This window comes from Lissotriton helveticus, chromosome 4_1 (genome assembly GCF_964261635.1).
Source record: "Lissotriton helveticus chromosome 4_1, aLisHel1.1, whole genome shotgun sequence".
In the NCBI taxonomy this organism is placed as follows: domain Eukaryota; kingdom Metazoa; phylum Chordata; class Amphibia; order Caudata; family Salamandridae; genus Lissotriton; species Lissotriton helveticus.
In genome coordinates, this window is record NC_136063.1 from 41172218 (window position 1) to 41316396 (window position 144179).

General features: G+C 44.5%; 1 protein-coding gene across 1 annotated transcript; it reads right to left on the minus strand.

Annotated features, from left to right (window-relative positions):
* Positions 1-11776: 11776 nt before the first annotated feature.
* On the minus strand, positions 11777-53640 carry LOC144827837 (GTPase IMAP family member 1-like). Its single transcript, XM_078686003.1, has 3 exons — positions 53484-53640; positions 50796-50930; positions 11777-12522 (listed from the first exon to the last, which is right to left on the minus strand). Exons 1-3 carry the CDS (start codon positions 53638-53640, stop codon positions 11777-11779), a joined length of 1038 nt encoding a protein of 345 aa, XP_078542129.1.
* Between the last annotated feature and the right edge of the window lie 90539 nt (positions 53641-144179).

A 144179-nucleotide genomic window follows, 5' to 3' on the forward strand; every position in this document is an offset into this window, starting at 1 on the left:
ATATATATATGTTAGAGCCCAAATGTAGCCCAATGTAGCCCAATGTAGCCCAAAGATGGCCACCAGAGACCAAAAAAAACCAAATGTAGCCCAAATATCAGCCAGATGTAGCCCAACTATAGCCCAATGACAGAATGTCCCAGAGTGTTCTAAAGAACAAATAGAGCGCTAACAGTCTTACTTATGACAAAAGTATGGCACACCTGAAGTCATCTTGATTGGAATAAAGTGTTAACACTTCAAATATTTAATTTGCAAAGGAACAAAATGAGGGGGTTCATTTTGCCATAGAAATTATGATTAGTGCTGAAGAAAGAAAAATTAGGGCACATTTTGAGTGACTTCTCAAATCCTCTTATATTTCATTAAAAAAATTCTGATCTGCAGTCTCCCAAGATGGCCACCAGAGACAAAAGAGCCTGTGCTTAAAAACTCTGTTAGCAAAGCAGGCATTTGAGATTTAAAAAACGTTTTAATATATAAAAACGTTATCCGCTTATCGAATTAGCATTTAAAAAACCCTGCGAATTCAATGAAAAAACCATAGGTTTCAGGCCTTATATAGTTAGGAATTAGCATTTAAAAAACCTTGCGAATTCACCGAAAAAACCATAGGTTTCAGGCCTTATATAGTTAGGAATTAGCATTTAAAAAACCTTTGAAATTCACTGAAAAAAACCATAGGTTTCAGGCCTTATATAGTTAGGAATTAGCATTTAAAAAAACCTTTGAAATTCACTGAAAAAACCATAGGTTTCGGGCCTTATATAGTTCGGAATTAGCATTTAAAAAAACCTTGCAAATTCACTGAAAAAACCATAGGTTTCAGGCCTTATATAGTTAGGAATTAGCATTTAAAAAACCTTGCAAATTCACTGAAAAAAACATAGGTTTCAGGAGTTATATAGTTAGGAATTAGCTTTTAAAAAACCTTTGAAATTCACTCAAAAAACTATAAGTTTTAGTGGTGTTATAGTTAGCTGGACATTTTACTCATACAAAACCATTGAAATTGCTCCTATATAGTTAGTTGTACTAACTATATTTCGCGCACCCGCAATCCACTGCTGATGATGTCACATATTAGATCATTCATGACATGGTCAGTGACATCACTGATGACATCTCAAATGACATCACTGATGACATCACTGATGACATCATCCACGTGACAATCACATACACCTTTTCATACACTATTACAATTTTTCATCACTCTTTGTAAAATACAGAGTATCATATTTAAATCCATTGTCACAGCAATACAAGTATCTAAAAATCCACTCAGTAATTCATAGATGTATACACACATCTAATCACTTACCTATGGAATCACTCATACATGCTGTCAATGAACAATAGAACACTATCAAAAATACTTATACATCTATATCGACATTAAACAACAGCACGCATCCTATTCACATTTGAAGTCATCCTACTCACTTATGCAAACAATGGATCATGCTTACATATTTACTTAGCAAAACACTTATACAAACACCACTTCTTCTATTCATTTAGATAGTAAGTCATACTTAGTGAATTATAAAATCATTATTACAAGTATACAGTTATCCATACAGTCACTCACACAATCATTGTGTCTTATGTATACTTATTTATATACAACAACTGACACATTCACTGCCTTTTATTTTTCTAGTTTGTTGGACCTGTACCATTGAGAAATATATTTGCTCATCACCACACCCATAAAGAGATTCACTCACCCAAACTGTTAGAACATGTAGTTTTAACTTCATATATCTACTGAATCAACTATTCACACATCTTTGGACAGTCACATCCCCCCCACCGAACCACACACACTTTCACACTCCCATACAAATACTCAGTTAACTAATAAATAACTAATATAGACTTTCACATAGCTAGTAACCAACTGCAGAATCAGTTTACACAACAACTGACAAAGTGATACAGATATTCACACAGTTTAGTCACTATCCACTATATTTAGTGAGACATTATAAATTGGTCAAGTAAACAGTCAATTACACTGCTACTAAATCCTCCATCCAAATATTTATTTATACATATCAACTTATTCTTCAATGCAAATTGCTATATATATAATGCATATTTAAATAACGAAGCAAACCACATTCACTGGATGATGTCATCAGTGATGTCATCAGTGATGTCATTTGAGATGTCATCAGTGATGTCACTGACCATGTCATGAATGATCTAATATGTGACATCATCAGCAGTGGATTGCGGGTGCGCGAAATATAGTTAGTACAACTAACTATATAGGAGCAATTTCAATGGTTTTGTATGAGTAAAATGTCCAGCTAACTATAACACCACTAAAACTTATAGTTTTTTGAGTGAATTTCAAAGGTTTTTTAAAAGCTAATTCCTAACTATATAACTCCTGAAACCTATGGTTTTTTCAGTGAATTTCAAAGGTTTTTTAAATGCTAATTCCTAACTATATAAGGCCTGAAACCTGTGTTTTTTTCAGTGAATATTTTATATATACACCTTGTGTGGTTCTACTTTCATTTAGACATTCAAGAGGTTATAATCTGGTAAACCAATCTGCTTTACACTCCTTCAAGACTTAGCCAGAAGGTTGCTCTCCATAGCTACCACTAGGATAGCTTTCAACAAAGGTTGCTTAAACCTATCATCAATAAGAGTTGTTTGGACTGGTGGAAGGTGCCCACTATAGCTAGTGGACAGCATATGCCAGGGCAAATTCTCACACTGAACTTTTTGGATAAACAATTAAGAATCTAGCACAGCCCTTTCTGCATTCATCAGGTGTTGATGATGATAGATTTGGGGGCTACAGGTAACTTTTTTGACAGTGGGTTGGTTACAAGTTTAGCCCTAGAGAGAGTGGCCATAGAAACACCTGAGGAGGTAGTGGCTGTTGATGCAAACCTTTGAAGTCGGGACTTATCACTGAACAAACCGAAGTGGTGGTATTGACTGTTCCGGTAGTCCAGGGTAGTCATAGGGATGAATTGTCTTTGAACATTATAGAAGCCCCGCAATACGAAGTTATTCTGGGGATGCCATGGTTAAGTCATCACAACCCTTCCATTGATTGGAAAACCAAACTGTGCGTGTATTATCTGAGGACTGCAAAAACCATTTCATCCCTCCTGAACCTACAAGCACCGTCCCGTTATTGATTCCATACATGGTAGCTACGGCAGCAGAAAAGGAGATGGTTTTGCCCATAGAGCACCATTCTTATAAAGACGTATTCAGTGAAACACAGGCAGAGTAGTTGCCCCCACACAGAGAATATGACTGCAGAATAGATTTGATCGATGGAGCTACCATCCCTTCCTGTCGAGTGTATGCTCTGTCAGTTCCGGAGACCAAACATCTAAAGGAGTATCTGGATCATTACTCCAAGATAGGGTTCATAAGGCCTTCCCGTTTACCAGCAGGATCTCCTTTATTTTTCATAGCGAAAGCAAATGGAGATTTGGGCGCATGTGTGGACTACCGTATGTTAAACAAAAACACCATACGTAACAGGTATCCTTTGCCCCTTATATCTGTGTTACTCGATCAAGTAAGCAAAGCCAGAGTGTACACCAGACTTGACTTAAGAGGTGCTTATCACTTGGTAAGGGTAAGAACAGGGGACCAGTGGAAGACAGCCTTCAAGACACGGTATGGGTTGTATAAATATACTGTAATGCCGTTTGGCCTTTGTAACGCCCCGGCAGTATTTCAGTATTTCTTAAACGATGTCTTGAAGGACTATGTGGATTCATGCATGGTAGTGTACATCGATGATATTTTGATCTATTCTGAGGAAATATGAAAATACACACAGGACAAGTGCGACAAGTATTACAGAAGCTGAGAGACCATAAGCTATACTGCAAATTGAGCAAATGCGAGTTTGAGGTGACTGAGGTGGAGTTCTTGGGAGTTATGCTTAGCCCAGGAGGGTTACACATGTCCAAGAGAAAGGTACAGGCAGTACAGACATGGCCCACTCCAAAGATTGTTAGAGATGTACAGTGTTTTCTGGGTTTTGCGAATTACTATCGCAGATTCATCCTCAGGTTTTCCCAGGTGGCAGTCCCTTTGACCCGTCTACTCGGAAAAGTGTTCCCGTTTAAATGGTCTAGTGATGCAGAGGAGGCTTTCGAATATCTCAAACAGGCTTTTCCTACAGCCCCGGTGCTGGCCCATCCCAAACCAGAATTTCCTTTCATAGTTGAGGCTGATGACTCTGAGGAAGCCATTGGAGCCATTCTATCACAGAGAGATCAAACAACTGGTGAGCTCCATCCTGTGGCCTATCTGTCTAAAAAAATGAGTTTATCCGAACGAAACTACACTATTGCAGAAAAGGAACTACTGGCGATAAAAAAGGCCTTCCAGGAATGGAGACAGCATTTGTGGGGAGCAGTTTTCCCTATAATTGTATATTCAGATCATAGGAATTTGCAGTATATGAAGACAGCACGACACCTTACTCAACGGCAAATGAGGTGGATGCTGTTCTTCACTGAATATGACTTTGTAATTACTTTCATACCTGGAGTAGAAAACCGGAAGGCAGATTCCCTGTCTCGACAGAGAAGCATGGGGGAAAATAGAGAGAAATCAGTCCTAGAGGCCATTGTTGAACCTGCAAAGGTGATTTGTGTGGTACAGGCAGAAAACTTTTTGGATCAGATAAGACAATCAAAAACCCCAACACAGTGGGCAGTCTGGGCCAATAAGGAGAAGGACAGGCAAATGAAACTGGGGCTTCCGTTTGTGAAAAAAAACCTGTACGTACCCACAGTTGGGTTACAGAAGAGAGCATACTCCTGGTGTCATGAGTCTCCAGTAGCAGGACGCCCAGGAATACGGAAGACAATCCACTTAGTACAGAGTTATTTTTGGTTGAGTACGATGCAAGCTGACCTTTTTCTTCTTGGGTGTCTCTATGTGAGGTATGTGCCAGGGCCAAGAACGAAACTAGCATGAAGAAAAGGAAGCTGCTGACAATGCCCACTCCCAGAAAAACCCTGGCAAAACATCAGTCTGGATTTTGTAACAGGGCTACCAATGGATCAAGGTAAGACAGCGATATTGGTTGTCATTGATAGCCTCACCAAATTGGGACATTTCATTCCTTGCGTTAATTTACCCACAGCCGGTCAAACCGCTCAGTTGCTGTTGAGCAATGTCATCCGTTTACATGGAGTACTTGAGGTAATCGTCTCAGACAGAGGGCCTCAATTCATAGCCAGATTTAGGAAAGGATGGTGCCAGGCACTCCATATCACATCTGCTGTTTCCACCCTTAAACTGATGGGCAGACCGAAAGGCTAAACCAAACCCTAAAAAAGTTTCTCTGTTGCTATGCTGGGGAGGCTCAGGATTCATGGGTGTCTATGTTATGGTTGGCCGAAGTAGCCTACAACAATGCTTGGCACTGTTCTTTGGGAGTGTCACACTTTCATTCCACATATGGTTACGACGCTAGAATTCTTCCCATAAACATACCGGAGGTAGTAAAAAATCAGCTGTCCGTTCTGGAACAGGTGAAGAACCTACATACAGTACAAAGAACAATCAGGAAACATCTCATCCAGGCAAAGAGTGTGTACAAAGGGTGGGAAGACCAGCACAGGAAAGAGGGGCCTGATTATCAAGTGGGGGACAAGGTGTGGCTATCCACCAGGTACATCCGTTTTAAATTACGGAGCGTCTTCCATCCCAGGTTCATTGGCCCGTACATTGTTATAAAAAAGATCAATCCTGTAGTCTATAAGCTGAAACTGCCTGGTACCTTGAGAATCCATCCTGTATTCCACTGCAGTTTACTGAAACACGCCTTGTCGGCCCGACGTCGTGCGCCTCCTCCTGTGCTTGGTGATGGGGTCTCGAGTATGAAGTCCAGAGCATCAAGGATTCTAAGGTCAGGAGGGGTGTCCTGTGGTACCTGGTGTCCTGGAAAGGGTACTCAGCGGAGGACGATTCTTGGGTACAGCACCAGGATATGCATGCCCCTGCTGCGGTGCGCTCTTTCCATCGTAGATTCCCCGCTAAGCCTGGTCCTATGAGGCGCTAGGGGGGAGGACCTATTGTGAGGACCGACTCGAGCTGCGCCTGCCTAACGACGTTTGGCACTACATTTCCCATGAGGCAGTGGAACAGGAAGTATATATGCCGGTGTAGCGCATTGGAGGATGCGAGTTATTTTGTGGTTTCCTGGTTCCGTTTCTGATGTTTGCCGGCAAGTTGTGATATCGCCAGAGGTCCGCTACATGTTGCTGCTTGGTGACGGAGAAAGCGGCATTCTGCAGAAGTATTCACGGTAGGGGAGCGCCTTGTCCTTACAGCGGAGCGCGGTGGTATTTTCGGCCACGCGCTGCTGTTTTGTATCAGAGGGTTGTCGGGCAGTTCCTCGTTCCTCGCTTGGCTACGGCAGAGTGCAGTAGTGAAGTTGAACTACGCGCTGCTGGCAAGTCAGGGAGTGTTGATTTGGTGCGCTAATTGATTTACACCGGAGCGCGGTGGCATTCTGCTATGCGTTACCGGGGCTGGATTCAATACGGATTGTGGCTATTTATTTAACCGGCACGAGGTGGCGGTCGCAGCCACACGTTACCGAGTTAAGGGTTGTGAAGGACTAACACTTCTGGGAATAGGAGCGTGGTGGTAGGATGCCACGCGCTACCTATGATTAATACTGTGGAACTTAATAGCTGAATGCATTGATAACTGTTAATGGTCTAAGCACTTTTCAACTATAGGAATACCTAACAGGGAAGAGTACAGTTGTATGTTGATTCCGCTGGATTGCTACATATCGTAATACTGTGCTTTGAAACTTTCATTTGTTCTTTCATAATTTACCTAAAGGATGATGCTACAATCCTGCACATTATATATAGTTTGCTAAAGAAAGAAGGAATAGACCTATTTTGAAGACTTACCTTTTATACCTTTCTGTCTAGATTCTATGGTATGTTCATATATTATACAGAGAGTAACTGGGCACTACTGTTTGTACGTGGAGCTGTTCTCAAACCTTCCTTATGTATTCCAGGTTACATATAGAATCAGACAAGAAAGGTGTTGGAAGGAAAACAGATCATATACTACTCCCTTGTTTTTGCAGGTATATGTGAGCTTAGTGAGACCTAAAGAGAGTAGACATTTTAGTGTTTACATTTTTTATAAATTGTTCTTCTGTTGTTTCAGGTCTCGTTCCCTGCTGTTCCTTCCCATCCTTCCCTTGACTGATGGTTCGAATACCCTGTTTATCTTATAAGGGTGTTAGCAACGTCAGGAGGTGGACCCTTACTAGCATCAACCGGACTCTGCGGAGCAAAACCTGACAAGAATAATATGTTTTTCTGTACTAGCAGCTTGGCTTGGTAAGCTTTGTCTGAACAGTGAGTGCCGAGGCATTCAAGGTTATTTCAACACAGTGGTTGTTGTTCAGTCTGATCAGCGCACGTTTTAGACATAACATATATGCAGCTGCGGCCACCTCTGATTTTTGCACGTTTAATAACGCACTATTTCTTGAAGAACATTCGCATGCAGAGAGCTGGTGTAGAAAATGATGTGATCCATTTCTACTAGGACCAGAGGTATGGGGCCGCCCGTGTAAACCCAAGAGACCTTCTGTAGATATAAATAACCTAATAGTAAAGGAGTGTGAAATCTAGGTGTATTCTAGTCTATTTCTATTTAGCATTTTAACATGCTTTCTCCTTTTGTATTTTATGGAATAGTAACTATGCTGATAATCTTGTTTCTTATAATATGTATGCTTGTAATAGCTAAGATACTGCGCCTGAGAACACGGCATTAGAAATAAATATTTCAAACTTGCACGTGTTTTCATTTACTACCCGTTTGGACTAGTATGAGTGTATAATGAAAGAGTGTTCATGTGTTCCACATTGCCTGAGGTATTCTAAGTTCCATGTTCTGGGTTGTCTAATCATTGGGGGTATGGAAGAACCAATGAGACACTGATTGCTAGTCTGGTAGGGGATTTTGGCTACTAAGGTGAGTTTTGGCACACCCTAATTCACTGAGGTTCCAAGTCTCTATGCACAGTTCTGTGTAGGAGCAGAATCCCTGCGACACCCTCGTTCTTACCTTTCCACGCTGCTGTGAAAATGCACCTGGCTTCATGGCAAGACATGTTGGGTGAGGCCAGCCCCACACTGCCCATCATCCAAGCATTGCTTGGCACAGATGCGTTTCACACATAAGCCTCCTCCCACATATGGACTTATAAATGGATTTATTTGTAGTTTCTTGTGCAGGGCGTCTCAATCCAATTGTTACTTTCTCTAGATTTTTGTCAGCTTGTCTAGTCCCCCTGCTCCAAGAACTCAGTATGTGTACTAAACTGAACCAGAAAACCTAGCGGACATCAACTAATACTCAAACCACTGAGCAATATTTTTAAAAAATGTGTTTCTGGTAACGATCAATCCCATGAGACTAGACTAGGACATTCATCTAAACGCGAACCCACTTCCATTAATGAACAACACACTCAAAGTTCACCAGAGAACGCAAAATGCATTTTAAAATGTTTATTTTAAAATCAATATTTTGTGCACAATGTATGAACTCTAACCACACAGAAGATACAAGTTATGAACAGTTTGAACACAAGAAATATTCTAACATGGGTTTTGTTTTTCACAACATTAACACCTTCATTTGCTATTTCTAGGCTCTCTACTAGTTCTAGCAACCTAATAAATATAAAGCCCTTGCTAGGGAGTTTTAAAGGTAGTGCACGCTTGCGTACCTGATACACAACACTGGGCCATTGTTCCAAAAGAACACAGCAATCCTGCTATTTGTGTCACGGAGCAGCTGTGGATATCAAAGAATAATCACCACCCCTTGGGCAGCCAGTGAAGACCACTCACCCTACAACAACCTTCCATTACAGTGGATGCTGCACTCGCGCCTTGATGTTTTGAAGCACTGGTGTGGAGTCCTTTCTAGCTGCTAACTCTCTGTATTCAGTTTTATTCAACTTATTCAGAGGCCTGTAGGAAGCTGATAGAGTAAACACTCAGAATGGAGCAGCGTTATGCCCTTTCAGACTTTAAGCATTGTTAAGCTGTATTATGTTTTAGAGACCACAACACTATAAACCATAGTTGCAAATCCTTCTTGAAACCCTGTTTGTTAATAAGGCATAATCACTCAGCAGAAATGGTTAAATAACATTAATATATGCACATAAGCAGTACTATCATATTTGAATGAAACAGTTGTAGAATAAAACAACATGGTTAAAAGTACATTTGTTAGCATAGGTATTCACTTCTTAATTATAAGAACAACACACATCACATACCACAGCAAGAGGCTCCTAAAGGGCAAAGGCAGAGTATCTACAACACTGTGTAGGGTGCCAGTGGGCTTTCATTATACACATATAAAGTAAGGGTCCATGAATAAAGTACAAATGTTTGATGTAACTGAAATGATGTACAAGACAGGGCATTATGTGGTATACGCTGCATAGTGTGTTGACTTCGAGGGGTAGGACAATCTGCATGCAGAGGGGTTTTATGTAGAAAGGGAGCTTACCTCAGCGTCCTATGTGAGCAGACTAAACAGTTGACTACAGAATAGTCAAGTTGTTTACTGTGGTGTGTGAGAAGTACATGCACTGGTGATCTGTGATGATCAGTAAGTCTGGTGAGTTACAGAAGCAGTAATATCACAGGGTAGGCTAGAATTATACATTGAAACTCCTTCGACACTCAGGCTGGCATGATACTGCTGGGCATCTGAGGGTTCACAAACCTCACTTAAAAATGTATTAGAGTGCACATGCAGAGTGAAATCTGTGCTCACTAGGAAGATGACACATGATCCAAGTGGTATGTGGTATGGGAGCCTGGGCAGTAGTGTCACACTGAACCGTGCATAGCACAAGTTGACACTGGATTGGGTGGGACCAGAGAATGGCCAATCAAAGCGGGTCAGATGGCATGGTGGGGTTGAAGGGTAGGCTCAAGTTAGGAGTGACCGATTAATAGGGGCACTGAAATTATGCGAGTATGCAGCCGTAGCGATGTCTATATACTTATGGATTTGCCGTATTTGCCACATAATCTATATTCAGCCCCATAGTCTGCGGAGTTTAACCAAAAATGATATTTGTAGTCAAAAGTTACAAAAATGTGTAGACGTGTTGCAGTGCAGTGGAAAGCCCTTTGAAAACATTGGTCATGTTTTAATTGTTTATTGATGTATTTGGGTGTTAAACTGGTACTAATAAGATGAAGTATTTCCCAAGATTTGTTAAGCATTATCAAAAATGGGAAAATAATAAAGTAATAGTATCACAAAATACACTACAATACGCCACAAAATGTTCCTTTTCTTGTATAATTTAGTGAGCCCTCCCGCATAATTTGTTTGTCCCCTGCTGCATAGTTCCAGTGACCTAGCCTTTAATTCTTCAAACCATCTCACATCTGGCGGAAAGCTAGATGGCACTTCCCTCGCTGACCAATTCTGGTTGTACTCTGATGCAAAGGTGTGTGTGTGGTGCTTAGTAGAGTGTTTGTGCGAAAGCGCTGGAGAAAAGAGAACAGGCTATTTTTAGTGAACTTGGCCCTGCACTAGTTTCACCCTCCTGGCCAATAATTCAGTAAGTAATTTAAAGATTGAAAGATTCTCAAAGAGATAATGATGGAAAGGAAGAATGACTGAGTGAGTGTGAGTATTTAACATTGAGAGTGATTATGATTGTAAGTGAGAGTGAAAAAGTGAGTGAGAGAGTGAGTGATCATCAGTGCTTAGAAGTGGTTGTATGACAGAAGCACACATGGCTAAACCACGTGTGCTTCAACAACGCAGTCCAAACAACAAATGCATCTTAATCACACATTCCTTTACCACGCAATTTCATTGTAAAGGCATGATTGGTAAAGGGATACGTGTAGTAAAGATCACCCTAAAAACTACACTGACCTCCTAACCCCACCCCCTGCCCTGTGCCTCAAACCTGCCCCAGACCTGAAAACTGTGTTCTAAATCTCGACCCCATATCTTAAAAACGATCCCAGCACCTTTGCCAAGGGCCCTAGAAACTGACTTTCACCCCTGAAACCTACTCCACCCGCCCTACCCTGACCCTGTAACGCCGGCCCCCAGCCCAAAAACTATCCAAACGTCCTGAGCCCTAAAACTGGGCCCAGTAACTTCCCCCCGCCTCTCCAAACCCCACCTCCAGCCCAATGCCATGTTCATGTCCTGACAGAGCTTCCTGTTCCGATGTTTCCTTTCCTCTCCCGCCCATCGGCGCCCTAGACCGCGCACTGCCTTAACCAGGCACATTTGTGGTTAAGGCACATGTGTGGTTAAGGCAAGTGTGGTTCCGCTTTCAGGAAAGCAGCCTGCGTGGCTTAGCCTGCAATGTAAAGGCCGTTTCCCCTTAGAAGTAACTGTTTAGCATTCCAAACTCTATATTCAAGATTCAGACAATGTGTTGGTCTAAAAGGTCTTGTCAAAAAATCATTAAATACATGAAATTAACGAGTCCATAATAGGTACATATATCATCTATAACAGATTTAAATAATTCATCAAACATACTTTATTCAGAAGCTATTTAATATATGTTTTAATGGTGTAATAAGTGGGTCTGTGACTTTAAAGTGGTTCCTGGGCTCTGGTTCTGGGGTTCTCGGGGACTACTTTAACTTAAGTAACTTTCGACCACTTCTAAAATCCCTATGTAGATTTACCCTGGATTCCAGCTACTGCCCTAGGAATCCTTGAATCTCCTGAACCTGATCCTCCACCAGCCTTTAATACCAGCCCCATTCCCTTCCCTCATCTTGTCTATCATCCTAATGAGCTCCCGCACCTGCTGCTCCCTCTCTGCTCCCGTCGCTCGGTTGTTGAAGGCACAGATCCGCCCCCCACAGCTCCTGACCAGCTCTTTAAGCTTCTTCTCGGAGTCTCGCACAAAGGATTCTATACTTGTACCCCCCAGGTCGTCTTTCCGTGTAAACACGATCACCGTGAACTTTAGCGCCTCTTCCCCGAAGAGGCGCTGGATCCTCTGCAGGGCCTTCCGCTCCTCCTCGGTGAACTGTCCGGCGCGGAGCACCAGGAGGAGGGCGTGCGGGCTGGGGGAGGAGAGCTGTGCGCACCGCTCCATCTCCAAGGAGAGCTGCTCGCCGGGGGCTGTGAGGGAGAGGAAGCCCGGGGTGTCCACCACCAGCAGAGCTCTGCCCCCCCAATCCCCCTCCCCCCTCTGACACGCCCTGGTCACGGGCACCGCCGCGGGTCTGGACTCAAACTCTCTCCTCCCCAGGAGGCTGTTCCCAGTGGCGCTCTTCCCGGCCCCGGCGCTGCCGACGAGGACCAGCCGCAGCTCTTGTCTGTCTCCCTCTGAGTGAGACCCATCCGTACTAGAGGAAGACGAGCGAGAAATCCCGCGGTGTCCCGGGAATGCACAGACATCTTCATCTACCTCACACCTCGGGTCACCTCTGCGGCCGGCATCTGGGGAAGGAACATCACATGTCAGTCCAAACACTAGCAGAGACTAAGATTTCATTGACTGGCAGTACAAAGATAAATCACGTTTTCTCCTCCTCGAGCTCCCTCTACTGGGGAAGCAAGAAGGTGTCAGAAGTGAAGCTATTGCAGGTTTAACCCGCGTGTTGTGAGCAGAAGGCCAAACAATGTCTGGTAATTCACACTGCTTACTGACCCTTAACTAACAAGCATTTGCAATGCAAATTGGTCTCGCATTTGTGAGAGTTAGAGGTATTGGTGTTGTAAATAATACAATCAAGAAGTAAATTCTCTACCTGTGAAAAACTAATCATGCAATACGTCACTGATTTCTCAGAAAAACTAACAACACAGGCCAAAAATTGTGATCACACCTCACATGAATTCATAACATTTATCGAAATTTTTTTTATTATTAGTTGTTACTTCATCATGTTTTAAAATATGTAGAACAATAAGATATTCAAGAAGCACATCCAACGGCACATTCACTCAAACCATCAAACATCCACATTCATAACCACAGATACTCACACATCCAGCAATATCGCGCATCCAATAATACAATATTTATACACAAGTGAGCAGTTACCCCAAAGACAGGAGATACTCAGAGGGTGTAGTCAGGGCACAAGTCCTACAAAAAGAAGTAGGGGGACTAATCTAATTAATCAATATGCAAATGGCATCACAGTGCATGGCATCTCAGCGTATGACATCACGGCGTGTGACATTACAGCACGTGAAATCACAGGAACTGGCATCACAGGATCTGGGTTTCAAGAAGTGACAACAGATCTTAAGCTCTCACATATAGGTTTAGCAGGTGTATCTTGAGTACATTTGAGCATTTTTGAGTATACTTGCTGTTAGAATTGGGGGTCTCTGGTTGGCACAGGTAGGCACTTGTGACAAGCAGGGACCTTCTCCTCTATCAAGGGCTAAGGAACTACCCCTTAAGAATATCCCCTGCTCACCCTTTTGGTTGCGTGGCGCGAGCAGTCAAGGCCAAACTCAGAAGTGATGTCAGTTAAGCATTTGTAGTCATACACAGTAAATCCACTGATTTCCCCCCACAAATGGACACCAGGCGGTATTTCTATAAAAATACGTAGACTTTATGTAAAATTATATATATGCAGGCAAGTTATCACAAGACCTTTTATAAGGTTTTCAAATTGGGGCCACCATAGTAAGAAATGGCAAGTGTTCTTTGTAGTTCTTAAAGATGCTTAGTTTGCGATGTTCAATCACTAGAATAATGTCTCAACAAAACATGGCAGCTGATTTAGGTCTCCTATCATGGGTCACAGCGATTTGGGAGCTCCGGAGCGCTCTGGCGTACTCAGAACGCGTCGCACAAGGAAGCCCTTCTAACTTGCATGCGTCTCGTGGTGCGCGGGGTACGAGTCGAACTGCTCCTGTGCGACCCGTACTCCGGAATGAAAAGTGGCCGTCCCACAAAGTACGCGCCTCACATCAGCGGCGTATAGCTCTGGAAGGGTAGGCCCGTACCTGGTATCAGCTGTATGCGCACAGTGCTCCCGGGGAAAACAGAACGTTGCGGACCCCGAGTCCGTGATTAGCACAGTGCTGGTAGGCGGTTGAAGTTTCTTGGGTGCCCCGGTCCACACGGCGGCATCAGGGGGGACGAGGCATACTCTGCTAGTACGCTTTGCGGCACCCACGTATATCCGGGTCTCTTTCAATCAGCAAGTGTATTCTCACAGGCAGGCGCGGCCCACGACCTCCAGTACGGACGGTACTAGGGGTCACTTCAGGAGGGCGGCGCGGCCTGTATCGTGACTTGGGAGGCAAAGCGGGGCGGCCGGGTACGCTTAGACGTATGGGCAGCCGTCCAGGCGTAGATTGCTCTCTGAAGGAGAATTCCGGCGGGAGGGGCGAGAGAGCACTCTGGCGCGCTCCAGTGGCAGGCGGGGTAGCAGAAGAGCAGGCCGCCTGACCCGAGGGACAGAGAGCGGCTCTACACGAGCAGGGGTTTAAACGGGCAGAAAGGCAGGCCAGCTCCGAGAGCCACGGCCCTAGGAGAGGGTGAGGGGGCACAGTCTCAGCTCCGGCAGGAGGAACACACGGCTCAATTCAGAAGATTAGTGAAGACACAAGGAACCCACTGGTCCTGGGGTTCCGTTCAGGGGGCAAGCTCAGTCAAGCCCCTGGAGATAGTTCTCAGCACAATAAAGCAAAGTCATTTAAGGTCTTTTCCTCTCCTTCCTCATTAAGGCAAACTGCAGGCCAGTCCTTCAGCTTCATCTTGGTCCTTCTAGTTGGGCAGAGGTTCGTTGTGGGAAAACAGGATCTGATTTCTTAGGAGCAGGGCTCCTACATTTATAGTCAGTTTCTTTTGTCTTCTCAGGCCAGGGGGGCCTTTGCATAGTCATTTTCTTCACTGGAGCACTTTGTTGTGCCGACTCTGCCTTCTCCTTTCAGTGTGTGGGACAGGGACAGCAGACGCTCAGCAGGAGGTGGAGCCGGCATTGAGATGACAAGTACAGCCAGGGGCACTTTGATGACAGTCTTCCCTCATCCTGGGCTAGGTGTCTTGCCTTTAGAAGGCAGTTAAAAACCTGGCTCTTTCCCCTCTCTCCCTAATCCTCAGCCTGTTAATAGCTGTCCTCCTTCCATCTTCGAGTGAGTCTGCTAATGCCAGGATGCCTCTCGAGGTGGTATAAGTGAAATAAATAAATACAAATAAATAAGGTGGAGCCAGCATTGTGGTGGCAGAGCACGGCCCTATTCACAGTCAAGGGGCACTCCCACCACCCACCTTGGTGTAATCCCTCCATTCACCACATGTCATCCCCAGCCCTGTCACTCACACATACCAGACAGCAGATACACATCCTGGCAGAGGTGGGCTGAAATGGTTAGGCAAGCAAATGCTAACTTTCTAAAAGTAGCATTTGCAAACCCAGGATATTAAAATAAACTCTACTAAAAGAAGTATTTTAATATTCTGAGTTCAGGCATACTAAACTTGACCTTCTACCATGTTCCTTGAGCCGGCTGGGATTATAGGCTGTAATAATTTAAGCAGCCCATCTTAGCCTATGAGAACAGGTAGCCTTACAATAGTGAAAAACGAAAATGGCTGTAATTCACTACTAGGACATGCCACACACATCAGGGCGTGTCCTACCTTATGCTTACAATGCATACCATACCATAGACGTGACTCACATGAAGAAAAGGGAAGGTTTAGGGGCTGGCAAGTGTGTGCACTTGCCCAGCCAGCATGACAGTACCAGACTGCATGCAGGTTCTGCAATGGCAGACCCTAGACACATTTTAAAAGGCTGCTTCTGTGGGTGGCGCAACCAGCGCTGGAGGCCCACTAGCAGTATTGGCATTTACAAGCCCTGGCACTCCTGTACACTTTACTGGGGACTGACAGTAAATCCAATGAGCCAATCATCAAATCAATTATAGGTACAGCGTACATTGGGAGCACTTGCACTGCGGCACAGATTGGCCCTGGCGCAGTGCCCTGAGCAGCGAACACCATCAAAACATCTGAGAAACATCAGCAAAAAGTGGAAGGGAGACTCACGCCAAGGTGCCAGGTCTAACATGTGTCCCCTCCAGCTGAAATGTGGGGAGAACTACCCTACCCCAGGGAGTTCCTCATCACTAAGGCGGAAAAATCTGGACAGACCGTCAGCATTGGCGTGATCTGTGCCAGGGCTATGTTCCACTGTGAAGTCCATACCCTGTAGGGAAATGGACCACTTCAACAGTTTTGGGTTCTTACCCCTCATTTGCATCAACCATCTGAGGGGCCTGTGGTCTGTCTGAACCCGGAAGTGAGACCTAAACAAGTAGGGTCTTAGCTTTTTCAATGCCCAGACCACAGCAAAAGCTTCTCGCTCAATTGCACTCCATCTCTGTTCCCGGGGAAGTAACCTCCAACTGATGAAGGCTGCAGGTTGGTCCCAGCCCTCCACAGTCATCTGTGAGAGAACAGTCCCTACACCATGCTCTGAAGCATCTGTTTGCACTAGAAATTCCTTGGAGAAATCAGGGGCCAGGAGCACGGGAGCCGTGCACATGGCAGTTTTCAGGGTGTCAAAAGCTTTCTGACAGGTGTCAGTCCAGATCACTTTCTTGGGCTGCTTCTTAGAAGTCAGCTCTGTAAAGGGTGCAACAATGCTTCCATACCCCTTGACGAACCTCCGGTAGTACCCTGTGAGACCCAAGAAGGCTTGCACTGCAGTTTGGGTCTTGGGGGGTTCCCAAGCCAGGATGGTTTCAATCTTGGGTTGCAGGGGTGCCACCTTGCCACTCCCCACTTGGTGTCGCAAGTACACAACTGAGCCCTCCCCGATCTGACACTTGCTTGCCTTGATCGTGAGGCCTGCCTTGCGCAGTGCCATCAACACTTCCCAGAGGTGTCGCAGGTGTTCTTCCCATGTGCTGCTGAACACTGCGATGTCATCCAGGTAGGCGGCGCTGAACTCAGCCAGTCCCGCCAACACCTGGTTGACCAATCTCTGGAAGGTGGCATGGGCATTCTTCATCCCAAATGGCATAACCCGGAACTGGAAATGCCCATCTGGTGTGGAGAATGCTGACCTTTCTTTGGCCCCATCAGTCAGGGCAATCTGCCAGTACCCAGACGTTAAATCAAACGTGCTGAGGTACCGGGCAGCCCCTAACTGATCAATGAGCTCATCAGCTCTGGGGATGGGGTGCGCGTCAGCCTTGGTAACTGAATTGAGTCCCCTGTAGCCCACACAGAACCGGAGTTCAGGTGTGGCTCCCGGTGCTGCAGCCTTTGGGACCAAGACAACTGGGCTGGCCCAAGGACTGCTGGAGGACTTAACCACTCCAAGAGCAAGCATCTTTGAGACCTCCTCTTTGATGCAGGCTCTGACCCTGTCAGTTACTCTGTAAGCCTTGTGCTTTACAGGCAAGCTGTCTCCTGTGTCCACATCTTGGCTGCACCAATCTGTGACACCAGGAACCAGGGAGAAAAGATCAGGAAACTGCCTCAGCAATTGGCGGCAGTCATTCTGTTGTTCAGGAGTCAGGGTGGGTGAGAGGTTAACTCCATCCACTGACCCATCTTTCTCAGAGGCTACCAAGAGTTCCAGAAGAGGCTCAGTCTCCTCCTCCATCCCATCATCAGTTGCCAAGAGCATGCACACTTCGGACCTCTCCAAGTGGGGCTTAAGGCGGTTAACATGTAGGACCCTCAAAGGGTTCCTGGGAGACTGCATGTCCACCAAGTAGGTGACAGGACGTTTGCGCTCCACAACCTCAAATGGACCTGTCCACTTATCCTGAAGTGCACAAGGCTTCACTGGGGCAAATTCCCACACCTTTTGTCCAGGCTGAAGCTCTACCAGAGTGGCATTCTGGTCATACCACCGCTTCATCTCTTCCGGGCTGGCTTCCAGATTTGTCTCAGGAAGTTGCCTGAATCGTCTGGTCTGGTTTCTGAAGGCCAGTATGCAACTGTATATATTCTGGGGAGGTTTCCTGGGAGATTGCTCCCAGCCTTCCTTAACCAAACTCAGAGGTCCTATAACTGGGTGACCATACAGAAGCTCAAGGGGCTGAACCCTAGAGACTTCTGTGGCACCTCACGGTATGCAAAGAGAAGGCATGGCAACAGGACGTCCCACTTACGCCTTATGGGTTTTTCCAGACCCATGATCATGCCCTTCAGAGTTCGGTTGGATCTCTCAACCAACCCATTTCCTTGGGGGTGGTAAGGTGTGGTGAATTTGTAGGTTACACCACACTCTTGCCAACGGGATTTCATATACTTGGATATGAAATTGGTGCCCCTGTCAGACACCACCTCTAGAGGGAATCCCACTCGGTAGAAAATTCCCATCAGTGCCCGTCCCACCACGGGGGCCGTCGCTGTCCTCAGAGGGATGGCTTCAGGGTACCGGGTGGCATGATCCAACAGGACCAGGATAAACCTGTTGCCCATGGCTGTCCTGGGGTCCAGAGGCCTAACAATGTCAATTCCCACTCGCTGCAATGGGGTACTGACCACAGGGAACGGTTGGAGGGGAGCCTTCTGCTTCCTGCCACTCTTCCCACTTGCCTGGCAAGTCTGACAAGTTCTGCAATGCACATCTGAGCTCTTGCGCATTTGGGGCCAATAAAAGTGGGTGACAAGCCTTTCAAAGGTCTTGTCCTGCCCCGCATGAACGTCGTGAGCCAGCCCCAGTAGGAAAGCTCTGAACTTCTGAGGTACCACCAGCGCACGGGCTGACCCAGGTGCAGCAACCTTATGCTCTGAATACAGGAGGTCATTCTCCCAGTAAATGAAGTGTGTACTGGACTGACTACCATTGGCCTGATCTGCAGCCTGCTGCCGCACACCCACAAGAGAGGGGCATTCTCTCTGCTCCTTGCAGAATTCCTCCCTGGAGGGGCCTCCTTCTTGCTGCCAATGTGTCAGCTCAGGCAGGTCCCCCAGTTCGGCTATCTGTTCCCCGGTAGGCTCCAGGGCATCCCTCTCAAGGTCTGCTTCCTCCTGGGCCATGGGAACCTTTGGGGCCAGTTGCCGGTGCCCCCTACGCCCTCCCTCCGAGGCCGGTTCCTGGGCCTCTCTTTCAGGCTCCAGGACCTCTTCAACACCCCTATTGGCTGCCATTGACCGGGTGGTCACACATGCCCAGTCGGGTAGACCCACCATCCGCAGGTGAGCCGTCTTCTCCACCTTTTCCCAAGGGGAGTTCTCCAAATAATTCCCCAGCAAACAGTCTACAGGCATGGCAGTTCTCACAACAACCTGCAGAGTACCAGAGACCCCCCCACTCAAAGGGAACCTAAGCCATTGGACATTGGCTTTCTGAGTTGTCAGCATTGACAACCCTACAGTAGGCATGGGGTACAACCTGCTCTTGAGATACCAGGTGCTGCCTCACTGCAGTCACACTGGCTCCTGTATCTCTAAGAGCATCTACTTTCTTTCCATTGACGGTCACTACTTGCCCATATTTCCTAGTGTTAGAGGGTAAGTAGTTTTATAGGACTATCTCTGTCCCCTAAAGAGACTAGGGTCATCTGAACAGGCTCCCCACCTCCTTGGACTGCTACTTCCTCCCCAAAATTAACACTACCTATTTGCCGGGGTGGAGCACCAGTCGGTGCGGGTTTTCCAAACAGGCGACACTTAGGATCAGTGGCAATGTGACCCTGGTTGCCACACCTGTAACAAGTGATGGGCCCTCTCTGAACAGGTCTACCTGTCGGGCCCCGGTCTGTTTCGGGGGTGTGGGAGGCTGAGAACCTTTCCCTTGGTTCCCTTGGGGATTACTTTGGGGGCCTTTTTGGAACCCTTTCTGTTTTCCCCTATCCCCCCACTCTTCTGCTGGGGACCCTGCATACCTTTGGCTGAGTCTCCCACTGGACTCTTGTGGACCCTGGTGCTGAGCCAGCAGTCCGCCTCCTCAGCAAGCTTCCTTGGGTTGGACAACTTGCTATCAATTAGGTGCTGGTGTAGCTCAGGAAAACAATTACTGGACAAGTTCTCCCATGCCATTAAATCAAGAAGCCCTTGAAAATCATCCACTTTGCTACCCTTCACCCAACCATCCAGTGCTCTGCAGTAAAAGGTTACATACTCCACATACGTACCCCCAGGAATCTTAGTACAACCCCTGAACCTCTGTCTATACATTTCAGGAGTTAACCCAAACCTGGTCATTAAGGCATCCTTCATGTGGGAATAAGAATTGTATACTTCAGAGGGTAAGTCTAGCAGTGTGTCCCGCCCTTCGCTAAGGAACTTCCCCCACAACCCCGCTCCCCAATCTCTCTCAGGGACCCGGTGGGAGGACATAGCTACCTCACAGGCTCTGAACCACTGCCCTATCTCATCCCCCTTAAAGTATTCCTTCACCACATCCTTAGGCATGTACACCATTGACTCTACCTGCACCGGCGTTGTGCTGCCACCAGAGGGAGTTGTTTCCAAACATTTTGCTCTCAGCTCCAACTCCTTCACTCTCATGTCATGCTCCATCTGGAGCTTCTTTTCTTACATTGCCAATCTTTGTTTCTCCAATTCCATTTGTCCATTTAATTTTGCCATCTCCACTTCTTGTGCCCTGTTTGCTGCCCTGTCTGCCAGCTCCTCTGGCAACAGGCCTCTGCCAAAATCCACAATGCCTTCTGGTGGTTCCATTACCACCGCATTCTGTGGCTCCCTTGACTCCTTCCAGGCTCTCAGCACCTTGATGTATTGGGCTTTCTTTTTGCATCCTGTTTGGGCCACTCTGAACTTCTGACAGTAGCCTCTCACCTGCTCTACTGATTAGCCCTCCAGTCCCTGGTGTTCCCAATCTACTTTATTCAATCCCAGACATTATGGAGGGTGTCCTTCCATCAGAGAGTGAGCCAGGCATGGCTTCAAAAATGGGAGATCTCTCAAAAAAATAAAAATAAAAAAATAAATCTGTGGCTGCGTTATAGGCTGCTCTCATTATGTGGTGATCAATAATTTACTGTATATAAATTACAAATGCAAATTCGAAAATCCCTTCCACTGCATCCAATGTTAGAATTGGGGGTCTCTGGTTGGCACAGGTAGGCACTTGTGACAAGCAGGGACCCTCTCGTCTATCCAGGGCTAAGGAACTGCCCCTTAAGAATAACCCCTGCTCACCCTTTAGGTTGCGTGGCGCGAGCAGTCAAGGTCAAACTCAGGAGTGATAAGTCAGTTAAGCATTTGTAGTCATACACAGTAAATCCACTGATTCCCCCCACAAATGGACACCAGGCGATATTTCTATAAAAATACGTAGACTTTATGTAAAATTATATATATGCAGGCAAATTATCACAAGACCTTTTATAACGTTTTCAAATTGGGGCCACCGTAGTAAGAAATGGCAAGTGTTCTTTGTGTTCTTAAAGATGCTTAGTTCTCGATGTTCAATCACTAGAATAATGTCTCAACAAAACATGGCAGCTGATTCAGGTCTCCTATCGTGGGTCACGGCGATTTGGGAGCTCCGTAGCGCTCTGGCATACTCGGAGCGCGTCGAACAAGGAAGCCCTTCTAACTTGCACGCGTCTCGCGGTGCGCAGTGTACAAGTCTTACTGCTCCTGTGCGACCCGTACTCCCATACGAACAGCGGCAGTCCCACGAAGTACGCGCCTCACATCAGCGGCGTATAGCTCTGGAAGGGTAGACACATACCTGGTATCAGCTGTATGCACACAGTGCTCCCGGGGAAAACAGAACATTGCGGAGTCCGGGATGAGCACAGCGCTGGTAGGCGGTTGACGTTTCTTGGGTGCCCCGGTCCACCCGGCGGCGGCAGGGGGGACGAGGCATACTCTGCTAGTACGCTTTGCGGCACCCGCGTATCTCCGGGTCTCTTTCAATCAGCGGGTGTGTTCTCACAGGCAGGCGCGGCCCACAACCTCCAGTACGGACGGCACTGGGGGTCACCTCAGGAGGGCGGCGCGGCCTGTATCATGACTTGGGAGGCAAATCGGGGCGGCCGGGTACGCTCAGACGTACGGACGTCCGTCCAGGCGTAGATTGCTCTCCGAAGGAGAATTCTGGTGGGAGGGGCGAGAGAGCACTCTGGCACGCTCCAGTGGTGGGCAAAGTGGCAGTGGAGCAGGCGGCCTGATCCGAGGGACAGAGAGCGGCTCTACACGAGCGGGGCTCTCAACGGGCAGAAAGGCAGGCCAGCTCCCGAGTGCCACGGCCCTAGAGGGGGCGAGGGGGCGCAGTCGCAACTCCGGCGGGAGAAACACACGGCTAAATTCAGAAGACGAGCATAGACACAAGGAACCCACTGGTCCTGGGGTTCTGTTCAGGGGGCAAGCTCAGTCAAGCCCTTGGAGATAGTTCTCAGCACAATAAAGCAAAGTCCTCTTAGGTCTTTTCCTCTCCTTCCTCAGCAAGGCAAACTGCAGGTCAGTGCTTCAGCTTCTTCTTGGTCCTTCTAGTTGGGCAGAGGTTCGTTGTGGGAAAACAGGATCTGATTTCTTAGGAGCAGGGCTCCTACATTTATAGTCAGTTTCTTTTGTCCTTTCAGGCCAGGGGGGCCTTTGCATAGTCCTTTTCTTCACTGGAGCACTTTGTTGTGCAGACTCTGCCTTCTCATTTCAGTGTGTGGGGCAGGGACAGCAGACGCTCCGCAGGAGGTGGAGCCGGCATTGAGATGACAAGTACAGCCAGGAGCACTTTGTTGAGAGGTTTCCCTCTTCCTGGGCTAGGTGTCGGGCAGAGTCATCAGTCGCTCCCCAGGAGGTGGAGCCAGCATTGTAGTGGCACAGCCCTCTTCAGAGTCAAGGGGCACTCCCACCACCCACCTTGGTAATAGTTAATATAGCGGGATGAAATGCTAGGCCCTGGTGACAGACATATAGAGTCCTGTAAATCAGGGGAAAGAATAAAACTGCTTAATATCAGCAGGAAATAGAAGCAGTCCCTCCGGCGATCAAATCGGAATAAGGGACATCCAGTATATGCAAATAATCAAGGAACGGGAAAGACGTCCCAATATAATGGACATGTGCAAGGGCGTCCGCAGGAATGTTTCCAGGGGGAGGGCTAACCTGGCAAATTAAGGGGCGTGGCTAATGTTAATCAATAGGGGCGGGGCTAACATGGCAGACAATCAGGATTGATTAATGCTCAGGTCAAGCACTCCCACCACCCACCTTGGTGTAATCCCTCCATTCACCACGTGTAATCCCCAGCCCTGTCACTAACACATCCCAGACAGCAGATACACATCCTGGCAGAGGCGGGCTGAAATGGTTAGGGAAACAAATGCTAACTTTCTAAAAGTAGCATTTGCAAACCCAGTATATTAAAATAAACTTTACTAAAAGAAGTATTTTATTATTCTGAGTTCAGGCATACTAAACTTGACCTTCTACCATGTTCCCTGAGCCTGCTGGGATTATAGGGTGTAATAATTCCAGCAGCCCATCTTGGCCTATGAGAACAGGTAGCCTTATAATAGTGAAAAACAAAAATGGCTGTAACTCACTATTAGGACATGCCATACACATCAGGGCTTGTCTTACCTTATGCTTACAATGTACCCTGCCTTTGGGCCTACCATAGGGGTGACTCACATGACGAAAAGGGAAGGTTTAGGGGCTGGCAAGTGTGTGCACTTGCCCAGCCAGCATGACAGTACCAGACTACACGCAGGTTCTGCAATGGCAGAACCTAGACACATTTTAAAAGGCTGCTTCTGTGGCTGGCGCAACCAGCGCTGCAGGCCCACTAGCAGTATTGGCATTTACAAGCCCTGGCACTCCTGGTACACTTTACTGGGGACTGACAGTAAATCCAATTAGCCAATCATGGAAATTAATTATAGGTACAGTTTGCATTGGGAGCACTTGCACTGCGGCACGGATTTGTCTGGCTCAGTGCTCCGAGTAGTGAACACCATCAAAACATCTGAGGCACATCAGCAAAAAGTGGAAGGGAGACTCACGCCAAGGTGCCAGGTCTAACACTTTCAAACCCTCCTGATTTAGGCAGAAGATTCACACTTTTGTACGCTACATATAAAACAATGTTACCTTTTGTCAGCATAAAGCTTTCTACAGCCATAGTGCTTTAAAATAAATAGTGATATTTAAATTATTACAACACCTCCTCAAGGGTAATAGGCGTATATAAATGCAATTTATTTTGTGCAAATACTGGGAAAGATCAACATATCTGGCGGTCTAACAATGCATGCATATCTCCTAAACAGGGCCTGAACAAAGTGAAAAGCTGTCTCTCCTAAGTATATGTGAAGTTCTAACAAGGTGTGGGCCTTTTTTTCCATTCTGCTGAATTTGCATCAGGTATGAGGCTCCTGGGTGCTGCAAGCCAGGAAACTCCAACCAAAGGAGGCTTGAAGACCCCTGAGACTCGGCCTTTGTTATGACCGAGTATCCCAGCAGGAGTCATAAATAAGAGAGTTCCGTCCCCGACTGCACGTTGTTGTTTTTGAAAGCAGACAACAACGTGCAGGCGCTGCTGAATCTGACCCGGTCTTTGGAAATTTCACTGGGACTAATTCAGCATCTTTTTAGTGTGGCCCAACTTCGTGGCAGGGTGGACGGCATCCACCCTATGAAAGAAGTGGGGGGACGCTGTCCACCCGCGCAGACCTCCGACTCGTGCCCTGGGTGAAGTCCCCCTAGCAAAAAGAGTAACTCCGTAGAGAGTAGATAATGAGGAGATGAAAATTAACTAGTCAATCAAATGATAAATGCTAATTATATCCATAAGACAATAAATATTTCTCAAAGAAGGGGGAAATTTCAATCATAAAACTCCATGTTGCTAATCCAGCGCCGACGCGCGTTTTGGTGTTGACCCCGATGCGGGTCTCACCTTCCTCAGGGTGCATAAACCAAACAAATTAGTGGTGGGAAGTGCCTAGAACAAGCAATGAACAATATTGATACACTTAATGTCCATCTATCGATTGAACAGAAGATTACATGATACAAAATTTAAAAACATGAACACAAAATATGTGGCTTTATAATCAATAATCACAAGGTATGGTCACAAAGGCACAGGTTGGAAGTTATCACTATAAAATAAAATAAGAACTTGTGCAAAAGTAAAATGGAAAAGGAGTGAGAAGGGTATACAGAGTGCAAAACGAATCTATAAACGAGAGAGAGTTTAAACACGTAAGATAGAGAATAAAGGATGTAAATAAACCAGTCATTTGATATCACCACTGCATAGAGTCTATTTTCAAGAAGATAGGGGTCTCACGCATATCTAACGAAAGAAGACAAAATGTAGTTGTAGGGAAAGGATAAAAAAGAAAAAATGAGAAAATGGTAGAAATCTCAGATCTGATAAGGATGACGAATAACTAGAGTGAAAATTAGAAAAACAGACAACAAACAGCAGAAAATGGTAACAAAAGAAAGAATATATTAAATGATGACAGTAAGCATAATAAATCCAGGAACCTGGAAGACAAGTAAGGCAACCAGATGATAACCCAGGAGAGCCAGCGAGAGTTTGAAAGTATCAAGACCTGGATAGGTGAAAAACAACAGTTCAGCAATGCCAAGTAAGTCTGAGGATAGACAAATCATTTGTATAATGCAGCGGTCACCAAAGGTGTGGTACAACTTACCACACAGTTAATATAGCGGGCTGAAATGCTAGGCCCTGGTGACAGACATATAGAGTCCTGTAAATCAGGGGAAAGAATACAACTGCTTAATATCAGCAGGAAATAGAAGCAGTCCCGCCGGCGATCAAATCGGAATAAGGGACATCCAGTATATGCAAATAATCAAGGAACGGGAAAGACGTCCCAATATAATGGACATGTGCATGTGCGTCCGCAGGAATGTTTCCAGGGGGAGGGCTAACCTGGCAAATAAAGGGGCGTGGCTAATGTTAATCAATAGGGGCGGGGCTAACATGGCAGACAATCAGGATCGAGTAATGGTCAGGTCAGGCTGAGAACAAAAAGTGGTGAATTCTGCATTTAAATCTGAGCACACATGAATCCTAAAGTTTCCTCCTGGCCCTTGAAATCTCATACATTCCCTGATCCCTAAAATTAGCCCCCTGGCACCCCAAAACCCATACCAACCTTGAACCCAAACATTATCCCTCTGGTACCCCAAAACGCATATCCGCCCTGAACCCTAAAATGTACCCCCCCTTGCACCCCAAAACCCATACCCACCCTGAACCCAAAAATTACCCCCCTGGTACCCCAAAACCCATACCCACCATGAGCCCTAAAATGTTCCCTGTGGCAACCCAAAACCCATACCCACCCTGAACCCTAAAATTACCCCTGCCCCCAAAACTCATGCCTGCCCTGAACCCTACAATTACCCCCCCTGACCCCTTAATACCTATACCTGACCTGAACCCTAAACTTTCCCCCTTGTACCCCAGAACCCATATGTACCCTGAACCCTAAAATTATCCTCTTGCACCCCAAAACCCATACCCACACTGAACCATAAAACGACCCTCTGGCACATCAACACCCATATGCGCCAGGAACCCTAAAATTACCCCCTGGTCCCTCAAAACCCATACCCACCCAGAACCCTAAAATTACCCCCCGGTACCCCAAATCCCATACCCACAATGAACCCTAAAATTATCCCCCTGGCCCCCAAAACCCATACCCATCCTGAACCCTAAGATTACCCCTGCCCCCCCCCCAAAACTCAAACCCACCCTGAACCCTAAAATTACCCCCCTGGCCCCCTAAACCCATACTCGCTCTGAACCCTAAAATTACCCCCACCCATACCCCAAAACCCATACCCACATTGAACCCTAAAATTACCCCCTGGTATCCCAAAACCCATACCCACACTGAACCCTAAAATTACCATCTAGCACACCAATACCCATACCCACCCGGAACCCTATAATTATCCCCTGGCACCCCAATTAACAACCCACTCTGAACCCTAAAATGACTCCCTGGCACCCTAAAACCCATACCCACCTGGAACCTTAAAGTTATCCCCTGGCACCCCAAAAGCTGAACATTCCAAGCTTACACCACATTTGCATATTCGGAGGGGACTGTCCTCCTTAACGTTTCCATGCATGTAAGTTTAGAACACCGTTCAATTAAAGAAACCTAGATATGCAGCCAGTAGGTAATGCTGATGCTGTAGAATGCATTAAAGTTACTTGAACTTACTTAAAAACTGCTGCCTACTCTTCTGATACTATTCAGTGGATTCTGGCTGATCAGCAGCACTGTCATCCTGGCATCCAGCCCCTCCCGAAGGTCTCACTGTGTAGATAGATGTGGGTCAAATGTTTCCTGGTTTCTCCTTGCCAGGGCCACCTCTACTTCTTTGCCAGTGCCCTTGGATGCGAAAAGACACAGATCCATGGCCCTGTTCCCCATTCATCTGGTGAGCAGCACCTTGGATGTGTATTATATACAAGTGCACAGACAGCAGGGAAAAAGGGATGGCAGTGCAGGTGACACTTTTCCTTTGTAAAGTAATTCCTGCTGGCATCATAGCCCAGGGTTTGCTGTCTGTGCACTTGTATGGAATACACATCTATACAAGTGCACAGACTGCAAACCCCGGGCTATGATGCCAGCAGAAATTCCTACACAAAAGAAAAGTGTCAGCTGCACTCACTGGCCATCCCTTTCCCCCTGCAGTGCACATCTTCCCACTCCCACCTGATGCTCACATTCATAACACATTAAGTGCTTAGATGAAATCCCTGCCTTCAGGCAAGGATATCACCTCGGTGGCACCAGTCTGAAAGAAAACAAACAGTGGGGGCAGGGAGGGTCGCTGAAAACGTTCAAAGGCGGGTTGGCTCGGGCTGGTTCTGGGCCTCTCAGAAGGGGTCATACAAATTACAATCTCGGATTCTTTGCATTCAACCATGGCTCGTTCTTAGCACCTGGTGGTGGCTCAGATCAAAGTAGGCGCTTTACAAGCGTAATATGCTACACAGAAAAAATACAGAAACAAAACATCCGGGAAATTGGTAACACTCTAAGGGAATTAAATATTAAGTAAAACGTCAAACACAAACAGGAACTAAATCGCTGACATGGATTGCTTTTTTACATTCATTATTTAGACATCGATCAGTGTTTATGTCAGAATAAAGGGCATGCAGGTAGAGTCCGATAAGGACCCACTGCAACGTCCTCTGGGGCCCTGGGGGACGTGGCCCATTTAAAGCCCTGGCCGAGTGGTCACTTCAAAGTGAGATGAAGATCTGCAACAAAAGAGCCCCCCACATGCAGAAGATTTCTGGAGAAATTCCTGTTCTGGAATGGGGGCTGAGCAGGACCTTTGTGGTGGGGGAGGAGGCTCATTGTTCCTGCGCAGCTTATAGCGTGTCTTTTCCCTGCTAGTGGAGGTGCGTGCTTTAATCATGCTTCTGGCTTCAGTCCTGTCCAGATCTGCGCATCCGAGTGTTTCACAATGTTAGTCCCATGGATGCTTTGGTGAATGCTTTGCAGACACGTTCGGGTGAGCGCTGTACTTTTGGTGACTTCATGTGTAAACGCAGTGCCCCGAAGTGAACTTACCAGTTAATGTAGGGTGACTAACTAGCATGGTTGCAAATTCAGGACGGTAAGTGTAAAAATTTGGGACAAAGGGTCAAACTTCAAGACGAAAATTCAGGACAGAAGGTCAAAATTCAAGACAAATCTTCGGAACAAAAGGTACGTTTTACAGACACTTCAGAGAAAGTTGTGCGATAATATAAAAGTAAGTAAATAGACAACCACTTAATTACAAGTCAAAATCATTTTATATTAGGTTGAGACAATCGTGCACTTCACGGTTTTTTGGTATGCACATAGCTTTGAGCAACTGTGCAGGTCTTTTTGAAGTATTTCTTATGATAACAATCTATTTATATGGCTACTGCACTGGGTTGTCCATTCTGATATTTTGTTTACTACTCATGGTCGTGAGCAGACATGTATGGTGAGAGAAGTGCTCAGGAAGATCTGCTCAGATAGACTTTGTTACTAGCATCTCATATCTGAGTGCCATTGTGAGATGTAACGTGGCAAGCATAGGTGAACTAAAAGGAGGATTGCTGTGATGAACCCTCTATAGGGAACGCATTATGAGTGTTTCAGCAAGTGGAACATAAAATATGGAATCTGACTTTGCTCTAGGGGTGAGCGGATTTTGCATATTGGCAATCCGCGGATTTGCGGATTTCGAAAATACGCAAAATCCGCGGATCCTAGCGTATTTTTTTTTTTGTGTTCGCACGGGTTTCTGCAAGTTCGCAAGGGTTTTGTACAATTTCGCAAATTGCGAAATTGTACAAAACGCTCGCGAATGTGCAGAAACCCGTGCGAACACAATGTGCCTACTAATGGGTATTGCGCTCGTGAAAGTCAAGGTGCAGAATTGGCCGTCCGCCTGAGGAGGTCATTTTCCACGGTAGATTTGGGAAGAAGGCACACCTGTCCAGCCTCGACGACGCACACGATTGTTTTTGGGCTAATGAATGAGTCACTGAATTTGAGCATCAACTAGTTCGAGCGACCATGTGTGTGTTACTATGCAATCGCCCCGAAGGGCGCAGGGGTCCCTTGAGTGAGCTGCTGTAACTATTTTACAATGGCGCCAGCAAGCTGCCAGCGCCGTTGTAAAATAGTTACAAAGTTAGCTTGCACAGGAAGCACTTAGATAAAATAAAGCAGCACCTGCTTCGTTTTATCTAGTGGTTCCTGTGCAAGCTAACTTTGTAACTATTTTACAACGGCGCTGGCAGCTTGCTGGCGCCATTGTAAAATAGTTACATGAGTGGGGGTTCAACTTTTGAACCCGTTACGTCTGCGGATTTTTTTTTTCGGATTTTGTGGGAAATCGGCAAAATACGCGGATTGCGGATTCACCAAAAATCCGAAAAATCCGCGGACGTAACGGATTTTCCGCTCATGCTTACTTTGCTCATGGGGGCTTCGGAGAGAGTTGCACTAGCTGATGGAAGTCACAAAGGTGCTTTTCTCTGCAGCTTTCTCAAAGAAGGCACTGTCAACACACTATTACATAGTTTATTTTTGACACCATGCCTATTGTTCCAAATGCAATGTACATCTCAAGCACAGCTTATGACAGTATGAGACTCTCCCTAAAACCTTACACCTAAAGCAAAGCATGCAAACATTTACAAATACTAGTGTAACATTCAAGTAGCATATGGGTGTCACTCAATATCTTGTATGCATGATGTATGGATCCCACACATAAGCACACAGCAAATACAGAACAGTAATATATAGGCAAACGAGTAGTCAGAAAATTGAAACACCTCTCACTTTGAACTAAAGCTCTTATGGCACCAAGAAAGTAAAGTAAGTCATCACAACCCTCCCCAGATGAACTCTCTTGTCCAAGGATCTGGCCATTCATTCTTCCATCAAATCACTGACATCCACCATTTAAAATGTACTTTCTGTTTTAGCTATTAATTTTTGGATCCACCATTCAGTCATTCACCATTCATTCTTTCCTTCTATCTGTGTTCCCATCCATATCCAAACCTTTTCAACCATTTGCAAACCTATCCAACGTCTATTCTTCCATCTATCATTTCACTCATCCATCCCTCCATCTACCCTTTCACCAAATCCATCCATAATTCATACACCCTTTCACCGAATCCATTCTTTCACTCATCCTTCCACTCTTCCACCCATCGATCCACTCCTCCATCCAACCACTTACCCTTTCACCCATCCAGCCACCCTTTGACTTATCCATCCATCAACCATCCAGCCTTTCACCCAATCCATCCTTTCACTCATCCATCATCCATCCACCCTTTCACCCAATTAATCCTCTCACTCATCCACCCACTCCTCCACTCATGAATTCTATTCACTCCCATCCACTCCTTTTCACCCAAGCCACCCTTTCACTCATCCATCCACTCTTCCTCCCATCCATCCATTCAGCCATCAATCCATCCATTCACCCTTTCATTTATTAATTCATCAATCTATCCATCATTTCTCTCATCCATCCACAGATTCACTCGCCCATCACCTACCCTTTCACTCATCAATCCATCCTTTTACTGATCTATCTTTCATAACTGGTGGTGCAAAGAGTAGGAACCCCAGGACAGCGCACATATGTGCATACTACTGTTCATTCACATCCCCTACTGCTCACCTTTACTGGCATGATCAAATCTTTTCTACTGTTGCCTGCAGTCGGTCTGGTATTTTTCTAAATGACCCTTGTATTTTTATTGGAGCTGTTTGTTTGTATTCTTGTATACAGACAGACATGCACAAACATTTCTCTATCTCTCTCTTTCATTACAGATAATTAAAACAACAGATTAGTTTACATTTATTTATCAGTTTCATAGTAAGATAAAGTGTGCGCCATATTTAACCTTCAACTTTGAACTTTACCTTCAGCTCAGCCTCAGTGATTTTGAGCTAAGGTGCTTTAGAGGTTCCAGGGAGGGATGTATGCTTTAGCAGCTCAAACCGGCCATTGTCATTCTGTGTGTGATAATCAGCCACAGACAGAATGACAAAGGTCCGAAGGGCTGTGAGGTGGAGTGCAAGGCGCCCCATCAGTGAGTTGAGGCCTCTGGCTGGGAACAGCTCTGCTCCCTGCAGGGCACAGAATTAAAGAAAAAAGCTGTCTGTAAAAGCACGGACGTCGCAGGGAGGGGGCAAGGGGGTTAGGGGGGAGGGGGCGAGCGCGCCTCCTTGCCCCCCTGCGGACGCCCATGGACATGTGGATCCCTAAAGAAAAGATAAAAAGAGATACAAAAGATAAAGGCTGGGGGACCAACCGTATTTAGCTTCTCCAAGGTGAGACGCAAATTAAAATGGAAAAAAGCCCGCAGGGGCAAACGTCTCACCTTAGTTTTTTATTCTTTTTTTTTTTTTTTTTTTTTAGTGTGTTGTAATTTTTTATTTAATTTTATAATGAAGTCCTCAAAATACACAATGAATACTAAACCATATTACAATGAAGAATTAAAATTGCAATATATGTGAAATAATAAACATGAACATAGCTATGAAATAAATAAGAAAGCATTTTATATATATATATATATATATATATATTCACTGAAAAAACCATAGGTTATACACCATATATAGTTAGGAATTAGCATTTAAAAAACCTTATTTTACTCACACAAAACCATTGAAATTCCATATATAGTTAGTTGTACTAACTATATATCGCGCACCCGCAATCCACTGCTGATCATGTCACATATTACATCATTCATGACATGGTCAGTGACATCACTGATGACATCACTGATGACATCTCAAATGACATCACTGATGACATCACTGATGACATCTCAAATGACATCACTGATGACAACATCCAGTGACTGTATGTTTCTGTAAAGTTAAAATATGTCTTACATATTGAAGAATGAGTGGATGTATACGTGTCTGGATGAAGGATTTAGTAGGGGCATGACTGACTGTATGAGTGAGTGATTAAATGTGTCTCACTGAGTGCATGGGTTAGTGACTAAACTGTCTTAATTTGTGCATCATTATGTCTGTTGTTCTGTAAACTGCTGCATGTGTTGATCAGTAGCTATATGATTAACTATATGGGTTATTGATTGGTTGCCCAAGCATTTGTATGGGAGACTGAGTGTGTGTGTGGGTGGCTGGGAGGTGTATGACTCTGTGCATAGATGTGTGAGCAGTTGATTCACTAGATGTATGGGTTCAAAAGTGCATGTGGAAACAGCTGTATGGGCGGTTGACTGTGTGCATGAGTGTATTGGTGAGTGAATGGATATCTCAGTGCTACATGTCAAAGTAAGTACATATGTAAAATACAGTACATGTGAGAGTTGACATATATAAATAACTGTGCATAAGAGCCAGTGAATGTGTGAGTGGCTGTATGGATCATTGTGAACTTGTATCCAGGATTGTATAAGAGAGTACATATGTTTTAGTATATGTTTGAATAAGTAAGGTGTGTATAACTGTATAGTTGAGGAAATGGAGGTGTGATTGATTCTTTGCATGACTGACTAGGTGTGTGAGTAACTCCATGGATGAGTGACAGTCTGTGAGTGTATGTTTATACTGAGTGTATCTAAGGTTATATAAGAGTCTGAAGAGGTTCATCATAATATCACATGAATGATGTCATCAGTGATGTGATCAGTAATGTCAAATGAGATGTCATCAGTGATGTCATTTGAGATGTCATTTGAGATGTCATCAGTGATGTCATCAGTGATGTCATTAGTGATGTCATTTGAGATGACATCAGTGAGGTCATCAGTGATGTAAGCAGTGATGTCATTTGAGATGTCATCAGTGATGTCATCAGTGATGTCATTTGAGATGTCATCAGTGATGTCATCAGTGATGTCACTGACCATGTCATGAATGATGTAATATGTGACATGATCAGCAGTGGATTGCGGGTGCGCGATATATAGTTAGTACAACTAACTATATATGGAATTTCAATGGTTTTGTGTGAGTAAAATAAGGTTTTTTAAATGCTAATTCCTAACTATATATGGTGTATAACCTATGGTTTTTTCAGTGAATTTTCAAGGTTTTGTAAATGCTAATTCCTAACTATATATGGTCTATAACCTATGGTTTTTTCAGTGAATTTCATTGGTTTTTTAACAGCTAATATCTGTAGCTGTAAAATGTATTCTTCTTTAAATCCAAAAATATATTTTATTTGTTTATTAATAATTTTTTTTAAATATTTTTTTTGTTTCGCTCCCGGTCCGCGAACCGGGAAGCTTTCCGTTAGCTCAAATTGATGCCGCGACCCGGTCCGCGAACCGGTAAGAAATCAACATAGTGACGGTATCGCGTTGCCGCGTAATGCGTCTTATGACGTACTGCGTTAGCGCCCCCGGAAGTGCCCCGGGGCGCGGACCGAGGCGCGAAACGCAGCTCCCCGGAAGCGATCCGCGGCGCGTCGCGAAAGCGCGACGTATCGCGTTGCCGCGAAATGCGTCTTGTGACGTATCGCGTTAGCGCACCCGGAAGTGTCCCGGGGCGCGGACCGAGGCGCGAAGCGCAGCGACCCGGAAGCGATCCGCGGCGCGTCGCGAAAGCGCGACGTATCGCGTTGCCGCGTAATGCGTCTTGTGACGTATCGCGTTAGCGCACCCGGAAGTGTCCCGGGGCGCGGACCGAGGCGCGAAGCGGAGCGACCCGGAAGCTAACCGGGGCGCGTTCCGCACCGCGTAACATGAGCGTGAGAGGTCATGTGACTTGTTAATAAAACTTTTCATTGGTTCATTTCACTTTTGGTTTGATAATGATGGAAGGCTAGGTCAGGTGACCTAAAAATAACACTTTTCATTGGTTGAGAAGTATTGTTTTTCCCAAATGATGAAAACCCCTCCTTCTTTCCTCACTCTGACTTTCATCATTGTGAGAGGAAGACCTATTTTGCTTGTTGGAAAATGGCTTCATTGGTAGCTTCAGCTGGTGCACCCCCACCACCACCTCCACCTCCTCATGGGAAGAGAGGACCACCTGCCCAGGTCATGACCAACACTGAGGAGGAAGAGGAAGAAATGGATGAAGAAGAGGGAGAAGAACCACAGTTCTTAGAAGAGGTGCCCCGGGTTTCCCGAAAGAAAGCCAGTTTCATCTGGCAGTTTTATTCGATCCCTCCTGGCCAAAAAAAAGTCAATGCGAGGTATGTCACCTGCCTCATATGCAAAGAACAATTATCCAGGGGGACGGACAAGAAATATAGCTACGGAAATCATACGATGCACAGGCACATGACCAGGAAGCATCCACTAAATTACAGCCGGGCGGAAATAAGGGATTTGCAGGACAATCCAAGATCAACTCCTGTGGCCAGACCAAGAATACCAATTTCATTAACACCAGAAGAGGCACGGGAAACTGTGCCAAATATTCAAGAAAATTTTGGCCACATGATACACTCTTGTATGCACTGTCGTGCGTTGTTAGCATGTGGCAACATGAGCATAAATGCTATAAACCTGGCGTATGAACACCATAATTGCCCTAACCGCCCCAGTAATTTTTTTTTTGCTCCTTTTGAGCCCTTTTCAATGCCTGTTTTTTGTTGTTTCCCCCCCCCAAAAAAAACCAAAAAAAATATAAAATCGGTCAAAAAATACAAAAAAAACAAAAAATGTTCAAAAAATAAAAAAAAATATAAAACAACAAAAATATAAAAAAAAAGTTCTTTTCAGAACTACCTTCCCTTTCAAAAAAAATTGCTAGAATGTTTAGCACTCTGGCAAGCTCTATTTCTTTTGGTTCGCTCCCCGGTTAGCTTCCCGGTACGCGGACCGGGAGCTAACCCAAAAAAATTTTAAAAAAAAAGTGTAAGTATAAGGAAAGTAAACAGAGAGTGATGTTAAAAGAAAGACAGCTATAGGGAGTAAAGAAGAGATACTGTTTAATAGATCTATTTACCGAAGAAAAGACGGAAGAGGGTATAATTGTGAAAAACAAAATAGATAACGAAGTGAAAGAAAAAAAAAGAGAGTATAACATTAACAAAGAAGAGTTTCTTGGAGAATGTGAGTGAATGTTCAAAAAAAGATTAAAACATGAGGAATAACAGAGAGAAAAAATAGAAAACAGAAAACAAAAAATAACAGAAAAAGATTAATTGAAACAGCAAAGAAATGTAAGTAACATAGAGCCATATCATCAACATAGGCAATAAAAGTTTTGCAGCTTTTATTGGCAGAAATGTGTCGCTAAAGCTGCTTTTGCGGCAGAAAACTGCCACTAAAACCACTTTTGCACCAGTTTTCTGCCAATAAAAAGACCAAAAATGTTATTGGCTGTGTTCATAATATTCCCCTTAGTGTGCTTCAACTACACAGAGAAAGCATTATGAACAAGTAGTGATAGAGTGATCAGTCAAAGACACTAAGAGTAATAGAGACGGAGTGAGTGAACAAGAGTGAGGAACTATGAGAAGAGAGGGACTGACAAAAAGAGTGGAAGGAGTTGAGTAAGTAGGTAATAGAGAAAGGAATGAGGGAAGTAGCAAAGGCAGGAAACTGAGGGTTAAAGAAATGAAGCAGTGGAACTAATAGTAGTTAAATGTGATAGAAATGTAACGAAAAGAGTACAAAACATTTACCTTATAATTGTCGTTAACTTACTCACTTTTTGTTTTTATACTTTCAATCTGTGAAAGAGAGAACAAACATTTGAAAAATATTAAAACATGTATTTATAAATTAGAAAAGACAAGGGAAAAGATTGAAGGACAAACAGTTTTTCAACAACTTTGACACTTACAGAAGCTTCTGCTTCTCCAGGCCCCCTACACAGTCCAAAAGATATACATTTTAAACTAACAGTATCTTGATGCAGATGAAGTGAGGCCTATCTTAAAACATGGTGCATCTTTTGCATTGCTGTTGTTTCAGAAAAGTGTCGCAAGACACTAAAATTTTAAATAATTGCTTCAGGATGCCTATAAGATGTCTCCTATCCAGAGGTTTGTTTGAGGTGAGGCCTACTCAGGGTTGCAGATGAGATTTACACTTGTTGAAGAGTACAGAGGAGATAATATATGTGAAGGTCTACCAATGAAGTGAGTCATGTCCACTGCACTCTTGAACAAAGTCCAAACCTCCTATGTTTCCCTGGACAGACCTAAACTTGATCTGCACAATGTGATTCGTAATGATAGGAAACACAGGTGATGTAATTGAAATACGTGCAATTTATTTTGCTCATTTCACAATCACATCACTTGTGTTTCCTTTGCTTAGGTATCTCATTGTGCAGATGTAGTCTAGCATATGAAAGAATACGCAGAAGTGCAGCACTGCATGCAACAACTTTGACACTTACAGAAGCCTCACCTTCTCCATGCCTCCTACACAGTTCTACATATACATCATAAATGCAAACAGTACAGAATTAATTATACATGTTAAATGGTTTATTTTTGCTGTTCTCAGAATGTATCAAAATTCACTAAAAACAGTGACTTGAAGGTATTCATCATATAACAGCGGGGAAAAAAAAACACAATCAAAATGATTGTGTTTAAAAAACCCATACAACATAAGAAATCAGAATTCAGAACTCCTTAAAGTTAACTTACTTTCCATGACGTCAAAGGATGTCCTATGAACAGCTTACACTCTTTTGTGCTGTTATTACTTTCAGCCCGCCACTTTCTGAAAGAAAATCTCCATCGTTTTTAAAAACATGTTACATGCAATAAATGACTTCTTGCTCTCTACCACAAGTTTCCACAAGGCCAAATCTTGTCAGACCCATTTATAACTCTTGGATTTCTTGTAAGCCAATCCCGTCATTTGGCATTTCCGCAACTTTCAGAATTAAAATGTTGAAGATCATTTTCACAATCCTGGACTAGTAATATCTTCCCCTTCTTGCTCAGTCATGTTCTACATTTCCTATGACACTGATACTGCTTACTATGAAGCAGACTTACACTACCTCTATGACTACTACAATTATTTAATTCTCTACATCACTTTTAATCACAAAGCAATGTAAAACAGTAGACAGCATTGCAGACTTACATTCCCTCTACTCCATGTTTTGATTGGCTGCTTCAATTAGCTTATAAAAAGAAACAGTTTTTCTGAACTCATTCAAAGTGCACGTATTTCTCCATGACATCCAGTCTTATGGTTAGAAGTTATGTCTCTGAACTACACTTATCCTCAAGGCCAAATTGTGTAGGAGCCATTAGAACTTCTTGAAATTCCACAGAGCACATCCCGAGATTATTTCCCTAAAATTTTGGTTTTAAAAACACCAGGTAAGAGTTTTTAAGGTCATACGGCAATTTTGTTTTGAAAATTAAAACAGAATCATTGCAGAATGACCAGCCATTTCTAGACTTTAAATAAGCTGTGTAATGTCCTGATGTTATTGAAGGACCGTCAGAATATATAATTGCTGCAGTTACAAAAGTCCTTCCTGATATTGACAACTGCGAAGCTACAAAATTTTTAATTAAAGTTGTCAATTTTGTTCCATCAGGCCTACATCGTTGGAACATTAAAATGACATACTGGCCATATGTTCGTATAAATAATGTGGACATCATTTCAGATTTACATTGGCTACACTCCATGTTGTGATCAGCTGCTTTTACTAGCTTATTAAAGGAGACTGATTTACTGTCTGGCAAAGTTAAATATATACATCTTTCTGAGTCTACACTAGTAGTACTTGATACCATACAGTTCTCGCAGTCATGCTGCCATTGATAAGAAAGCCCAAACAGCTGATCTACATCTACACCTTCAGCATGTAATACATCAAGCATATACATTAAAAACTCCTGACAATCTTGCTGAATATTTTGAGAGAATTGTGTTTGGCCTGAACATCTGTCTAACAGATTTCGAATTTCAGACACACTTTCTATGTTTCTTCTATCAGTGCTACATTTCTCTAACACAGAATTTAACAAACTGCAAAATCTTTGATCAGAATTGACCACAATCTCTTCTTTTACATTTTCTAGAGAAAACAAAACATTAACCACTACATTAGCATAGCAGTTGACACCAGAACTGTTTTCAAACTGAAAACCAACAACATCTTCAACAGAATCCTTTTTCTTTCTGCTTGTAATTTTAGGTTCATTGACTTTTTGTCTTTTTGCTACAACCTCCCCAGTATTGGTCACATTTCTTCGTTTCCGGCCTACCACACGTTTCTCAAACAAAGGATACTGAGGCAAATGTGGTGCATACTCTCTTCTTAACCTATTGTATTCCTTAACACAATCTAGATCCGCACAAATATTTGTGACATCACACTCAATCAAGTACAATCCCGATAAAGTTCTAACTCGTGACAATGCCACATATGCCATACCCTCCTTGAACACAGAACTGCCAATATTCACCAATGCACTGTCTACACTTAAACCTTGCGATTTATGGATTGTCACCGCATATGCCAAGCAAACAGGAAACTGCTTACGGCGAACATATAAGTCTTTTACAAGCAAAAATGTAGCAGAACAACGACCAATTAGCTGTACTTCCTCAATGCCATCAAATTTAATTTTTAAAAATTCAATTCCATCTCTATTTCTGTATTTCACAAAATCAACAACATTACCCATTGATCCATTTACCAGACCTCTTTCAACATGTAAATTCCTTCTTAAAATTATACGGCAGTTCAAGCACACATTCAGAGTCTTTTCAAAACCTGCAGTTTTAGATATACTCTTCTCTAATGAATCCAATTTTGTTTTCAGATTCTCAGACAAAATAATTGTTGATCCCATATGCTCTACTCTGTCAATAGCTTCCAGTTTCACAATCTCTTGCTTTTCTAAATGCAACATTTTGTTGTTAAATTTGGCACATTCTGCAAGAGTTGGCATCAAACATATTCCAGATTTCTTCTCAGTAATTTTCTGAAAAATATTCTCAGGCACAACATCTTGTTCTGGATATAAATTTGACAGTAATCGTGCATGTAAAGCTTCTTTCCCATGCTCGGTCACTTTTCCAATTCTAACATCTTGTAGAATAGTCTTGTAAACTTCATCCTTCGCCTGACGCATATTTTCATGCAGTTCAGCATAATTGAAGTTTAACCATATATTGACGTTGCCAATGCTGCCTAGGCACTTCCTGGTATCTTCATGCGTGAGCATTTTGAACACAGGTTGCCCTTTCACTGGTGTCAGCTGCAGAAGATCTCCGAAAACAATGATGTGTTTGCCACCAAATAACACATCATACTCTGTTTTGAGAACTTCTTGCATTCTCAAATGCACAAAGGCAAGCATGACATTGGAAACCATGCTTACTTCGTCAATGATAAGAAGTTTCATTTTCCTCAAGATTCTTGAAACTTCAAAACAAGCATTTCCAGATAGCTTGTGATATTGTAATTTGTTGTCATGCTCCACTGGCAGCATCAGTAAACGATGTAAAGTAATCCCTTTAATATTATGTGCTGCCAGTCCAGTTGGAGCAGTGACAACACAAGACAGCGATGACTCTGTCCTTTCCTGCAAATAGCATGAAATTGCTTTAATGAGGAAACTTTTTCCAGTTCCCGCTTCTCCACTCACGTACAGTCGGACAGGCTTCAACGACGTACATGAGCACTCTTTCTTATCATGACTTATGTTGATGTTGTCTTTATCTTTAAAGAAAGATAACAACAATGAGATGTTGCAGAGTAAGAGACAAATCTCAGAGATTATAATAGTAAAATTGTTTAACAAGAGTAATATTTTGCAGCTATTATTTAGCCATGTCCAGCAATGCTGAGCAGGTGAAGACTATGTCTAATTTTTCAGTGAACAGGACTCATCTCTTCTTAACCTTGGATAAGCCTCACCGACTCTGTGTGTCCTGCACATACTTAAATGTAAAGGGGCAGATTTATGTTAAATGGCACATCCCCAGGCATGCACCAGTTAACGTGCACCGCTGCTCTGCCACCCATGGTGTGCCGTATTTACAATCAGATAGGAGAAAGCTGCGTCAAAACCCTGCGCCTGCTTTAAGCAGGCATAGGTCTTGACGCAACATTGTGGAGATGGGGCACCCCTGAGCCTTGCTTGAGCTGCATCGCACTTGCGATACATCTCCAGCAATCGCTACCTTTACAGCACAGATACGTCACGCATCTGTGCCATTTTTGCCCCATGATGCCCCGCATTGTAAATGCAGCACACCATGGGTGGCGGAACAGCGGCGCAGGATGACTGACACATCCCTGGTGATGCACCAGTCATCATAAATCTATCCCTAAGCTTCTTATCTTGTTACAGATGAACCGCCATATGTACCATCAAACTATTTTGCATTTCCTAAATAGCGAATTTTAAGGAATAAATAGCAATTCTTTACCATTCCTAATTTGCAATGAGCAAATTGCTAATTGCAAGTTACCCATTCATTTCCATAGGCTAGGAGGCTCATAGGAATGAAGGTTTAATTTGCGATTAGCAATTTGCTCATCACAAATTAGTAATTTTTCCAAGGGTGCAGGGGTGTCTCAAGAACACCCTGCTGCACCCCTGAAAAAGAAATTTGGGGGCATATGGCACACATACATGCCCTAAGGGCATGTGTTGGCGTCATATGGGACCTTTTGTTTTTTTGAAAAAAAGCTTTTTGAAAAGAATTCACAAATTACCACCAATTTACCACAATAGTTTCCAAATCCTTAATGTCATTTTTTACATATTTTTTGTTTGATACATTGCATTTAAGTAATCGCAAAATTTGCAAATCCTTCAGTGCAATCGCAAAATAAGGAATAGCAAATTTTGCTACTCCTTATTTTGCATCAAACTTGTTTGATACATACCATTTGTCTAATTAACATTCGCAAAGGCCGAAATTCGCAGAATTTTGATCTTTGCGAATGCTAATTAGCTTGATACATATGGCCCCAAGTGAGGCCTGTCTTGCAACATGGTGCATCTTTTGCATCACTGCTGCATCGGTTTCATGTGCTACGTTTTTTTTATACCATGACATATCTGCCTAAATGCATCAATTTGTAATTTTGTCGCCTCATAGCAAATCTTTTGCACCGCCGCTGCATCATAAAAGTGACGCACAGTGGCACAAAAGAGGCATACACCTATCATAAATCTGTCCCTAGCATTTTAAATGATTAATCCAGGATGACGATGAGGTGTGGCCTATCCAAAAGTTTGTTTAAGGTGAGGCCTACTCAGGATTGCAGATTAAAGTTACGCTTGATTAAGAATACAGAGGAGATAATACATGTAAAGGCCTACCAATGAAGTAAGTAATGTCCACTTTATTGCGCCAGTCATCATAAATGTATCCCTAAGCTTCTTATCTTGTTACAGATGAACCACCATATGTACCATCAAACTATTTTGCATTTCCTAAATAGCGAATTTTAAGGAATAAATAGCAATTCTTTACCATTCCTAATTTGCAATAAGCAAATTGCTAATTGCAAATTACCCATTCATTTCCATGGGCTAGGAGGCTCATAGGAATGAAGGTTTAATTTGCGATTAGCAATTTGCTCATCGCAAATTAGGAATTTTTTCAAGGGTGTAGGGGTATCTCAAGAACACCCTGCTGCACCCCTGAAAAAGAAATTTGGGGGCATATGGCGCACATACATGCCCTAAGGACATGTATTGGCGTCATATGGCAACCTTTTGTTTTTTGGTAAAAAATGCTTTTTGAAAAGAATTCGCAAATTACCACAAACTAGAAGTTGGTGGTAGTTTCCAAATCCTTAATGTTATTTTTTACATATTTTTTGTTTGATACATTGCATTTAAGGAATCGCAAAATTTGCAAATCCTTAAGTGCAATCGCAAAATAATGAATAGCAAATTTTGAATTAAGGACATTTTAAGTCATTTCCACATGTGCAGTGTTTTCAAATTATGATTTGAAAATCGTTTTTGGGGAAAAGTAATGGTTTGCAAATTTATGACAAGGACATAATGTTGTATGCTTCTCTATAAGGCATTTCAGTGTCTCTGATGTCATTTTTCCCATATTACATTATAAGACCTTTCCCCATGGAGCACATTCCTTGTAAATATGCTCCCACCTGTGCATGGTGAATTTAGATTTTGACTGTTTGAGTCACATAGCCATGTTAAAAGTGACCCAAAAAAATTGCAAACGCTTTAAAAAAACACATCCATGTGTCTTAAGGACATTTTAAGTCATTACCCCGTGGACAGTGTTTTGTAAGTGGCGCAAAAGAGGCATACACCTATCATAAATCTGTCCCTAGCATTTTAAATGATTAATTCAGGATGACGATAAGGTGTGGCCTATCCAGAGGTTTGTTTAAGGTGAGGCCTACTCAGGATTGCAGATTAAAGTTACGCTTGATGAAGAATACAGAGGACATAATACATGTAAAGCTCTACCAATGAAGTAAGTGATGTCCACTTCATTGCGCCAGTCATCATAAATGTATCCCTAAGCTTCTTATCTTGTTAGACATCAACCACCATATGTATCATATAACTATTTTGCATTTCCAAAATAGCGAATTTTAAGGAATAAATAGCGATTCTTTACCATTCCAAATTTGCGATGAGCAAATTGCTTATTGCAAATTACCCATTCATTTCCATGGGCCAGGATGCCAATATGAATGAAGGTGCAATTTGCGATTAGCAATTAGCTCATCGCAAATTAGGAATTTTTCCAAAGGTGCAGGGGTGTCTCAATAACACCCTGCTGCACCCCTGAAAAAGAAATTTGGGGGCATATGGCGCACATAAATTTTAACAACATTCCTTTACCTCAAAAACGATTTTCAATTCATAATTTGAAAACACTGCCCACAGGGAAATTACTTAAAATGTCCTTACGACACATGAAAGTGTTTTTTTATTGCCTTTCCAGCATGGTTGGGTCACTTTTAACATGGCTATGTAACACAAACATTTAAAATCTAAATTTGCCATGCACAGGTCGGAGCATATTTACAAGCAATTTGCGCCACAGAGAAAGGTCTTACATTAAAATGGGAAAAATAACATCAGGGACAGTCAATTGCCGTATAAAGAAGCATACACCATTATGTCCTTGTCATAAATTTAAAAACAATTCCTTTTCCCCAAAAACGATTTTCAAATCATAATTTCAAAACACTGCACATGGGAAAATTACTTAAAATGTCCTTAAGACACATAAAAGCGTTTTTTGATTGGCTTTGCAGCATGTTTGTATCACTTTTAACATGGCTATGTAACACAAACATTCAAAATCTAAATTTTCCATGCACAGGTGGGAGCATATTTACAAGCAATTTGCGCCACATAATTCATAATTTTCTCCTTAAAGCACACTATTCTCTATCTAAATTAAAGAAATATTTTCTCACCTTAGCAAATACTTTGAGTTTGAAAACAGTCTCAGAAACACACCAATTTGTCTTCAGCAGAGCAAAAGGTATGCACTCCAGAGTCTGCAGCTATCAAAAGCACAGAAATGCTGTAATTCTTCACACATATCTCTCATGTCACCCAATCAAAACACTTCCCTCACTTTTTTTCAAATGAAAACCCTTCCCCCCTCTGCCATTTCATGCCTTTTCTGCATGGCAACCACCTCTTGGAAGACCTCTGTTGTTTGCAAGTTCACACAACAATGTTGCAATTGAACTCTGAACTCTCAGTGCACCTGCATATCCAGTGCATTCTTTCATTTAATGATTTTTTATTGACCACTCAAAATACATCTTTCAAAGAACACATCCGTGCACCCTAACTTTCTGTTTTCAGCAATCAAAATCCACCAATCACTGTTACTGCTTCATGAACACAGAAACTCCACAGTTTTTTTCATTTTAAACTCTCATTTTTTCAACTGCCATTTCATTGCCACACTTCATCTGACTGCAGGAGAACCTTCTCTCACCATGTTTTCTGTCTGGATTGTTGGACATAGTTATATCCACTGGGCTCACAGGTATGCTGAGAACAGAAAATTACCTAACCTCAATTTACAAGATGTGGAAATTAAGTGGTTTGGCCACAGAGGATTGAAATGTCACCAATTGATACCATTGGTGAAAACCTTTATGCATTTGCCCAAACCTGACCTGTTAATTGTGCACTGTGGAGGTAATGATTTGGGCACTTTGACTGGGGTAGGTCTGGAAATGCTTTTAAAGGACACCTTTGAGCAATTGATGGCACTTTTTCCTCAGACTGCCTTGGTATATTCAAATATATGCCAAAGACAGAAATGGAGGTGGTCAAACAAATTTTGTCCACAAATTGAGAAGTCGAGGAAGCATGTAAACAAATCTGTTTCAGCTTACATGAGAGACCATGGAATGGGCTCCATGTACAACAATAACTTGCGTTACTACATGCAAGATATCTACAGAGGAGATGGAGTTCACTTCTCAGATGAGGGCAACAGAATTTTCACTCTGAATTTAAGACTGTGCATTGGTACCTACTTATAAGTACCTAAATGTACCATAAACCCAAAAGCTCTTCTCAGAGCTACCCTACATCTGATCACTCACAATTATTATTTTACTCTAACATTTTTCACTAATTTTCAACAAAGTACGCTCCCTGGGGCGCTACCCGGTACGCGAACCGGGAGCTAACCTCGCGAAATTTTAAAAAAAAATGTTTTTTTTTCGCACATATAAGCCTCCTCAGCCACCCTCACAAAACCTAGGGGGTCAAGATAAGTCTACCGTGCCCCCTTCTACCCATTCTGAACATTATTTGCCCTCCATCTTGTATCTTAATTCGACCGAAACTCAAAATGGTGGACTCCCGGAACGCTTAAGGTTCGCGAACCGGGGCGCTCAACGGTTCGCGTACCGGGTCGCTCCCTGGGAAGCGCACCATCAAAAAAGGTGGGAAAGTAGTTCACAGAAAAGCCACTGGAGACAATTTCACCAAATATAGATTAGCTCATACTACATACCAATCCCTACCATTTTCACAAATTTGATTGGAATTCCATTGAGCCATTTAGCCTGTAGACCTCTCTAAATACCGTGAGGTAAATTACTTCACAAAACACATCTGAAGTGTTGGAATTGACAACCAATGAAAATGTTACTTTCATTTTCTACTTTTTTTACCTGACATTTCATTGGTTATATACCTGAATATGTATAAAGGAAGAGAAGAAAACACAGCCATTTTGACTACTACTTCTTGGTGTACACTTCAATAGTATTTTCACTAATTCCTTCAACTTCTTTCTAAAGGTAAGTTTTTATTTTTAAAACTGAAGTATATTGTGCACTATAAGTTAATATGGTAAACTTTTTCTGATAGTTATATACTATCCCTCTGTAGTAGTTATAGATTTAGATAGACTTCTCTGTTATAGTTATGGATGGAGTTAGGCTTCTCTTATATAATTATGAATTTACTTACGTTAAATCACATACACTTTTTTATATTCCTACTTCCACTCTGATACTATACACTGCCCAAAGATAAATTCACTGATAAAAACTGCCTATCTAAAATTAATCCCAACAGTGCCCTATCTCTACTAATATATATTTTTTTAATCTAAATTTCAGGCAAAATGGAAGGCGAACAGAAAGTTGAATTTCAAATTGTCCTGCAAGAGAGCAGCCAAGAAATCATTGATGAAAATGATATTGAATTTTTCGATGTAACTTGGGACAATGAACTACTGCAATGTGTACAAGCAGTAGATAACCTCCTTGAAAATGAGGACATTTTACACCCTCAGAGACTACAATGTATATTCAATGATAATTATGAAATTTCTGACAATGAAATGTTAGAAAGTTTAATAAATTATGAAACACAATCACAATAAAAAAAATGCTTAAAAAATAAAGAAAATAAAAAATAATCAACAAAACCAACAATCAATTAACATACAGCATTTGAAAAGTCTATCATTCATTTTTCATTGCAGTACGCTGCCCAGAACGCTTCCCGGTTCGCGGACCGGGCGCTACCCACGCAAAAAAACAAAAAAAATATTTATTTTTTTTTGCCCCGCGGGGCCCTTTTAAAGCCTCCACATTAAACCTAGGGGGTCAGGGAGGATCTACTATGCCCCCTTATGGTTATTTCCCCCTTTGTTTTGGCCTCCTCTTGTCTCTCAATCCTACCGAGAGACAAGATGGCGGCCGCTCCGGACTGTTTAGAATGTTGACAGACACCGGAGAGCCAATCAGCTTCGCTACGCGAAGTTTCGGTACGCGCCCCGGTCCGCGAACCGGGGCGCTGCCCGGTCCGCTGTTACAGATATATATCTTTTTTTAAACGTTAATTTCTCAAAATCCACTGGAGCACATATATTGAGACCTACAAAAGGCACATCGGGCTACCAGTCCCTACAATTTTGCCAAGTTTCGTGCAAATCCATTCAGCCGTTCGGGCTAAAAGTGAGGCCAACCGCCCTATGGAAAACTCAATGTTAAAAACACGTTTTGGGACCCCCCTTTTTTCTCGGCGCCCCCTTGACGAAACCCCCGCAAATTTCCAGGGGCTGCTCAGAAACAAAATGATCCATTTTCCAGAAAATTTCAGCCAATTCCGTCCACAAACGCCAAAGTTATTAGACATAGAATTTTCTAAAATCCCATAGGGAAAAAATCCTAACTATATATACCTACTGGCGACCGCCAGTAGGTAATATATATATATATATATGACGTGAATGTATACATTATTAAATAAAATAAATAAAATAGATAATAAATATTAAAGCTATTATGGAGAAGAAATATAGATTGTAAGTAATCTTATATATGAATAGAACTATATGTAAGTAGAAAGCAATGACTATACATAATTTATTGAGAGCCAAAATATTATGATATGAGAAAAAAAAAAGAAACTGAAAAGAAAGAATGGAAATATACTTTAGGGAATAGGATTAATGAAGAAGGAGGGAGAGCCAGAGTAAAGAAGGGGGGATGTGAAGATAGAGGAAGAAGGAAGAGAGATAAGGGAAAATGAAGGAAGAAAGGATATAGAGAAAGAATTAAATGATTTAGGCGTTAGCGTTAAGAGAAGAAGTGGAAGTTGTAGCCTCATCAATTTCAAGTTTTAAAAAGGTAGACCAAACTTTGATAAAGACATCAACTTGATCCTGGAGATTATAAATTGTACGTTCATGCAAGGCTGTCTGCATCATAGCCACCAACCATTCTTCTTGAGAAGGTGGAGAGGTAGATTTCCAATGACGCAAAATAAAAATTTTGACTGTAGCTAATGCTGTATGCAGGAGACGAATTTGTGGTTTTGAGAGTTTCGGAAGGGTACAGAAATCATGTAGAAAAATGGTGGTAGAAGTAAATGGTAAAGATAATGGCATTGTACATTGTAAAGTTTTGCCTATAAAGGTCCAATAGGACTTAGTTTCTGGACAGTCACAGATAATATGGGCAATGCCACACCCAGGATTAGAACATCTCCAACAATTAGAGTGTGGAAGCAACCCCGCTTTATGTAATTTAATGGGTGACCAGTGCCAGTCATGAAGAATTTTAAAGATACAAAATTTTAGCTTTGCTTCACAATCTCCTTTATGTAAGTCCTCTAATATCTGATCCCACTCAGATGTAGTATAGGACACAGATAGCCAGGATCGCCATTTAATTTGAAGAGCATTAGATAGTGACTGTGAAAATAAAGGAGAAATAAAAGTTTTATAAAGGCCTGAGGTCACACCTTTAAATTTCCCCCACAAAGTTAGATAAGATAGTATCGGGAATATCTGGGGTAGGGAAGGTGGAGAACCGTAGTATTTCCCCAAACATTGTCGAAGATGAAAATGGTTAGGGCTGTGCTGTATTGGAATATTAAATTCTTCACAAAGTTGGACAAAGGTTTAAATTTTCCCATCATGAAAAAGTTGATCCAGAGAGTGCTGCATGCCATAAAGGCCAAAGAGAGTACGACCATTAATTCTAATAGCTGGGTTGTTCCAAAGTGGAGCTTTAATATGAATGTGAGCATTCGATGCGAGTTAACGATGACCTCTTTGCCACGATTTGTGCATAGCTGATAAAATCGGGTTTTTAGGATCAAGAGTACTAGTTCCACTTCCATATATAAGGGAGAGGCCTGAAGCCTCAGATAAAAGATGACGTTCAATGGAAACCCATTGCGGGACATCTTTAGTGTATGGTAAAAAGTAAGAGAGTTGGGATATATGTAAAGCAAGGAAATAGTGTTCAATGGATGGAAGACCCATACCTCGATATAGTTGATGATCCTTTAATTTTTCCTTAGCAAGACGAGGTCTTGCCGAACCCCAGATAAAAGCTTTGATTTTAGAATCTATTGATCGAAGGGTGACTAAAGGAATTTGAAGGGGAAGCATGCCTAAAATATAAATAAAATGCGAAGAGTAACCATTTTGATAGCTTGGACTCTACCACAAAGATATAATCCTATAGTGTTCCATTTTCGAAATCTCTCTGCATTTGGGAGAACAGGGGGGCTAAATTATCAGTAATATTATTTTGCAAACCTTTATTGACCCGAATTCCTAAATATTTAAGGTGGGAGAATTGCCAATGAAAAGGAAATCCATGTATTGCTGCCTTTGTTGTGCCATCAGAGATAGGTAATGCTTCACTTTTCTCCCAGTTTATTTTATAACCCGAGAAAGAGGAGAATTCATTAATAGTTTGAAGAAGAGATGGAAGGGATCGGGAAAGATTAGTTAGAGTAAGAAGGATATCATCTGCATACAGTTAAATTTTAGAATGTCCAATTGGAAGAGGGACACTAATAATATCTTCTGATTGGCGGATTGTAGCAGCAAGGGGCTCCATTGCTAAAAGAAAGAGAAGAGGAGATAATGGGCAACCTTGGCACGTTCCTCAGCAAATCAGGAAGGGATTGGACAAAAAAACACCACAATTTACTTGAGCTGAGGGGTTATCATACAACAAATGCACTTTACTGATAACATCATCACCAAACCCAAATTTCTGTAGTACAGTAAAAGGATAATCCCACTCAATACAGTCAAAAGCTTTTTCTGCATCAAGCAAAAGGACCAATGCATCTTCCGATAGGTGCTTAGCAGACCACAATGTATGGGCTAATGTACGTAAATGATTCAGAGAGGAACATCCTGGAACAAAACCCAGCTGGGTATGATTTTTAAGGAATGTAGTACATTGCATAATCGAGATACTAGAATACTGGCCGGGATTTTAATATCACAGTTCAATAGAGAAATGGGGCGATAACTCCCACAGAGAAGAGGATCTTTGCCAGGTTTGGGCAATACAGCAATAACTGCCTTATTAGATATAGATCCCAATGATGACTCTTTATTAGCTTCGAGAAAAGCAGCATGTAAAGTATCAACAACAGAGTGTACTGCCCATCTATAACATTCAGCAGGAAAACCATCCTCTCCAGGAGCTTTGTGATAAGGTAGGGCAGCAATAGCTTTAAAAATCTCGTTGTTTGTTATTTCCCCTTCAATCAATGCTCTGCCACTATCAGAAAGACAAGGGAGATTAACCTTCACCAGAAATTAAGACATCTTATCTTTATCAAAGATTGATAGAAGGAGGCAAATTCATTAACTATCTCTTGAGATTTTGTAAATATTTCGCCTTGGACAGTTCGAATGGGCCGAATAGCCATTGTAGCTTCTCTTTGGCGCAGTTGTGCAGCCAGTAATTGTCCTGCCTTTTCCCCTTGCTCATAGTGCCTTCCTTTCATTCTTTGTAGAGCATATTCAGCTTTGGATGTAAAAAGATTGTTAAGAGACATGTGTGCTTGTTCCAGAAGTTTACGAGTATGCAGAGTATGGTTTGATGTATATAATCAAGAGTAAAATTGTATATCATGCTTTAGTTCTGCTTGCTTTGTTGTATTATTCTTATTAGCAACTGCTGCATCACGCATTAGCTGACCCCCCATAGTGGCCTTAGCTGCCGCCCATATAGTTCTTTTGGAATTAATAGAATTTTGGTTAAACTAAAGATAATCCGTAAGATGAGATTGTAATTGAAGTTTACCTTTGGGTGTTCTATGATGATGAATACTTATTCGCCATGGTTTACGCCCTGGCCGAGAGAAACCTAGGTCCAAAGATAGAAGAACAGGGGAATGATTAGATAAAGCAGCTTGTAGGATTTGAGATTCAGTGACTAATTGTACTGCTTTGTGTGATGACAGAAAATAGTCTAAACGGGAAAATATGCCATGTGATGGAGAAAAAAGGTATATTCTTTGTCTTGTGGATGACTGAGATGCCAATGATCGATCAGACCATGATCTGCCAACACATCATGAAAGATGGCTCCATCTGCCGCATTTGCTTTATCAAGTTGATCTGTTTTATCCAAGATGGGATCTCGTACCAGATTCCAATCTCCATCAATAAGATATTGCGAAGCATCAATCTCTGTAAGAAGACAATTCAATTGTAAGGAAAAGGATTTCTTAGCACCAACTGGGGTATAGATGGTTCCTAAGAAAAATGGAAGAGTTTCCAATGCGTAATTTAGCAAAAACATATCTTCCAGCAGGATCTGACCAAGTCTTGGAAACCGTGACTGGAAGATATCTACAAATAAGAATTGCTACCCCACATTTACGAACAGGAGCATCATTCACAGAATCATGTTTTTGAATACTACTGGGAATAACCTTCCCAACCCAATCTCTACAAAGTTTGTCAGATTCTATTTCCTCAAGGTGCATTCCTTGCAATAGAGCTATGTCAACATGTTTAGACGGTAAATATGAAAGTATTTTTTTTCTTTTGATATAATGAGTAAGGCCATGAACGTTCCACGTAATAGCAGATAAAGGAAGGATATGAGCCATGTTAAAATATAGCTAAGATGAATTAAGAGGTTGGCAGAAAAAGTATTAGCAAAAGGAAAGAATAAGATATGAGGGAATATACAATAGTAAGGGAGAGGAAAGTATAGAAGAGAGGGGAAATAGGGATGGGAATAATACTCTGGCTTGGACGTAAAAAAAAAAAGAACTAAGAAAGATTATAAGAGTAGAAAGGGTAAGTGCTTAAAGCAACGCTTGATAGCTTGTGATCTATGATATATTTGCAAAAAAGTATCTGACTCTCTACCGCATGTCTGGGCGCACGTGAGATTCTGCCTCGGGTAGGAACCCCGCCAAGAGAGGAGTAATTGTGACCACAGAAAGGAGAAATCAAGAGAAATTGAAGGATAGCAGATGCCATAGACACAAGGATGTAAAGTTGGCATTAAAACGAGGGTACAAGTACAAACATGTTTGTATAGACCCAAAAGTTAAAATACATTAAGATAAATATATAAATAAATATGTCGATATAAGCTGTATTCTATAGAAATGTACAACAGTAAAGATAATAAATATAACTGCATTTATGCGTTAAATAATGACGCAAATAGTTGATATAAAGAAAATAATAGATATGACTAAATTATCCCCCAGGAGTACGTGGGATAATAAATAGAAATGATCTCTAAACACGAGCATATGAATATAACATATATAGGAGCAGACATAGTCAAAATCTCTTAATAGTATAAAAACTGTAATTAAACTAAGTTTAAATTGTATGTATATATCCAATAGATTAGCAAGAACAGTAGGAAAAGAGGATATGGAAATATAGTCAATAGCATTATAACAATATGTAATAATATAAAAATTATTTGAATAATACTTACCTAAACTGGGACCCAAAAGTATTATAGGATTATACTAATAAATTGAAACACAACATATATTAATAGTAAATACTAACCACGATAAGAGTGATATAACCCTGATGAAATATTTAACTTAACTGACTTAAACCTATAGAATTCATACAGTCACATTAGAATAAAGTAAAACCTTTGATAGGAAAAGAACATCATTAAAACCTAGTCTCCATCCAAGGAAGACTTTAACCCCTACCGCGCTACCGCGTTTTCCCGCTGTGCGCTGAAAAAAAAAAATGGCTTGATCGTGACAAAGCCAGCTTGTCATCCGCGCAGCGCAGGTAACGCTGATGACGAGCTGGCTTTGTCATCAGCGCCAAAGGGGTTAAAGGAGATCTGGATTTGTCTCTATGATGCTCTTGTGTGATAGTGCAAACTGCCTGCAAAGCTGAAGTTTTATTGTCATATGTGCGGTTCAATCTTGTAAGGTCTCTTCCCCGAGGACAAAATTCATTGAATCATCAGGATGTCGTCGGGAAGGTGTGGAGTTTGATGCGGATTGATCATCAGAAGTATGTTGTACAGCCATATCTTGAGATGATATACTCTCCAAAAAGTTGTGTAAATCCCCAGGATTGTAAAAATCTTTTGATTCCCCATTCTTGGTATTACGAAAACGTGAAGGGTAAAAGAAAACATATTTTATGTCCATCTGTCTAAGTCTAGGTCTCATGGAAAGAAATGCTTTTCCTGTTTCGTTGGTTTCCTTTGAAAAATCAGCAGCCATGTGTGTATCTAGACCAACAAATATTTAGGAACCCTGCTTGCGTGCCTCAATTAATATTTGTCGCACCTGATCATGTCATAAAAAAAAGCAATTGAAGGCCTTGGACTAATATCTAATCCCTGACGTTGTGAACCAATTCTATGGGCACGTTGTATTTCCAGCAGTGGTTCAAAGGTGATACCAAGAAGCTTTGGAAGAACATTACATAAAAATATTCAAGCATTATGTCCTTCAATTTGTTCTGGAAAACCAAAAAATCTTATATTATTTCTCTTTTTTCGGTCTTCCCAGTCGATAAGCTTACTGCGAAGAAATGATAAATCTTGATCTTTACAGTGCACTGATTCAAGCCCTGTTTCAACCACTGTAAGACGTTGATTAATAGTCTCCACTTTAGAATTGAATTGCGTGAGTTCTGCCCTTATGAATTTGGTTTCTGACATGAGGGAAAGTATGTCAGCTCCCATGCCCATTAGACGAGTACTTATTGATGAGACTTCTTGTAAAATACGGCACAAAGTGTCTTCCGAAGAGTCCGTTGAAGCAGCCAAAGATGGACTAGAAGTTGATGAGACTTGACCTTTTACAGAGACATTACGTGGTTGCTTGAATGCTTCTGCAAAAGTTGTTTGCTTAGAAGACCTGTTGCCATTTTTGTTTGAAGACATTGTAACTGAGTTAGCAACTTGGAGGCTTGCGTAATTATTCTCTGCAGTGCAGACAGTATGACCAAGATAGTTGATATGAAAGAAATAGGAGACCTGTCACACTTCAAGATTTATCAAAAGAATCGAATTTTCCAAGTGTAACAAATCACTGGCTTGGCTCAGTAGTGGTAAGAAAGACGTGCGTGAAACAATATAACATCATGAAGTAGGGATATTGCCAAAGCCTGTGAAATTGAGCATGTCAAATGATGTTTTTTGTGAAATATACCATAACAGACCCCCACTGTTCAATGCAAACATCATATTTGTAGCATAGTACATAGTTTTCCACAAGCCTTAGACACACGATGCCCAAATCCGCATAAATGGTTTCCCAAAGCGGCGTTTCAAATGTGTGAAAGTCAACGCACCACCGCGTCATGCAGGTAAAACAGTAGACGAAGCCTTCAAGATACCTTAATGAGCTGTTTTCTATTGGTGTGGTAACATGCTGCGTATTGCAACAAAAGATAATAACTTTCCTCCTCAGAGCCCTGGTGCGCTGACGGCAGGGGCCGCGCACGCGAGCAGGAGAAGCGGCGCTGTGTTTACGCAAACAGCGGTGTTCCGCAATGTCTCGTGGGCCAAAACTCCAGACTGCACTCAGGTGCCGTGTGGGGAAGACAGAGCCTTGAAAGTATGCATTCAGTCCCGAAAATTGGACTAAATGAAGTCGCTGAGGTCCGGGCGTCAACTCTTCCACTCCCGTAGTCACATGGATGTTCAGCAGAAGTGCCACCTCTGACAGGAGTTCATCCCGAAGCGGAGCTCTCCGTTCAGTCTGCCATCATCCTGCGTGGCCAGTAAGCATGAGCGCAAAATCCGCTCCGATCGCGGATTTTGCGGATTTTTGGTAAATCCGCGATCCGCGAACTCTCGCGGATTTACCGAGAATCCGCAATCCGCGATCGGAGCGGATTTTGCGGTCAAAAGTTCAAGCCTTAGCCTAATGCATAATTTACGATGGCGCCGGCAAGCTGCCAGCGCCATCCCCAAATGGTTACTTAATTAGCTTCGACAGGAAGCTCTAACAGATAAGATAAAGCAGGGGCTCGAGCGCCTGCTTTATTTTATCAGTTGGAGCTTCCTGTTGAAGCTAATTAAGTAACTTTTGCAGGATGGCGCCGGCAGCTTGCCGGCGCCATCGTAAATTATTTACAATGCTGAAAAACGGAGGTGTCTTCCCGAATTAATATGAGGGGCAGGGTGGAGGTGTCTTCTCGAATAAATATGAGGGGCAGGGTTCATTCTGGCACGACGGTCCTGGCACAAAAAATATACCTCAACAGGAGACACTTGCGGATATCAATAAAGCATGTGCCCTACTTGAAGCTTAAATTCAGTGACTCATTCATCAGCCCAAATATTAATCTGCTGCTCTGATCGGTCTCTGCCCTTTTATACACACAAGAGGCATGCTCGCATGGACGCCCCGTCCTTTTGGCCCCGCCCACACACTCGAGGTGTGCACCGTCTTCCCGCCATTTACCCACTATGATGGACATTTCACTCAAGGGACCCCTGCGCACTTCGGCGCGATTGCATAGTAACACACACTTGGTCGCTGGAACTAGTTGAAGCGCAAATGCAGTGACTCATTAATCAGCCCAAAAAAAATCGTGAGCATTGGGAGGCTGGGCAGATGTGCCTTCTTCCCAAATATATCATCGAAAATCCGCTGTGATGCTGCTCTGATCGGTCTCTGACCTTTTAGACACACAAGAGGCATGTGCGCTCGCGTGGAAGCCCCGTCCGTTTGGCCCCGCCCACACACTCGATGAAGCCCCGCCCCCCAAATCCGCAAATCCGCAAATCCGCTAAATCCGCGGATTTTGCGGATCCACGATCCGTGGATCCGCTAAATCCGCGAATCGTGGATCCGCAAAATCCGCCCATGCTTAGTGGCCAGACCACGGCCCCATTTCACCTTAGTTAAGGGAGAAGAATCGGCAACAACAGCATTTCAACCCGAGTAAACGGATTCAGCCAAATACGGTAAGTGGATTACAGCGAGCACATATACAACAGTGGTGCTCCAAAGCCTATAGGGGAGGGAACAGATAAATAGGTTAAGGAAGCACTGCCTGAAAGGAGCGAGCGCGACACCATCCACCGCGGCTCTTACCCAACTGACCTTCAAAACAAATGGATTGGCGTTTAACAGGGAGGCCGGTAGAAAGGCGGTAACTCTAAACAAGCAACGGCCGGGAGTGGACTTTAAATATATCTCAGGTGGACGCATATTCTCCACTAACTGTAGGTTCCTCAAGATAGAAGTAGCGGGTTAAACGGATTACGAACGACTGCCTTAGAATAATCAGTCGCCAAGGCTTTCTAGGAATGTAACAGGGAAGATGTTGACGCAAGAAAACGGGTCGCAACCAGGATACTTAAAGCAAAAATAGCAATACATAATTGGAGCTCACACAGAATCAAAAAAAAAATATTTACATAGAAATCCATACTAATAATAGAAATGGAAGATCCCAAAAGGGGCCCATCAAAGATTCCAGTAGATATGCACGCGGGAGTAGTTAGGAGTTCATATGATGGCATTTGTCCACGGGAGGGTCTCATGCAGTTCTTTGTCCTTGGTTTTAAGTGTAAACATCCAAAACACTTCCCGTTTTTTCCCGGTCGCAGTGACATCAGTTCCCGTTAGGGAGTGAACTTTTTCCAGTATGGTCCATCGAAGGTCCCCTTCAGAATGGCATGCCTTGGTCCAATGGCTAACTAGGGGGGGGGTGCGTGTTTGCGTAACCTGATATTAGATTTATGCTCGCCGATGGGGATTTTGCATTCTCTTGCAGTTTTCCCTACATATGCCAAATCGCAGGGACATAAGATGACATAGATAATGTTGGACGAACAGCAGTTTGTCATTTTGTTCAAGAACACGGTCCGATTGTTGACCGCAATTTGATCACTAACTATTGCATTAGTGCAGACTTGACATGCGCCACATTTATGGTTGCCTTTGACGGGTTTACCTCCCGTTATAGATCTTTGGGCAAAGTTGTTCTTTTCAGGACTCTTAGCCCTAACCAAGATGTTTCTCAGGTTTTTATTCCTCTTGAAGGCAAAGAGGGGATTAGTTAGCTGTGGAGAGTGGTGGTCCATTTTAAGATATGCCACTGTGAGTTAATAATATAGCACACCTTATGATCGAACACAGAATGTTTGATAACACAAACCAATTGGTCTGAGTGTTCTTTCTGTTTTGGCTGAAACATTGTGTTGCGGTCATTAAACCTAGCTCTCTTCAGCGCATCTTTGACAAGTTTGTAGGGGTATCACCTCAAGATCAATTTGTCTTTAAGTATTCCAGCATGTGTCACGTAGTTCTTGATGTTTGCACAATTTCAACAGAGACGTAGAAATTGGCTGAATGGAATTCCGTCCTTTTGACACCTCCGATGGAAACTGCTGAAGTGCAGGAGGGTATTCCTTGACGTGGGCTTGGTATATAAAGGTACCGTCAGTTGGAAACTAAGATGTTCAATCCACATGTCAAAGAACTGTAATATAGTGTTGCTCGTATGTGCAGTGGATTCGAGATTAGGGTCTGCCGCGTTTATCCACATAATAAACTCAGCAAGAGTTGCCTGGTCACCCCTCCAGATGAAAAAAATATAATATATGAAGCGTGACCAGTAACTTATGTTCATCTCGTTGTAAATATTGAGGCTCTCAAAGTGTCCTATGTAGAGACATGCCACACTGGGAGCAAATGCTGAGCCCCTGCTGACTCCCTGGATCTGATGGAAAAGGAACCCTCAAATTCAAAGCAGTTTTCCGACAGGACAATCTAGAGGCATTGGCGAATGAAGATTGAACCGGTGTACGTGGGTTCTGCCTCCAAAATTCCCCTGATAACCCTCAGTGCTTCATTCTGGGGAATGTCGGAATATAAAAAGTCAAGGTCCATGGTAACAAGAACTTCATTTAGATGATTGCATGGGGGACCCTCAATTTTAGATATAAAATGGCTAGTATCCCTAACATAAGATGGCAGGGAACACCCAAGGGGTTGCAAGAACCAGTCAATGTATTTAGACAACGGTTCTGTGACCGCCCCAATAGTTGAAACAATCGGTCTGAGAGGCGGGTCATATTCATTCTTATGAGTCTTTGGTACCCCATAAATGATGGGGATACAGGTAAAAGAAGGAGTAAGAAATTCAGCTTCCTTCTGACAAATGTTGCCTCTTTCAACAGCGGCCTCAACAATGCAAATTATTCTTTGTATGAGTTTGGGTTCAGGGTTGGAAATGATTTTTTTATAGTGTCTAGACAAGCCTAATAGGTGATCCATTGGAATCATAGATCAAGATTAAGATGCCTGGCTGATTTGTGACCTCAATCCAACCCTATATCTATACAAAACTCTTCAGTGTAAAAGCCACACGAAGGGCATGAATGGGGGAGGAGAAGAAACAAAGGAGGAAGCGTCTGCCTATTTCTTCTTTAATTAACGGAGCGCCTGTGAACCATAAAGTGTGGCATTCGTGCAGTGGGGGAGGGTGCGGAAGAAATGGTTTGTAAAACATTTAACATACAAAATAGTCTGAAAGTATACAAGTATTTTTAGGCAAACATGTTAATATATTCAATCAAAATAAAAAATACCTAATGTGCATACAAAACTCTTCAGTGCTGACTTGTCATGAGTAGGTGTGGATAGGCATATGGGGCACAACATACACTGTGTGAATGAACTATTATACATAAAAAACTACATCTCCCAGAATCCTCGGAGATGAGTGGAGACAGAACACATCATTGCTAATACTTAAGCCCCGCCTTAGAAGTGCTCGGGACATGTCACTCGAGGAAAACAGTTCTGGAGAGAAGATCTACGTGATTCTACAGAGCCTATTCTAGCAGTTGTTTTTTGAATGTTTGGAAGTTTGATGCATTCGCCCGTGAGCGGCTGCTTAGTCTATCTTTGAGAAGCGTGCTGGCTTCTCGGTCAAAGGCCATCACCGGGAAAGAGCGTGCAGAGTCGGTGAGCCGAACGAAAGAGAGAGAGTAACACCCCTCTCCGCTCATCGCGTCTCCCGCTAGCGAGCAGCCTTCATTCTTACTACATCGGGATCGGTGTTGCATGGAAGCAGTTACGCTTCCTCGCCTTTCTTCACGGGCGGGGTCAGCACGAACAGGATTTTGCTTGGATTTTTGCATTTGGGTGCCAGGAGCAGCTAAACTCTAGTGAGATTTTGACTACCTGGGAGAGAGCGCTTAGTTTCTGAGGTGTTTACCCGTTATATCTGGACTCTTGTTAACCCCTTCGATGCTGGCCCGTTTCCGCCGCTGTGCGGTAAACAAACAAACAGGGCGGGGCCGTGACGAACCCCAGCCGTCATCCGCACACGAGCACCGCGGAGCGTGATGGCAGGGGTTCGTCACCAGCATGCAAGGGGTTAAAGAAGCTGGGCAGCTCTGGACATTTCTATAGCGCTCTGGAGTAAAGACACTGGATATTAAGAATATTGGTTATACCGGATTCACAATACAGCAAGAGAGAATTGCACCAGTTATCTGCTTCAGAGGATTATCTAAGGACAGATAAGTACCTCATTCTGTTCTGAACCAGGATTATTTGCTTTCAATGTTTTCTTTATTTTTCTATTTTTGTGCCTTTTCAGATTGGGAGAAGTAAAGCTGTATTTAAAGTAAGTCCATGCACATATGGGTTCCTGGTGCGCTTATATATATATATATCACTGAAAAAACCATAGGTTATAGACCATATATAGTTAGGAATTAGCATTTAAAAAACCTTATTTTACTCACACAAAACCATTGAAATTCCATATATAGTTAGTTGCACTAACTATATATCGCGCACCCGCAATCCACTGCTGATGATGTCACATATTACATCATTCATGACATGGTCAGTGACATCACTGATGACATCACTGATGACATCTCAAAGGACATCACTGATGACATCACTGATGACAACATCCAGTGACTGTATGTTTCTGTAAAGTTAAAATTTGTCTTACATATTGAAGAATGAGTGGATGTATAAGTGTCTGGATGAAGGATTTAGTAGGTGCATGACTGACGTATAAGTGAGTGATTAAATGTGTCTCACTGAGTGCATGGGTTAGTGACTAAACTGTTTTAAATTGTGCATCATTGTGTCTGCTGTTCTGTATTCTGATGCATGTGTTGATCATTAGCTATATGACTAACTATATGGGTTATTGATTGGTTGGCCAATTATTTGTATGGGAGACTGAGTGTGTGTATGGGTGTCTGGGAGGTGTATGACTCTGTGCATAGATGTGTGACCAGTTGATTCACTAGATGTATGGGTTCAAAAGTGCATGTGGAAACAGCTGTATGGGCGGTTGACTGTGTGCATGAGTGTATTGCTGAGTGAATGGATATCTCACTGCTACATGTCAAAGTAAGTACATATGTAAAACACAGTTCATGTGAGATTTCACATATATAAATAACTGTGCATAAGAACCAGTGAATGTGTGAGTGGCTGTATGGATCATTGTGAACTTGTATCAGGGATTGTATAACAGAGTAAATATGTGTTAGTATATGTTTCAATAAGTAAGGTGTGTATAAGTATATAGTTGAGGAAATGGAGGTGTGATTGATTCTCTGCAAGACTGACTAGGTGTGTGAGTAACTCCATGGATGTGTGACAGTCTGTGAGTGTCTGTTTACACTGAGTGTATCTAAGGTTATATTAGAGTCCGAAGAGGTTCATCATATCATCACATGAATGATGTCATCAGTGATGTGATCAGTAATGTCAAATGAGATTACATCAGTGATGTCATCAGTGATGTCCTTTGAGATGTCATCAGTGATGTCATCAGTGATGTCACTGACCATGTCATGAATGATGTAATATGTGACATCATCAGCAGTGGATTGCGGGTGCGCGATATATAGTTAGTGCAACTAACTATATATGGAATTTCAATGGTTTTGTGTGAGTAAAATAAGGTTTTTTAAATGCTAATTCCTAACTATATATGGTCTATAACCTATGGTTTTTTCAGTGAATTTTCAAGGTTTTGTAAATGCTAATTCCTAACTATATATGGTCTATAACCTATGGTTTTTTCAGTGAATTTCAAGGGTTTTTTAATAGCAAATATCATAAGCTGTCGAATGTCAAGTACGTGGTAAGTGAAAACATTTTCGTGTTTATGCACACTGATCTGCTTTGAATGCTGCCCCCCCCCTCATTTCTATTAGGAGTACTCTCTCTTTGCAGATAGTGAAAGGTAGTTAATGCAGGCCTTTGCCCCCGTTGTAATACGTTGTGCCTGCTTCTCTCTCCATTTGATTGATTGTTATCCAAGTATTTACTGTTTTAGAATTGGTTCTCTTTGGTTCATTCTCTATTTACAAACAAACACAGAGTCGCAATACTCTGTTTAGTCTTTGCAGATAACGAAAAATCGTGTAAAAAAAAAAAAAGAAAAGGAATCGAGCAAAATCAGTAGGCCACTAATGGGATCTCTTTTTGACCTCGCTAAAATAGAAACATTAGGAACAACCCCTCATGACAAATACAAAACTAGTGAGATGAACTGAACTCCACACAATGATGGCTGCAAAACAGCTCGGCTCCGCCACCCACCCCGCCCAAAATAACGATAAAGAGCGGCTGCCATGATTGGTTGCGGAATGGCCACACCGGAGCTACGAAATGGTGCTGCTCTCATGCTAACCCCAGCTTCAGTCTGAAACATCCAGAAACACTGTAGACTACCAATTCGATCAGTTCCGGTAGCGCCCCAATGTAACCCGGTAGAGAAGAACTAGCCCTCCCCTCTTTGACTGATGGTTCTTGTTGCCTGTCCCATCTGTTGTCATTTAACAGAACTATTTAGCCTGCTGAAAGGGGTTGTGTTCCGACCGCTGGTTGGTGGAGACATTTTGACTATATTCTGGACCTGCGTTGTCGCGTAATGCGTCATATGACGCGCCGCGTTAGCGCATCCGGAAGTCTTCCGGGACGCGCAGCGCGTAACGTAAGCATAACAAGTCATGTGACTTGTTAATAAAACTTTTCATTGGTTCATTTTACTTTTCTTATTGTAATGATGAAAGGCTTGGTCATATGACCTAAAAATTACGCTTTTTATTACTTCCGAACATTATTTTTTCTTAAATATATGTTATAATGTTCCAGGCTAATGTACTTTCCCGGAAAATTTACAACTGTCCTGCAAGTAAAATATATTCTTTTTTTGAGAAAAAGAGCGTTTCTTCGTCCCATGACGGAGCCGTTGAGCAAAAGAGGGTCGACCTGCTGTCTTAGTCGCCGATACGCCTGAATATGAGATTCTTATCGATCACTTTATGTTGCAGGAATAGAAAACACAACAGCCCTTGACCATTTATCTTTACTGCGTTCCTTCGTATTATACCTTTTACCCTTCATGTAATTGGTCTGCTTTATTTCACTTGCCTTTTAATGATTCTAAAACAGTGACTATTATTAAAAACTTTACCAATGTATATACTACTACCATGTTTTCTTTTAAAAACCTTTATTGTGAAAATTTCATTATACAAATACGAGCCTATAACCACGTGGGCCTGCCACGGAGCAAACTGTAATCGTATATGATGAATAGACATTTACACTGTAGAGGAACGTAACGGGCGGGCCATTAGGTTGCAAGAACTAAGGTGTCTAACAGTTACGGAATCGGTGGACGTACATTTTATAATTAAAATACGACAGGGCCAGTTACAATAAAATTATCTAGATATACATTTGCGGACAAGTACCATGGGTGACGTTAATTCGAACTTTCAATAGTAAAGTAATCAATAACACATCAGAACTTAATATCAATAGGGATGTCGAAATATTCAATCAATTCTCGTCCCCGCCCGCCATGCGCTTCAAAACTGCATACGTATCTCGTGAGTTCAAGGTTCTGCAACCAGTACACAACAAGGAGTTACGAGTCCCATTTATTCCAGCGCCATTTTGGGCGAGGACGGGCAGGTCCAGGATATAGTCAAAATGTCTCTACCAACCATCGACTATGATGATGTTCATATGCTGTATTTATTAGAGTAACACTCATCTGTCCACATGAAATTAATTTGCCACAATCTAAACATGTCATTTTAATCTTTCCAAAGTTCTTCTAAATATTTGGGACCGTTTCCCTTGCCTCTAAAGCTCTCAGTGCCACTTCTTTGACGAATGTACTAGCAGGTCAGGGGTTCTCCTCCAAATCTCTCTTTTATGCAGCACTATAATTAATTGGTGCCACCTATCCATATGACGATGCATGGTATAGTTAGCACAACTATATTTTTTTTCGATTCCTCTGGAGAGTTCATCGTGGCAGATGAAGCGTGTAACGTACCGGGCATTTACCTTTTTTTACATGTACAGGAAAGGAAAATAAAATCGAGCGTCCGAGTTCTAAGGTGTCCCAGGGCCATTTTAGTGGACCAGGCCCAAATCCAAAGAACAGGCCGCCATTTTGAGACTCCTGTTGCAGCCGCCTGTCGCTGTAGCATCAAGAGCAGCCGAAACTCAGCTGAATGGCAACTGAAACGGTAAAGGGGCGCCCCACTACAGCAGACGAGCCTCCACCTAGGAAGGCCCGTTCACGCCGCCTCCCCCCCACCCGCTCCGGGCACCCCACGCCGTTATTCGGAGCAGTATTGTAGGATGGCCACACCAGTGCGGCAACTTGCTAGACATCACCTCGGTGGTAACCGAATCTCAACGCCTTGTGGTGTCTTCTATTCAGAAAACATTGTTATGCTGCCTTCGACCTATTCGCGGCAAGTGCGCACACAACTCAACTGCATAGCTTGCTAGACACCACCTCGGTGCCATCCGGATCTTGGAATCTCAGCGCCTTTTGGTGTCTTCTCTTCAGAAAATATTGTTGCGCTGCCTTTGGCCCCATTCGCACATCAGTCCTCTACTGACGCGATCTCACAGGCCAACAGGGAGCCCCACGCCGACTTTTACCATTGTAGGATGGCCACACCAGTACAGCAACTTGCTAGACATCACCTCGGTGCCATCCGGATCTTGGCATCTCAGCGCCTTGTGGTGTCTTCTACTCCGAAAATATTGTAGAAAATATTGTTGCGCTGCCTTTGGCCCCATTCGCACATCGGTCTGCAACTGACACCATCTCACAGGCCAACAGGGCGCCCCACGCCGACTTTTACCATTGTAGGATGGCCACACCAGTACAGCAACTTGCTAGACATCACCTCGATGCCATCCGGATCTTGGCATCTCAGCGCCTTGTGGTGTCAGTCAGAAAATATTGTTGCGCTGCCTTTGCCCCATTCACACATCGGTCCACTACTGACACCATCTCACAGGCCAACAGGGCGCCCCACGCCGACTTTTACCATTGTAGGATGGCCACACCAGTGCCACAACTTGCTAGACACCACCTCGGTGCCATCGGAATCTTGGCATCTCAGCGCCTTGTGGTGTCTTCCAGTCAGAATATATTGTTGCGCTGCCTTTGGCCCCATTCGCACATCGGTCCGCTACTGACGCCATCTCACAGGCCAACGGGGCGCCCCACGCCGACTTTCAGCATTGTAGGATGACCACACCAGTACAGCAACTTGCTAGACATCACCTCGGTGCCATCCGGATCTCGGCGCCCCACTGCAGATGAAGTGCCTCTCAACTATGAAACCACCACGGTGACATCCGGATCTTGGCGCGTTGTGCTGCCTTCGGCCTATTCGCACATCGGTCCGCTACTGACGCCATCTCACAGGCTAATGGGGCGACCCACGCCGAGTTTCAGCATTGTAGGATGACCACACCAGTACAGCAACTTGCTAGACATCACCTCGGTGCCATCCGAATCTTGGCATCTCAACGCCTAGTGGTATCTTCCATACAGAAAATATTGTTACGCTGCCTTTGGCCCCATTCGCACATCAGTCCGCAACTTAGACATCACCTCGGTGCCATCCGGATCTTGGCATCTCAACGCCTAGTGGTATCTTCCATACAGAAAATATTGTTACGCTGCCTTTGGCCCCTTTCGCACATCAGTCCGCAACTTAGACATCACCTCGGTGCCATCCGGATCTTCGCATCTCAGCGCCTTCTGGTGTCAGTCAGAAAATATTGTTGCGCTGCCTTTGGCCCCATTCGCACATCAGTCCGCTACTGACACCATCTCACATGCCAACAGGGCGCCCCACGCCGACTTTTACCATTGTACGATGGCCACACCAGTGCCACAACTTGCTAGACACCACCTCGGTGCCATCCGGATCTTGGCATCTCAGCGCCTTGTGGTGTCTTCAAATCAGAAAATATTGTTGCGCTGCCTTTGGCCCCATTCGCACATCGGTCCGCTACTGACGCCATCTCACAGGCCAACGGGGCGCCCCACGCCGACTTTCAACATTGTAGGATGGCCACAGAAGTGCGACAATTACTAGACACCACCTCGGTGCCATCCGGATCTTGGCGCGTTGTGCTGCCTTCGGCCTATTCGCACATCGGTCCGCTACTGACGCAAACTCACAGGCCAACGGGGCGCCCCACGCCAACTTTCAGCATTGTAGGATGGCCACACCAGTGCTGCAACTTGCTGGACACCACCTCGGTGCCATCCGGATCTTGGCGCGTTGTATTGCCTTCGGCCTATTCGCACATCGGTCCGCTACTGACGCCGCCTCACGTGCCAACGTATTTTCTCCGCATAACAGGTCATGTGACTTGTTTATAAAACTTTTCATTGGTTCATTTTACTTTTGGTTTCCTAATGATGGAAGGCTTGATCATATGACCTAAAAACAACACTTTTCATTGGATGAAAACTTTTTTTTTTTCCCAAACGATGAAAGCCCCACCTTGTTTCTGGATGTTTCACACTGAAGCTGGCGTCAGCATGAGAGCACCACCATCTCGTAGCTCCGTCGTGGTCATTCCGCGAGCAATCATGGCAGCCGCTCCCCACCAGAAGCCTGCAGGAGTCGGAGCCCCCAAAACTTTTGATGAATTCTCAAGGCGGAGGGGACGCTTTCGAGAATGGGGTCCAAGACCTAGCAGACAAGCGTCCGATTTCCAAGGTGTCCCAGGGCCATTTCAGTGGACCAGGCCCAAAAAGGAAAGAGCCTGCCACCATTTTGAGAGTCCTGTGACAGCCGCCTATCGCTGCACCGCAAGAGTGGGCGCAACTCAGCTGAATTGCGGCTTTTGATACAGTGGACCAAAAACGGACGGAATGGCAACTGAAACGGTAAAGGGGCGCCCCACTACAACAGATGACACTCCACCTGGAGAGGCCCGTTCACGCCGCCTCCCCCGGGGCCCCCACGCCGTTATTCAGAGCAGCATTGTAGGATACCAAAACCAGTGCGGCAACTTACTGGACATCACCTTGGTGCCATCGTTCTGCTGCCTTGGAACTATTCGCACAACAGTTTGCTACTGATGACCCACCCCCCGCGACGCCCCACGCCGTTATTTGCTGGGTGGCAACTTACTAGACATCACTTTCGTGTCATCTAGATTTCAGCGCGTTCTGCTGCCTTGGAACTATTCGCACAACAGTTTGCTACTGATGACCCACCCCCCGCGACGCCCCACGCCGGAAATCTGGACGTTGTGCTGCGTTGGGACTATTCGCACAGCCGACCGCTACTTCGTTGTTTTTCCCTAAAAATGTTTATATGTTATTACTATTTTTGTTTTCTTGTATATATTTATAAATTATTAAAGTTTTATAATCTTACTACTTTGTCGGAGTGCTATATATTTTTAATGTGACACATAATTGTAAAAACTTTGATGTACAAAGAGTCATCCCTGGAATCTTCCGCTTCAGGCTCGGTCCCCTCCCCAATCACAATACAGGATGGTTTTCAGATAATAGCAACGCTTCTGCTGTGACAGATCTCATCGAGTGTGGGCCTTGATCTACTATAACTCCTTTGAAGAGGGGTGATTCTTTACAGCTGGGGCCATAAACTACATCTGCAGGGCTAGCTGATACCCTAGGACCAGCCTGGACAATCGGACACAGAGGAAAAGGAGTGTCAGAGGGTGCGGTAGTGAATAGGGCGAAAGGGAGGTGTCGGGCAGGCACAGGGTGTGATTCTCAGGGAAGAGCAGCGCACATGGGGGGAGGTTTATTACCCATGCATGAGACAGAGAGCGGGGGTGACCAGTGCCTGGGGGAGATGCTTGCGAGGGTGGGGAGCCATGCTAAGGATCGACAGCGTGCAGAGAGTGGGTCTGGTCAAGGCATCTAAAATGGCTGCCGTGCACGACAAAAGTGTGGCATTTGAAAAAAGGCAAGATGGCGCAGACAATGTTTTTCAACACTTCCTGATTTCCTTCGAATCGAACGTTAACAGACGTTCGGGCATATTACCAAAGTTAAGCGATATTTATCCCTAACGATGCTTAGCAACGAATTTTTTACCGCTAAGCATCGTCAGAAATTATCGCAGATAAACCTTGCTATTATCAAGGTTTATCGCAAATGCGATGAAAAACGACCGCAATGCATTAATATCGCTGAAAAGTCAGCGATATTCATGCATTACCGAGCTAATGCTCTTAGCCATGTTATCCACCTCCCATTGGATAACATGGCTAAGAACTGCTCAGGGCAGGTGTTACTTTTTGGAGATATTCGCGCTTAGCGCGAATATCTCCAAAAGTTGGTAATAGGAGATAGCGATGTTAGCGACTGTTTCCAGTCGCTAACATCTTGGCATGCCCACTTTGCATGTCATTAGTGATAAATATCACTGACATGCAAAGTGGAGCCCAAGATGGTCGCTATCTCCTACTAGCGGTCGCTAACTGGTGTTAGCAACAGCTAGGTAATAGGGAGATAATTTTATCTCCGCGAAGCGGAGCGCTGTTACAGATATATATCTTTTTTTGAACGTTAATTTCTCAAAATCCACTGGAGCACATATATTGAGACCTAGCAAAGGCACATCGGGCTACCAGTCCCTACAATTTTGCCAAGTTTCGTACAAATCCATTCAGCCGTTCGATTATTATTATTTTATTTTTTTTGCCCCGCGGGGCCCTTTTAAAACCTCCACATCAAACCTAAGAGGTCAAGGAGGATCTACTATGCCCCCTTATGGTCATTTGCCCCTTTGCTTTGGCCTCCTCTTGAGTCTCGATCCTACCGAGAGACAAGATGGCGGCCGCTACGGACTGTTTGGAATGTTTACAGACGCCGGAGAACCAATCAGCTTCGCAAAGCTCCGTAACGCGAAAAGTACGCGAAGCGGAGCGCTGTTACAGATATATATCTTTTTTTGAACGTTAATTTCTCAAAATCCACTGGAGCACATATATTGAGACCTAGCAAAGGCACATCGGGCTACCAGTCCCTACAATTTTGCCAAGTTTCGTGCAAATCCATTCAGCCGTTCGATTATTATTATTATTATTTTTTTGCCCCGAGGGGCCCTTTTAAAACCTCCACATCAAACCTAGGGGGTCAGGGCGGATCTACTATGCCCCCTTATGGTCATTTGCCCCTTCGCTTTGGCCTCCTCTTGTCTCTCGATCCTACCGAGAGACAAGATGGCGGCCGCTACGGACTGTTTGGAATGTTTACAGACGCCGGAGTACCAATCAGCTTCGCTTCACAAAGCTCCGTAACGCGAAAAGTACGCGAACTGGAGCGCTGCCCTTTCCGCTGTTACAGATATATATCTTTTTTTGAACGTTAATTTCTCAAAATCCACTGGAGCACATATATTGAGACCTAGCAAAGGCACATCGGGCTACCAGTCCCTACAATTTTGCCAAGTTTCGTGGAAATCCATTCAGCCGTTCGGGCTAAAAGTGAGGCCAACCGCCCTATGGAAAACTCAATGTTAAAAACACGTTTTGGGACCCCCCTTTTTTCTCGGCCCCCCCTTCACGAACTCCCCCCAAATTTCTAGGGGCTGCTCAGAAACAAAATGTTCCATTTCCCTGAAAATTTCAGCCAATTCCGTCCACAAACGCCAAAGTTATTAGACATAGAATTTTCAAAAATCCCATAGGGAAAAAATCCTAACTATATATACCTACTGGCGGTCTATTAAATTTTGAAAAACAATCCGAAAAATAAAATTATATGTAATATTAAAAAATTGTTTGAGTCTTTAATCATTTTTATATGTAATTCATAAACTAGTGAAATGTTAGAAATGTTATTAAATTTTGAAACACAATTACAATAATAAATAATTGCTTAAAAAATAAAAAAATTAAAAAATAATCAAAAAAACCAACAATCAATTAACATACAGTATTTGAAAAGTCTATCATTCTTTTTTCCTTATAGTACGCTGCCCAGAACGCTTCCCGGTTCGCGAACCGGGCGCTACCCACGCAAAAAAACAAAAAACAGTTTTTTGTTTTTTTTTGCCCTTTTAAAGCCTCCACATCAAACCTAGGGGGTCAGGAAGGATCTACTATGCCCCCTTATGGTAATTTCCCCATTTGTTTTGGCCTCCTCTTGTCTCTCAATCCTACCGAGAGACAAGATGGCGGCCGCTCCGGACTGTTTAGAATGTTGACAGACACCGGAGAGCCAATCAGCTTCGCTAGGCGAAGTTCCGTTACGCGTCAAGTCCGCGAACCGGAGCGCTGCCTGGAGCGCGCTTACAGATATATATCTTTTTTTGAACGTTAATTTCTCAAAATCCACTGAAGCACATATATTGAGACCTAGCAAAGGCACATCGGGCTACCAGTCCCTACAATTTTCCCAAGTTTCGTGGAAATCCATTCAGCCGTTCGGGCTAAAAGTGAGGCCAACCGCCCTATGGAAAACTCAATGTTAAAAACACGTTTTGGGACCCCCCTTTTTTCTCGGCCCCCCCTTGATGAACCCCCCCCCAAATTTCCAGGGGCTGCTCAGAAACAATATGTTCCATTTTCCTGAAAATTTCAGCCAATTCCGTCCACAAACGCCAAAGTTATTAGACATAGAATTTTCAAAAATCCCATAGGGAAAAAATCCTAACTATATATACCTACTGGCGACCGCCAGTAGGTAATATATATATATATATATATATATATATATATATATATATATATATATATATATTAACAGGGGGGTAATCTCATGTGTGTATTGTGTCTTCACTTATAGGGCTGAGGGGTGGAGTTCAGGAGAGTGACAATTATATCTTCAGATGACATCCCTATTCTGAGCCTACAACAGCTAGGTTATTGTTTCTTTTGTCCCCTTTTATCCCTTCCTCCTGTGGTGGTGGTATCTGTGCAGTGTGTATACTAATATACTCATGGGTATCACTATATAGGGGAAGGGTTGAAAAAACGTCTCCATCGTTTCTGCTGTATCCGCCTGCAACGTTAGTGGTAACCATCCTCTCTACGACAGAGTGACAAGCCCACAGTTAATTATGGCCTGAAGAAGGACACCAATACTGTTCTTACATCTGTATTGGAAACCTTAACCGCCCTAAGAATGGAGGTAGATGATTTTAGGGGGGAAATCAGGAGTTACGCAATGAAATGAGCACTGTTGGAGATGGGGGGCTCTAGTTGGCGCAGGTAAGTACCAGCGAAAAGCAGGGACCCTCACCTCCAGTCAGGGTGGAAGATTACCCCTGGGAATAACCCTTGCTCACCCTCTAGGTGCATGTCGCGAGCAGACAAGGCTAAACTTCGGGGCGCTACAGTTAAGCATTTGTAATCACATACAATAAATACACCGATTCCCCTAGAAATGGACACCAGGCGGTATTTCTATAAAAATACGTAGACTTTATGTAAAATTATATATATGCAGGCAAATTATCACAAGACCTTTTATAACTTGTTTCAAAGGAGGCCACAAGAGTTCAGAATGGCAAGTGTTTCTGTTTAAAGTTCCCAGAATTGCGTATGTTGCGTCCTGTAAGTTTATCATGTCTAAAAGCAGTAGTGTCACCTTTAGGGTACGATACTAAGGTGTTGGGGCAAAGGTCGTGAGCGCTTGGTGCTTCTGTGTGTTTCTGGGCGCGTCGTACAGCCTGTAGAACGGGCCTCGCCGCTCCTCACGCTTCGTGTGGTGCACCGCGTATGGTACGTTGCTTTATCCTGCAGGGTACACGTCGTACCGCGCTAGTGCGACTCGCACTATGGGCCGAACAGGAGATTTGTACGGCCTGGGTACGCGCCTCACCCTGTCAGCACAGAAGGCGGGCAGGCAGGAGCGTACAAGCGGACCGACAGGAGCGCACAGGGGCAGATCCCAGCGCACTAGACCACAGGGAAATCAGAATGTTGCGTGCCCGAGCCCGTTGCAGACAATTGTTGAACGGCGTACCTGGAAAGCGTGGAGAAATTATTCAGTTGTCCCTCGTTGTAGGGGGACGTGTCGTAGGCTGATGGTGCGCTTGGTACACCGGCGTATCTTAGGATCGTTGACTCGGCGGGCGGGTTCTCACAGGTAGGCACGGACCGCGACCTTCAGTACGGACGGTACTGGGGGTCATTTGAGGGGGCGGAGTGACCTGTATTATACCTTGGGAGGCCAAGCGGGGCGGCCGGGTACACTTCAGACGTACGGGCGGCCGTCCAGGCGTAGATGGCACTCTGGAGGGAAATTCCGGTGGGAGGGGCAAGGGAGCACTTTGGCAATCTCCAGTGGCATGCGGGGGCTGAGGAGCAGGCGGCCTGACCCGAGGGGCAGAAAACGGATCTAGCAGAGCGAGGCTCTCAACGGTTAAAGGGCAGGCAAGCTCCCGAATGCCACAGCCCTAGGAGGGGGCGAGGGGGTGCAGTCTCCGCTCCGGCGGGAGGAACACACGGCTCCAGTCAAACAGACGAGCAAAGATACAGGGAACCCACTGGTCCTGGGGTTCCGTTCAGGGGGGCAAGCTCAGTCAAGCCCTTGGAGATATTTCTCAGCACAATAAAGCAAATTCCTGGTCAAGGCTTCTCGTCTCCTTCCTCAGCAAGGCAAACAGCAGATCAGTCCTTCAGCTTCCTCTTGGGGCCTTCTGGTTGGGCAGAGGTTCGTTGTGGGAAAACAGGATCTGCCTTTTGGGAGCTGGGCTCCTTCTTTTATACAGTATTTCTTTTGTCTTGCTAGGCCAGGGGGGCCTTTGCTTAGTTTCTTTCAGTCTCTCTGCACTTTGTTGTGCAGGGTGTGCCTTCTGCTTTCAGTGTGTGGGCAGGGCAGCAGACGCTCCGCAGGAGGTGGAGCTGGCATTGAGATGATAAGGACAGCCAGGAGCACTTTGTTGACAGTCTTCCCTCTTCCTGGCCAGGTGTCGGGCAGAGTCACCAGTCGCTCCCCAGGAGGTGGAGCCAGCATTGTGGTGGCAGAGCACAGCCCTATTCAGAGTCAAGGGGCACTCCCACCACCTGTCATCCCTAGCCCTGTCACTCACACAACCCAGACAGCAGATACACATCCTGGCAGAGGCGGGCTGAAATGGCTAGGCAAGCAAATGCTAACTTTCTAAAAGTAGCATTTGCAAACCCAGGATATTAAAATAAACTTTACTAAAAAAATGTATTTTATTTTTCTGAGTTCGGGCATACTAAACTTGACCTTCCACCATGTTCCCTGAGTCTGCTGGGATTATAGGGCGTAATAATTCCAGCAGCCCATCTTGGCCTATGAGAACAGGTAGCCTTACAATAGTGAAAAACGAAAATGGCTGTAATTCACTATCAGGACATGCCACACACATCAGGGCTTGTCCTACCTTATGCTTACAATGCACCCTGCCCTAGGGCTTACTATAGGGGTGACTCACATGAAGTAAAGGGAAGGTTTAGAGAAGGGTTCTCCAAACCGGTCCTTGAGGGCCGGATCCATGCCAGATTTTTAAAATAACTACATGTATCTAAATGGGGATATGCACAAAATCTGGCATGGATCCGGCCCTCCAGGGCCGGTTTGGAGAACCCTGGTTTAGAGGCTGGCAAGTGTGTGCACTTGCCCAGCCAGCATGACAGTACCAGACTGCACGCAGGTTCTGCAATGGCAGACCTAGACACATTTTAAAAGGCTGCTTCTGTGGGTGGCACAACCAGTGCTGCAAGCCCACCAGCAGCATTTGTATTTACAAGCCCTGGCACTCCTGGTGCACTTTACTGGGGACTGACAGTAAACCAAATACGTCAATCATGGAAACCAATCGTTACAGTAGGGAGAGCATATGCACTCTAGCACTGGTCAGCAGTGGTAAAGTGCCCAGAGTCAATAAACCAACAAAAACAGGTCGGAGTGGATATTGGAGGAAGGCAAAAAGTTCATGGATGACCCTGCCAAGAGGGCCAAGTCCAACACAACCCCCTTCCAGCCAAAACGCAGGGTAGACCAATCACTACCGTGATGGACTTCCCTGCTTAGGGCGATAGAACATGGACCTGGCCCGCAACAGCAGGGGCATATTCCAGTTCTAAGCCAATCTGAACCTATTTCAAATCCTCTGTCCATACTCTCAGGGTCCACCAAGCCAATCCATGGGGCACCCTTCTCTTCCTCTGTGGACACCACCTGTGCAGCATCTAACCTTAACTTGCTCACAGGTGTGTCCCAACAGACGGTCATCAAATCACAGTGGCCACTGACAGTAGTCTGGGCTGAGACCCAGGCCTCATGCCTCTCAGGGCTGTCAAACCTCTGTGGCCTCAGAGAGTGGGGGGCAGTAGCCCCAGGTGCTTGGCACCCTTTATCCACTCTCCCTACTGTCAGATCAGGTATGACATCCTGGCACTGACCCACCAGCCCCAGGATAGTACCCGGGGGCTGGACCAGAGACTGGGGTGGGCTCTCCCACACCCGGTCCTCTTCCTTGGGGCTCTGTATACTCCCACTTGGAGTGGTACCCCCTTCCAGAATTGTCAGGGCACCTGTGGCAGGTGATCTGCAAAATTCACCCTCCAGTTCAGGGGTGCTATCCAGCAACTGGGCTGCCAGGTCAGGGGGGACACACGGCACCTGGCCCTCTAATCTAGGGTCTAAACCCTCAAGCTGTACCTGGGTCCGAGGCGAGGACTCCCTCCCTCTGCACTCCCTTCCGAGTACTGCCCACTCCCATGTTGAGTGGTACTCCTAGAAGTGACATGGGTCAGGACACTGATTACAGTAGTCCTACCCTCCAGGTCAGACATCCTCTGAAACTGGCTTCCTAACCCTGGGACCAACCCATGCGGTTGAACACTTGCCTGGCGCCCCAGGACTTCCTTGGGAGCACGCATGCCCCCCTGAGGGTAACACATACTTCCTGTGTTGTGTGACAGTTTGCCTGGCGCAGATCTCCCGTCCCCTGTCCATCTGACAGTGTGCGAAGATCCCCCAGGACAGAAGTGGTTGGGTCACCATGGTCATTCCCTGGGGATGCAGCCCTTCTGGCTGGCCCCTGAACCACTGGTTCTTCCACTGGGGACTCTTTCCCCCTCTCACCCCTCCATCTGGACCTCTGCACCCTCCCAACTGGAGCGGTACTGCCAGAAACCAGAACTACTGGAGCTCTGCTTACAGAGTTTCCACGTTCTCTAGACACTGGGAGATCCTCCTCAAATGGCCTGCAAGTACAGCCTAGGCCCTTGACCTGATGTTCCCTTAAGAAACCATCCAGGCCCTGAGACTGGGTTTCGGGTACCTTGGGACAGAACCCACACTCACTCCTCCTCCTCTGAGGCAGGACGTGATCCCCTAAACCCTTCCCACTACACGGAGACCTAGCTGGGCTATACTGAACCTCTTCCATCACACAGGACTGGAAGTTACCTGAGCCACTCTTGTTGGAATCACTCCCCAATGCTGCTTCCGACCCTCTGGAATACACCAAAGGGTCAGCCCCCAATGTGAGCTCCCTGGGGTCAGAGAACTCACACTCAAACAGGTATTGGCATAGCTCTGAAAAACAGGGACTTAAAATATACTCTCCCAAAATTGGATCACACAACCCCCTACAAGGGTCAACCAAACTATCCTTCACCTCACCATCCAGTGCCTCACACACATACTCCAAATCACTCTCCTAAGATTGGCAAGACAGTATCTGACTGTCTATGTCCCACAACCCACACTCTTCTGGGCAGTCTCCATACTCACATTCCAGGACTTCAACTATGGGGGAATCCCTCCCACCACTAGGACAGTAAACCCCTGCGCCAGTCACCCTATTCCCTTCAGGGACGCTGCGCACTACTGGAGCTACCTCCTGCCCTTGAACCTCCTGGTGTATGTTAACCCCCCTCCAAGTCAGGTACCACATCTCTGGGTGTGTGTACTACTCTCTCAGCACTAGATACCTGAATGTTGCTGCCACCATCTGAGCTGGACTCCACCTCCAACTTAGCAAAGCTCAATCTCTGAGCTACACATATTTCTTGTTGCTGGGCTGAGACCCTCATGGCCTCAAGCCCTTTGAGCTCCAACTCAAGTTTTCTCATTCTTAAGTCATGCGCAAGATGCATTTTCTTTTCTTCCAGGGCTAACTTCCTAGCTTCTAGCGCCAGTTGCCCATTTATTTTTGCCATCTCCATTTCATGTATCCTGGTCTCCTCCCTGACTGCCAACTCCTCTGGTGACAGACATGTTGCAGAAACACTGCTACCCAATGGGGTGGTTGCTTTTTCCATTTTTACTGACTTGGGCATGACTTTTCAAAAACACGTGGAGATTTCCAGCAAAAATAAAAATAAAATACATCTGTGGCTGCGTTATAGGTCTGCTCTCACTATGTGGTGATCAATAATTTACTGTACATAAACTACAAATGCAAATTCGAAAATCCCAACCGCGGCGTCTATTGTTGGAGATGGGTGGCTCTGGTTGGCACAGGTAAGTACCAGTTACAAACAGGGACCCTCACCTCCAGTCAGGGTGGAAGATTACCCCTGGGAATAACCCTTGCTCACCCTCTAGGTGCGTGGCGCGAGCAGACAAGGCTAAACTTCGGGGCGCTACAGTTAAGCATTTGTAATCACATACAATAAATACACCGATTCCCCCAGAATTGGACACCAGGCGGTATTTCTATAAAAATACGTAGACTTTATGTAAAATTATATATATGCAGGCAAATTATCACAAGACCTTTTATAACTTGTTTCAAAGGAGGCCACAAGAGTTCAGAATGGCAAGTGTTTCTGTTTAAAGTTCCTAGAATTGCGTATGTTGCGTCCTGTAAGTTTATCATGTCTAAAAGCAGTAGTGTCACCTTTAGGGTACGATACTAAGGTGTTGGGGCAAAGGTCGTGAGCGCTTGGTGCTTCTGTGTGTTTCTGGGCGCGTCGTACAGCCTGTAGAACGGGCCTCCTCACGCTTCGTGCGGTGCACCGCGTATGGTACGTTGCTTTATCCTGCAGGGTACGCGTCGTACCGCTCTAGTGCGACTCGCACTAAGGGCCGAACAGGAGATTTGTACGGCCTGGGTACGCGCCTCACCCTGTCAGCACAGAAGGCGGGCAGGCAGGAGCGTAAAAGCGGACCGACAGGAGCGCACAGGGGCAGATCCCAGCGCACTAGACCACAGGGAAATCAGAACGTTGCGTGCCCGAGCCCTTTGCAGACAATTGTTGAATGGCGTACCTGGAAAGCGTGGAGAAATTATTCAGTTGTCCCTCGTTGCAGGGGAACGTGTCGTAGGCTGATGGTGCGCTTGGTACACCGGCATATCTTAGGATCGTTGACTCAGCGGGCGTGTTCTCACAGGTAGGCACGGACCGCGACCTTCAGTACGGACGGTACTGGGGGTCATTTGAGGGGGCGGAGTGACCTGTATTATACCTTGGGAGGCCAAGCGGGGCGGCCGGGTACACTTCAGACGTACGGGCGGCCGTCCAGGCGTAGATGGCACTCTGGAGGGAAATTCCGGTGGGAGGGGCGAGGGAGCACTTTGGCAATCTCCAGTGGCAGGCGGGGGCTGAGGAGCAGGCGGCCTGACCCGAGGGGCAGAGAACGGATCTAGCAGAGCGAGGCTCTCAACGGTTAAAGGGCAGGCAAGCTCCCGAATGCCACAGCCCTAGGAGGGGGCGAGGGGGTGCAGTCTCCGCTCCGGCGGGAGGAACACACGGCTCCAGTCAAACAGACGAGCAAAGATACAGGGAACCCACTGGTACTGGGGTTCCGTTCAGGGGGGCAAGCTCAGTCAAGCCCTTGGAGATATTTCTCAGCACAATAAAGCAAATTCCTCGTCAAGGCTTCTCGTCTCCTTCCTCAGCAAGGCAAACAGCAGATCAGTCCTTTAGCTTCCTCTTGGGGCCTTCTGGTTGGGCAGAGGTTTGTTGTGGGAAAACAGGATCTGCCTTTTGGGAGCTGGGCTCCTTCTTTTATACAGTATTTCTTTTGTCTTGCTAGGCCAGGGGGGCCTTTGCTTAGTTTCTTTCAGTCTCTCTGCACTTTGTTGTGCAGGGTGTGCCTTCTGCTTTCAGTGTGTGGGCAGGGCAGCAGACGCTCCGCAGGAGGTGGAGCTGGCATTGAGATGATAAGGACAGCCAGGAGCACTTTGTTGACAGTCTTCCCTCTTCCTGGCCAGGTGTCGGGCAGAGTCATCAGTCGCTCCCCAGGAGGTGGAGCCAGCATTGTGGTGGCAGAGCACAGCCCTATTCAGAGTCAAGGGGCACTCCCACCACCTGTCATCCCTAGCCCTGTCACTCACACAACCCAGACAGCAGATACACATCCTGGCAGAGGCGGGCTGAAATGGCTAGGCAAGCAAATGCTAACTTTCTAAAAGTAGCATTTGCAAACCCAGGATATTAAAATAAACTTTACTAAAAAAATGTATTTTATTTTTCTGAGTTCGGGCATACTAAACTTGACCTTCCACCATGTTCCCTGAGTCTGCTGGGATTATAGGGCGTAATAATTCCAGCAGCCCATCTTGGCCTATGAGAACAGGTAGCCTTACAATAGTGAAAAACGAAAATGGCTGTAATTCACTATCAGGACATGCCACACACATCAGGGCTTGTCCTACCTTATGCTTACAATGCACCCTGCCCTAGGGCTTACTATAGGGGTGACTCATATGAAGTAAAGGGAAGGTTTAGAGAAGGGTTCTCCAAACCGGTCCTGGAGGGCCGGATCCATGCCAGATTTTTAAAATAACTACATGTATCTAAATGGGGATATGCACAAAATCTGGCATGGATCCGGCCCTCCAGGGCCGGTTTGGAGAACCCTGGTTTAGAGGCTGGCAAGTGTGTGCACTTGCCCAGCCAGCATGACAGTACCAGACTGCACGCAGGTTCTGCAATGGCAGACCTAGACACATTTTAAAAGGCTGCTTCTGTGGGTGGCACAACCAGTGCTGCAAGCCCACCAGCAGCATTTGTATTTACAAGCCCTGGCACTCCTGGTGCACTTTACTGGGGACTGACAGTAAACCAAATACGTCAATCATGGAAACCAATCACATATAGCAAGTTACAGTAGGGAGAGCATATGCACTCTAGCACTGGTCAGCAGTGGTAAAGTGCCCAGAGTCATTAAACCAACAAAAACAGGTCGGAGTGGATATTGGAGGAAGGCAAAAAGTTCATGGATGACCCTGCCAAGAGGGCCAAGTCCAACACAACCCCCTTCCAGCCAAAACGCAGGGTAGACCAATCACTACCGTGATGGACTTCCCTGCTTAGGGCGATAGAACATGGACCTGGCCCGCAACAGCAGGGGCATATTCCAGTTCTAAGCCAATCTGAACCTATTTCAAATCCTCTGTCCATACTCTCAGGGTCCACCAAGCCAATCCATGGGGCACCCTTCTCTTCCTCTGTGGACACCACCTGTGCAGCATCTAACCTTAACTTGCTCACAGGTGTGTCCCAACAGACAGTCATCAAATCACAGTGGCCACTGACAGTAGTCTGGGCTGAGACCCAGGCCTCATGCCTCTCAGGGCTGTCAAACCTCTGTGGCCTCAGAGAGCGGGGGGCAGTAGCCCCAGGTGCTTGGCACCCTTTATCCACTCTCCCTACTGTCAGATCAGGTATGACATCCTGGCACTGACCCACCAGCCCCAGGACTGTACCCGGGGGCTGGACCAGAGACTGGGGTGGGCTCTCCCACACCCGGTCCTCTTCCTTGGGGCTCTGTACACTCCCAATTGGAGTGGTACCCCCTTCCAGAATTGTCAGGGCACCTGTGGCAGGTGATCTGCAAAATTCGCCCTCCAGTTCATGGGTGCTATCCAGCAACTGGGCTGCCAGGTCAGGGGGGACACACTGCACCTGGCCCTCTAATCTAGGGTCTAAACCCTCAAGCTGTACCTGGGTCCGAGGCGAGGACTCCCTCCCTCTGCACTCCCTTCCGAGTACTGCCCACTCCCATGTTGAGTGGTACTCCTAGAAGTGACATGGGTCAGGACACTGATTACAGTAGTCCTACCCTCCAGGTCAGACATCCTCTGAAACTGGCTTCCTAACCCTGGGACCAACCCATGCGGTTGAACACTTGCCTGGCGCCCCAGGACTTCCTTGGGAGCACGCATGCCCCCCTGAGGGTAACACATACTTCCTGTGTTGTGTGACAGTTTGCCTGGCGCAGATCTTCCGTCCCCTGTCCATCTGACAGTGTGCGAAGATCCCCCAGGACAGAAGTGGTTGGGTCACCATGGTCATTCCCTGGGGATGCAGCCCTTCTGGCTGGCCCCTGAACCACTGGTTCTTCCACTGGGGACTCTTTCCCCCTCTCACCCCTCCATATGGACCTCTGCACCCTCCCAACTGGAGCGGTACTGCCAGAAACCAGAACTACTGGAGCTCTGCTTACAGAGTTTCCACGTTCTCTAGACACTGGGAGATCCTCCTCAAATGGCCTGCAAGTACAGCCTAGGCCCTTGACCTGATGTTCCCTTAAGAAACCATCCAGGCCCTGAGACTGGGTTTCGGGTACCTTGGGACAGAACCCACACTCGCTCCTCCTCCTCTGAGGCAGGACGTGATCCCCTACACCCTTCCCACTACACGGAGACCTAGCTGGGCTATACTGAACCTCTTCCATCACACAGGACTGGAAGTTACCTGAGCCACTCTTGTTGGAATCACTCCCCAATGCTGCTTCCGACCCTCTGGAATACACCAAAGGGTCAGCCCCCAATGTGAGCTCCCTGGGGTCAGAGAACTCACACTCAAACAGGTATTGGCATAGCTCTGAAAAACAGGGACTTAAAATATACTCTCCCAAAATTGGATCACACAACCCCCTACAAGGGTCAACCAAACTATCCTTCACCTCACCATCCAGTGCCTCACACACATACTCCAAATCACTCTCCTAAGATTGGCAAGACAGTATCTGACTGTCTATGTCCCACAACCCACACTCTTCTGGGCAGTCTCCATACTCACATTCCAGGACTTCAACTATGGGGGAATCCCTCCCACCACTAGGACAGTAAACCCCTGCGCCAGTCACCCTATTCCCTTCAGGGACGCTGCGTACTACTGGAGCTACCTCCTGCCCTTGAACCTCCTGGTATATGTTAACCCCCTCCAAGTCAGGTACCACATCTCTGGGTGTGTGTACTACTCTCTCAGCACTAGATACCTGAATGTTGCTGCCACCATCTGAGCTGGACTCCACCTCCAACTTAGCAAAGCTCAATCTCTGAGCTACACATATTTCTTGTTGCTGGGCTGAGACCCTCATGGCCTCAAGCCCTTTGAGCTCCAACTCAAGTTTTCTCATTCTTAAGTCATGCGCAAGATGCATTTTCTTTTCTTCCAGGGCTAACTTCCTAGCTTCTAGCGCCAGTTGCCCATTTATTTTTGCCATCTCCATTTCATGTATCCTGGTCTCCTCCCTGTCTGCCAACTCCTCTGGTGACAGACATGTTGCAGAAACACTGCTACCCAATGGGGTGGTTGCTTTTTCCATTTTTACTGACTTGGGCATGACTTTTCAAAAACACGTGGAGATTTCCAGCAAAAATAAAAATAAAATACATCTGTGGCTGCGTTATAGGTCTGCTCTCACTATGTGGTGATCAATAATTTACTGTACATAAACTACAAATGCAAATTCGAAAATCCCAACCGCGGCGTCTATTGTTGGAGATGGGTGGCTCTGGTTGGCACAGGTAAGTACCAGTTACAAACAGGGACCCTCACCTCCAGTCAGGGTGGAAGATTACCCCTGGGAATAACCCTTGCTCACCCTCTAGGTGCGTGGCGCGAGCAGACAAGGCTAAACTTCGGGGCGCTACAGTTAAGCATTTGTAATCACATACAATAAATACACCGATTCCCCCACAAATGGACAACAGGCGGTATTTCTATAAAAATACGTAGACTTTATGTAAAATTATATATATGCAGGCAAATTATCACAAGACCTTTTATAACGTGTTTCAAAGGAGGCCACAAGAGTTCAGAATGGCAAGTGTTTCTGTTTAAAGTTTGTAGAATTGCTTATGTTGCGTCCTGTAAGTTTATCATGTCTAAAAGCAGTGGTGTCTCCTTTAGGGTACGATACTAAGGTGTTGGGGCAAAGGTCGTCAGGGCTGGGTACTTCGGTGAGCTTCTGGGCACGGCGTACAGCCTTTAGAACGGGCCTCGCCGCTCCTCACGCTTGTGCGGTGCGCCGCGTATGGTACGTTGCTTTCTCCTGCAGGGTACGCATCGTACCGCTCTAGTGCGACTCGCACTAAGGGGCGAACAGGAGATTTGTACTGCCGGGTACGCGCCTTACCCTTTCAGCGCACAAGGCGGGCAGGCAGCAGCGTACACGGCGGGCAGGCAGGAGCGTACAAGGCGGGCCGATAGGAGCGCACAGGGGCAGGTCCCAGCGCACTAGACCACGGGGAAATCAGAACATTGCGGGCCCCGAGCCCGTTGCAGACAATTGATGAAGGGCGTACCTGGAAAGCGGGGAGCAATTATTCAGTTGTCCCTCGTTGCAGGGGGACATGTCATAGGCTGATGGTGCACTTGGTACACCGGCGTATCTTCGGATCGTTGACTCAGCGGGCGGTTTCTCACGGGTTTGCGCGGCTCACGACCTTCAGTACGGACGGTACTGGGGGTCACTTGAGGGGGTGGCGCGACCTGTATTATGCCTTGGGAGGCCAAGCGGGGCGGCCGGGTACGCTTCAGACGTATGGGCGGCCGTCCAGGCGTAGATGGTACTCCAGAGGGAAATTCCAGCGGCAGGGGCGAGGGAGCACTTCGGCAATCTCCAGTGGCAGGCGGGGGCTGAGGAGCAGGCGGCCTGACCCGAGGGGCAGAGAGCGGCTCTAGCAGAGCGAGGCTCTCAATGGGTAAAGGGCCGGCGAGCTCCCGAGTGCCACAGCCCTAGGAGGGGGCGAGGGGGTGCAGACTCCGCTCCAGCAGGAGGAGCAAACGGCTCCAGTCAAACAGACGAGCGAAGATACCGGGAACCCACTGGTCCTGGGGTTCCGTTCAGGGGGGCAAGCTCAGTCAAGCCCTTGGAGATAGTTCTCAGCACAATAAAGCAAATTACTGGTCAGGGCTTCTCCTCTCCTTCCTTAGCAAGGCAAACAGCAGTCCTTCAGCTTCCTCTTGGGGCCTTCTGGTTGGGCCGAGGTTCGTTGTGGGAAAACAGGATCTGCCTTTTGGGAGCAGGGTTCCTTCTTTTATACAGTATTTCTGTTGTCTTGCCAGGCCAGGGGGGCCTTTGCATAGTTTCTTTCAGTCTCTCCACACTTTGTTGTGCAGGGTGTGCCTTCTGCTTTCCGTGTGTGGGGCATGGCAGCAGACGCTCCGCAGGAGGTGGATCCGGCATTGAGATTATAAGGACAGCCAGGAGCACTTTGTTGACAGTCTTCCCACTTCCTGGCCAGGTGTCGGCAGAGTCATCAGTCGCTCCTCAGGAGGTGGAGAAAGCATTGTGATGGCAGAGCACAGCCCTATTCAGAGTCAAGGGGCACTCCCACCACCTGTCATCCCTTAGCCCTGTCACTCTAACAACACAGACAGCAGATACACATCCTGGTAGAGGTGGGCTGAAATGGTTAGGCAAGCAAATGCTAACTTTCTAAAAGTAGCATTTTCAACCCCAGGATTTTAAAATAAACTTTACTAAAAGATGTATTTTATTATTCTGAGTCCAGGCATACTAAACCTGACCGTCCACCATGTTCCCTGAGTCTGCTGGGAATATAGGGTGTAATAATTCCAGCAGCCCATCTTGGCCTATGAGAACAGGTAGCCTTACAATAGTGAACAACGAAAATTGCTGTTATTCACTATTAGGACATGCCACACAAATCAGGGCTTGTCCTACCTTATGCTTATAATGCACCCTGCACTAGGGCCTACTATAGAGATGACTCACATGAAGTAAAGGGAAGGTTTAGAGGATGGCAAGTGTGTGCACTTGCCCAGCCAGCGTGACTGTACCAGACTGCACGCAGGTTCTGCAATGGCAGACCTAGACACATTTTAAAAGGCTGCTTATGTGGGTTGCACAACCAGTGCTGCAAGCCCACCAGCAGCATTTGTATTTACAAGCCCTGGCACTCCTGGTGCACTTTACTGGGGACTGACAGTAAACCAAATAAGTCAATCGTGGAACCCAATCACATATAGCAAGTTACAGTAGGGAGAGCATATGCACTTTAGCACTGGTCAGCAGTGGTAAAGTGCCCAGAGTCATTAAACCCACAAAAACAGGTCAGAGTGGATATTGGAGGAAGGCAAAAATTTCAGGGATGACCCTGCCAAGAGGGCCAAGTCCATCAAGCACCATGAGAAGAGAAATTGCAGGGTTGACTCGCTCAAGTCCTCCAGGTGCAAGAGGGGGTCAGTATATTAGAAATTGGACCCTACCCCCGCCTGCATCTCATGAAGGCAGTACAGGGCAAACTACCAATACTTGGGGGTGCTGCAGGTCCTTCCACCATACAGGTCATACAACCCACACAATTACCTTTGGCTCCTCCTGAAAGATTCATTGGAGACCCAAAGAAATTTGGCATTTACTTAGGACTGTGTAAATTACATTTTATGTGCAAACCAGCCGTGTTTCCCACTGATCACGCTAAAACGGCTTTTGTAATGTCCTATCTAGGGGTTAATGCCGCTAGTTGGTCTTTTCCCTTGATAGAAAGAGATGACACTGCTTTGCGTAACTTCGACACCTTCTGTGAAGAAATTAGCAAGTTGTTTGATAGGGAATTAATTACACTTAAGCATGGTACACAAGACCTGCTGTCCTATATCATCACCTTTAACAGACTCATTGCTGAAACTGATTGGCTAATGGAAAAAGAACATCGCTGTACTACCAAGGGTTACAAAGTCTTGGCTCAGGTGGTACATATGCCAGCTACCTGCAATGAACGAATAGACATCACTGTACAACTAGATCACAGACTACAAGAAAGGAGAATAGACAAACATCGTACTGAAACAAGATATGTGCCAAAACGCTCAAGAGCCATAACAGAGAGCCCCTCTTCAAGTTCGGATGGGACAGAACCCATGCAAATCAGTGGAATTCGGGGACCCTTGAGTCGAGAGTAAAGAGAAAGAAGGAGAATACAAAGACTGTGTTTGTATTGTGGAAAACTAGGGCACTTCATTAAAGATTGCAATTCAGTCTACAAAGAGTTCAAGGCAGTCCAGAAGGTTACAGTGGTAGATTATATACAAGAGAAGTCGGAAAACTAGAATGTCCAAACAAGACCCAGATCCCTTGTTTGAGGCCATAGGAAGAAGAGGTCTGTCCAGCAGTAATAAACACAGTACAGAATGCAGTGGGTCACATGAATGTTTGTCTAACATTGGAGATACCTGAGGCCGGATTTGTGCTAGTACATGCCTTATTGGTCTGGGGGCTACAACCAACTTTATCGACCAGAATTATGCAAAAGAAATCAGAATGCCCTATATAAAGAAGAAGATTCCTGAAATGGTAAAAGCAGTGGATGGCACAGAATTGACGTCAGGTCCTGTACAATACCATACCCAGAGGATTCTAATGCAGGTGGGCATGAATAATTATGAGTACATACAATTTGACTTAATAGATGCCCCTCATTTTACCCTTATATTGGGCATGCCATGGCTAACATTACATGATCCCTTAGTGCAATGGGCTGCGAGGACTGTTACATTGAATTCCTCTTATTGTAGAGACCACTGTACTCAAGACCAAATACAAGATGTCCTTTTCAAGACGAACTCTGCGAAGCTACTAGCCAGCAGTTGTGTGACACAAAGTGTGGAATGTGTCTCCAGTTTACCTAAGGAATATCAGAAATATCAAACAGTGTTCAATGAACTAGAAGCAAGCAAATTACCCCCACTTAGAGCGCATGATTGTGTAATTGATTTAAAACCAGAAGCCAGTATACCATGTAGCCGCATCTACGCCATCACAGAAGCCCAAACCACTTATCTACAGTAATACCTGGAGAAGTTATTGGCAAATGGTTTCATACGGCCCTCATCCTCAACAGCTTCCTCGCCCCTCTTTTTTATTCCTAAACAAGAGGGGGGGCCTAGGGGCTTGCATTGACTATAGGGCGATACATCGTGTAACCAAGAAGAACAGATACCTCCTGCCCTTAATACCTGTTCTATTGGACCAACTGAAGGGGGCAACCGTATTTACCAAGCTGGATCTCCGTGGAGCATATCATCTGGTGAGAGTGAGGCGGGGAGACGAATGGAAGACTGCATTCATGACCAAATTCGGACTTTATAAATATCAGGTCATGCCCTTCAGGTTATGCAATGCCCCCGCCGCATTCCAATACTTCATGGATGAGGTATTAAGAGGATTGTTGGATGTATCACGTATCGTGTATATCGACAATATTTTTGTATATTCCACTTCCATGGAAGAATATATTTCCCATGTGTCAGCTGTCCTGGAAAGGGTACAGCAATGTTCTCTATATGCTAAACTGGAGAAGTGCTTCTTTCACACACCTGAAGTAGAATTCTTGAGTTATGTTATCGGTCCCAATGGACTCTGTATGGATCGAAAGAAAACACAAGCCATCATCGAATGAATTCCCCTTCCTACGTGAAGGCCCTACAGAGTTTCTTGGGGTTTGCGAACTTTTACAGAAGATTTAAAAAAAAACTTCTCATGTATCATTCAGCCTCTGATGCTCTTTCTCCCGAAGGGAGGGACATTCCGGTGGACGGCAACAGCTGAAGAAGCCTTCCAGACGTTGAAACAGTGTTTCACCAGTGCTCCCATACTAAGGCATCCTGAAGTATCCCAGTCATTCATACTCGAAACAGACGCCTCCTATTACGTTTTGGGAGGGATTCTTTCCCAGCGGCACCCTGACACGGGCCAATTGCATCCTGTTGCCTCAAAGAAGCTGTCTAGTTATGAGGTGAACTACAGTATTACGGATAAAGAGCTGTTAGCCATTAAACGCAAATGTGAGGAATGGAGACACCATCTGTTGGGGGCCAGACATACAGGGGAAATGTATACGGATCATCGGAATCTGCTGTTCCTGAAGAGTGCCAGGGCCTTAGCACCTCGACAGCTACGATGGTCGTTGTTCTTCGCAGATTTTGATTTCGTGATCAAGTACAAACCAGGGCCACAAAACGGTAAGGCAGATGTACTTTCTAGACCCTTGCCTACCATGGAGGAAAATATACATTCCATAGAAGAGCCTCCCATCATCCTACAGGAGGCTTCCTTTCTAACTGAGACAGTAGCACTGATCACTACTCAAAAATTCCTGAAGGATGTAAAAGAACAAATCATTGCCATAGATAAAGACGCTTGGGTTATGGCAGATGCATCAAGGCGTTATGCAAAAGACCAATTATTGTTTCATGATGACAGATTGTTTATCCCAGAGGGTCCTCTACAGGAACAAGTTTTGCAATGGGTCCATGATACTACCTTGGGAGGACACATGGGTATCCAGAAGACGTTACGAACCTTGACTTAATACTTCTGGTTGGAGACACTCTAAAAAGACACAGCAAAATATATTTCAGAATGTTCCGTTTGCACACAAGCCAAGGCACAACACCAGCGACCCAGTGGATTGCTCCGACCAATACCTCCACCACCAGCTCCGTGGCACACGGTGTCCATGGACTTTATCGTGGAAATGCCACCTAGTTCCGGGTATGACACCATTGGTTGTCATTGATCATCTAACAAAGATGGGTCATTTTATCTCCCTCGACAATTTGCCTACTTCAACAGAATTGGCTGTGGCTCTGTTTGCAACACATAGTTAGATTACATGGAATCCCCTCAGATATCATCACGGACAGAGGAACCACGTTTACCTCTAAATTCTGGAAATCCTTGTGTGAAATCATGAAGATTGATGCCCGTTTATCAAGAAGTTACCATCCGCAAACAGACAGCAAAACAAAACGACTAAACCAGACACCAGTGATGTCATGAGTGATGTCACTGACCATGTCATGAGTGATGTTATATGTGACGTCATCAGCAGTGCATTGCAGGCGTGCAAGTTATAGTTAGCTGAGCTAACTATAATGGAGGAATTTCAAAGGTTTTGTATGAGGGAAATGTTCAGTTAACTATAACGTGTGAAAACTAGGGATTTTTCAATGAATTTGCAAGGTTTTTTAAATGCTAATTCCTAACTACAACGTTTGTTAAACCTATGTTTTTTTCAGTGAATTTAAAAGGTTTTGTAAATGATAAGTTATTAATGTATTAAATATTATGTCTTTCTTTTTATACTTATTTCCTTATATTTTTAATGTAAATATGTATATGTATTTAATTTTTTAGATTATATTTCATATTCTTATTATAAAATAATAACAAAACTAAATTGCAAAGTAATTTTGGATTAATTATTGCTTGACTTCGGTTGCAAGTATAACACAACTTCAGCAATGCTCCGGGGCCCTATGCTCACAAAGCTGTATCAATCCTTACACCTGTTTCAAGCATGTGCAAGGTTTTGACGCAGCATAAGCTCAAAAGTGACTGAATGAATTGTTATACATTTCACTCAGTCACTTTTAGGAGGCGTTGCTGCGCCCCCTTCTGCACAGGTAAGCCTCTTCTGGTGCAGGGCTTTACAATGTAATGCACCCTCCAGATGCGTCACATTGCTAATAGCACTCACCATGGCACATCTTTTGCACCACCACTGTGTCACAAAAGTGACGCAACGGCTGTGTAAAAGAGGCACAAGGGGATTGTAAATCCGCCCCTAACACATACAAATTCACCCAGGCAGTTTCACCAGCAGCGCAAATTGAAGCATATACTTCTAACATATTTATGTACATATGTTACATTCAAGTGCTTTGCACATACTACAGTATACTATAGGTAAACACCTTATATATTTATGCTGTAGCACTTCCTTATAGCTCTGCACTTTCACATTCTCCATACACTAGTAATATATTCATTCATTCATTTATGAACTACACATTCATTCTGACAAACTTTTACACACTAACATAGAAATATAGTTCATTCTTTGACCAGTGAAGGTAGTTCTAAAAAGAACAGTTTTTTTGTTATGTATTTTTTTTGCGTTTTCTCAACAAATTGCAAGCGCAACAAAAGAATGAAAAAAAGAACAACTAATGTCGAGGACAGCAATGATCCTGCATCCTGCGTTTTGTGGAAAATTGAATTTTGCCCTGTTGTGTGTCCCTACGTATTCCCCACCATGTAATATATGTGCATGATTTCTATGCATATCCCCACCATGATCGAGAGTAAAGACGCATTTACAGTTGCGTCCAACGTTAGTAAGTCAGTTATTCAGTCCTCAGTGAAAGCAACGTGAATTAGGCTTTTAGGCCTATGTTGCCAACGTCTTTACATAGTGCACGTTAAATTATCGCGATGCACCCGTTTCCAGGCCTCACAGGGCCCGGACACAAGATCCAGGCCTCGAGCCTCCTGAATGCTCCGAGAGATGCAGCCCCCACCTGCATCCCTGACCCTTCACTTACTTCCTGCCAAGCAGCGCGGTGCCTGGCCCGGCTCTGCCTGCCTGTCTGCCAAGAATATATTATGCCTACAGTTATCTGTTCAGCTCCTCGTCTTCACATTCCTAGCTAACGAATAGGATAAACATATCCATTTACAGTCCAGTCTTACTGTCTCCATGCAAGTGATTTACTGAATTCGTTTCCATAGAAGATTCATAGCTCACGTAATACATGAAGAAATATATGCACACACTAGCTTTTAGTGACAAGTAGCCTTTGCCCTGATGTCTTTTAGAATCAAGCAGCATGTACTCCAAACACAAGATATCAGATATGTTATAGGTACAGGTCGTTCTGACATCCCAGACTTCAGTCTCCTCTACTAGTGTAAGAGTCAGCGGCCCCCAGCTCTCCCCAGTTACACGTCATGACTCGTTTTGCGCGCACCAGTAGGTTAAAGGTACCAGCTGCCCGTGTACCCCCCTCCATGTATCCACCCACTTATGACACTTCTGTGACGTCTACATCACACACCTCCGTGCACGCCCTGTGCACGCCTTCTTTTCACGCCCATATGTTCTTATCAGTTTCTTTTCACTTGTTACGCCTACTGTATTCAATGTAACTGTATGGTTTTACTATATATATTGTATGATGTCAATGAAATGTCGAAGATCTTCCTGAATGTCCCTTCCTGAACCTTCGTGGTGATGGAACCTGATGTCCATTGGCTCGAGCCACTTCATTAAATCCTAAGACTCAGATTCCCCGGACTCTGCCTCTTATTTATTGAGCTATCTGTTATTTAATGTATAGAAAAATAGTGCCGGTAATTTATTTATTTACCACAGTTTCATCAGGTCTATAGACTGTTCCCCATAACACAAAAGTTTATCGAAATAAATGCAAAGAATTTTAACGTTAGCAAAGTCAGAATCAATATGTGGGTGTGGACTGCTTGCTGAAAATGCCCCAGCAGTTGATGTGCTTGGTGTAGCAGCAGGTGGGTTCTTATGCAACCTCCGTCTTCAGCTCGAGCAAAGTTTTTGGGGTGCAAGTTCTTCACGTGTCACACCATATTTGCTGTCCCAAAGGAGTATTTTTTTATGGATCACACCTTGAAAGAGTTCTTTGGCAAATTTTGCAGGTTACGTTTGCAGCATTACCCTTTTTTGACCTTATGGAAAAGTGAAAAACTTCCAAATTAGAGCATCTTTCCTCTTCTTTGGAGCTTCTTCAGGAATTAAATATTCCTCTGAAGAGTTGCTGGAAGATGACTCCATTGCTCTTATTATGGTGATCTTCCTTCTATTTGAGAAGATTCTCACAACAAATGCTTCTTCTTAGAAAGTCAAAGTCGAATAATTATAATGGGACAGAACTTTCAACACTCGCAATAGGAAAAGTTACGAACCAATCAAATCTCTACTTTTAAAGTCACATGGCTTTGTGTACGCTTATGATGCGCTTGCGCAGCTCTTTCAGTACGAGTACGCATGACAGAAAGTAGAAACATTGCCCCCTTTCGCGTACAGAACGCCATACATGACGTCACACCAAAGCTTTAATGCGACGCGTAACGTCAAAGCATATTCATACCGTATGCGCCGGTACACGCTGAGTATGATAAGCAGTACAAACTATGGCGCGATCACCCTCTCAGTGACAAATCAGACCTCAGGGCACGCTAAGGACAATGATTAGAAGTGCTGACTCATTGCAGATCCGATTCTGGGCCTGCATCTACGTACATTATAACAACGCCCCCATCTCTCTCTGTTGTTAATGGTTAGTGCACACACTCATACTTGCACATGCGCGATGTACGCCCACCCACACTACCCACATGCCACCACCTAGCATGCTTGCTATCATTTAGCCTGGAAACCAATACATTTCCCAATGGCATATCCCCCAGGGTCATCATTCTTGCAGACCGTGAAAACGCTACCAATGACGGCCCTGGGCTTGGTGTGATCAGCCCCCGCGGTTCCCTTATAATGCGGGCACTGACGTGAGCACGCTCTCTTTTGCCTGCCTGTGCTGCGATGACAGACAGACTGTCGAAAACACCCCAGACTCAGCAAACCCGGAGCCTTTCAAGACACGACAAAAGACAACAAAAGCAAAGTTAAGAGAATACGTCACAACATCAGCCTCCGCTGTAAATTGTATATACATAATGCTATTTTTTATCCTTCATATGGCTTTCCTACCCCACATAGGTTTTAAATTGTACTTACATAATTGAAATATTTCTTTATAAGTCACGAAGTCCTATACACCTCTAATCTTAAAAAGTGTGCGTGCATAAATTTCTGTGTCGTATTTCTGTACTACGCCACGTGCTTAGGCCTCTATTATTATTAATTGTGCGTCCATGATACTATTTTCTTTTCTGCATCATGAGGCCGTCCCAGGCCTCTATTAACTTATTGATCTTGCTTTGTTTGCTGGAGCAGCAAACAATCTTAACTACGAAATATTAAGAACCCACATTAAAATTCACTCTTGATAGTAGTTACGCAACTCAGTTTACGATGACTAATCAAAATGTCCTTTTGTTTCCTTCACCAAACATCCTTCAGAAGCAACCACAGGCTATCGAGCAACAGCAATGGAATTCTCTGCAACTTATTGAATATACTTTGACGTATAGAGGCAGAGTTCAAGTCGAATGGTGAACTCCGGTGGCCGCACTCTTTATACAAGGTAAGCACAGCACCCTAGATCTACAAAGCCTTCATAGCAATGCATTAGAAATAATTCGGCATAACGGGCGTCAGTAACGCAGTAGGCACTTCCATATAGACACCACTTGAACGCGACACTATAACAAATAAAATGTACCAGATACACTGCACCCGTAAAACTGTAGTGTTAGCTTTATTTGTGAAACAAAAGAGGGCCGTATTATCAACCCTTGGCGACAAAATTATCGCCACTTTATCGGCTGGAAACTTTCGGTAAAGAGGCCATATTAGGTTTGATAATATGCTCTATGGAATTCCAATCAAAACTCATGTTACATGTGAAGGACATCTGACATGACCTTCGATTGAAATTCCATAGAGCATATTATCAAACTCATTATCGCCACTTTAGCAACACTTTCCTGCCAATAAAGTGGCGATAATTTTGTCACCCAGGCTTGATATTATGGCCCAGAGTGCGTAGCGTACAGCAGCTTCTCTGTAAAATCTATAATTACCTCTGATCAGTGACAACAGATATGTTACATCAGTCTGACAAACAGATCATCAACCTTATTACGCCACTTTTGAGTCACTTTTAACATGGGTAAAGTGATGCAAGGAGCTAGTAAATCTACGTCTGGTTCAACAAAAAATATCAACTCCAGACTCTGCGACACAGTTTTAATGTTTTCTCTCTCTCTCACTCTCTGTGATATAATTTCTCTATCTCTCTTAAACTTAGACACTGCTGTCTACTTGGACGTGTAGAAGATCAGCCCACCTGAAGTTATGCATCCAAGTGCCTGCAGTGTTTGGCCGCAAGGTTTATACAACGGTAAGCACAGAGGCCTAGATCTACAAATCCTTCATAGGAATGCATTAGAAATAACTCGCCATAACGGGCGTCAGTAACGCAATAGGCACTTCCATATAGACACCACTTGAACGCAGCACTATAACAGAACAGGAATATACGAGTCACACTGCACACGTAAAACTGTAGAGTAACCACAACTTCTAATGCTTCAGCTCATTTACTCACATCTACATAATTCTAAACTCTAATTTTCTTTTTTCTTTTGCAGATTACCAATCGGACACCTTTTGGAATCCATTTCACAATTTCTTCATAATATTGTTTAAGTTATTTTGCCAGTTCTAAAATAGTTATAATTGAGTTTCGTTTATATTAATTGTTTAATAAAAGTTCATTAAAAAAACGACATACTTCTTTTATTTTGTGGGGAGGGGTATGACGGTCCACAATAAAAATACTATAGTAAGATATTTAAGACTAGGATTGAAAACTACTGAGTTCTAACTAACTGATATGATAAATACAACGGTGAGAAACTACTAAAATGGCGGTGGACGGAGTACGTAATCAACGTTTTGCGCCTCGGCACTACCTTTCAAATAAATATATAAAAAATATGACTATTAATACTGTACAAAAGTATAGCACCGGATGAATCACACGAACCAGGAAAAGAAAGCGACAGATTTACTAACTGATATAAAGAAAGGTTTGCTTGTTGAACTTGAAGAAAAAGAAAACGTGAACTTCGAAACGACGCTGAGCATGCGAAGAGAGTACAACTGCTACACCAAAAAAAAGGAAAGCTTTACATACAAAAGGCAATACATTATTGTCGCTTTTATCAGCAGAAAACTGCCGATAAAGCGGCGATAATATGCTTGATAATAGGCCCTTGTAACTTCCCATAGCAGCCCAGGTTCTGGTGTTAACTTACGCTGCTATGGTTATTCACAAGGGCATATTATCAAGCCCATTATCACCGCTTTATCGGCAGTTTCCTGCTGATATAAATGACAATAATGTATCGCCTTTTGTTGATAATATGGCCCATTGCTCTTTTTTCGACCAATAAACTTAGGTGCATATCATCAAGGACCGGTGTTAAAATTATCGCCATTTTATTGCCGGGAAACTGCCGATACAACGACGATATTGAGCTTGATAATACGGCCTTCTTATTTCCCATTGAAGCCCATGTTAACACCAGAACATAGCCTTCTATGGAAATTTACAAGGACGTATTATCAAGCCCACCCTCCCAACATTAACAAAAAAACATAGCCCTTGTAAATTCCAATAGCAGCCCAGATTCTGATCCTAACCTAGGCTGCTATGGTTATTCACAAGTACAGATTATCAATCCCATTATCTCCGCTTTATCGGCAGTTTCCTGCCAATAAAAGCGACAATAATGTATCGCCTTTTGTTGATAATATGGCCCATTGCTCTTTTTTTTATTTTTTTATTTTTTGCATTTGTAATGCGCGCAGCTACCCACAAAGGGTTTCCCGGCGCCGAGACATTATAGATGAGAAAAAAGGTATGGAAAGTGAAAAGTGGACAAATCTCCTGAATCTTGCATAATTGTCCTCTTTACGGATGTGAGAAGGGAGTGAGTTCCATAGGGTGGGCCCTAGATGGGAGATGGACCTCCCTCCCATTCTTGCCAGTTTAACTCTGGGCACCCCAAAGTTGGCTGCTGATAGGGAGCGCAGATTTCATGTAGGAAGGTAGGGACTGGCTAGCTCTTGCAAATATTTAGGTGCCGTGCCGGCTTTGATCCTGAACATGTAGCTCAGGGCTTTGAACCTAACCCGGTTCTCGACCCTGAGCCAGTGAAGTTCCCTAAGCTGTTTCGATACCCTGGCCGTTTTCGGTATTTTACACAGTAATCTTGAGGCGCAATTTTGGACAAGTTGCAGGACCGCCTGATTTGAGCCCAGGTAAAGGATGTTGCCGTAGTCAAGCTGAGATGTAATGAGTGCATTGACTACGGTCTTCTGGGTAGCAGGGGGCAGCATCCACAAGATTTTACGCAGCCATTTCATGATGGTAAAGCATAGGCCAGCGACTTTATTTGCTTGTTGTTTCATAGAAAGTGCATTATCGATGGTAACCCCAAATTTCTAACTTGAGTGGCTGGTGTGGGGAGGTTGCCTATGATGGGCGGCCAGTGGGAAGAACTCCATAAATCGTTTTTTCCCAAAAGGAGAATCTCAGTTTTTTCCCCATTAAGCTTCAGCTGGTTGTTAGACATCCAGCCGAAGATTTCTTGGAGACCGAGTTTAAGTGGGGAAGGGGCAAGGGGATCGGATTTTGATAATGAAAAAATGATTTGCGAATCATCCGCATAAGTCATTAGGGAGAGTCCAGACATTTCTGCTAGATCAGCCAATGGGCGAAGGTAAAGGTTAAAAAACAAAGGGCTCAAAATCAAGCCCTGGGGCACTCCATGTGGGGCACTAAACGTATCAGAACATGCGAGGGAAGAAGCAATCTGAAACGTGCGTTGTGAGAGGAAAGACCCAATCCATTCCAATGCTGCACCCCCGATACCATTTCTCCTGAGCGTGGCCAGTAGATTATTCTGAGAAATGGTATCAAAGGCCGCACTCAGATCCAGCAGAATGAGTGCGACCGTTTGGCCATCCTCTAGGAGTTTCCTAATCCTCTCAGTTACTCCTAGAAGAGCAGTTTCGGTGGAGTAGCCTGCCCTGAAACCCGATTGAGAGGGGTGTAGGAGGGAATTGTCTTCAGTGAATGTGGTACGGGCAGAATGGATGTGTCTCTCAAGGATCTGAGAAAAGACCGGGAGAAGAGACATGGGCCGATAGTTAGCTAAGATCTCGGGATTGGCAGTTGGTTTTTTTAACAATGGGCTGACCATGGCGTGTTTCCACAGGGAGGGAACCGTAGAGAGTTGGAGGGAAGAATTAAGCATGTCGGCAATGATGCCTAGGGAAGGACTGTCCAGTTGATTTAAGACACTAATGGGAATCGGATCGCGAGGGGAGCCTGACTTGATGGATTTGAGGAGGGACCTCAGAGTCTCGAGGGTAATAGAAGGCCAGTGTTCTAACATACATCCTTCTGTTCTCACAGGAGTGGAAACTTCTTCTTGTGGGATGTTGACTGGGATATTTTATTGACGACAGTAATGATTTTCTCAATTTTTTTCTGTAAAATAGACGGCCAGATCTTGGCATTGTTGAGTGTTTAGTGGGCAAGCCGCAGCAATAGATTTTTCACCCGCCAATTCCTTGACAGTATTAAAAAGCGTCCAAGCCATATTGGGAGCTGATTTAATAGTATTTGCTACGTATTTATTTATTTATTAATAATATTTCTAAAGCGCGAACAATGGCCCGTAGGCGTCTCGGCGCTAAGTATCTGCAATATTTGACCCAGGAGGGGGAATCTAAGTTTACTGATTAAAAAGCCAGGTCTTGAGTTGTTTGCGGAAGGACCATAGTGAAGGGCTTGTTTTAATCGAATGAGGCAGAGTGTTCCATAGCTTGGGGGCTGCTACCAGGAATCTTCTGTCTCCCCATGACACAGATTTGGAGCGAGGAATCACAAGATCATTTAAGGCGGAGGAACGTAATGTTCTGGAGGGACAGCAAGGGGTCAAATTTTGGGTGAGAAAGGCTGGTCCCTGATTATGCAAGGCCTTATACACTATGCAGAGAGTCTTAAACTTTATCCTATTTCTGATAGGCGGCCAGTGTAAATCCCTGATGGTATTTGAGGCGGATTGATATTTGGGAATTCTTCCCAATAGCCTGGCGGCTGAGTTTTGAATAATTTGCATTTTGTTCAGGACTCTTTCTTGTGCATTTAGGAACAGTGCGTTACAATAATCCAGGGTGGACAGTACCAATGAGGTAACCAAGGTTTTGCCTGCTGTATCGGGAAGAAAGGGAAGGATTTTCTTAATAAGTCTCAGTTTGTAAAAAGCGGAGGAAGTAATCTGGTTGGCATGTGGGAAAAAAGTAAGGCGGTCATCGAAAATAACTCCCAGATTCCTCACCTTGCCAATAGGCTCAGGGGTAGAGCCCAGTGCCGAGGGCCACCAGCGAGCGGACCATTCCGGGGACAAATGTCCGAAGACAACTACTTCCGTCTTATCGGAGTTTAATTTTAGGCAATTGGAAGCCATCCAGTTCCCAATTGCCAACATTCCCAGATTAAGGTCATCAGCTCTTTTATCGCCATCATTCTTAATGGCTTGGACCGACTGAGTGTCATCTGCATAGGAGGTAAGGCTCATCCCATGTGCACGAATGATGTTGGCTAGGTCCGACACATAGATGTTAAAAAGTGTCAGACTTAGGGATGAGCCTTGAGGAACTCCGCATGGCAGAGACAGGGTGGAAGAGTGAAAAGATCCCATTGTGACCACCTGAGTCCTTTCAGCCAGAAAGGAGGCCAGGAGTTTCTTGGCATTATGTTGAACACCCATGTGTTCGACACGATCGATCAGAATGACATGATCGACCGTGTCGAAAGCCGCCGATAGATCAAGCAGTATCAGGACTGCTGTCCCCCCGGCGTCACGAATGGATCTAACATCATCCGCGGCTTTAATCAAAGCCGTCTCCGTCCCATGAAATTGGCGGAAACCAAACTGGGATTCGTCCAGTAGATGATGTTCCTCTATGAAGGCCGAGAGTTGTAGATTCAGTGCTTTTTCAGCTATTTTTGCCGGAGCTGGGAGGCTAGCGATTGGGCGGTAGCTCTTTAGGTCTTCCATGTCCAGATGTGGCTTCTTTAACAGTGGTTTAATAAGAGTCTTTTTTAAGTTGACTGGATAAATGCCTGTTCTGAACATGGAGTTGCAAATAGAGGTAATAGCAGGAAGAACGACTTCAATAACAGGAAGTAATACTTTAAGGGGACATGGATCCAGTGCAGACCCCGATTTAATGGTAGATATAATGTCCGCAACCTGGGAGCTGGAGATGTCTGTGAACTGAGAGAGAGTGGGGCCAGTAGGGGAAGCGGTTGACAAATTAAAGGGGGTGTTGGTGTTATTGGCAAAGGCGGAGTAAATGTCATTGACCTTGCAAAAGAAAAAATTGGCCAGGGCGTCACAGAGAGATTGGGAAGGAGGAGGAGTCAGAATGGGGGAGTAACCAGCTAACTGTTTAGTGGTTTCATATAGAGCCCGGTTGGAATTTTTGGCTCGTTCAATTCTATCGCTAAAGAAGTGTTTCTTGGCCTCACCAATCATGGTTTTGTATTTAGCCACCATTTCTTTATATTTAATTTTGGCCTCTACAGAGTAATCTTTCCGCCAGTGCCTCTCTTTGTTTCTGCACTGTTGTTTTTGTGTTCTTAAGGCCTCTGAATACCAGGGAGCCAACGGAACAGTTCTGTTCCGAGTGTGTTGTTTAACCGGGGCCGTAGAAGTGGCCGCAGGACCCACCCACTCATAGAATTGCTTGGTGGCAATATTGGGGTCGGCTGATAGCGAGGGATTAGATTTAATCAAGAGTGTTTCCAGGCTGGCACGGTCAATATCGTTCCATGCCAGGAAGGACTGACGAGGAGTAGAGGATAATGTAGAGGATAATGTCGAGGCCCCAGAGTCGTGAATGGTCAGTGAAGCCAGGATAACATGGTGATCTGACCAAGTAAGGGGCAAGATTTGAGAAACATGTAAGTCCAGTACATTAGTGAAGATGCCATCCAATGTGTGGCCCCCCTCGTGAGTGGGTGATTTGACCAGCAGTGGGAGACCAAAGGTAGTCATATCCGCTAAAAATGCAGCGGTGTCTTTATCCTCGGTTTTGTCAAAGTGAAAATCAAAATCACCGAGGACAGTAAGGGAACTATCAAGGGCTGACGATTCCAGGATAGACCTGAGATCAGAGATGAATCCAGTCCTTGACCCCGGTGGTCGATACAAAAGGATCCCTTTGAAATTATAGGAGGGAGTCAACTTGATAGAGAATTGTAAGGCTTCACATGAAGGTAGCGAGATCATATTAGTTCTGACAGTGAATGCATCGCGTAAAATGACTGCGATTCCACTGCCTTTCTTACGCTGTCTATCCAACCTATGGATGGTAAAGCCTTTGGGAACTGCAATGACTAAATCTGAATCGGACGAATTGTCCATCCATGTTTCGGTCAGAAATAGCATATCAAGTTTTTTATCCTCGATCAGGTCAGCTATGTCCTGTCGGTGTTTGCGGAGCGAGCGGACATTAATAAGGGCCATTGAGTAGAACTTAAGTGATTTAACCTTTGGCATTAGAGGAGGATTCAGGTGAAGAGGTATTGATAAATGACAGCGAGGACAGGAATGAGCTACATTTCCAACAAGGTGCAGTGGTTCAAGTATAAGACATGACTGATGATAAGAGGGACGCAGCTGCAGGAGCATATTCGATGTGTATGTTCCTCGTGGGGCCGGGGGATCTGGACCAGGGGGGGTGGCCCTAGGCCCGGTCCAGGTGCGGACGGGCGCAGATGGGCTTGCCTTTGGCGCGCCGCTGGCGAGCCGCCGGCGCGCCCGTTGCGCCCGCCCGCTGCGCGGACGGGCAGGTCTGATGTTTTTATCCATGGTTGGGGTGGGTGGGAGGAGGGTGGGAGGAACAATGAGCTAGACCGCCAGCCTTCCCCTGCCCAAGATGGCGGCTGAGGTGGGTGGACTGAGTTACCAGCGCCTCGTAACGGCGGCGCTGTGTCAGGCAGGTCGAGAGCCAACCTCGGGCGATGCAAATCTCGCACCAGGTGGGGACTAAAGTATTAAAGCATTAAAAACTGCAGGCTAAAATATATACAATTGTTAAAACATCCGTTATTATTAAATCAATAACAGATACGCTGACAGAAAAGAGGCATAAGAAAGCGCAGAGGTCCCCCGGCTTCCGCCTCAGGGGTGAAAAATGAGCAAATACCACGGGGATGGTTGGAAGCACCCTTAAGTATCCTGGGAGGGCGGGAGGAACAATGAGCTAGACCGCCAGCCTTCCCCTGCCCAAGATGGCGGCTGAGGTGGGTGGACTGAGTTACCAGCGCCTCGTAACGGCGGCGCTGTGTCAGGCAGGTCGAGAGGCAATCTCGGGCGATGCAAATCTCGCACCGGGTGGTGACTAAAGTATTAAAGTATTAAAAACTGCAGGCTAAAATATATACAATTGTTAAAATATCCGTTATTATTAAATCAATAACAGATACGCTGACAGAATAGAGGCGCAAGAAAGCGCAGAGGTCCCCCGGCTTCCGCCTCAGGGGTGAAAAATGAGCAAATACGTAGAGGGCTTTGGCTTTGATGCAGGCAGTGTGGTAAATATTCCTAGCTTTTCGATATAACTCTTTCTTTATGGGGTCATATTTTTTCAAGCGCTTTACACTTAGATTTTTCCACTGTCAGAGACTCGCTGAACCACGGAGCTGGGGGGCGATGAATATTACTCTTAAAGTGGGAAGGAGGCAGACAAACATCTGCTGCGTTCCCAAGCCACGTGTGAGTTGCGTGGGCAATACTTTCCATGTCGTGGCCATGGACAGGGTTTTTTTTTGGCTAGGGTAATATTCAATTCTTCAATGTTCAACATTTTCCAGTTTCGCATGAAGGTGACTGGACGGACAGGGTATAATTGGGAGAATGCTGCTAATGTGAGGTTAAAAAGAATTAGATGATGATCAGACCAAGAAATAGGGGTCATGTTAAGCCATTTTAGTTCATGCAAATTAGAAAAAAATGGGTCTAAAAGGTGGCCTGCTTTGTGTGTGGGGCCTGTATTAAGCAATGCCATATTCAGAGCTGTAAGGTCATCTAAAAGGTTCACACAGGAGACATTGGCTAAGTCATCAAGGTGTAAATTAAGATCTCCTATCAATGAGAAGTTTTTGGAGGAGAGGTGAAAGGGTGTAATATGGCTTGCTAAATTTGCGGCCCACGAGGTGGCGTTCCCTGGTGGCCGATAGATCAAAAGACCGGAAAATGTAAAATTGGGGTTAAGGGAGATCTTAAAAAACGCGGCTTCACAGTCAGGGATGTCAACTGATTTGAGGCTACACGTGAGATCCCTATAGTAGATGATCGCAATGCCCCCGCCTACTTGCCCAAGTCTGTCCTTTCTAACAATGGCATAATTAGGAGCGAGAGCGGTAGCCACATCAGGCCCGGCGCCATCATGGAGCCAGGTTTCTGTCAAGAAAATAGCACTGGGTTTCTTGTCTAGTAATAAATTGAAAATGTCGAGTTTGTGTTGCGGTAAAGAGCGGCAGTTAACACTGTAGAACATAAACTTAGACATTTTCTGTTTTGGGGGATGGCCCTGTTCGATAGTACCGTTGCTTATCTCTGAATAGGGTTGAAAATCAGTAAGAGTAAGCGTGCATTTAGGACAGGAAAGGTTACCAATGTGAGATGGCAAAAGTGTAGTGCATTCAACCTTTTTCCTTGGACGAAGGGCCCTTAGCTGCTCAGAGGTCAGCATACCTGTATTTGAAGGGGCTGATGTAGCATAGTTCTCTGCCCTGTGACCCGGCCTGGCCCGGACGGGCCCAGACGGGCTAGTCTTAGGCTCGTCTTCGGCATGGGTTCAGAGCGGGCGCTGCGCGTACTCGCTGCGCGTCATAGAGGGCATCTGGTTAATGTAGAGGACGGGCTAGTCATCAGCTCCGCCTCTACACGCTCGCCCAATCAGTGCCTGCCCCGGCCTAGAAGCCGGAAGAAGGTCCTGCTCTGCACCCTTCACACAAACAAGCCTAGCGCTTGCGGTGGAAACGGGGCTACAGGGGTAACGAGTACCTCAATGGTGAGTGGGTGCAAATATAATTACAAGGCCAACACACAGTGCAATTTTAAAATCAATCGCCGCAGTGAGTCTAAAAATTCTTTTCGCGCTCTAACATAGATCGTTATACAGCGCAGGTCCAAACTAGAAGCATAAAAATCAGGGGCTTAGCAGTGCAATTGTAATTCATTCACACAGCAAAGATTCGTTATTCCACAAAGCGCTTCACCATACAATACAATTCGCGCAGCGAATGTCATCAGTTTACCAGAAAACTTAGGTGCATATTATCAAGGAACGGTGTTAAAATTATCGCCATTTTATTTGCAAGAAACTGACGATAAAACGGCGATAATGAGCTTGATCATACGGCCTTGTTATTTCCCATAGAACCCCATGTTAGCACCAGAACGTAGGCTTCTATGGGAATTTACAAGGACGTATTATCAAGCCCACCCTCCCAACATTAATAAAAAACTCCAGACAATGCAGATGCCCGGAGCTGGAAGGTCATTTTACATATCACTGCCCCAGAAAGGTGGCATTCCCCCGGACGTGTATGGGTGTATGGGGAGAGAGAAAGAGAGCTCAAAACATGTTTTTTTTTTAAAAAGACCCGAGGGGTGCCGCTCACCGAGACTGCGGGGAGTAGGACCGTAACCTGCCCCCCGGCATACTTCAAAATAAAATCAGAGGAGTGCCGTTCTCCAGTGCTCGGGGCACCTTACAAGCCCCCATTATGCAGAGAAATTGCTCCCGTAATTTACCCCCCCCCCCCGGGACCTAATGAATAAAACGGACTCCTACTTTTTTTTTCACCTTTTCCACCGCTACTTTTTTTTCACTTTTCCACCGCGTACAAGTACTGCACGAGTACCCCGCAATTTTTATTTTGTAAAAAATAAAAATTGAGCCTAAAGATCCATGTACCACCCCCTGACCAAGACTATAGGCTTAGAATGTTTCTAGCCTGCCCCCTTTCCTTATTTCTCAACTTTGTTTTACTGTTTTCTTGTGACTCTGCTCTCCCGACAAACAACATGGCTGCCAACACTTCCTTGTTTGGAGTATTGACAGCCAATCAGCATGCAGCTCCTGCCTGTAATTGTAGGTATTTACATACGTATACGCCGCGGTTTTTCTTTATAGAAAATAAAATAAAAAATAGAGCTTAAACATCCAGGTACGACCCCCTGACCAAACCTAGAGGGTCAGAATATCTCTACCCTACCCCCTTCCCTTATTTCTCAACTTTGTTTTACTGTTTTCTTGTGACTCGGTTCTAGCGAGGCACAAGATGGCCGCCAACACTTCCTGGTATCGAGTGTTGACAGATAGTTCACAGCCAATCAGCATGCAGCTCGCTCTCGTAATTGAACAGATTTCAGTACGCGTACTGAACTCCGACTCTAGATATCGCTATGATTTTACTTGCAATTTTCTCAGAAACTACTGAACGGATTTACACCAAAAACCACAATCTGCTAACAGAACTCTACCTCTCTTCCAAATTTCGTGTAATTCCGTTCAGCCGTTAGGGCTGGAGCCCTGGCTAAATGTCCCTATGGAAATTTCATGGGGGAAAACACGTTTTGGACCCCCCTTTTTTCTCGGCCCCCACTTCACGAATCACCCCCAAACTTTCAGGGAAGGAGCGGAACCGAGCAGGCCATTTTCTTGGAGAGATTCACGAAGATCAGTCCACCGGCGCCAAAGTTATTCCAAATAGAATGTTGTGAATTTTCTATGGAAACTAGGTCCTACTATAACTACCTACTTGCGATCGCCAGTAGGTAATATATATATATATATATTACCTACTGGCGGTCGCCAGTAGGTATATATAGTTAGGATTTTTTCTCTATGGGATTTTTGAAAATTCTATGTCTAATAACTTTGGCGTTTGTGGACGGAATTGGCTGAAATTTTCAGGAAAATGGAACATTGTGTTTCTGAGCAGCCCCTGAAAATTTGGGGGGGTTTCGTTAAGGGGGGGCCGAGAAAAAAGGGGGGTCCCAAAACATGTTTTTAACATTGAGTTTTCCATAGGGCGGTTGGCCTCACTTTTAGCCCGAACGGCTGAATGGATTTGCACGAAACTTGGCAAAATTGTAGGGACTGGTAGCCCGATGTGCCTTTTGTAGGTCTCAATATATGTGCTCCAGTGGATTTTGAGAAATTAACGTTCAAAAAAAGATATATATCTGTAACAGCGGACCAGGCAGCGCTCTGCTTCGCGTACTTTTCGCGTTACGGAGCTTTGCGAAGCGAAGCTGATTGGTTCTCCGGCATCTGTCAACATTCCAAACAGTCCGTAGCGGCCACCATCTTGTCTCTCGGTAGGATCGAGAGACAAGAGGAGGCCAAAGCGAAGGGGCAAATGACCATAAGGGGGCATAGTAGATCCTCCCTGACCCCTAGGTTTGATGTGAAGGTTTTAAAAGGGCCCCGCGGGGCAAAAAAAAAAAATATTAATAATAATCGAACGGCTGAATGGATTTGCACGAAACTTGGCAAAATATTAGGGACTGGTAGCCCGATGTGCCTTTGCTAGGTCTCAATATATGTGCTCCAGTGGATTTTGAGAAATTAACGTTCAAAAAAAGATATATATCTGTAACAGCGCTCCGCTTCGCGTACTTTTCGCGTTACGGAGCTTTGCGAAGCTGATTGGTTATCCGGCGTCTGTAAACATTCCAAACAGTCCGTAGCGGCCGCCATCTTGTCTCTCGGTAGGATCGAGAGACAAGAGGAGGCCAAAGCGAAGGGGCAAATGACCATAAGGGGGCATAGTAGATCCTCCCTGACCTCTTAGGTTTGATGTACCATTTTGCCAAGTTTGGTGTAATTCCGTTCAGCCATTCAGGCTGTAGACGAATCTAAATGTCCTATGGAAAATTGCATGGGGAAAACACATTTGAAAGTGTTGAAATTTAGAACCAATTAAAATGTTTCTTTGGTTTTGTATTTGTGTGTGATGAAAGTTAATTGGTTATGTATATATCTAAAATGAGAGGAAACCACAGCCATTTTGTGATACTACTGTCTGAGGTACATTTGTGAGGAATTTTTGGTGCTCAATTTCTGGTGTTTGATTTACACAGTACTAACACTTCTCCTACTTTTAAAAAGGTGAGTTGTTAATTTGTAAGGGGAACTATGTTGTACACTTGAAGATAATTTGAAAAATGTTTTCTGTTATTTATTTACAGTCCTTCTGTTATACTAAATACTTGAAAAAGTTAGTTTTATATTATGTATTACTAAAAACGATAAATGAAAGTGATTATTTTTTTCTGCAATTTACAGCAAGTAATTTCAAAATAAAATGGCTCACAATGAAGAGACCGTGGCAATTTCTTTTGAATTATCCACTACATTTATTGAAATTGACAGCACCAATAATGAAATATTCTCACAAGGAGGAGATGACTTGAATGATTTTTTTGATCAATCTCTTGATGGCGAATTTATCGAATGTTTGGAGACCATAGAGTTACATGAATCATCATTGCGGACTTTTCATGAGGAGATTCCAGATGAGATGATTGAAGAGGAAATTCCTGATGAGGACATGTTACTAGTTCTTTCAAATTTTGAAAATTCAGAAGAATAAATTTATATTTAGAAATCAAAAATTGTTTGAGACATTATTCATTTTTATTTTTAATTTATGAGGTTGTAGCGAAGTGATTGTAGTATAAAATGAGACTTATAGTATAGAGTGCAACATTTTTATGTTACATGGTAAGTTTACTCATATTTACTTCCCTTCTCCCACTATATTATCTCCAATGTGTATTTGATATCTCTTCTTCATCTCCGGCCTCCTTTCTCTCACTGTCTGTCTCTGATGCATCTTATCGCTGCCATTTTGTGTAATTACAGAAGAGAGTAAAATAAAATAGTTCGGAACGTGAAAAGGGGGCAAAGTAGAGTACCCCTCACCCCCTAGGCCTTCTCAGGCGGTCCCAAAAGGATCAGTTTCTGATTTCCTGAGAGATTATGGTATGAGTTCCATATACCACAATAACTTGCATTACAACATGCAAGATATCTATCTCCTATTACCAACTTTTGGAGATATTTGCGCTAAGCGCGAATATCTCCAAAAACTAACACCTGCCCTGAGCAGTTCTTAGCCATGTTATCCAATGGGAGGTGGATAACATGGCTAAGAGCATTAGCTCGGTAATGCATGAATATCGCTGACTTTTTAGCGATATTCATGCATTGCGGCCGTTTTTTATCGCATTTGCGATAAACCTTGATAATAGCAAGGTTTATCTTCGATAATTTCTGACGATGCTTAGCGGTAAAAAATTCATTGCTAAGCATCGTTAGCGATAAATATCGCTTAACTTTGGTAATATGCACCAACGTCTGTTAACGTTCGATTCGAAGGAAATGAGGAAGTGTTTAAAAACATTGTCTGCGCCATCTTGCCTTTTTTGAAATGCCACACTTTTGTCGTGCACAGCAGCCATTTTAGATGCCTTGACCAGACCCACTCTCTGCACGCTGTCGATTCGTAGCATGGCTCCCCACCCTCGCAAGCATCTTCCCCAGGCACTGGTCACCCCCGCTCTCTGTCTTATGCATGGGCAATAAACTTCCCCCCATTTGCGCTGCTCTTCCCTGAGAATCACACTCTGTGCCCGCCCGACACCTCCCTTTCGCCCTATTCACTACCGCACCCTCTGACACTCCTCTTCCTCTGTGTCCGATTGTCCAGGCTATCAGCTAGCCCTGCAGATGTAGTTTATGGCCCCAGCTGTAAAGAATCACCCCTGTTCAAATGAGTTATAGTAGATCAAGGCCCACACCCGATGAGATCCGTCACACCACACGTGTTCCTACTATCTGAAAACCATCCTGTATTGTGATTGGGGAGGGGACCGAGCCTGAAGCGGAAGATTCCAGGGATGACTCTTTGTACATCAAAGTTTTTACAATTATGTGTCACATTAAAAATATATAGCACTCCAACAAAGTAGTAGGAATATAAAACTTTAATAACTTATAAATATATACAACAAAACAAAAACAGTAAAAACATTTAAACAACGAAGAGACCGTGGCAATTTCTTTTGAATTATCCACTACATTTATTGAAATTGACAGCACCAATAATGAAATATTCTCACAAGGAGGAGATGACTTGAATGATTTTTTTGATAAATCTCTTGATGGAGAATTTATCGAATGTTTGGAGACCATAGAGTTACAAGAGTCATCATTGCAGACTTTTCATGAGGAAATTCCTGATGAGATGATTGAAGAGGAAATTCCTGATGAGGACATGTTACTAGTTCTTTCAAATTATGAAAATTCAGAAGATGTTGCCTGGGTGCCGCACTGATTTGGGTATCCGGCGTGGGGCGTCCCGGGGGGTGGGTCGTCAGTAGCGGTCTGTTGTGCGAATAGTTCCAAGGCAGCAGAACGCGCTGAAATCTAGATTGCACCAAGGTGATGTCTAGTAAGTTGCCGCCCAGCAAATAACGGCGTGGGGCGCCGCGGGGGGGGGTTGGTGGGGGGGGTCGGCAGTCCAAAGTTCCGTTAAAAGGGCAAAGGAAAGGATCGGTGGTTTGAACCATCAGTCAAAAAGGGGAGGGGGTGCAACAATTTTTCCTACCGGGTCACACTGTGCTTTCACCGGAACTGAGGTCTGCAGGATTCTAGTCATTCAAACTGAGGCTGGCGCCAGCATGGGAGCGCCGACGTCCCGTGGCTACAGTTTCATCACTCCACGGGCGATCATGGCAGTCATTCCCCATCGGGGGGGTCTGCGGGGGTCGGGGACTCCCGCGGCTCCTCTAGAATCTTCAAGGTCGTGGAGGACTACGGTGGTGGAGTCAACCAGTGACCGGGCCATTTCTTTATGCTGGGCCCGCTCTTGCCAGGTCGACCGCCATTTTGAGAGTTCGGTAGCTACTGGCGATCGCGGGGTCAAATGAGCGGACGGGCTCCACCCTGCCGGGCGAGACGTTGCAGCATCGCCACAGTGGAAGAACCCTTTTCCGGGCGCCTGGAGTGCTGAGGGTGCAGCTGGGAAGCCTCCACCTGGGGAGGCGGGAGAGGCCTGTTCGCACCGTCTCTCCCTCCCAGTGCACCCCACGGCGTCTCGCTTGACATTTGTTATGGCCGGACCAGGCGATGAGAACGAGAGGGGGGGGGGTCGGAGGCATGTGCAAGACATCCCCCCCCCAGGGTTGTTGCAGCAATTATAGAAGAAAGAAGAAATGTCCCGTCCGTCTTCGGGCCGGGCTTCCGGCGTTTGGCGGCCGGGCGCCCTTTGCTCTGGCCCCATGAACGGGTTCCTTGGCTTATCGGCTGCAGCCGGATCCCGTCGGCCCCAGCCCCCGGCCGTTGGTGGCCGGACCGGGAGAGAGTGTGGGGGGATAACCTGCAACTCTCAAGGGCCACCGCGGCCGGACTGGGAGAGAGAGGGGAGGGTCGAGGAAACGGACATTCCCCCCCTGCAACTCTCCAGTGTTGTCAATCCCCCTGGCCGGGTCCTGCTGGCCTCGGCCTCTCCTCCGGCTACACCCTACGTGATGATCTCCTGGCCGACGGTTGGCAGCAGGACCCGCCTTATATGTGTTGCTTCCGGCTGGGCGTAGCCGCAAACCTGTTGCACTTTGGAAGTTTCTAGAATGGGGCGGATGTCTGCTGACTTGTATCTTTCCTAGTTTGCCGTTATTTGGCCGTGGCAGGCGGTGGGACAGACACGTTTTGGGGCAGTGAGGGGCGATGAAGCCTCGTTGCCTTGTGGCCGTTGCAATGTCACACTTGGTTTCTCTTACTGTTTTCAGGTTTCTTATTACGGGCTTACTTCTAACGTTTCTTGTTTCTAGGACAATAATAGGTTTTATCATTACGTATTGTTATCGTTTCTTTGTTTGTTATTTAATAAAAAGTTCATCAGTGGCCTACTGATTTTCGTTTTCCTATTCTTTTCTTTCCAGGTTGTTTCATGCTAAAGTTTCTGTTAACAGGATACAGTGATCACTTCGTTATTATTGCATATGTCCTTTTCACTAGGGGTGCTCTCTGGTCGGGCCAGATGACCTATCTCTAGTAAATGGTCCGGGTGAAACAGGTGCATCAATCAGTGGGGAGTAGATAGGCATGACAGATTACAACGGGGGAGAAAGGTCCGCATTACGTACCCTTTCACTACTTGCAAAGATTTTCCTACGTTTATTTGCAAACAGGGAATACCTCCAAAAAGAACCAATTCCCAAACAGTCAATGTTCGGGCAAACAATCAATCAATGAGGAACGAAATAGGCACGACGTGTTAAAGGTTTGCGTTACCTACCCTTCACTATCTGCAAAGGGAGAGAGAATATTCCTATTCTTCCTCGTTTGCAGGCAGAGAAGATCCTTAAGAGAACCAACTTCGAACAATTCAATGCTCGATTCAAACAATCAACAAGGGGTACTGTGAACACAAATGAACGCCGCTTATGTACATACACATTGCTATTTTCAACAGGTTGTTCCTAATGTTTCTATTTTAGCGAGGCCAAAAAGAGATCCTATTAGTGGCCTACTGATTTTGCTCGATTCCTTTTGTTTTTTTACACGATTTTTCGCTATCTGCAAAGACTAAACAGAGTATTGCGACTCTGTGCTTGTTTGTAAATAGAGAATGAACCAAAGAGAACAATCAATCAAATGGAGAGAGAAGCAGGCACGACGGATTACAACGGGGGCAAAGGCCTGCGTTAACTACCCTTCACTATCTGCAAAGAGAGAGTACTCCTAATAGAAATGAGGGGGGGGGCCTGTCCAATTTTGGGTCCTGGACTGTGATGGATGTTTAGCGGCCTCCCAGGTCGCGGACTCGGCCCTTTGAGAAATGTTTTCGACCTTTGCTGACACTATGGTTACAGCAGTGCAAGGCGGAAGGGGAGCGGACGCTATCCAGGTATGCGTGCGAGCCCGCACCATATGGCAGCACAAAAGCAGTGTGGATTTAAGGCAAGATATTCCACTTTCACCCACTTGGGATTTAAATATGTATATTAATGATGAAGTGCGCATCCACTGGGATTATACAACCTTGAAACTACAGCGCCCAGAAGGCCAAGTGTGGCCACGCCCAAAGGAGGGCAGGTGCCTGACATTAAATAACGGACATATGCTGCTACTTCATTTTAACATTTTAAGCCACTGACGAAGAGAGCCTGCTGACTCTCGAAACGCGTTTGGCATTTCATGCAGATGGAAAGTGTTTTCCTGTTTGAAAATCCACGAGCATGCTGCAATTAAAAGGTGTTTGGTAACCAGCTTCCGTGTGGCCTGTCCAATTTTGGGTCCTGGACTGTGATGGATGTTTAGCGTCCTCCCAGGTCGCGGACTCGGCCCTTTGAGAAATGTTTTCGACCTTTGGTGACACTATGGTTACAGCAGTGCAAGGCGGAAGGGGAGCGGACGCTATCCAGGTATGCGTGCGAGCCCGCATCATATGGCAGCACAAAAGCAGTGTGGATTTAAGGCAAGATATTCCACTTTCACCCACTTGGGATTTAAATATGTATATTAATGATGAAGTGCGCATCCACTGGGATTATACAACCTTGAAACTACAGCGCCCAGAAGGCCAAGTGTGGCCACGCCCAAAGGAGGGCAGGTGCCTGACATTAAATAACGGACATATGCTGCTACTTCATTTTAACATTTTAAGCCACTGACGAAGAGAGCCTGCTGACTCTCGAAACGCGTTTGGCATTTCATGCAGATGGAAAGTGTTTTCCTGTTTGAAAATCCACGAGCATGCTGCAATTAAAAGGTGTTTGGTAACCAGCTTCCGTGTGGCCTGTCCAATTTTGGGTCCTGGACTGTGATGGATATATATATATATATTACCTACTGGCGGTCGCCAGTAGGTATATATAGTTAGGATTTTTTCTCTATGGGATTTTTGAAAATTCTATGTCTAATAACTTTGGCGTTTGTGGACGGAATTGGCTGAAATTTTCAGGAAAATGGAACATTTTGTTTCTGAGCAGCCCCTGAAAATTTGGGGGGGTTTCGTCAAGGGGGGGCCGAGAAAAAGGGGGGGTCACAAAACGTGTTTTTAACATTGAGTTTTCCATAGGGCGGTTGGCCTCACTTTTAGCCCGAACGGCTGAATGGATTTGCACGAAACTTGGCAAAATTGTAGGGACTGGTAGCCCGATGTGCCTTTTGTAGGTCTCAATATATGTGCTTCAGTGGATTTTGAGAAATTAACGTTCAAAAAAAGATATATATCTGTAACAGCGGACCGGGCAGCGCTCCGGTTCGCGGACTTTTCGCGCAACGGAGCTTTGTGAAGCGAAGCTGATTGGTTCTCCGGCGTCTGTAAACATTCCAAACAGTCCGTAGCGGCCACCATCTTGTCTCTCGGTAGGATCGAGAGACAAGAGGAGGCCAAAGCGAAGGGGCAAATGACCATAAGGGGGCATAGTAGATCCTCGCTGACCCCCTAGGTTTGATGTGGAGGTTTTAAAAGGGCCCCGCGGGGCAAAAAAAATAAATAATAATAATCGAACGGCTGAATGGATTTGCACGAAACTTGGTAAAATATTAGGGACTGGTAGCCCGATGTGCCTTTGCTAGGTCTCAATATATGTGCTCCAGTGGATTTTGAGAAATTAACGTTCAAAAAAAGATATATATCTGTAACAGCGCTCCGCTTCGTGTAACAGAGGTTTGCGAAGCTGATTGGTCATTCTGTCACTGGGCTATAGTTGGGCTACATCTGGCTGATATTTGGGCTACATTTGTTTTTTTTGTCTCTGGCGGCCATCTTTGGGCTACATTGGGCTTCATTGGGCTTCATTGGGCTACATTGGGCTACATTTGGGCTCCAACATATATATAGGCCAATGTAGCCCAATATATATTTTTCAAAGTTAATTTTCGTAAAAACCACTGGAGCATATATCTTGAGACATAGCAAAGGCACATCGGGCTACCAGTCCCTACAATTTTGCCAAGTTTCGTGGAAATCCATTCAGCCGTTCGAGCTAAAAGTGAGTCCAACCGCCCTATGGAAATGAAGGAAATGAATGGGTAATTTGTAATTAGCAAATAGCTCATCGCAAACTAGGAATGGTAAAGAATCGCTATTTATTCCTTAAAGTTCGCTATTTAGGAAATGCAAAAAACTTTGATGATACATATGGCGGTTCATCTCTAACAAGATAAGAAGCATAGGGATAGATTTATGATGACTGGCGCATCACCAGGGATGTGTTAGTCATTCTGTGCCGCTGTTCCGTCACCTATGGTGTGCTGCATTTACAATGCGGCGCATCATGGGGCAAAAACAGCACAGATGCGTGATGTATCTGTGCCGTAAATGTGGCGCATTGCTGGAGTTGTATCGCAAGTGTGATGAAGCTCCAGTAAGGGTCGGGGGTGCCCCTGTCGCAGGGTTTCTGTTCTCACACAGAACTGTGGACAGAGGATTGGAACCTCGGCGAATTAGGGTGCCCCAAAACTCACCTTAGTAATCAAAAACCCCTTAGCAAGCTAGGTACAGTGTCACATTGGATATAACAAACTCTCAATGTTTAGACAATCCAGAATATGAACTTATAGTACCTCAGGATACGTGGAACTCATGAACAGTCGGTCGTTATATATTTCTTAGAAACCAGAACATGGAGTTAAGAAGAACACATGTGTATTTGAAATGTTTATTTACTAATGCCGTCTTCTCAGGCGTAGTATCTTAGATAATACAAGTACACATATTATCAGTAGCAAAATTACCAGCATAGTTACTAGTACATAAAAAGCGAATGGTGACAGTATGTTAACATGCTGTAAATGAATAAGAGTTAGCAACACTTATAAGCAGCCGCGGGCCGTGGAGGGAGTTACGGTGGGGCAGGGAGGCGGGGAGGGGGAGGGGCAGGGTGGAGAGGGCTCCACCCTGCCCCTCCCCCTCCCCGCCTCCCTGCCCCACCGTAACTCCCTCCACGGCCCGCGGCTGCTTATATCTCACCCTCCCTAATACACATATTATATTATTTGCTAAGAAGGTCTGTTTGTGTTGGTTTAGGGCGTGCCCATAATTTAGTGTCTTAGATTTGAAGGAATCACATCAGCATACACCAGCTCTCTCTTCATGTGAACCGCATCAACTGTTGTGTATGTGTGTTCGGCAAAGCAATATAAAACCCGCCTCATGCCCAGAATTGGCAGAAGCTGCACTTATGTTATAAGTATGAAGTCGTGGAGATCAGACCTCATAACAATTCTGTATCGTGTTGTTCTTGAAACTTCAGCACTCGCTGTACAGATATAGTTTAACAAGCAAAGCAGATAGTAGAGCAATAACATATTATTCTCATGTAAACCACGATGAACTACTAGGTTGAAAGCTAAAGCAACAACTAAGTGTCGTGTGCAGAAGTTGCAAAAAAGGAAAAATGGCGTTTAAACCGGTAATGAGCCCATGCTAACTTAACACGGTGTAAAGATATCCAGGACCTAGATGACACCTCCCCATGATCCGGAAACAAACTGAATAAGATAATAGAAGTGCCATCTCATGAGAGCAGATTGCAACTTTATATGTGGACGGTCCGCAAGGTAAAACATTAAAAACTAGGAAAATTTAATGCTAAAGAAAAATAAAACAGCCAAGTACTTTATCGAGTCTTAAGCCAATAGGCAAGCTAAATAATAAAAACTTGACAAATAAGTCAATGAATTGTCAATGAAATGCTAGTACTCAGCATATCAAACATGAAAAAGGTCTATGACATAACTGTGTATGCAAAATAAGCTGCAACAGCCTCCAATAGGAAGTCACCGTCTTCATCCGAAAAGAGTTCAGCCATCCAATTTAAAAGCGGAAAAGAACATACGTGCTCTCCCAGCACCGGATCCTCTATCACCATCAGAGGACAGCTCGGTGGGTTTTCAAGAAAGCTCTGTTCCAAGAAAGACTGTGTTGCCGCCAGTAAATTCCAGGGACCAATTAGTCCATGCATCAATGCCACAGCCATAATCCTTTCGCCAGGACAAACCAACTCGTGAGTAATGATAAGAGTCATCAGCTGATTAAAGTCGACGTCAGGAGAAACCGGTCCGCAGAGACACAAATCAATGGCCCAATCGAAATCACAGGTCAGGCAGTGAAATACAGGCTGGACACAGGTGAAGTAGGAGAATCGAAAAGATAATCCATATGCCGTGCTTAATATCGCCAACGGCATTGTGCCATAATATTCTAGCATGCGATTGCGGAACAGTGTCAGCAGCTGCAGGGCGGGAGCTTGCACAGGAGGGACATCCATATTTAAAAATGTAAAAAAGCACAAGAGCATCCGCTGGTAATGCAAGTAAAAATGGGAATCCACGAAGCAGAGTGGAAAAAATAGAATGAAAGAAAGCAGGGAAGACTCCAAAGATTTTCTCAAATGAAGTCACGAGACCACTGGTAACAACTTTAAAAAAGTGCGCCAGGGCCTTTGTGGAGGACGCGTTAAAGATAGTCCGAACCATCTTGCTGAAATGGAAAGGCAAATCTGTATTGAAAAGGGTCTGCACCTCTGTACGGGTGTTCGCTATGTGAAGTACGAAAGTTTCACGGGCCGAACTCAAGGCCACCTCTCTCTGAGACAAAAGAGCTCTTATTCTTGCCATGCCGTTGAAATCTGCTCCCAAGGTTGGTATTTGTGGCCAGATTGAAAACTCCCTATGTTCATGTGTGGGAGGAAATAGAACATTTCTGCAGCAAATAACCCGTTCACTTACTGTTACGATAAAAGGAATACTTTTAATTAACCCAGAACAATCTTCATTATTGAGCATCAAATAACTACCATTTTCCAACAACTTGAACGTGGGGATGATAGCAGGAACTGGCGTGCCTTGCAACACGCAAGCCATTTTGGTCGGTGTTTGTTGCATGAACCGTGTAACTGTATGTGCCTACACATTAGTGAATGATCTGGCGTCTCAGTGCATTCCTCTCCATTCAGATAAACTTCTTGATCATCTTTGAAACATCTGTATGTGTATGGAAGCGACCAGACCTCATGAAGAAAAGCACTACCTAAAGGTTCATAACGACCTATTGGTATATATTTCATACAATTTGAAAACTTATATAAAGCAAAAGGCAGCGTTATTAAACCGTGGATAAGGCACGTTGCCAAAAAACCCGCAATCCTCTGCTGATGATGTCACTGAGCATGTCATGAATGATGTAATATGTGACATCATCAGCAGTGGATTACGGGTAATAGTATCTCTAGTTTACTCCCCTATAGCTGTCTTTCTTTTAACATAAGTGTCTGTTTCCTTCCCTTATACTTACTGTTCTTTTTTTTAGAAAATTTTTTTGGTTCACTTCCGGTTCGCGTACCGGCGAGCGAACTGGGAAGCGAACTACGAGAAATAGAGGTTGGCACAGTTCCAAATATTGTACCAATTTTTTACTAACGGGGAGGTAGTTCTGAAAAGAACTTTTTTTTTTATTGTTTTTGTTGTTTTATATTTTTTTTATTATTTTTCTGAACAGTTTTATATTTTTTTTGGTTTTTCTTGGAGGGGGCAATGAAAACGATTCATTGTAAAGGGCTCAACAGGAGCAACAAAACAAAAAAAAAGAATTTATTATTTGGGGCGTTTCGTACAAACTTGCATATGATAGTCAATAGCTCTGTTGATCAGAGTGATGCTTCTTTCTCCGTAGCAAATGAATCCACTGCAATATACGCAGACTTGTTTTACTTCATAAAATCTCGTTTGTATATTTGGCACCATCTCCCTGCCCTCTGGTCCCGTTACTTCCGGTACAACAGATCTTCTGGCCATAGTAGGGAGATTATCTAGGTCGTTACGAAACTGTGCAGCACTGTAGTTGTTAGGATGCCACCTAGTCATATGGCGATGCATTGTGTAGTTTCCGAAGCTGTATTTTTTGTCGGTCCCTCTGGACAGTCTATCTTGACATATAAGGCAAGTTACGTATCTTGCATTTACTTTTTTCTGACCTTTGGGAATTTTAAAAAATTGCCAAATGAAGTTTTCTTTCCGGTGAGACGTCCTGGGCTGCTCAGGCAAAAAGTGCCTCTCTTCGTGCTCGTCGTCCTGTTCCTCTTCTTCCTCTTCTTGCTGAATTATAACTTCAGCAGGTGGTCCACTCTTCCTTGGATGTGGTGGAGGTGGTGGGGAAGCACCAGCTGAAGCTACTAAAGAAGCCATTGCTCACTGGTAACAAAGGGTCTTTCTCTCACAATGATGAAAGTCAGAGTGAGGAAAGAAGGAGGGATTTTCATCATTTGGGAAAAACAATAGTTCTCAACCAATGAAAAGTGTTCATTTTAGATTATATGACCTAGTCTTACATCATTAGGAAACCAAAAGTGAAATGAACCAATGAAAAGTGTTATTACCAAGTCACATGACCTGCTGTGTTTACGTTAAGCGCTTTGCAGGGCCTCCCGGTTTGCTTCCAGAAACCTGTGCTTTGCGACTCGGTAAGCGTACCAGTTCGCTAACGTAGCACGTCATATGACGTATCACGCGTCAACGCGAATCGTGATGCGGACGGAAGGCGTCACGATGTTGTTTTCTAACACGGCAGTTGCGGTAAAGAAACGTTTACCGGCTCGCAGTCTATTTCGCGGCATCAAGGTCAGCTAACGGGAAGCTTCCCGATTTGCGAAGCGGGAACGAAGAAAAAAATATATAAAAAAAAAAATATATTAATAAACATATAAAATATATTTTTGGATTTCAAGAAGAATACATTTTACAGCTACAGATATTAGCTGTTAAAAAACCAATGAAATTCACTGAAAAAACCATAGGTTATAGACCATATATAGTTAGGAATTAGCATTTACAAAACCTTGAAAATTCACTGAAAAAACCATAGGTTATAGACCATATATAGTTAGGAATTAGCATTTAGAAAACCTTATTTTACTCACACAAAACCATTGAAATTCCATATATAGTTAGTTGCACTAACTATATATCGCGCACCCGCAATCCACTGCTGATGATGTCACATATTATATCATTCATGACATGGTCAGTGACATCACTGATGACATCACTGATGACATCTCAAATGACATCACTGATGACATCACTGATGACATCTCAAATGACATCACTGATGACATCATGACACACCAATACCAGTTACTACATACGCACTCACTGATTCCTACGTCTACACACACATTCACTCATTCACCCATACAATCACTCATACATACAGTCACTCATTATTACAACACTATCATATGCACTCATACACCTATGCAGACAGTCACACACTGCCACTCATCCATGGAGTTACTCACACACCAAGTCAGTCCTGTAAAGAATCAATCACACTTCCATTTCTTCATCTATACAGTTAAACACAGAACACCATACTTCAGTGACATCACTGATGACATCACTAATGACATCTGAAATGACATCACTGATGACATCTCAAATGACATCACTGATGACATCATGACACACCAATACCAGTTACTACATACGCACTCACTGATTCGTACGTCTACACACACATTCACTCATTCACCCATACAATTACTTATGCATACAGTCAGTTATTATTAGAACACTATCATATGCACTCATACACCTAGTCAGTCCTGTGAAGAATCAATCACACTTCGATTTCCTCATCTATAGTTAAACACAGAACACCATACTTTTCACACATATACTAACACATACTTACTCTCTTATACAATCACTGATACAAGTACACATTGATATGCACAGCGTCACACACCTCCCAGCCAGCCACACACACACACTCAGTCTTCCATCCATCCAGTCATTCTTCAATATGTAAAACGTATTTAAACTTTACAAAAACACACAGACACTAGATGATGTCATCAGTGATGTCATCAGTGATGTCACTGACCATGTCATGAATGATGTAATATGTGACATCATCAGCAGTGGATTGCGGGTGCGCGATATATAGTTAGTGCAACTAACTATATATGGAATTTCAATGGTTTTGTGTGAGTAAAATAAGGTTTTCTAAATGCTAATTCCTAACTATATATGGTCTATAACCTATGGTTTTTTCAGTGAATTTTATATATATATATATATATATATATATATATATATATATATATATTACCTACTGGCGGTCGCCAGTAGGTATATATAGTTAGGATTTTTTCTCTATGGGTTTTTTGAAAATTCTATGTCTAATAACTTTGGCGTTTGTGGACGGAATTGGCTGAAATTTTCAGGAAAATGGCACATTTTGTTTCTGAGCAGCCCTTAAAAATTTGGGGGGGGTTCGTCCAGTGGGGGCCGAGAAAAAAGGGGGGTCCCAAAACGTGTTTTTAACATTGAGTTTTCCATAGGGCGGTTGGCCTCACTTTTAGCCCGAACGGCTGAATGGATTTGCACGAAACTTGGCAAAATTGTAGGGACTGGTAGCCCGATGTGCCTTTTGTAGGTCTCAATATATGTGCTCCAGTGGATTTTGAGAAATTAACGTTTAAAAAAAGATATATATCTGTAACAGCGGACCGGTTAGCGCTCTGGTTCGCGGACTTTTCGCGCAACGGAGCTTTGTGAAGCGAAGCTGATTGGTTCTCCGGCGTCTGTCAACATTCCAAACAGTCCGTAGCGGCCGCCATCTTGTCTCTCGGTAGGATCGAGAGACAAGAGGAGGTCAAAACAAAGGGGGAAATAACTATAAGGGGGCATCGTAGATCCTCGCTGACCCCCTAGGTTTGATGTGGAGGTTTTAAAAGGGCCCCGCGGGGCAAAAAAAAATATTAAAAATAATAATTGAACGGCTGAATGGATTTGCACGAAACTTGGCAAAATATTAGGGACTGGTAGCCCGATGTGCCTTTGCTAGGTCTCAATATATGTGCTCCAGTGGATTTTGAGAAATTAACGTTCAAAAAAAGATATATATCTGTAACAGCGCTCCGCTTCGCGTAACGGAGGTTTGCGAAGCTGATTGGTCATTCTGTCACTGGGCTATAGTTGGGCTACATCTGGCTGATATTTGGGCTACATTTGTTTTTTTGTGTGTCTGGCGGCCATCTTTGGGCTACATTGGGCTACATTGGGCTTCATTGGGCTACATTCGGCTAATTAGCAAATAGCTCATCGCAAACTAGGAATGGTAAAGAATCGCTATTTATTCCTTAAAGTTCGCTATTTAGGAAATGCAAATAACTTTGATGATACATATGGCGGTTCATCTCTAACAAGATAAGAAGCATAGGGATAGATTTATGATGACTGGCGCATCACCAGGGATGTGTTAGTCATTCTGTGCCGCTGTTCCGTCACCTATGGTGTGCTGCATTTACAATGCGGCGCATCATGGGGCAAAAACAGCACAGATGCGTGATGTATCTGTGCCGTAAAGGTGGCGCATTGCTGGAGTTGTATCGCAAGTGTGATGAAGGTCCAGCAAGGGTCGGGGGTGCCCCTGTCGCAGGGTTTCTGTTCTCACACAGAACTGTGGACAGAGGATTGGAACCTCGGCGAATTAGGGTGTCCCAAAACTCACGTTAGTAATCAAAAACTATTTAGCAAGCTAGGTACAGTGTCACATTGGATATAACAAACTCTCAATGTTTAGACAATCCAGAATATGAACTTATAGTACCTCAGGATACGTGGAACTCATGAACAGTCGGTCGTTATATATTTCTTAGAAACCAGAACATGGAGTTAAGAAGAACACATGTGTATTTGAAATGTTTATTTACTAATGCCGTCTTCTCAGGCGTAGTACCTTAGATAATAAAAGTACACATATTATCAGTAGCAAAATTACCAGCATAGTTACTAGTACATAAAAAGTGAATGGTGATAGTATGTTAACATGCTGTAAATGAATAAGAGTTAGCAAAACTTATAAGCAGCCGCGGGCCGTGGAGGGAGTTACGGTGAGGCAGGGAGGCGGGGAGGGGGAGAAGCAGGGTGGAGAATACAAGTACACATATTATCAGTAGCAAAATTACCAGCATAGTTACTAGTACATAAAAAGCGAATGGTGACAGTATGTTAACATGCTGTAAATGAATAAGAGTTAGCAACACTTATAAGCAGCCGCGGGCCGTGGAGGGAGTTACGGTGGGGCAGGGAGGCGGGGAGGGGGAGGGGCAAGGTAGAGAGGGCTCCACCCTGCTTCTCCCCCTCCCCGCCTCCCTGCCTCACCGTAACTCCCTCCACGGCCCGCGGCTGCTTATATCTCACCCTCCCTAATACACATATTATATTATTTGCTAAGAAGGTCTCTTTGTGTTGGTTTAGGGCGTGCCCATACTTTAGTGTCTTAGATTTGAAGGAATCACATCAGCATACACCAGCTCTCTCTTCATGTGAACCGCATCAACTGTTGTGTATGTGTGTTCGGCAAAGCAATATAAAACCCGCCTCATGCCCAGAATTGGCAGAAGTTGCACTTATGTTATGAGTATGAAGTCGTGGAGATCAGACCTCATAACAATTCTGTATCGTGTTGTTCTTGAAACTTTAGCACTCGCTGTACAGATATAGTTTAACAAGTAAAGCAGATAGTAGACCAATAACATATTATTCTCATGTAAACCACGATGAACTACTAGGTGGAAAGCTAAAGCAACAACTAAGTGTCGTGTGCAGAAGTTGCAAAAAAGGAAAAATGGCGTTTAAACCGGTAATGAGCCCATGCTAACTTAACACGGTGTAAAGATATCCAGGACCTAGATGACACCTCCTCATGATCCGGAAACGAACTGAATAAGATAATAGAAGTGCCATCTCATGAGAGCAGATTGCAAGTTTATATGTGGACGGTCCGCAAGGTAAAGCATTAAAAACTAGGAAAATTCAATGCTAAAGAAAAATAAAACAGCCAAGTACTTTATCGAGTCTTAAGCCAATAGGCAAGGTAAATAATAAAAACTTGACAAATAAGTCAATGAATTGTCAATGAAATGCTAGTACTCAGCATATGAAACATGAAAAAGGTCTATGACATAACTGTGTATGCAAAATAAGCTGCAACAGCCTCCAATAGGAAGTCACCGTCTTCATCCGAAAACAGTTCAGCCATCCAATTTAAAAGCGGAAAAGAACATACGTGCTCTCCCAGCACCGGATCCTCTATCACCATCAGAGGACAGCTCGGTGGGTTTTCAAGAAAGCTGTGTTCCAAGAAAGACTGTGCTGCCGCCAGTAAATTCCAGGGACCAAGTAGTCCATGCATCAATGCCACAGCCATAATCCTTTCGCCAGGACAAATCAACTCGTGAGTAATGATAGGAGTCATCAGCTGATTAAAGTCGACGTCAGGAGAAACCGGTCCGCAGAGACACAAATCAATGGCCCAATCGAAATCACAGGTCAGGCAGTGAAATACAGGCTGGACACAGGTGAAGTAGGAGAACCGAAAAGATAATCCATATGCCGTGCTTAATATCGCCAACGGCATTGTGCCATAATATTCTAGCATGCGATTGCGGAACAGTGTCAGCAGCTGCAGGGTCGGAGGTTGCATAGGAGGGACATCCATATTTAAAAATGTAAAAAAGTACAAGAGCGTCCGCTGGTAATGCAAGTAAAAATGCAATCCACGAACCAGAGTGGAGAAAATGGAATGAAAGGGAGCAGGGATGACTCCAAAGATTTTCTCAAATGAAGTCACGAGACCACTGGTAACAACTTTAAAAAAGTGTGCCAGGGATTTTGTGGAGGATGCGTTAAAGATAGTCGGAAACATGTTGCTGAAATTGAAAGGCAAACCTGTGTACGGGTGTTCGCTATGTGAAGTACGAAAGTTTCACGGGCCGAACTCAAGGCCACCTCTCTCTGAGACAAAAGAGCTCTTATTCTTGTCATGCCGTTGAAACGTGTCCCAAGGTTGGTATTTGTGGCCAGATTGAAAACTCCCTATGTTCATGTGTGGGAGGAAATAGAACATTTCTGCAGCAAATAACCCGTTCACTTACTGTTACGATAAAAGGAATACTTTTAATTAACTCAGAACAATCTTCATTATTGAGCATCAAATAACTACCATTTTCCAACAACTTGAACGTGGGGATGATAGCAGGAACTGGCGTGCCTTGCAACACGCAAGCCATATTTGGTCGGTGTTTGTTGCATGAATCGTGTAACTGTATGTGCCTACACATTAGTGAATGATCTGGCGTCTCAGTGCATTCCTCTCCATTCAGATAAACTTCTTGATCATCTTTGAAACATCTGTATGTGTATGGAAGCGACCAGACCTCATGAACAAAAGCACTACCTAAAGGTTCATAAAGACCTATTGGTATATATTTCATACAATTTGAAAACTTATATAAAGCAAAAGGCAGCGTTATTAAACCGTGGATAAGGCATGTTGCCAAAAAACCCGCAATCCTCTGCTGATGATGTCACTGAGCATGTCATGAATGATGTAATATGTGACATCATCAGTAGTGGATTATGGGTAATAGTATCTCTAGTTTACTCCCCTATAGCTGTCTTTCTTTTAACATAAGTGTGTGTTTCCTTCCCTTATACTTACTGTTTTTGGTTTGCTTCCAGTTCGCGTACCAGCGAGCGAACTAGGAAGCGAACTAAGAGAAATAGAGGTTGGCACAGTTCCAAATATTGTACCAATTTTTTAATAACGGGGAGGTAGTTCTGAAAAGAACTTTTTTTTTTTTTTCTGAACATTTTTTTACTGTTTTTGAATTTTTCGGAACAGTTTTATATTTTTTTGCGTTTTTCTTGGAGGGGGCAATGAAAACGATTCATTGTAAAGGGCTCAACAGGAGCAACAAAACAAAAAAAAGAAGTATTTATTATTTTGGGCGTTTCGGACAAACTTGCATATGATAGTCAATAGCTCTGTTGATCAGAGTGATGCTTCTTTCTCCGTAGGAAATGAATCCATCGCAAAATACGCAGGTGTGTTTTACTTCACCAAATCTCATTTGTATATTTGGCACCATCTCCCTGCCCTCTGGTCCCGTTACTTCCGGTACAACAGATCTTCTGGCCATAATAGGGAGATTATCTAGGTCGTTCCGAAACTGTGCAGCACTGTAGTTGTTAGGATGCCACCTAGTCATATGGCGATGCATTGTGTAGTTTCCGAAACTGTATTTTTTGTCGGTCCCTCTGGACAGTCTATCTTGACATATAAGGCAAGTTACGTATCTTGCATTTACTTTTTTCTGACCTTTGGGAATTTTAAAAAATTGCCAAATGAAGTTTTCTTTCCGGTGAGACGTCTTGGGCTGCTCAGGCAAAAACTGCCTCTCTTCGTGCTCGTCCTCCTGTTCCTCTTCTTCTTCTTCTTGTTGAATTACAACTTGAGCAGGTGGTCCACTCTTCCTTGGATGTGGTGGAGGTGGTGGGGAAGCACCAGCTGAAGCTACTAAAGAAGCCATTGCTCAGTGATCACAAAGGGTCTTTCTCTCACAATGATGAAAGTCAGAGTGAGGAAAGAAGGAGGGATTTTCATCATTTGGGAAAAACAAGAGTTCTCAACCAATCAAAAGTGTTCATTTTAGATTATATGACCTAGTCTTACATCATTAGGAAACCAAAAGTGAAATGAACCAATGAAAAGTGTTATTACCAAGTCACATGACTTGCTGTGTTTACGTTAAGCGCTTTGCAGGGCCTCCCTGTTTGCTTCCAGAAACCTGCGCTTTGGCACTCGCTTCGCGTACCAGTTCGCTAACGTAGCACGTCATATGACGTATCAAGCGACAACGTGGAACGTCATGCGGACGGGAGGCGTCACGATGTTGTTTTCTAACACGGCACTTGCGGTAAAGAAACGTTTACCGGCTCGCGGTCTATTTCGCGGCATCAAGGTCAGCTAACGGGAAGCTTCCTGATTCGCGAAGCGGGAACGAAGAAAAAAAAATATTTAAAAAAAAAAATATTCATAAACATATAAAATATATTTTTGGATTTAAAGAAGAATACATTTTACAGCTACAGATATTAGCTGTTAAAAAACCAATGAAATTCACAGAAAAAACCATAGGTTATAGACCATATATAGTTAGGAATTAGCATTTACAAAACCTTGAAAATTCACTGAAAAAACCATAGGTTATAGACCATATATAGTTAGGAAATAGCATTTAGAAAACCTTATTTTACTCACACAAAACCATTGAAATTCCATATATAGTTAGTTGCACTAACTATATATCGCGCACCTGCAATCCACTGCTGATGATGTCACATATTACATCATTCATGACATGGTCAGTGACATCACTGATGACATCACTGATGACATCTCAAATGACATCACTGATGACATCACTGATGACAACATCCAGTGACTGTATGCTTCTGTAAAGTTAAAATATGTCTTACATATTGAAGAATGAGTGGATGTATAAGTGTCTGGATGAAGGATTTAGTAGGTGCATGACTGACTGTATAAGTGAGTGATTAAATGTGTCTCACTGAGTGCATGGGTTAGTGACTAAACTGTTTTAAATTGTGCATCATTGTGTCTGTTGTTTTGTAATCTGATGCATGTGTTGATCATTAGCTATATGACTAACTATATGGGTTATTGATTAGTTGCCCAAGTATTTGTATGGGAGACTGAGTGTGTGTGTGGGTGTCTGGGAGGTGTATGACTCTGTGCATAGATGTGTGAGCAGTTGATTCACTAGATGTATGGGTTCAAAAGTGCATGTGGAAACATCTGTATGGGCGGTTGACTGTGTGCATGAGTGTATTGGTGAGTGAATGGATATCTCAGTGCTACATGTCAAAGTAAGTACATATGTAAAACACAGTACATGTGATAGTTGACATATATAAATAACTGTGCATAAGAGCCAGTGAATGTGTGAGTGGCTGTATGGATTATTGTGAACTTGTATCAGGGATTGTATAACAGAGTAAATATGTGTTATTATATGTTCCAATAAGTAAGGTGTGTATAACTATATAGTTGAGGAAATCGAGGTGTGATTGATTCTTTGCAAGACTGACTAGGTGTGTGAGTAACTCCATGGATGAGTGACAGTCTGTGAGTGTCTGTTTACACTGAGTGTATCTAAGGTTATATTAGAGTCTGAAGAGGTTCATTGTATCATCACATGAATGATGTCATCAGTGATGTGATCAGTAATGTCAAATGAGATGTCATCAGTGATGTCATCAGTGATGTCATTTGAGATGTCATCAGTGATGTCATCAGTGATGTCACTGACCATGTCATGAATGATGTAATATGTGACATCATCAGCAGTGGATTGCAGGTGCGCGATATATAGTTAGTGCAACTAACTATATATGGAATTTCAATGGTTTTGTGTGAGTAAAATAAGGTTTTCTAAATGCTATTTCCTAACTATATATGGTCTATAACCTATGGTTTTTTCAGTGAATTTTCAAGGTTTTGTAAATGCTAATTCCTAACTATATATGGTCTATAACCTATGGTTTTTTCTGTGAATATATATATATATATATATATTCACTGAAAAAACCATAGGTTATAGACCATATATAGTTAGGAATTCGCATTTACAAAACCTTATTTTACTCACACAAAACCATTGAAATTCCATATATAGTTAGTTGCACTAACTATATATCGCGCACCCGCAATCCACTGCTGATGATGTCACATATTACATCATTCATGACATGGTCAGTGACATCACTGATGACATCACTGATGACATCTCAAATGACATCACTGATGACATCACTGATGACATCTCATTTGACATTACTGATCACATCACTGATGATATCATTCATGTGATAATACGATGAACCTCTTCAGACTCTAATATAACCTTAGATACAATCAGTGTAAACAGACACTCACAGACTGTCACTCATCCATGGAGTTACTCACACACCTAGTCAGTCATGCAAAGAATCAATCACACCTCCATTTCCTCAACTATACAGTTATGCAAACTTTACTTATTCAAACATATACTAACACATATTTACTCTCTTATACAATCCCTGATACAAGTTCACAATGATCCATACCGCCACTCACACATTCACTGGCTCTCATGCACAGTTATTTATATATGTCAACTCTCACATGTACTGTGTTTTACATATGTACTTACTTTGACATGTAGCACTGAGATATCCATTCACTCACCAATACACTCATGCACACAGTCAACCGCCCATACAGCTGTTTCCACATGCACTTTTGAAACCATACATCTAGTGAATCAACTGCTCACACATCTATGCACAGAGTCATACACCTCCCAGCCACCCACACACACACTCAGTCTCCCATACAAATACTTGGGCAACCAATCAATAACCCATATAGTTACTCATATAGCTACTTATCAACACATGCAACAGTTTACAGAACAACAGACATAATGATGCACAAATTAAGACAGTTTAGTCACTAACTCATGCACTCAGTGAGACACATTTAATCACTCACTCATACAGTCAGTCATGCACCTACTAAATCCTTCATCCAGACACTTATACATCCACTCATTCTTCAATATGTAAGACATATTTTAACTTTACAGAAACATACAGTCACTGGATGTTGTCATCAGTGATGTCATCAGTGATGTCATTTGAGATGTCATCAGTGATGTCATCAGTGATGTCACTGACCATGTCATGAATGATGTAATATGTGACATCATCAGCAGTGGATTGCGGGTGCGCGATATATAGTTAGTGCAACTAACTATATATGGAATTTCAATGGTTTTGTGTGAGTAAAATAAGGTTTTGTAAATGCGAATTCCTAACTATATATGGTCTATAACCTATGGTTTTTTCAGTGAATTTTCAATGTTTTGTAAATGCTAATTCCTAACTATATATGGTCTATAACCTATGGTTTTTTCAGTGAATTTTCAAGGTTTTGTAAATGCTAATTCCTAACTATATATGGTCTATAACCTATGGTTTTTTCAGTGAATACATATATATACATACATATATAAACATATATCATCTGTATATCTATATAAATACAAACATAAATGCATGCATACATATACTTATATGCATACAGATGCATGTTATTTACATGAAAGTTGAAAAAACACTAATAAAAGCAAAGCTAAAAAGCCACCTCATTACAAACAGAATGGCTTTAACTTAAACGAGGGCGAGATCTATTGCATTTTCAATGCTTGTTTACTTTGGTTCCATCAAGAAGGCATTCAGATGTGTCACACATTTGCCATAAATTCTGAATGTTAGCACTCTAGTTGCACATTAGATCACTGTAGTAAAGCTACTGCTCACCAGGGACGTCTGCTGCTGGTATTCAAAGTGCATGTTTCAGTCTGCATGTCAGAATTTTTTTAATGAAATTGAAGAGGGTTTGAGAAGTCACTCAAAATGTGCCCTAATTTTTCTTTCTGCAGCACTAATCATAATTCATATGGCAAAATATACCCCCTCATTTTGTTCCTTTTTAAATTAAATGTTTTAAGAGTTACCACTTTATTCCAATCAAGATGGCTTCAGGTGTGCCATACCTTTGTAATAAGTAGGACTGTTAGCGCTCTAGTTGTTCTTTAGAACTCTCTGGGACATTCTGTCATTGGGCTATACTTGGGCTACATCTGGGTGATATTTGGGCTACATTTGGGCTCTTTTGTCTCTGCTGGCCATTTTGGGAGACTGCATGTCAGAATTTTTTAATGAAATAGAAGAGGATTTGAAAAGTCACTCAAAATGTGCCCTAATTTTTCTTTCTGCAGCACTAATAATACCTTCTATTGCATAATATACCCCCTCATTTTGTTCCTTTTTAAATTAAATGTTTTAAGAGTTACCACTTTATTCCCATCACGATGGCTCCAGGTGTGCTATACCTTTGTAATAAGTAGGACTGTTAGCGCTCTAGTTGTTCTTTAGAACACTCTGGGACATTCTGTCATTGGGCTATACTTGGGCTACATCTGGGTGATATTTGGGCTACATTTGGGCTCTTTTGTCTCTGGTGGCCATTTTGGGAGACTGCATGTCAGAATGTTTTAATGAAATAGAAAAGGATTTGAGAAGTCACTCAAAATGTGCCCTAATTTTTCATTCTGCAGCACTAATCATACTTTCTATGGCAAAATATACCCCCTCATGTTGTTTCTTTTTAAATTAAATGTTTTAAGAGTTACCACTTTATTCCAATCAAGATGGCTTCAGGTGTGCCATACCTTTGTAATAAGTAGGACTGTTAGCGCTCTAGTTGTTCTTTAGAACACTCTAGGAGGCTGCAGTAGAACACAAAGGAATCAACTGACAGTCTCTGTCCTTGTTGGATGTACATGTTTTACTGAGAATGTCAGACTTCATTTTCACATGACTGAGAAAGATAATATGAATTTACAGAAAATATGCTTTCAGTTTAGCTTATAGATCCCCTTCCAAACCACTGTGGGAAAATCATGAGATATTAGTTTTCTTTCAAACAATATTCATGATATCACAGCAGAAGGTTTTTTCACATGGTAAAATCACCTTAGACCCCACCACAATTCCTAAAACGAGTATGGTACCATCAACAAATGATTTATAATGTAACTAAAGTCCTAAAACCCTCTATTAACTACAATGCTTTTTAATGAGGTGCTATCATGTATATTGGTCCCAAGATGGCTGCCAACACTTCTTGGATGAAGTGCTGACAGCCAATCAGATCAGATGTGTGGTTAGGCTCCGCCCAGATATATATCTTTTTTTGAACCTAAATTACTCAAAATCCACTGGAGCACATATATTGAGACCTACAAAAGGCACATCGGGCTAACAGTCCCTACAATTTTGCCAAGTTTCGTGCAAATCCATTCAGCCGTTCGGGCTAAAAGTGAGGCCAACCGCCCTATGGAAAACTCAATGTTAAAAACACGTTTTGGGACCCCCCTTTTTTCTCGACCCCCCCTGGACGAACCCCCCCCCAATTTTCAGGGGCTGCTCAGAAACAAAATGTTCCATTTTCCTGAAAATTTCAGCCAATTCCGTCCACAAACGCCAAAGTTATTAGACATAGAATTTTCAAAAATCCCATAGAGAAAAAATCCTAACTATATATACCTACTGGCGACCGCCAGTAGGTAATATATATATATATATATATATATATATATATTAGTGGGGGGTAATCTCATGTGTGTATTGTGTCTTCACTTACAGGGCTGACGGGGTGGAGTTCAGGAGAGTGAGAATTACATCTTCAGATGACATTCCTATTCTGTGCCTACAACAGCTACGTTATTGTTTCTTTTGTCCCCTTTTATCCCTTCCCCCTGTGCTGGTGGTATCTGTGCAGTGTGTATACTAATATACTCATGGGTATCACTATATAGGGGAAAGGGTGAAATAACGTCTCCATCGTTTCTGCTGTATCTGGCTGCAAGGTTAGTGGTAACCTTCCTCTGTACGACAGTACTTTTTAGTTTAAATATGTTGTGATCCGTGCCTTAGGGAAGTACACAGATCCCTCCTCTTCCTCCTTCCCCTCATCTGTGGCCGGGCTGCGAGCACGAAAGTGGTGTGGCGGGTGGGTGTTGGGGAGCTGTAAAAAGCATTGGCTGACACAGGAGTTCAGGTAGTAATATAGCAACACAAGCATTAGCATAGCCAATAGGTCTCGCCTTTGTGACCTTATAAGTGTTTAGCCATGCAACGGTTAATATTGTTGCACCAAGGATATCGTGCTGTGTTGGACCCGGCCTCGTGGCGTGGTTCGCCTCTGTCCCTCCACACCCTGGGAGCATAGTCCTGTACCCCGAGTCCCCTGCGCAGCCTCCCTGTTAGCGTAGCCTGCACCCCGAGCCTGGTTGCCCTACTCCAGTTAAGCCTAGATCCCCCTAGCACCTCGACCAGGCCTGCCTTTCCCGTCCCACGCCCGGCTCCGAGCGCCTAACCTTGCATGCCCCACAAGGCCCGGACGCCATCTTCCCTTCCTGACATCCCTGTCTCCCTGGGCCTAGCGTGACCCTGGCCCCAGCGAAACCCAGACTCCCAAGGCACGCCAGTCCCGGCTGGGGGGTAAAGCGCTCCCCGAGTGAGATAAGCCAGGGAGTTTCGATGGCACCTCCGGCCTCCCCTGAGAGACCGATATCTGTCACACCTTTGGCCCTCCCCTGTGGGCCAGTTTCGATCGCACCCCTGGCCTCCCCAAGGGCTGGCTCCAGACCCGCTGGGCGTCTGGGAATTCCCGGACCCCTCTTTTCAAAGGATCAAAGAGCCAACCGCCGGACCTCGCCCACAACCAGCCCCCAGGGCATGAGACCTCAGCCTGCGAGGGTCCGGACATCAAAGGGCTAATGGACTATATCTGGGCCCGCCTGACAACTAGCGGGCAGTTGTATCTTGGACCTGAAGCCTGCTGATCTGATCGCGGCTGACCCTAAGAAGTACTCATCTTGAACCTCTGAGCCCTGCTGATGCTTTCGCGGTTCCCTCTTCGCAACAAGGAACTGAACCACCTGAGCCCTGCTGACGCTGTCGTGGCTCAAGCTGACCTCGTAACCATCGGAGCCCTGCTGACACTGTCGCGGCTCGAGCTGAACTTGTAACCATCGGAGCACTGCTGACGCGGTCGCGGCTCAAGCTGACCTCGTAACCATCGGAGCCCTGCTGACGCTGTCGCGGCTCGAGCTGAACTTGTAACCATCGGAGCACTGCTGACGCTGTCGCGGCTCGACCTCTAAGACCACCGGAGCCCTGCTGACGCTGTCGCGGCTCAAGCTTGAACCTGCAACCATCCGAGCCCTGCTGAGGCTGTCGTGGCTCCTCACGAACTCCTCCAGATCGAGCCCTGCTGACCTCGTCGCGGCTCGAGGAGTACTCTGGTCCGGCTGGACCATCCAGGCCACCATCACGACCGAGCCGACTCGACGGAGGTGAAGCAGCCAGTACGACCATCATCGTCCGTACCCCCCGGCTCGAGGATTGAGAGCTGTGCGTAGGGTACGCCCCGTACTGCCCCAGAGACTAAAAGACTGTCCCGCTTCCCCATTCCTGAACCCTCAACGACTTTGTGATCCTTCAATCACTGTGTACATAAGAGTGCTTCCTTCTTTTATTCCTGATATAAAGAACTTGTTACTAAGAGCCCAACGGTGTGGTGTCTGTTCGTAAGTGTGGTGTGAACTCAGTGTGTACGATCCTAGACTCGAAGTCCTCCCCGGTGAGGACCTCAAGATAAGACTCGGCAAGATCTGTGGGAGAGGTGGGTCTTGGGGTGACCGGGTGAGCATAATCTGGCCCTCTGAGATTGCCCCTTCCAACATGCTGGATAGCTAAATTCTTATAAGATCCCACAAGCGAGACCTATTAGCTATGCCAATGCTTTTTAATCACAGTTTTTAACATTATCAGACCATGTATTGTATAACCACCTGTTAACGCCTCGTCTCAAAGTAGAGTGCGATGGACGAAGTGTTTATATCCAGTTTAACTCCAAAGTGCCTAAAACGCGAGATGTTCATAATTATGTGAGATATCCGACGAAGGGCTTTCACCCCCAAATGCAGTGGTGTAGTACTATGACTTTAATTGCACACCACATAAATATGCTTTTGGAAATTACCCTTTTTGCACGGTCATCCCTAAACTTTTTGCCTGCCTCTTGTATATCCCTGATTGGCTTATTTGGGTTATCTGTTAGACCCTAGTAGTGTGGCCTGTATGCGCCGAGGGCTGGTAACCCAAATGCTGCTAGTAGGCCTGCAGCACTGGTTTGCGCCACCCACATAAGCAGCTTGTAAAGTATTCCACAGACCTGCCACTGCAGTGTCTGTGTGCAGTCCAGAATTGCCATCTTGGCTGTGAAGTGCCCACACTTTCCAGCCTGTGAACCTTCCCTTGGCACCATATCAGTCACTCCTATGGCTGGGTGCATTGTGTGTGTAAGGTAGGACATGGATTGATATGTGTAGCATGTCCTGGTAGTGAATTACACCCCATTTTGTTTTTCACAGCTGCAAGGCTACTTGTTCTCCATAGGCTAGAAGGGGCAGTCTGACTATTACATCTTATAGTCCTAACTGACTCAGGAAACATGGTAGAAATTCAAGTTTAGTATGCCTGAACTCAGAATGATAAAATACATTTTTCAGCAAAGTTGGTTATATTATATTCTGTGTTTGAAAATACCACTTATAGAAAGTAGGTTTTTTCTTGCATAAGCCATCCAGTGAGCTCAGTTGGAGACTCTAGTGGGACTCCGTGTTAGGATCGTCCTTCCCGTAATCGGGTAGTAAGGACAAAGAAAGGGGAACTCTGGTCGTGTGGATGGACTGACCAAAAATGCTGACTTACTCCGCACTCGGGATCAGGGGGCCTCAGCTGCTAGTGACCCTTCGCTGGAGTCCTGCGGTCGTAACCCAGGAGCTGACCGTGTTGGTCTTCAGGAGTTGGCAGTGGGGAATATGCAATAGTACCTGCGTGAGTGAATTGTCTTGGATGTCTTTTGGAATCCGCTGTTGAGCATTGTTTTTGGAAACAGTTAACTGTATTGGATTTGGTGGTCAGTGTACCACGGAGAACTTTGGGGGTCTGACGGGGCAGCACTGTGGCTGCACGGGTAGATGCTCCATGGACTTGTTTGGTGAATAATAGAGACATCGATCGGACGCCTCAGTGTGGCATGTGTGGTGCGCACCCGGCTGGACTGCTCTCGGAAAGGCCTGTGGTTGTACCTGGGTAATCAATAAATCACGGGGGGAAGGATCACTTGTCCTGCATAACCAGGGTATGCAGGTTGGTGTGGGGTGTCTCCCAAAAAAAAGACCCTCATGCACGTGTAATTTTAGGTTCTCGTAGCGGTATATGTTGTCTCCCCGCTCCTATTAACACGTGTGTGCATAATCCTTGGGTCAGTATGTAATGCACCCTCCGCCAGGAGGTAATAACCCTTGGTTAAAACAGTAGTGATCGTGAATAGTGAGTGATAAGTGCTCAAGGAAGGTTCTTTAAAATACACGAATGAACAGACTGAATCTTTAATTGGTCTGCGTTCGGGTATACTCAATGAGTGGGTTTTCTAGTGTGCAGCTATGGAATGATTAGGAATTCAAGCGCACTGATTAAAGTGAGGTTAAAACGGTCGACATGTTTCAGCCCAGTTCGCCTATGTAGGTCAGTGGGCTTTCTTCAGGACCAGAGGGAATCAGTGAATAAAGTGAAAAAAGAAAAGGTTTTGACCTGTTTCTTCAGTTGGTGATAGGTCGCATTGTACCTGTAAATGAAAAACAGTTAAATACGTAACAAGGGGAGAGGGGTAAGGGGAGGACACACTTTGAGTACTCATAGTACAGTTATCAAAATCGCTCAGATTTTGTAAAACACCTAAAAAATGGCAATACTTTATCCAGATTCGTACTTATGTGGGGTGTCAACTCTCTCATTCTCATGCTTCTGTGGGTTGTTACATGCTGTGAGCAAGAAACGAGTGAGTGCATTCTGATGCTGGTACATGAAATATATCAAATATGACGCTTTTGTTCTGGTGGATTCACGAGTTGCCTTATAAAATATTGTGATTGTTACCCTTTATATTCACCTTTATTCAGAAACCTTGAAGGAATGCAGAGTGTTGCCTACATATGTTTACTGGTGATCGTGGAGCGAAGAATGTGCGGGCTCCTGTTACTTGTTTTCTAAAATGTGCGCTCAGTGGTGGGAGCGAATCATGGTGAAAGAGTGGCATGCTGTAATTATGCTCGTTTTCTACAATGTGCGCTCAAAGGTAGGGAGCGATTTTTCAAGTGAAAACGGCAGAAGCGGCGATTTTTAGAAAAACATACATAAGAAGTGACTGTTGACACTTCGTCGGGTTGGTGGCAAAAGTAGGGAATGCCTCACTGCGGGGAACAATGTTAAAGGCAATGAGGGGTTGTTTTGTTATATTTGCGGTTCAGTTGGTGATGAAACGCGGGAACCTGGAGTCACTACCTTGGGCTCTTCTCCTACTGCGCAGCTTGTGCCGTCTCTGCCTCTCTCAACCCGGATATGCTCACGGGTCTGTTTCCTAGGGGCTATATACATAGTTAATGGAAAGCGAGGAGTTACTCGCATCATGCTCATTAAGTTGGAACTTAATTGTTTTGGAAAAGACATGTCGTTTTGACATTTTTTTCATGTATTGTTCTGTTCATGCTGGGTTTTGCGAACAAGTGAAAGGTTGAGTATGTTGTGGATGTTTGAACATGGCCATGTTTGAAAGTATGTTGTGATTACGTGTGGAATATGTGATTACAATTACCATGGCGAGTATTAGTAAATTGAGTTGTTTTCGATGTTGTTGCCACCCTAATGAAACGCGCCTGGCTGACGGTCAACCTGCCCCACCTGAGGGCAGCCCGAGTCATGATATGTATGTGAAACATGGTCTTACACCTATTCTGTTTAATACTTTGTGGCATAAATACACTAAAGACAATGTGGAACTACAATGACCTTTAACCGGGTCTATTGGTGTGAAAAAGATACATTTCCTGCAGGATCGATTGTTCTCCAAACAAAGTCAGCAAGCCATGTTTGATTCTTTGAGCGTGTGGAAGAAGGAAGCGAAGCGTAGACGTATAAGACAGGAGAAATGATGCCAAATTAAGAAGGGTCAGACCATTACACAGAAAGCTATAGCTTATGATAAAGCTCAAACCAAGAATAATATTGACTGCCTAGATAGAGAGTTTAGATTGCAAGTAGATAAAAGCTATGTAACTAGGAAGGAGCCAGAGGATGAGATAGAGGATTTATTGGATATGCGTCCACCTCCCCCTTATTCTCCACAGCGCATATATCCCACGGTCTCTTTGACCCCCGCTCCGGCTCCAACCGCTTCGGCACCTGTCGTATCCTCTTCCCCCGCCCCTGTGGGAACATCCTCTGTTCTGTCTCCCTCAGCATTTGGGACAGCTACTTTATGGCCGGATGAGTTACCATCCCCCGCTACATCCACAGTCGTTTTGTCTCCCCCAACTCCCGCTTGGGCTTCCCAGTCCTTGAGCACGACTCCAGCCCTCACTGACCATACTCCCTCCCGTGCTCTGGTGCACAAAGGCTGTTTACTCGTTCAGCTGAAGAAGTTGAAGAAAAACAGTTGATTGTGAACCAGTCATCCCAGTGGATGCGAAATCCTATTTATACTTCAGCTGATATATGGAGCACATTTCAAGTTTATGAACCCGTTATGCAGCAGCACGCCCTAGATCACACGGCTATACGTCTTATTTCCTTATGGGAACAGTGTTTCCCGGGAGGGAAAGCCCTACAAGTCATGTACGACATTCAGGACCGAGCTCATAAGTCTGAGTTGGGATTAGAGGACGTGTACAGGAATATTGAGGTTTTATTGAACTATCGAGGACGGCTGCACTCGAAATGTCCGAATTGGGACTCTTAGAACCCTATGAGGGAAGTCCACCCTACTTATCATCCTGAAATACCTGAATTAAGGGGTAATCAGAATGTAGTGACTCGACCTGGTGTGCAGGCACGATTCCAAGAGCAATGGGTTTATACCCCTTGGAAAAGGAGTGAAGTCCTTTCACTAAAATCACAACTCCCTTACCCCCTTAAAAACCCTACAGCTTACTAAAAAGAGCTTACAGAGGCGGCTTCATCAGCTGTTATGACCTTAGCTGACATAGAGCTATTTTTCAGCTTGTTAGTCCCTGTAGATGTGTGGCGCCAGGTGCATGATCAGGATCATGCCGCAGAATTGGGTGGGACTTGGGATAAGTTCAAAGATTAGGACAAGAAACGAAAGCCTGGTGATAAACCGAGACCTGAAATATTGGCTTTACCGGGTCAAATTATTACCTATATGCATTCCTTGATTCCACCCTGTAAAGTAGATTGGGACAAATTGACAGCGTGTAAACAGAAGAAAGACTAAAGTGTTTTGGATTTCTTCTTTAGATTTTAGGGTGTATTTATTGATTTTAGTGGGCAAGACTTGTGAGTGGAAGGTGGTGTACGATTATTTGCTAATCGTTTTGTGACAAATTTGTTGCCCGAAATATCCACACGGCTGCAAGCTGCTGAGAGTACTTGGACTACTTCTACACCTTCGATTATACTGAGTATGGCTAAATATTGCTAACACAGGGAGAATGAGAGTAAGGATAACATAGAAAAGAAAGCAAAGGATCTTAAGACAGCAAGTTATCCGGGGACGTGGCGGACAGGGAGGTGGTAGAGGATCTGTCCTGAGGGGGGCGGAAGCTAGACGAGGAGGAGGATGAGTTGTTGCGCTGGGCATAAACCAGTGCGCTTACTCTAAAGGGGAAGGGCATTGGCGAGCTCAGTGTCCACTATTGCTGGCCAGAATGGTACAATAAGAGGGAAAGGAAGAGGTCAAGGTGGAGTGGATTGAAGTGATATGCGGAGAGAGGAAGCGACACACGGTGAATCGGAAAAAATTTTTTTGATAGCCCCAGAGGTAGGCAGTACTATAATGAAGATTATACAATGGAAGGGACTGAAGGGTATGCTTACACATAGGACAGCTGAGCACAGAGTGGGGGGCCAGGTGTCAGTACCCATTGATCATCAAGGGCCTTATGTGAAAGGGCAGTTGATGGGGACATCTAAAAACCTGTTAGTTGATACGGGTGCGATGAATAGTTCTATTTCTCATTCACTGGTCCCAGGGGCCGCTCTGTCCGGGCAAAATAATGTTTCAGTGGGATTCTCGGGAATACCAGTAATGAGCTCCATTTCACATATTGGAGTGAAGAGTATTTGTGCATTGTTAAACCCTGTATGTAACAATCCAAATATTCCAAAAACGGCTGCTCATCTGGTACAGTATTGCATGGTCTGTTTATGACATAATCCTGGCGGTAGGGAATCTGTTTTGAGTGGAAATTTTGCACCACCCTCACTGCCATCTGAAGTGCTCCAAATGGACTATATCCAAGTGGAGCGCGTGAATAATTTGAAGTATGCCCTGGTCGTAGTGCACGCTTTCAGTAAATGGGTGGAGGCATACCCGACCAAGTAAAACATTGCCCTAGCAACAGCAAAAGCCCTAATAAAGGAGTACTTCCCACGCTATGGATTGCCTAGGGTGATCTGGAGTGACAACGGGGGGCACTTTAATGCAGATCTTATCAGATATGTCTGCAATGGATTGCAGATTAAGCAGGAATTCCATGTGGCCCAACAACCCCAGCCCGCTGGCTTAGTCAAGAAATATAATGGAACACTGAAACTCATACTAGCTAAGATTCAAGAAAGCACTGGGTTGAAGTGGCCAGATGCCCTTCCACTAGCATTGATGTCAATACGAGGTACCCCACAATCCCGTTCTGGCTTGTCACCTTATGAGGTGATTTTTGGGCATCCAGCCAATGTATGGGGTGTCCCGAGACCTAGAACCTTTCGAGATATTGGTTATCCTATGTTGACATATTATCTGTATGCTTTGACTAAAGATCTCCGTTCCATTAACCAACAGGTGTCTGCAGTTCTGCAGACCTTGCTGGAGGGTCCCGGACATTGCTTGGAGCCAGGATAGTGGGTTCTGATTCTAAACTATCAGCGGAAATCAAGCCTGGAACCTAGTTGGTCAGAGCCTCATCAGATCCTATTGGCCATGTTCGATACAACCTGCGGACCAGAAAATGACACAGTACCCCAGGTGAAGATGATAGGAGATAGGGAGAGACTTGAGTAATAGGGCATGTGAGATACACTTCTGGGGTACGAAGCGAGACACTGGACCGAACGCGCTGAGAGCTTTGAACATTTGGTTACTCTGTTCAGAAAGAAAGACTGAATTCCTTGTTTAAAGGGGCCCAGGTTGTGTTTTCTTCAAGGGGTGTGTAAAGAAACATAACTCCAACGTGAAAGGTTTGATCTGGTTTTATCTGTGATGAACGATAGGAGCCTGCCTTTGAGGCTCTAGATGGACACAGGAAAGAAGCACCCTCTGGCAGGTTGGACTGCATTGCCCGAGTTTAGTTTTGGACTTTTAGTTAGCATGTATCCCTTTGCTCGTTTTGTTCCTGAAGAGGATCCTCCTTTTGCACCACGTTATTAACCTGCAAATATGCCTGTCTTTTCTAGTTGAAAACAACAAGTTAAAATTGCATTTGTGGTCACTATAGCGACCTTGTGGATAGTAGTAATGAGTGCGTTTATATATTTAGAATTTTGCCACCCTAAGCATACTGTTTTAAGAACCATTACTCCGCCTCCGGAACATGTATTCTATACTTTAGCTCCACATAAGGAAAGACATCGTAAGACCTTTACAAAAAATGTATTTGTTGAAGTGCTTCATCAAACACACAGTGCAACTAATGCTACAAATTGTTGTGTTGGTGGCCTTCTGCCCTCTGTTATGCACAAGCATGATTTATTATATCTTTGCCTCTGTCTTATTTAGGAAGTTGTGAAGCTTGGTTCAATTACTTTCCATGATGTGCATGCATTATACAGTAGATACTCAAAGATATTCTGAGAAGGACTATGAAATGATTCTGGCATACATAGAAGTACACCAAGGATTCGACCCGAAGAAAAATGATGGGGAGGGATCTTTAGACCAAAGGTCATGTATGAATATGTATACTGAACATGAAAATGTCACCTGGCTAAAGAAAGACATCCTATATTTTGTAGAGTTCAATTTCACCCAGTATTTCCATCAATTTAAGGAAAGACATGTTACAGATGATAGGGCTATTCCAGTACCAATATTGAACAGCAATTCTGCATTTTGTGTTCAGGGAGCAGGGTACATCTCTGTAGGGGAAAGTCGATGTAATGACACTTATCGCTCACGTACTTTTAGTAGCCCACCTTTGTTGACTCCCCCTAATGTGTATTTTGTCTGTGGAGAGAATACTTATACTTGGCTTCCCCGCAATTTGGCCAGCCATTGTTATCTGTCTTTTCTGTACCCTCCAGTCTATGTAGCCCCTCTCAATTATCACAAGGATCATCTCTTAGACAAACAAAGCCTGCCACTATTTTTAAGAAACAGAAGAGAGATAGATACCAGTGATATAGATCAGACTGATACTCCTGGACAGCATTTCATTGACATAGTAAAGGGGGTATTACCTTTTTGGGGGCCTATAGTCACTAGCCAAGAGGTATGTCGTTTGTCTAGAGTGGTTAAGAGGGTAATTAACATCACTGCTGGGATATTAACCAATCTCACAGTGGAGCTTCAAGCTTCAAGCTACGAGCCTCGTCTCGCTTCAGAACCGTATGGTTCTAGACATTATTTTGGCAGATCGAGGTGGAGCATGCCGCGTGACCGGCATCTCCTGTTGCGTATATATTCCTGACTCCGCCCCTTCTGTTCATTTGGCCATTCAGAAGCTGCATCGTTTGTCTTCCGAAATACATGCTGAAACTGGTACCTGGTCCCTCTCTGGGTGGTTTTGGGGTTTATTATCGACTTGAGGATGGAAAATTCTGATGGCAGGAATAGCCGGTATAATATTCACGTGCTGCCTTTACATACAATGTGGACCTGCCTGCTGCTCCTATTGTGCCACCAAACTCACCCCTTCTGTGTCCAGTCCATCTCCAGCAATGGTTAAGACTCAGTTAGTTCATCAAGAAATAAAGGATTTGATGCAGATCGATGAAGGGATTTTTGTGGACTGAGCTGTGTTTGTTCGCTATATCATGCTAAAAGGGCTATTCTGTACGATGAAAGTTAGATTTTCTCTACACGGAAAGCATCATACATACATATATTATGATAGCATGATGTAACTATATATCCACCTTGCTTAAATATGCACACTGCTTGCTTTTTATACTTTTAGCCGGTAGGAAAATGTTTATTCCCTGCATCTTGCTCACACTAATAAAGTAGGCTGATAAACCATACCAACGCCATCTTTGTTCTGTCTGTGTTAGGTCTGAGCTGTGATCACGTGTTATTCTCCAGTAGTTGTCAAGTTCCAGTCTATTTGAGTTACTGAGGGCAGCTGAAAGTAAACCGCTCTCCCTCTGTCCTGGGATTCAAGGTGGCATCTGGCTTTGGGTGCGAAAAGCGCATTCCTGGAGGTGCCGTGCCTACACTCCCGGGCACTAGAACGAAAGGGAGTCAACCTTTCTGACCTACCCAGTAATAACTTCTGTAAAGCTTTGAACCAATCATTTGTGCCATATATGGTCTTTCCTTGGGGCCAAGAGCCAAGTAGAATTTTTCCATTTACGGTGACTTCATGTGTTAAACTGAAGGTATATATGTTTGGTTTTGACTGTAAGCCAGCAGTATTCTATGCGCACCGGATAGGTGAGGGTTGGAGAGGCTCCTCTATAGAATATTTTGCTTAACCCCTTCGACGCTCAGGACAAGCTCAGCTCATCATGAGTTACGCCTGTCGTACGCTCATGACGAGCTGAGCTCGTTATGAACCGCGGGATTTTTAAAACTTCAACGCACAGCGGGAAAACGGCCCGCGCGCATGGGGTTAATAAACAATTAAACTTTCTTCACTGCTAACTGACTGATTATTTGGTAAATGGGATTGGGGCTATTGGTAGGTATAGCCCATTATGTTACAGTTTGTAATACATCACCTCCTGATTCCTCCCAGCGAGGATTTCTATCTGCAGGTGAGGCTCTTGTGAGTTCCAGGGCCTCTAGTTCTACTCCAGAGAAGAAAGTGCTAAAATTCTCTCTAACGCCCATTTGAGAGCCGCCGCAGCTGAAGAGCGTAAGAAAAATCATTGCGCTGCTGCCGCCGAGCGCTTGTAAACCAAAGATCATCACACGCTTGTGGGCCACAGAGTGCTCGCAAAGACCCATTGATCATTGCATTGCACGTTTGCTGGCTTTTCGAGTGCCAGCTAACCCCAGAACATCGCTTCAAGATCATCGCATCATGGCATCTCAGTGCAGGCGCCGTGCGTCCACCATATTCATTGCATCACACCCGGATCGTCGATCCCACGCGGAGCGCCATTTTATTTCATCGCAACAAGAGCGCACACGCAACAGACCCAGCGCATCATTCTCCCTAGCTGTAAGGATTCAAAGCATCGCTGGCCTAGCGTGAAAAAATCTGTCACTCTGTTCCGCATGCATCCGCAGATCGGCGCATCATTCTCCTTTGCGGCAAGGATTCAACGCATCGCCGGCCTCGCGCGAGGAAATATATCACTACAGCCCCTTTGCGACATTTTGTTTGTTTTGCTACAAAACCCAGTTACTTTGTAAGTAAAAGGGTCGCAGAGACCACTGCTTTGAACTGAACCCCTATTAGGAAATTTTGAACACTTTTTACAGCATATCAGGAGTACCCCTATTCGACAGTATGGTAGCTTTTTGGCATTGGTCTTATGTTAAGTCTATATATAAAGATACTTATTTTTTATAAATACTTGTGTGGTGTCCTTTTGTAGTGTCCTTCACTGTGTTACTGTGTATGATCATAAATGCTTTACACACTTCCTCTGAGATAAGACTAGCTGCTCGTGCTACGTTACCACAGGGTTGAGCAGTGGTTATCAATGGGTGTAGCCCCCTTACTCTGACTTAGGAAGAAGAGTCCCTACCTGGACAATGGCCATCCACTGCCAACTAGAGACCCCCATTTCTAGCATTGGTGGTCAGCGGTGAGGATGTGGACTTGCATTTGTGATCGCATACAGTAATTATAGTGTACACTACTAGTGAGTGCAGACCATAACGCAACCATGTACATTTTCTGAGGTTTTTGATTCTATTTTTTGATATCACTAGTTATTGCTAAAATGGGTCTTGCTGAAATGAGACCTACCTTTTACATAGATGACCTGTAGACGAGCTAAGGGGGTTATGTGAGGAAAGAGACTCCGCTATCCTTGCAGACATCCCTGAGGCTTTGGCACAAAAGACAGATGGAGATTCCTGGAGTCCCAGTACAGCTACCAAGAGGGTATTTGGTCTGGGGGTGGCTCTGGAGACTCAGAAGAGGAGGAAGAAAGTGTTATGGAATATCTCATAGGTAGGGGGCCCCTTGCTGAGTATAGTACCTATGATAATGACCGATTCCCTTCATGGTCCCCAGAGGAGTTGGTGGACAGGTCGGAGGGTCCCATAGGTCGGGAGTCCCTTGCTGGGTTTAGTACCCAGGGTAGTGCCCAATTACATTCATGGTCCCAAGAGGAGTTTGACAGACAGGGGGAGAGCGACACCAGCTGGAATTAGAGAGGTTCCAAAGGGAGATTGCCCAGCTGGAGGCACACCTAGCGCAGATAGCAGTAAAGGAGAAGTGATCTCTGGAGGGTAGGTTATCCCCTGAGCGCAGTGTTAATTGTCTGGATTCACCTGTGAAGGTAGGGTCCAGTGGTGGCAGCAAAGTTGAGGTATGTAGTGATGATAGTGTAGTGCAACCACACTGAAATGTGACACCTGACTTGAAGGAAGGGGTTGATCTACACTAGGGGATTCAAGGATATAAGGTAGCTCCATTGGTGTGCAGTGTCCCTGAGGTGGCTTGGGGAACTAGCAGAACTAGCACAGGGGCCCATAGTCCTAGTGAGGGGAGGGACACCCTACCGACTCTAGATGTGAGGTGCAGGTAGAGGGCTTCCCTAGTGACTGAAGTCCTGGTGTATAAGTGTGAGGACCACCCAGAAGAGTGTGGATTGATTGATAGAGACAGTCATGTAATGTCTAGCCCATTTCAGGAGAGTGGTGTGGGGTAGGTGTGTGAGGCACTCGATTTTGAAGGGAAGGTTAGCACCTGCAGGGAACTGTGTAATTCAATTGTGGGAGAGCACATTGTGACTCCCTGTTTTCCAGAGATAAACCAACACCTGTTGCAGCGTGAGTTCTCTGATCATATGGGACTTGCACAGGAGGCAGACCTCTGGGTGAGTAATAGAGGCTCTGTAGAGGCCTTGGGGAATGACCCTAATAGGAGTGGTTCATATGTCTTCCAACCCAGAGTGGTGGGAGAGGTTTGGAGTGATGCAGCTAGGTCCCCTTGTTATGAGGAGGTTGTAGGGAATCACAGCCTGTCTCGTGGGAGCAGGAGTGAGACTGGGATAGGTCCCAAAGTGCCCCAAAATCTGTCTCCAGGACTGGAGGTTCCATGAGGGAACACCAGGTAGGGAGTCTAGTCTGTCCAGATGGACTGTCAGTTGTGGTGGTACTCCCCATGTTAGGTAAGCTGGGAGTACCTGTAGTCAGGCCTCCATCAGTTCTTGTGTCTGGCAGTGCCACTCCTGGGGGGAGGGTGAAGAAGTCCAGCTTGAGGGGTGAGAGGGGGAAGGAGCCCCCAGTGGGAGAACCATTGGGTCAGGGGCCAGTCAGGAGGTATGAGCCCCAGAGGAGTGAGCATGGTGACACCACCTCTGCCCTGGGGGATCTCCATGCACTGTCAGGTGGACGGGGGTTGGGAGATATGCACCAGGCAGACTGTCACGCAACACAGGATTTCTGTGTTACCCTTGGGGATGGTGTTTGTACTCCCCAGGAAGTCCTGGTTCACCAGGCAGTTGTTCAGCCACAGGGGTTGGTCCATGAGTTGGGAAGTCAGGTCCAGGTGTTTTCTGACCTAGAGGGAGGGACAACTGTAAGCAGTGTCCCAACCATTTTTTTTCCTAAGAGCACCACTCCAGGTGGGAGGGTGAAGTATGCTTGAAGGGGGTGCAGAGGGAGGAAGTCCTCGCCTCTGGCCCCGGTGTCACTTGAGGGGTTTGCCAGGTTGGTAGATCGGTTGCAGGGTCAAGGCCCTGAACTGGAGGAGGGGTGTGTTTCCCTCGAGGGGGGCCTTTGTGCTCCCAAGGAAGTCCTGGTGCGCCAGGTAGACTGTTTACCAACTCTAGAGGAGTGTGATTTCATTGGGGGGAATTGGTTTACTCCCCCAGATGTCCTGGGTTGCCAGGCACAGGCCCAGCCTAAGGGTACAGACCGGGGGTTGGAGGGCAAGGTTCAGGGTGTCCCCTCTGATCCTGGAGGAAGGGGCCACTGCTAACATTGCCCCTACCGGTTTGTGTTATGGGGGCACCTCTCCAGGTGGTAGGGTGCAGGGCCCCAGTAAGGGAGGCGGGGAGATGGCAGCCCCTCCCCTGACCTCCGCCCAGTCTCAGGGTACAGACCCTATGCTGAGATGCCAGTTGCAGGATAGAACCCCTGAACTGGTGGGCAAATTGTGCAGGACACCTGCCACAGGTGCCCTGACAGTTCTGGAAGAGGGTACCGCTCCAGGTGGGAGGGCCCCGAGCCCCAAAGAGGAGGACCGGGTGTGGGAAATCCCACCTCAGTCTCCGGCCCAGACGCTGGGTACAGGCCCAGGGCTGGTGGGTCAGTGTCAGGGTGTCTTGCCTGAATTGATGAGAGGGAGGGTGGACAAAATGTGCCAGGCACCTGGGGTTACTGCCCCCCACTCTCTGATGCCACAGAGGGTTGAGAACCCTGAGAGGTATCATACATGGGTCTCCTCACTGACTACTGTCAGTGGCCAATGTGGCTTGTTGTCTGTTGGGACACACCTATGAGCCAGCTAAGGTTAGGTGCTGCACATGTGGTGTTCACCGTTGAGGAGGAGGACTGGGTGTGTGAAAGCCCAACCCAGTCTGTTGTCCATCCGCTGGATACAGGCCTAGGGCCGGTGGGTCAGTATCCGGGTGTCTTGCCTAACCTGACATGAGGGAGAGGGGAAAGGTGCTGGGCACCTGGAGCTACTTCTCCCCACTCTCTGATGCCACACATGTTTGAGAACCCTGAGAGGTATAAGGCCTGGGTCTCAGCACTGACTACTGTCAGTGACCACGGTGGCTTGATGGCTGTCGGTTGGGACGCACCTGTGTGCAAGCCAGGGTTAGGTGCTGCACAGGTGGTATCCACAGGTGAGGGGAAGGGTTACCCCTTGGTTGTCTTGGTGGGACCTGAGAGTGTGGACGGAGGGATCCACCAGGGCTCAGATGGGCGTAGGACTGGAATATGTACCTGCAAGTGCGGGCCAGTTCCATGTTCTATCGCTCAATCAGGGAAACCCATCAGGTAGTGATTGGTCTACCCTGCGTTTTGGCTGGAAGGGGTCATGTTGGAAATGGCCCTTTTTGCAGGGTCATCCCTAAACTTTTTGCCTGCCTCTTGTATTTTTTCTGACCTGTTGTTGTTGGTTTTATGACTCTGGGCACTTTACTACTGCTGATCAGTGCTAAAGTGCATATGCTCTCCCTGTTTAAATGTGAGTGTGAATGGGTAAATCCCTGATTGGCTTATTTGGGTTATCTGTTAGTCACTAGTAGTGTGGCATGTGTGTGCCCAGGGCTGATAATCCAAATGCTGCTAGTAGGCCTACAGCGCTGGTTTGCGCCACCCACAGAAGCAGATTGTAAAGTAAACCTCAGACCTGCCACTGCAGTGTCTGTATGCAGCCCAGAACTGCCATCTTGGCTGTGAA

Coding starts and splice junctions, on each gene's coding strand:
- LOC144827837 (XM_078686003.1), bottom strand. CDS start 53,640: ATGTCTTCAAACAAAAATGGCAACAGGTCTTCTAAGCAAACAACTTTT. Junction 50,931..53,483: donor TTCGGAAGACACTTTGTGCC/GTATTTTACAAG, acceptor GTCTTCTTACAG/AGATTGATGCTTCGCAATAT. Junction 12,523..50,795: donor TGATGTGTTGGCAGATCATG/GTCTGATCGATC, acceptor TTCCTTCCCCAG/ATGCCGGCCGCAGAGGTGAC.